At 47.4% G+C, this 130,174-nt stretch overlaps 2 protein-coding genes across 5 annotated transcripts in view; both read right to left on the bottom strand.

Annotated features, from left to right (window-relative positions):
• Positions 1-23,991: 23,991 nt before the first annotated feature.
• LOC119967598 (T-box transcription factor TBX6-like) lies at positions 23,992-67,155 on the bottom strand. The gene is made up of 4 exons (XM_038800759.1): positions 66,938-67,155; positions 61,292-61,559; positions 56,409-56,555; positions 23,992-24,066 (listed from the first exon to the last, which is right to left on the bottom strand). Exons 1-4 carry the CDS (start codon positions 67,153-67,155, stop codon positions 23,992-23,994), a joined length of 708 nt encoding a protein of 235 aa, XP_038656687.1.
• Positions 67,156-98,783: 31,628 nt separating this feature from the next.
• The window catches only part of cabin1 (calcineurin binding protein 1), a 696,151-nt gene continuing 664,760 nt past the window's right edge, over positions 98,784-130,174 (bottom strand). For all 4 annotated transcript variants that reach the window (XM_038793568.1, XM_038793562.1, XM_038793549.1 and 1 more), the window contains 2 exons: positions 101,838-102,055; positions 98,784-100,786 (listed from right to left, as the gene is read on the bottom strand). In XM_038793568.1, coding sequence (XP_038649496.1) covers positions 100,640-100,786; positions 101,838-102,055 — 365 coding nt within the window. In that variant the 3' untranslated portion in view covers positions 98,784-100,639. The remainder of the gene's footprint in view (positions 100,787-101,837; positions 102,056-130,174) is intronic.

Here is a 130,174-nt window from a genome sequence, read left to right as displayed (position 1 = left end):
TTGCCACCCAGGTTGATAGGGTTGTGAAGAAGGCCTATGGTGTGTGGCCTTTATTGGTAGAGGGATTGAGTTCCGGAGCCATGAGGTCATGATGCAGCTGTACCAAACTCTGGTACGGCCGCATTTGGAGTATTGCGTACAGTTCTGGTCGCTCATTATAGGAAGGACGTGGAAGCTTTGGAACGGTGCAGAGGAGATTTACCAGGATGTTGCCTGGTATGGAGGGAAATCTTATGAGGAAAGGCTGATGGACTTGAGGTTGTTTTCGTTAGAGAGAAGAAGGTTAAGAGGTGACTTAATAGAGGCATACAAAATGATCTGAGGGTTTAGATAGGGTGGACAGCGGAGCCTTCTCCCGCGGATGGAGGTGGCTAGCACGAGGGGACATAGCCTTAAATTGAGGGGTAATAGATATAGGACAGAGGTCAGAGGTGGGTTTTTTTACGCAAAGAGTGGTGAGGCCGTGGAATGCCCTACCTGCAACAGTAGTGAACTCGCCAACATTGAGGGCATTTAAAAATTTATTGGATAAGCATATGGATGATAAGGGCATAGTGTAGGTTAGATGGCCTTTAGTTTTTTTTTTCTCCATGTCGGTGCAACATCGAGGGCCGAAGGGCCTGTACTGCGCTGTATCGTTCTATGTTCTATGTTCTATGTTCTATGTAAATTGCCCCTTAATTGGAAAAAAATTAATTGGGTACTTTAAAATTTAAGGGAAAGAAACTGTACTTTCAGAAAATGAAATCAATGTGCAGTATATTTAACGCCCTCATCATTTTTTTCCTGGGTTGTGTGGTGATATGCATGTAGACATCATTGTATATAGTTGTGTATCAGTGCACATAGTTATCAGTATGACCTCCGACCAGCAGGTGGCGATAGAGATCCATCACGTGACTTGAGACACCCACCAGTTGGTAGTATCACCAGGAGAATTCACTGAATTCATTTAGTAGCCATCGTCTGTATTATAGTTTGTTAGTTATCTTTCCACGTGTTTGTTAATGAATCATCTTTCTACTTAAATAATCACATGTTATGAGTACATCATTACAATGGTTATATCACAGAACACAACAAGTTGTTTTTGCTGCAGTGTCCTGGAGATTATTCTATAATTGCTGGAGCCACACTCGTGGCGCAGTGGTTAGCATTGGGACTACGCCGCTGAGGACCTGGGTTCGAATCCCGGCCCTGGGTCACTGTCCGTGTGGAGTTTGCACATTCTCCCTGTGTCTGCGTGGGTTTCACCCCCACAACCCAAAGATGTGCAGGTTGTGGATTGGCCATGCTAAATTGCCCCTTAATTGGAAAAAAAATAATTTAAAAAAAAATTCTGCAACTGCTTCATTCCTGTTCACAGCCACTAAATGCAGGCCGTTAGAATCGGGAGGCAGACATTTTCAATGTCCATGAACAGGATCCTCAATGAGCGTCTCTGAGGCTTTGAGCTTTCCTGATTCAATGTCCCTGCTGTCACCGTCATGGACAACTGGTCCTTGTCAGCTCCTGATTCTCTTGATTAGGACTTCAGCAGTGGGTATTGTAAATCTGATTCCTAGGCTGATTTCCGTCCATCACAATCGTCAAGCTGTTGTCAAGGGTTGGTTGCCTTTCACACTGGCAGATCACCACCAAATTCATTTATCTTTGACCCAGTCAGGAAGTAGGCATGAACCCCACCCCCCGATTACTGACAGACATGGTATACAATTCACACTCCACATCCCTGCACCTCCACGACTGGCACCCTGGGGTGCTGGACTGACAAGCAGAGCGCGGGTTAAGAGTAGCTCCCTAGCTTGGCTCTGACATTTGACGGCTGCTGATTCCTACCAGCCTGGTAAATTCCTGGAAGCAGAGGGAAGTTCACACCATTGACCCTCCTGCCCAGGATAACGGTGAGTTCCCACATCAAGATTGGGAATGTAGACCCACAATGCACTGGGGTGTGCAATGGCTCTCTCTGGGAATTGTCATGTAAATGCACATAAATTCTCTGCAAAACTGTGGTAGTCACCACATATGTATATATTAAGTGATTTGTGGTAAGGCCCTGTACTACAGGTACGGGGTAGTTCCCTGCCTGCTGGCTCCGTCCAGTAGGCAGAGTATAAATATGTGTGCTCCCCGTACAGCAACTATTTTGCCAGCTGCTGGAGGAGGCCACACATCTTAATGTATTAAAACCTCGATTGCATTCAACTCTCGTTTTTGTGTAATTGATAGTGCATCAATTTATTACACTAAAGTTTTCAGAAGATGGACCTCCGCATCAAGCCGGATCGCCTGCAGCTGGATCCGCAATCAGGCAACGCCAAAAAGGACCTTGAACATTGGCGAGCCTGTTTCGAAGCTAACATCAGGTCTGCACCAGACCCTATTCCGGAAGCTCTGAAGATTCAGATCCTCTACACGGGGCTGAGCTCCAACGTCTTTCCGCTTATCCAGGACGCGCCGACCTACGACTACGTCATGGCGCTACTGAAAGAAAACTACGCTCAGCGAACTAACATGCTTTACGCCAGACACATCCTCTCCACTCGTAGTCAACTCCCTGGTGGGTCAGTAGAAGATTTCTGGCGTGCCCTAATTCTCCTGGTCAGAGACTGTGACTGTCAGGCCGTCACGGCCATGGAACACTCAAACCTGCTTATGAGGGACGCTTTCGTTACAGGGATAGGGTCAGATTACATCCGCCAGCGCCTTTTAGAAGGCGTCACGCTCGGCCTCGCGGCAACTAAAAAGCTTGAGCTTTCACTGACGATCGCCTCGCGCATAATCCAGACCTACACCCCCGGCCGTGCGGCCCCCTGCTACCCATCGTGGGCTCTGCAGACGGCCGGCCCATCGGGGACCCCACTCAGCCAACCCCACGCCTGTGCCGCGCGCCCGCCAATCAACCCCGGGGGCCCCAGATGTTACTTCTGTGGGCAGCCAAAAGACCCCCGACAATGCTGCCTGGCCCGGAGCGCCCTTTCTAAGGCCTGTGGCAAGAAGGGGCACTTCGCTGCGGTGTGCCAAGCCCGCTCAGTCGCTGCTACTGTTCCGACCCCCCCATCATATTGCCAGTGGGCGCCGCCATCTTCCCCTTCTCGGACCACGCACGGTCAGTGGGCGCCGCCATCTTCCCCTCCTCGGACCACATGCGGCCCGTGGGCGCCGCCATCTTGTTCAACCCCCACCACGTGCGGCCCGTGGGCGCCGCCATCTTGTCCTCCCCAGAAGCATCAAGCGCCGCCATCTTGTCTCCCCCACAGCACGTGCGGCCCGTGGGCGTCGCCATCGTACCAGGACCCATGCCCCCCCCGGCACCCCATCGCTGCCACCATCGACGACCAGCCGCATCTCGCCTCGGTCACGATTGACCAGTCTCGCCCACACAACCTAGCAACCGCCTGTACAAACGTGAGAATCGATGGGCACGAGATCTCCTGTCTGCTGATCTCCGGGAGCACCGAGAGCTTCATTCATCCCGATTCAGTAAGGCGCTGCTCCCTCGCGGTACACCCCGCTAACCAGAGAATCTCCCTGGCCTCCGGGTTCCATGGCGGTCGGGGGGTACTGCATAGCCACTCTCACTATCCAGGGTGTGGAGTTTACCGGCTTCCGCCTCTACGTCCTCCCCAACCTCTGAGCTGCCTTACTACTCGGCCTGGACTTCCAGTGCAGCCTCCAGAGCCTAACCCTGAAATTCAGCGAGCCCCGACCACCCCTCACTGTGTGCGGCCTCGCGACCCTTAATGACGACCCACCTTCCCTGTTTGCAAACTTAACCCCAGATTGCAAACCCGTCGCCACCAGGAGCAGACAGTACAGCTCCCAGGACAGGACCTTCATCAGGTCCGAGGTCCAGCGGCTGCTTCAGGAAGGCATCATCGAGGCCAGCAACAGCCCCTGGAGAGCGCAAGTGGCAGTAGTGAAAACTGGGGAGAAACACAGAATGGTTGTGGACTACAGCCAGACCATCAATAGGTACACGCAGCTCGACGCGTACCCCCTCCCACGCATATCTGATATGGCCAATCAGATTGGACAGTACCAGGTCTTCTCAACTGTGGACCTAAAATCCGCCTACCACCAGCTCCCCATCTGCAAGGCAGACCGCGCATACACTGCGTTTGAAGCAGACGGCTGCCGTTACCATTTCCGAGAGTTCCCTTCGGCGTCACCAACGGGATCTCGGTTTTCCAACGGGAAATGGACCGAATGGTCGACCGGTACGGACTGCGGGCCACCTTCTCATACTTTGACAATGTCACCATCTGCGGCCATGATCAGCAGGACCATGACGCCAACCTTTCCAAATTTCTCCACATCGCCACTCTCCTCAACCTAACTTACAACAAGGAGAAATGTGTGTTCAGTGCGAACCGATTAGCCATCCTCGGCTATGTGGTCCAGAACGGAGTTCTGGGGCCCGATCCCGACCACATGTACCCCCTCATGGAACTCCCCCTCCCCCACTACCCCAAAGCCCTCAAACGTTGCCTGGGGTTCTTTTCTTACTACGCCCAGTGGGTCCCTAATTATGCGGACAAGGCCCGACTACTCACCCAATCCACTATTGTTCCCCTAACGGCCGAGGCTCACCAGGCCTTCAACCGTATTAAGGCCGACATCGCCAAGGCCGCAATGCACGCAGTTGACGAGACATTACCATTTCAAGTCGAGAGCGACGCATCAGATGTCGCTCTGGCCGCCACCCTCAACCAGGCAGGCAGGCCCGTGGCATTCTGTTCCCGCACCCTCCATGCCTCCGAAATTCGGCACTCCTCCGTCGAAAAGGAAGCCCAAGCCATCGTTGAAGCTGTGCGGCATTGGAGGCACTACCTGGCCAGCAGGAGATTCACTTTCCTCACTGACCAACGGTCGGTAGCCTCATGTTTAACAACACGCAGCGGGGCAAGATCAAAAACGATAAAATCTTGAGGTGGAGGATTGAGCTCTCCACCTACAACTACGAGATTTTGTATCGCCCCGGTAAGCTCAAAAAGCCCCAGGATGCCCTATCTCGAGGTACATGTGCCAGTGCATAGGTGGACCGACTCCGGACTCTGCAGGACAATCTTTGTCACCTGGGAGTCACACGTTTATACCACTTCATCAAGGCTCGCAATCTGCCCTACTCCGTCGAAGAAGTCAGGGCAATCACCAGAGACTGCCAGGTCGGTGCGGAGTGCAAACCGCACTTCTACCGGCCATACCGTGCGCGCCTTGTGAAAGCTTCCCGCCCCTTTGAACGCCTCAGCGTGGACTTCAAAGTGCCCCTCCCCTCCACCGACCTTAACACATACTTCCTCAGTGTGGTCGATGAGTAGTCCAGATTCCCCTTCGCCATCCCATGCCCCGTATATGACATCTGCCACCGTCATCAAAGCCCTCAACACCATGTTCCCGTTGTTCGGCTTCCCTGCCTACGTCCACAGCGACAGGGGATCCTCATTCATGAGCGATGAGCTGCGTCAGTTCCTGCTCAACAAGGGTTTCGCCTCAATCAGGACTCGCTATAACCCCCAGGGAAACGGGCAGGTAGAGAGGGAGAATGGGACGGTCTGGAGGGCTGTCCAGCTGGCCCTACAGTCCAGAAATCTCCCTGCCTCCCGCTGGCAGGAAGTCCTCCCCGACGCACTGCACTCCATTCGTTCACTCCTATGCACTGCGACTAATGACACACCCCATGAACGTCTCTTTGCCTTCCCCAGGGTATTGTTCCCGACTTGGCTGGCAGCTCCAGGACCCATACTCCTCCGTAAGCATGTACCACTCCACAAGGCAGACCCGTTGGTTGAAAGGGTACAGCTACTCCACGCCAACCCACAGTACGCCTACATAGCGTACCCCGATGGCTGCCAAGATACTGTCTCCCTCAGGGACCTGGCACCAGCAGGTTCCACACAGACACACCCCTCAGGCCCGGCGCCACCCTCCCCTCCCCTGGGGCACCCAGCCGCAACTCCCGCCCCAGGACAATCCGTCCTCCCCCTGCCCACGCCTGAGGATGACGAGGATTTCGGCACGCTCCCGGAGTCACCGAGGACCAGACTGACACCAGAATCATCGCCACCACTGCGGCGCTCCCAGCGGCAGATCAAGGCTCCGGACCGACTGAACCTGTAACTTGATCGGGACTCTTAAAACATCATCCTTCTGTATAATTCTCCTCCACCCCACTGGACTCAATTGTTTTTCTCTCTGTATTTTAAAACATGTACTTGTATATAGTTCTCCTCCACCCGGCTGGACTCAATTTTAACAGGGAGTGAATGTGGTAGCCACCACTGATGTATATATTAGGTGATTTGTGGTAAGGCCCCTGTACTACAGGTACGGGGGACAGTTCCCTGCCTGCTGGCTCCACCCAGTAGGTGGAGTATAAATATGTGTGCTCCTCGTACAGCAGCCATTTCGCCAGCTGCTGTAGGAGGCCACACATCTTAGTGTAATAAAACCTCGATTGCATCCAACTCTTGTCTTTGTGTAATTGATCGTGCATCAAAAACATGATATAAAACTGTATATTAGGCTGCAGTATACACCGAGGAGGGCTTACAGCACACTGGGTTAGCCTCCCTGCCTCTGAACTAGAATCTCCAGGTTTGAGTTGAACTCCAGGACGTGGTGACCAAGGAAGGTGCATTCATAATGCGACCAATTTGGCTAAGGTTGGTTCGACCTGCAAATCCTTCCAAAAGCATGCCAATGGCTGGCAGTGAGAGTGGGAGGGACTCCTGGTTAGTCACACTTTATATGGAGTGGAGCCCCTTAAGCTATAAGACACCTGATGACAGACGAGCGACCTGTTTTGGGAATTACTAGCTATGAAAACAGGACAAAAGTGCAGCACTTCATATGGGAAGAGAATTGACAATCCCCTGGGGGGGGCCTTGTGGTGCAGTGGATAGCATTCCTGTCTCTGAGACAGAAGCTCTGGTTTCAAGACCCACCCCAGGACTTCTGGCCAATGACGATGCATAAATAACACATTGATCAGAGCGAGAATCACCCTGCAAATCCTTCTCACAGGTCTTTGCACGGCAGGCGGTAAGAGTGGGGTCAATTTCTGGGCAGCTACTTGATGGGAAGAATGCTGCCAACTCCTCTACCATCACTATCCATAACTCCAGACCAGAACATACATGTGTATGTTACCACAATATGTTACCCAGACTCACTGAGTGAACACTGTTACATCTGGGAAAGAGCACGCAGCATGTATTATATCAGGATATCATAAGAATCTATTTGCGGAATTGGGGCCTCACGGTAGCATGGTGGTTAGCATCAATGCTTCACAGCTCCAGGGTCCCAGGTTCGATTCCCGGCTGGGTCACTGTCTGTGTGGAGTCTGCACGTCCTCCCCGTGTGTGCGTGGGTTTCCTCCGGGTGCTCCGGTTTCCTCCCACAGTCCAAAGATGTGCGGGTTAGGTGGATTGGCCATGCTAAATTGCCCGCAGTGTAAGGTTAATGGGGGGATTGTTGGGTTACGGGTATACGGGTTACGTGGGTTTATGTAGGGTGATCATTGCTCGGCACAACATCGAGGGCCGAAGGGCCTGTTCTGTGCTGTACTGTTCTATGTTCTATGTATTATACAAAACACATATCTCACAGGAACTAGGTAATGGTATATATTGTAGAGGAAACACAGGATTTGTTATACAGGGAAAGCATGCCTGTGTCTATGTGTTTACATTGTGTATTTGTGCATGTCCTATGTTTTTTCATGTGTGGAACGATCTGTCTGGACTGTACGCAGAACAATACTTTCACTGTACCTCGGTACACGTGACAATAAATCAAATGGGCGGCATGTTGGCACAGTGGTTAGCACTGTTGCCTCGCAGCGCTGAGGACCCGGGTTTGATCCCGGCCCGGGTCATTGTCCGTGTGGAGTTTCCCATGTCTGCTTGGGTTTCACCCCCTCAATCCAATGATGTGCAGGGTAGATGGATTGGCAACGCTAAATTGCCCTTTAATTGGGAAAACAAAAGGAATTGTGTACTCTAAATTTATTTTTTTAAAAAGACAATAGGTCAAATTTAATTCAGTTCAGTTGTAGATACAATACTAAGAATAATAGATGGGTATATATTATAATAGATGGGTACATATTAAATAATAGATGGGTATATATTATAATAGATGGGTATATATTATAATAGATGGGTATACATTAAATAATAGATGGGTATATATTATAATAGATGGGTATATATTATAAGCATAACAGTATATTGTAGAGTGAAAGTAACAGGAAGAGACATGGAGTAACATACAGTACAGACACTATACCAAGAAAGAACACTGTATATGTTACAGAGTGCGTCTATTCCCTGTATAGAGATTAACACAGCATATATTGTACAGCGATTATGCAGTAGCATAGTGGTTATGTTACTGAACTAGTAATTCATAGTCTGGACTGAAGCCTCAAATTCAAACCCATTGTGGCAGCTTGGGAATCTAAATTGATAGATTAAGTAACATTAAAATTAATAAATGTCCTTTGGGGAAGGGAATCTGCTGTCCTTACCCGGTCTGGCTTACATGTAGCTCCAGATCCACAGCGCTGTGGTTGAGTCCCTGAAATGGCCGAGTGAGCTATTGAAACGGATCAAATCATTGTGATAAAATCCAGTATTAAAAGTGATGGGCCACCTGGCATCTGATTTGGGCATAACAATGGCATATCCAGCCCTGTCAACCCTTCAAATTGCTCTTCACAGCCATGTGGGGACTTGTGGCAAAATTGGGAGATTTACCCCACAGGCAAACAAAGCAACAGCCTGACATAGTCAGACTTACCAAATTGTACCTTACCGATAACGTCCCAGACTTCTCCCCGAGTATGAGACCTGGCAGAAGTTAAGGCACAGTTGAGTGGTGGGTGTCCTGGGAATCCTCAACATTGACTCTTGACCCCATGGCATCAGGTGAAATAAGGAAACCTCCTGCTTATTACAACCTACTGCCTTCGCTCACCTTGCATTGAACCTCCTCCATGTTGAACACCACTTGGAGGAAGCATTGTAGGTGACAAGGGTACAGAATGTACTCTGGGCGGGAGACTTCAATGGCCATCCACAAGAGTGACTCAGTAGCACCATCACAGACCGAGCTGGCCGGGTTCTACAGGTAGTGAGGGAACCAACAAGAGGTAAAAACTGACTTGACCTCATCCTCACCAACCTGCTACTGCATTCATCCATTGCATTATTGGAAAGCATGACCATCACACTGCCCTTGTGGAGAAGAAGTCCCGGCTTCACAATGAAGAACGGTAGCATGGTGGTTAGCATAAATGCTTCACAGCTCCAGGGTCCCAGGTTCAATTCCCAGCTGGGTCACTGTCTGTGCGGAGTCTGCACGTCCTCCCCGTGTGTGCGTGGGTTTCCTCCGGGTGCTCCGGTTTCCTCCCACAGTCCAAAGATGTGCGGGTTAGGTGGATTGGCCATGCTAAATTGCCCGTAGTGTCCTAAAAAGTAAGGTTAAGGGAGGGGGGTTGTTGGGTTACGGGTATAGGGTGGATACGTGGGTTTGAGTAGGGTGATCATTGCTCGGCACAACATCGAGGGCCGAAGGGCCTGTTCTGTGCTGTTCTTCTATGTTCTATGTTCTAAGACCAGATTGTCTTCACTGTCAATCCATGAGACTGGTTCTTGAGATGAGGTGATGAGGCTGAAAGTGGGCCTATATGCTCTGGAATTTAGAAACATGAGATATGGTCTCATTGAAATATTGAATGGCCTTGACAGTGTAGATGCTGACAGTTTCTTTCCCCTGGCTGGACATACGGACGCGCAGGGTGGAATTCTCCATTCTGGAGGCTGGTGGGAAAGTTGCCGTGATTCCCGCTGGGCAGCGGGATGATTGAACACAAACCATCTCCCACTTTTCAGCGGGTTAATTATATATCCCCGAGGAGCTCAGTGAATCTCATGGTGGGGGCAGGCAGGAAGTCACCTGCTCCACCGTTACCTCATGAGGTGAAGATCCCGGCACCATATTCAAAGCACACCCAGACAAATATTCACTCATTGCAGGCCAGGAACTCCATTTTCCTCCGACAGAGTCTGTGTAGCCACAGCTCACACCAGAGCAATTGGCAGCTGTGAGAAACATCGCGGGACATGCAAGGGCGCCTCAACATTGCCTTTTACAAAGGCAGCACCAGCCATGCATCCACAGCTGGATCAATACTCCCCATTGCAGCGACCAATGGTCTCTTGCCTCTTGCTGCCCACTCCCTGGCTCCTCGTGTAAGAAGCCTCAAGCACACATTTTTCCACTTGTCGCCATTACCCTCAAAACTCTACAGCAAAACTGTACAGTTACTTCACCATTATTTATTGAGTTATTATTTTAAAAAATAATTTTAGAGTACCCAATTATTTTTTTCCAATTAAGGGGCAATTTAGTGAGGCCAATCCACCGACCCCGCACATCTTTGGGTTGTGGGGACAGAACTGTGGCGCAGTGCTGCCTCATGGCACTGAGGATCCGGGTTCGATCCCGGCTCTGAGTCATTGTCCGTGTGGAGTTTGCACATTCTCACAGTGTCTGTGTGGGTCTCCCACCTTGGCTAACCGTGTGTTCAAGATCAATTTGGAAAAAACTAGCTCTAAGACATTCTACCCTCCTCCTGTCCCACATCAACTTCATCCTCATCACCCCTAACCCCCTGAATATCACCCTTCCTTCCCCCTCTGACATCCTTGACCCTCTGTTACCCTCGAACTCCTCACCATCCACCTGCCCTCAGTGCTGACACCCGTTACCATCCCCATGCCCATCCTGACCCTGCCCCTCCCGTTATATAAGCCGCCCTCCAGTCACGAGCATCACTCCCAATGAGACCTTCACCTACCCGACTGTAACCCTGGACTTTCCACCTTCCCATATCCCACCCCGCCCCTGACTGTGATTGCTCCCTCCTATCACCAGTCCGGAGATCTCCCCCCTATTGTTGACTCCACACTGCCTACCCTCTAATTGATCTCCCCCCCCCCCCCACCTTTCCTGGACATTCTAACCCCCGTCCCCTTCTCTGGACATTCTCCACTCCTCGTTCCCCTGACATTGCCCCCACCATTCCATGGGTACTCACCCACCCTTCCCCCATCAGCCTACGTCTCCTGCCCAGCCTTCACTTGCCCCTCCCCACCCTATCGCCAGCCTCAGCCTGCCCGCCCATGGCCCAGCCATTTGCTAACAGCACTCAGTTAAAGTTATGCCAGATCCCCAACAATCAGAAAGAAGCTGATGAAGTTGCAGATGAAGTGAACCTTGCCAAGTGGACGGCCCTCACATCCAGGTGGGGAGCAGCGCATTCCAATTTCCCACTGCCAGGGCTCTTAATTTGGAGGGGATGTGATTCCAGCGAGTTGGCCGTTTAATGAGTTTTCAGAGATGCAGTTCCCCAGACAGATCAGCGGGAAAGCCCACCCGCCTTTTACCCGCTATCAAAGTCAGGAGAACGAAATTCCAAACTAATTTCCCGTCGGCAGGAAATTGACTTTTTCCATCGCACCAAATTTAGTTTCTCCACCTTCCACGATTCCCCCTGCTGGCAGAAGTGGGGAATTGCACCGGTTGTCTCAGGATATGGGGCCGATTACCTCGGGCTGAGATGAAGAGAATCTTCTTCACTCAAAAGGCTGTGAATCTTTGGAAATCTCCCTCCGTAAGGGCACTGGGTGTTCGATCGTTAGTTACATTTAAGGCTGAGATAGTCAGAAAAGTCAAAAAGGAATAAAGCCAGGCGGACCACCGGGCATCTATCTGGGCACTAGAAATACCCAAGGCAAGGGGCAGCACGGTGGCACAGTAGTTAGCATTGCTGCCTACGGCGCTGAGGACCCAGGTTCGAATCCCGGCCCTGGGTCACTGTCCGTGAGGAGTTTGCACATTCTCCTTGTGTCTGCGTGGGTTTCACCCCCACAACCCAAAGATGTGCAGGATAGGTGGATTGGCTACGCTAAATTGCCCCTTAATTTGAAAAATATAATTGGGTACTCTAAATGTAAAAAAAAAAGAAATACCCAAGGCACATCCTACTCTGTCAACTGTGCAAAGTCCTTCTGTTGCCCTCTACCGTCTAGAAGGTCAGGGGCAGTGACACATGGGAATACCACCACCTGGAAGCTCCCCTCCAAATCGCTCACCATCCTGACTTCAAAATATATCGACTGTTCCTTCACTGTCGCTGGGTCAAAATCCTGACACTGCCTCCCTAACACCACAGTCGAAGCGCCCCTACCACCTGGTGGAGCCACCTGGGTTGGCCACTTCCCGATTCCAAAATGGATGCCCGTAAAGAATGCAGGGAAAATCGGCCAGGCACAGGAAAACAAGCAGGTGCAAGGTTTCCTGTGTATTAAGACTTGCAGAACCCAGACAGAACCGAAACCAGTAGCCATCTACATACTAATGAGCAATCCCCAGGAACAATTAGATACATTGAAGCGATCGGGACCAAGACAGACTCCCCGGCGCCAGCGCGAGCCAGGACAAAGGCAGGCCAACGGACACATAGGAACCACCCAGCGATCGGGAACAGCTCCAGTATTGAAGAAATCGATCCAAACGATTGGGACTTGGCCCAATTGATTGGGACCAGGTCTGGGGCCCGCCCAAAAGAGCGTGAAACCCCTGGGGACTATAAAATAGAGTCCCCAAGTTCAATTCGTCCTTCTTGGCAGGTTCTCTTAGCAGCTCGAAAGAAGTCTTGACCGTGACTCTCAACAAGGAGAGACCTGCCTAGCAGCTGCACCAACCAAGTAAGTCTCCAGTCAACGTACGCTACGAGATAGACGCTCCTAGCTACTATTCTGTAACAGCTGGAAGCCTGCAGCCTCAGAATCGAACGAAAGGTCATTGTTCCCCTGACCTGGTGGGCCATTTCCAAAGCTAAGTATAGGCCTTTTAGTGTTAGAGATAGTCTAGTAAGTAGAGTTTTATGCATGAGTAGTGATTGACTGTGTGTATAATAAATGTGTTTTGATTTGAAACTTACTAACTGGTGTATTGAGTTATTGATCAGCACTTGGCTTTGAACCTCGTGGTGGTATCAGAAAGATACCTGACGACTCTAGAGCAAAGGTTATTAAAACAGAGCAATTAAGTAAAAACACAATTAGCAACACTGGGCTGAATCGGTTCAAGAAGGCAGCTTACCACCACCTTCTCAAGGGGCAATTAGGGATGGGTATTAAATGCTAGCCTAGCCAGTGACACCCACATCCATCAATTGATAAAACAGGTTAACACAGTTTATATCCTATACTAGGAAAGCACACAGTATATATTACACAGCAGAATAACATAATAAATTTTACAAAGAGGCTAACACAATCAGAAATTATTATATAAGGAGGAGCACAGTAAAGATGCTGGAAATACAATACATTGTATACACTGTATGAAAATAATGCAGATTATATATTATACCATAAATATGAGAAATGAACATATCCTATAATGCACTGAGTTTAACAGACCATATATGATGGGGATAGCACACCTTGTTATGTAGATTAACACCAATATATTTATATTATATAGCGATTGATACCCAATATATGGAGATTACATAGTGATTAACACACATTATATAGTATGACATTCACACCTGTAAGTGAGTAAGAATAACTGGGACTAGTATGTTTACCCGGACCCTCCCCATGTTCGAACTTGATATTGAACCATGGTTTCCAGGTGTTTGGCTCTCCCACACAAGCACTGGGTGAATCGGAGCTGCCAGTGTTACTCAGTAAATGGAGACTGTTTTCAACTGTATTGGAGACCATTGAGTAAACATCTCCTGACTTCCAGAAACCCAATGTTATTTGGATTGCCATAGACTCCAGGCCCACTATATGTAGGGTAACTGAACTGACTAGCTGCACTTTGTAACACTCCAGGCAATCTCAACTCATAAGAACTTTGTGGCATTGAAGCACGCCTCGGATTTGGCGAGTGGCTGGCATTAGTCATGGACAGATCCTGGCCTCCTCCATTCTCCCAGACACTCTTCCCACAATCCTTGCTGCTCAACGAAGGACCAAAGATGGCACTGAACTCCAGAGGGTAGGCTGCCACTACATTGGCTGCTGGTTTGTCTTCGGACACTGTGAGACTTTCCGATCCAGGTGTCATGCTGCAGAATGCATTGAAAACTAATGGTTGTCCATAGGTGGTTCGTCCATTCAAAACTCTCCCCTCATTCCGTTGGTCTGTAGGTAGAACTGTTCCTGCACAGGCTGAGAGGTTACTGTAAACGAAAAAGACAGTTTAGAAAAATGACCAACAAGAACTGGCCAACAGATACCAACAGTGACCAACAGAAACTGCTCAAATGTCAACAGTGACGAAAAGGTAACAGTGACCCACAAGAACTGGCCAACAGTGACCAACAGGAACTGGTCAACAGTGACCAACAGGAACTGGTCAACAGTGACCAACAGGAACTGGTCAACAGTGACCAACAGGAACTGGTCAACAGTGACCAACAGGAACTGGACAACAGTGACCAACAGGAACTGGTCAACAGTGACCAACAGGAACTGGTCAACAGTGACCAACAGGAACTGGTCAACAGTGACCAACAGGAACTGGTCAACAGTGACCAACAGGAACTGGTCAACAGTGACCAACAGGAACTGGCCAACAGTGACCAACAGGAACTGGTCAACAGTGACCAACAGGAACTGGTCAACAGTGACCAACAGGAACTGGTCAACAGTGACCAACAGGAACTGGTCAACAGTGACCAACAGGAACTGGTCAACAGTGACCAACAGGATCATGATGCCCCCGACGGGCAAGGAGGTGGAGGTAGTGGTGGCAATGGACGCTGAGAAGGCCTTCGATAGGATGGAGTGGGGCTATCTGTGGGAGGTGCTCGGACGGTTTGAGTTCGGGGGGGGACTGGTTAATTGAGTCAGACTGTACCAGGCCCCAAAAGCTAGCGTTAGGACGAACAGGATGTCAGATTATTTCAGACTACATCACGGGACCAGACAGGGATGCCTACTCGCCCCATTGCTGTTCGCGCTGGCCATAGAGCCGTTGGCGATTGCGCTGAGAGCTGCAAAGGGGTGGAAGGGAATGACTAGAGGGGGGGTGGAATATAGAGTCCCTCTCTATGCGGACGACCTGCTCCTGTACGTGTCGGACCCACTGGCCGGGATGGAAAATATACTGGAAACACTGAGGAAGTTCGGCCAGTTTTCAGGGTACAAATTAAATATGGCCAAGAGCGAGATGTTTGTGGTGCAGGCAAGGGGCCAGGAGAATAGGCTGAAGAAGCTGCCATTTAGGCTGGTTGGGGAAAGTTTCCGGTACTTGGGGATACAGGTGGCACGAGACTGGGGCAGGTTGCACAAGTTAAATTTGACGAGAGTGGTGGAACAAATGAAGAGGGAGTTTCGGAGATGGGATGCACTCCCGCTGTCACTGGCGGGGAGGGTGCAGACTGTAAAGATGACAATCCTCCCTGGATTCCTGTTCATCTTCCAGTGCCTCCCGATCTTTATCCCACAGTCCTTCTTCAAAAGGACTGGCAAAATCATCATGAGCTTTGTCTGGGCGGGAAAATCCCCGCGGGCGAAGAAGGCGATGCTTGAAAGGAGCCGCAGCGAGGGGGGGCTGGCATTGCCGAGTCTGATTAACTACTACTGGGTGGCGAACATAGCCATGATAAGGAAGTGGATGGTGGGTACGGGGTCTATCTGGGAGCGGGTGGAGGCGGCTTCGTGCAGGGGCACCAGTTTGGAAGCCCTGGTCACAGCTCCCCTACCGCTGTCGCCGGCCAGCTACTCCACCAGCCCGGTAGTGGGGGAGGCCCTGCGGATATGGGGCCAGTGGAGGAGGCATGTAGGGGAGGTGGGTGCGTCTGTCTGGGCTCCAATATGTGATAACCATCGATTCGCCCCCGGGAACATGGATGGAGGGTTTCGAACATGGCGGCGGGCGGGGATGAGGAGGGTGGGCGATATGTTCCTGGAGGGGAACTTTGCGAGTTTGAGGGACTTGGAAGAGAAATTTGGGCTGGTAAGGGGAAATGATTTCAGGTACTTACAGACGTGGGACTTTGTCCGCAGTGAGCCACGGTGCCACGGTGAGCCGCTTTTCAGGCCAAGTGTGGTTGTTTGATTGCGCCCTCAGCCTTTTATCCCAGGAACCAATCGTGAGCCCTTACCTGGGGGGGGATCTTATAGAAACATATATAATTCTGAAGGGAATAGATAGGATAGATGCGGGCAGGTTGTTTCCACTGGCGGGTGAAAGCAGAACTAGGGGGCATAGCCTCAAAATAAGGGGCGTAGATCTCGGACTGAGTTTAGAGGAACCTCTTCACCCAAAGGATTGTGAATCTATGGAATTCCCTGCCAAATGCAGCAGTTGAGGCTCCTTCATTAAATGTTTTCAAGATAAAGATAGATAGTTTTTTGAAGAATAAAGGGATTAAGGGTTATGGTGTTCGGGCCGGAAAGTGGAGCTGAGTCCACAAAAGATCAGCCATGATCTCATTGAATGGTGGAGCAGGCTCGAGGGGCCAGATGGCCTACTCCTGCTCCTAGTTCTTATGTTCTTATGTTTATATTAATCAACAGTGTGGTGTCTTATTTTAAAAAAAATTAAATTTAGAGTACCAAATTACTTTTTTCCAATTAAGGGCCAATTTAGTGTGGCCAATCCACCTCGCCTGCACATTTTTGGGTTGTAGGGGTGCAGCCCACGCAGACACGGGAAGAATATGTAAACTCCACACGGACAGTGACCCAGGGCCGTGATCGAACCTGGGTCCTCAGCGCCGCCCTTGTGGGGCGTCTTATTGATGTCATTTGAAAATCCAAGTACTCTACCTCTATCGCTACCCCTTTATCTGCCTTACTAGTTATATCTTTAAAAAACCTCTTGTCAATTTATCAAGCACAATTTCCCTTTTGTAAAACCATTTTGATATTGTCCGTTATATAAGTGTGTTGTTAAAACTTCTATAACAATAGATACCTGCATTTTTTCAATGTCTGATATCAGCCTAATTGGCTTACTGATTTTCTAGAATTCTTTGTTTCATTATTCTGCTTGCCATGAAATTAAATTTTACACCTACACCATTGCTGCAGATGACTTCATAAATGACCTCTTCCCACTTATTAAATGGGATAGATTTCGAACAGATCTAGCACCTCAACTTGGGTATCCATGAGGCGTTGTGGGCCATCAGCAGCAGCAGAATTTTACTCGACCACAATCTGTGACCACAAGGCCCGGCACATCCCCACCATTACCAACAAGCCAGGGGATCAACCCTGGTTCAATGAATAGTGCAGGAGAGCATGTCAGGAATAGCATCAGGTATATCGAAAAATGAGGTGTCAACCTGGTAAAGCTACAACACAGTAATAGACAGAGCAAAGTGATCCCACAACCAATGGATCAGATCTAAGCTCTGCAGTCCTGCCACATCCAGTCATGAATGGTGGTGGGCAATTAAACAACTCACTGGAGGAGGAGACTCGATAAATATTCCCACCCTCAATGAGTGGGGTAACCAGCGCATCAGTGCAAAGGACAAGGCTGAAGCATTTGAATCAATATTCAGCCAGAAGTTCCAAGTAGATGATCAATGATTCACCAATTCCATATAAATGATGTCCATGAGGATGATACACAAAGGATGGCTGACGGGGGATCAACATACTGACCCTCCTGTCCTCAGTAACAGCACACACTGCATTTATCAATGAGGCCATTGGTGCAACCAACAAGTGGAAAGTGTTTATGGCCAAAATGTTATCCCAAAGATTGAGCAAAGCATTTGTACTGTTACGTGCTACTCACCAATGTGTATCTTCCTTGCGGTGAGCATTGTTTGTGTGTTCCCAGTTTGTCCTGTTTACAGATGGAGGGGTGAATGTGATTGGAGCATTCACTGCCTGGTTGGCAATATCCACACTGTTACCACGGAGCAGACAAGGTTTGGTCTCCTCACCTCCCACAGACACATCCCCTTTCTGCTGCTTACAATCTATGAACCAAGAATAAAACATAAAGCGAGATTTACTCAGTCACATAATCCAGGAGAGTCTCAGTGTACAATCATAGAATCAAAAACTAGTTAAAGCTGGCACGGTGGCACAGTGATTAGCACTGCTGCCTCACGGCGCCAAGGACTTGGGTTCGAGTCATGGCCCTGGGTCACTGTTCGTGTGGAGTTTGCACATTCTCCCCGTGTCTGCATGGGTCTCACCCCTACAACCCAAAGATGTACAGGGTAGGTGGATTGGCCATGCTAAATTGCCCCTTAATTGGGAAACTAAAATTAATTTGATACTTTAAATATATTTTTTAAAAGAATAGTTAAAGCACAGAAGGAGGCCATTCAGCCCATCGGGTGCATGCTGGTTCTCTGCAAGATCAATTCATCTAGTGTCACACTCCTGTCTTTCCCCCAACAAGTCTTTACATCACCAAGCTACCCCCTTTTGAATCTCTCTATTGACTCTGCCTCCTCCACATAGTCGGGCAGTGCACTCCCGATCCTAAACATTCACTGTGTGAAAAGGTTCCTTCTCACGACTCCATTGCTGCTTTTGCCAACAATATTAAATCTGATTTTTAATCCTTCCATGAGTGGGGACAACTTCTCCTCAATGTCTACCCTGTCCAGATCACGCATGATTTCCATTACCTCCAACAAATCCCTCGTAATCGTTTCTACTCTGAGAGGAGCCAGCACCAGCATTTCCAATCTATCTACAGAATGAAGATCCATATGGCTGGTACCATTCTCGTGAATCTTCTCCGCACCAACTCCAATGCTTTCACATCTTTACTGAAGTCTGGTGTCCAGAAGTGGACACAACACAAACCATGCAGGACTTGCTTGTTTTTATACTCTGCGCATTTCTGCCAAAGCCTAGGGTGCTGTATGTTTTCTTCAGTGTTCTCTCAAACTGTCCTGCCACGATCAATTATTATTGTAAAAAACTTCCAATGGGAAGAGGATAACTAATGTAGGGCCCATTAGGGACCAAGAGGGGAACCTGTGGGTGGAGCCAGAGGACATTGGTAGTGTTAAATGAATATTTCACATCCGTCTTCACCCAAGAAAATGAGAAGGCAGATATGGAACTCGGGGAGAGAGACTGAGGTTCTTGAACAAATTGTCATAGAGAGTGACAAGGTATTGGAGGCGTTGGCAGGCTGAAAATTGGAGAAATCTCCAGGCCCGGGTGAATGGTGTCCCAGGTTGCTGTGGGAGGTGAGGGAGGAGATTGCAAGGGTCCTGGTCCAAATTTTTAATTCTTCACTGGCCACGGGAGAGGTGCCAGAGGACTGGAGAACCACGAATGTGCTCCCACTATTTAACAAAGGCTGTAGGGATGGGGCTGATTTAGCACAATGGGCTAAAGAGCTGGCTTGTAATGCAGAACAATGCCAACAGTGCGGGTTCAATTCCCGTACCGGTCTCAGCGAACAGTGGCGACTAGGGGCTTTTCACAGTAACTTCATTGAAGCCTACTTGTGACAATAAGTCATTATTACAAGCCACAGAACTACAGGCCAGTGTGTCTCACGACAGTAATGGGGAAACTAATGGATAAAATTCGGAAGGAAAGAATCTATCTCCACTTGGAGAGGCAAGGTGTAAGATTCTCCAATAATGGGGCTATGTTCCCACGCCCGCGAGGAAATGGGCGTGAATTGCTCCAGATTTTTTTCTAGAAAGTCCGGGGTGATGCTCCGTTTTTAAGGGGGCCAGCAGGGCCCCGGAGTGCTTCTCGCAGCTCCGGCTGCCGATATGGGGCCCTGCACTTCTGGACACAGGACTGCGCATGCGCGCGGCCACTGACTGTGGTGCCAGCCCCATGCGACATGGCGGACCCACAGAGCGGGCCGGCGCCGACGAAGTAGAACCCCCCAGATCGCACACGCCCACCAATCGGTGGCCCCCGATCGCGGGCCTGGCCCCCGATCGCGGGCCTGGCCATCGTGGAGACCCGACCCCCCACCCCGATGACGGATGGCCACCGCAGCCGTGACTCCGAGCTCCCGCCAGGTGGAACCATACGTGAACCATGCCAGCGGGAACTCGGCCGGTCATCTGCAGAGAATCGCCGCGGGGGCCTCTTTCAATGGCCCCCCTAACCAGCACCACTTTGACTACATGCGCGCGACTGGCAGCAAATCTCCGGTCGCTGGAGAATCGCGCCACGCGTTGCAGGTCCGACACCCCATTCTCCGCCCACCCCGCCGGGCGCAATTGCGTCACGGAGGCTCGAAGAATCCCTGCCAGGGTTTGATCAGTAACAGTCAGCATGGCTTTGTCAGAGGGAGGTCTTGCCTAACAAAGTTTTTTTTGTTAAGTATTTTATTGATGCATTTATATGATACATTTTAACACAGGCGGCATGTGGTGCAGTGGATAGCATTGGGACTGTGGCTCTGAGAACCCGGGTTAGAGTCCCAGCTCTGGGTCACTGTCCGTGTGGAGTTTGCACATTCTCCCCATGTCTGCGTGGGTTTCACCCCCACAACCCAAAAATGTGCAGTTTAGGTGTATTGAAGAGGCTAAATTGCCCCTTAATTGGAAAAAAAAGTAATTGGGTACTCTAAGGGCGGGATTGTCCCCTACCCTCCGCACCTTCAGGGGCTAGGCCGGCGCCGGAGTGGTTTGCGCCCCACCGGCCGACGTGGAAGGCCTTTGGCGCCGCACCAGCCGGGCCGAAGAGACTCCGTCGGCCGCCGCAGGTCCATGCATGCGTGGGAATGTCAGCAGCTGCTGACGTCAGCCCCGCGCATGCACAGGGGGTTTCACCATCGCGTCGGCCATCGCGGAGGCTGACACGGCGGCGCGTAGGAAAAGAGTGCCCCCACGGCACAGGCCCGCCCGCGGATCGGTGGGCCCCGACCGCGGGCCAGGCCACCGTGGGGGCACCCCCGGGGCCAGATCGCCCCACGCCCTCCCCCCCAGGACCCCGGAGCCCGCCCGCGCCGCCAGGTCCCGCCGGTAAGGGACCTAGTCTAATTTACGCTGGCGGGACTGGCAAAGAACGGGCGGGACTTCTGCCCATCGCGGGCCGGAGAATCGCCGGGGGGGAGGCGCTGCAAGCAGGTGCTGACTGGCGTTGCGCAATTCCCGTCCTCGCCGAATCGCCAGTGCCGGAGAATACGGTGGCCGGCGGGGGGCGGGAGTCACACCGACCCCCCCCCCCCCCCCCCCGGCGATTCTCCCAGCCCCGGGGTGGGGAGGATGTCGGAGACTCCCACCCTAAATTTATATTCAAAAAAGAAAAGATGATACATTTTTATACAACAATGGACAGCAACACACCCCTAAACCAGCCACATGGATTTACATAACCAACACACAACAATATGCCTGACAAAGTTGATTGATCTTTTTGACCACGAGACTAAGGGTGCAGATAAGGGTAGGTGCATATGCTGTCGTTTTTTTTTAAATTTAGAGTACCCAATTCATTTTTTTTTCCACTTAAGGGGCAATTTAGCATGGCCAATCCACCTAGCTTTTGGGTTGTGTGGGCGAAATCCACGCAAACACGGGGAGAATGTGAAAACTCCACACGGACAGTGACCCAGAGCCGGTATCGAACCTGGGACCTCGGTGCTGTGAGGCAACAGGGCTAACCCACTGCGCCACCGTGCTGCCCAGTTGATGTAGTTTACATGGATTTCAGCAAAGCTTTGACAAGGTCCCACATGGGAGACTTATAAAGAAGGCAAATGCACATGGGATACAGAGTAACTTGGTACGGTGGATTCAAAGCTGGCTGAGCTGTAGGAAGCAGAGGGTGATATCAGACAGCTGCTTTAATGACTGAAAGCCAATGTCCTGTGGTGTACCAGAGGAATCTGTGCTGGGTCCCCTATTATTTGTCATTTCTATAAACGACATAGATGACTATGTGGGAGATAGGATCAGTAAGTCTGCGGATGATATAAAGATTGGCTGGGTGTTAACAGTGAGGCTGAGTGTCTTGGGTCACAGGAAGATATAGACGGGATGGTCAAATGGGCAGACGAATGGCAGATTCCTGAGAAGTGTGAGGTGTTACAGTTTGGAAGGAGAAATGTGACAAGGAAATTTTCAATGAACTGGGAAGTCCTGAAGAACAAAGAGACTGTGGTGTGTTTGTCCATGCATCTCTAAAGGTGGGAGGTTCAGGGGGATTTGAGGAAAAACCTTTTTACCCAAAGGATGGTGACGGTCTGGAATGCGCTGCCTGGGAGGGTGGTAGAGGTGTGATGCCTCACATCCTTTAAAAAGTACCCGGATGAGCACTTGGCACATCTTAACATTCGAGGCTTTGCACAATCTCTCCATGGGTTTCACAACACAAAAATGTACAGGTAAGGTGGATTTGCCACGCAAAATTGCTCCTCAATTGGAAAAATATAATTGGTGCTTGATACACCATCAATAACACATGACGAGTGATGAATGTAACTGAGGCTTTAATACACTAAACAGCAAGCCTCCTGTCTCTGGACCCGACTGGGTCCTGAGACTTGCCACCTTTATGCAGAAGCCCAAGGGGAGGAGCCGCAGGCGGAGCCAGCCTGGACAAGCCCAGGCATGCACAATACAATACAATACATATAATGCAATAACGTGGTTTACCACAGTGCTCTAAATGCATATTAAATAATCATTCAAATTAGCACTGCTGCCTCATGGCGGTGAGGTCCCAGGTTTGATCCTGGCCCTGGGTCACTGTCCGTGTGGAGTTTGCATATTCTCCCCGTGTTTCCGTGGGTTTTGCCCCCACAACCCAAAGATGTGCAGGGTAGGTGGATTGGCCACACTAAATTGCCCCCTAATTGGACAAAATGAATTGGGTACTGTAAATTTTTTTTTTTAAATCATTCAAGGCTATGGGCCAAACACTGGCAAATGAGATTGGGATTGGCAGATCCGGTGTCTTTCATGCAGCGGTTCAGACTTAATGGGCCAAAGGGCCTTTCCTCCACTGTATTTTTCTGTGATTCTATGATTCGATCCCTTGATCATTCATAATCATGCTCTCTATTTAATATTGGAATAATGTGCAAATTCCACACTGACAGTGACCCGGGACCTGGATCGAACCTGGATCCTCTCCGGCGTGAGGCAGCAATACTAACCTTTGTGTCACCGTGCAGCCCCCTCACTGTACCCGCTTCAATTTGCCACCCTCACATACGCACACTGTACTCCATCCAACTCCCCAGCCTCTCACAAACACACCCCAGCCTCTCACAAACACACCCCAGCCTCTCACAAACACACCCCAGCCTCTCACAAACACACCCCAGCCTCTCACAAACACACCCCAGCCACAGACTCCCAGCCACAGACTCCCCTATTGACTTTGTCACCCCACTGTAGTGACAGCTTTACCTGTGCAGGAGCCACTGTCTTTGTCCTCAGCAGCAGCCAGCCCTCGATTGCCATGCATTGCCCTTGCTTCTCGTTCCCTGAAAGCATAGGAACATCCATACTTAGAATGTGAGGAAGATCAGTGAGGAATGCTGCGTACAACAATAAGAAGTCTTACAACACCAGGTTAAAGTCCAACATGTTTGTTTCAGACACTAGCTTTTGGAGCACTGCTCCTTCCTCACGTGAATGGAAGGAGCAGTGCTCCGAAAGCTGGTGTTTGAAACAAACCTCTTGGACTTTAACCTGGTGTTGTAAGACTTCTTACTGTGATCACCCCAGTCCAACGCCGGCATCTCCACATCATGGCGTACAACAATGACAGAGACAATATTGTCGAGGAAATGGACAATCACTGTGTGAGGAATAATGCTTTCCTTAATTACCTAATGCCCTAACACCCAGGACCTAGAGTGGAACCTGGAGTGGGAGGAGGACCAGGAGCAAGCCTTGGAGCTAGACTGGGAATGGAATTGTGAATCGGGCCAGGAGCAATTACAGAAATGAGACAGTTTATTGGTGCTTAATCTTTACCTTTTGCTGTTCATTCCATTGAGCCGGAACCCTTTTGCAAAAGGATTATTGTCAATCTTCAATTGTGTGATCTGGAAGGGGAGGGACATCAATCAATCCAACTGGCATCATTAATCACAAAAAGCATCCTCAATGTGTACCAACTATTTTGACTGCTCCCCCACTTTCTGCAATTTCAACATTGCTCACAGCTAATCTCAGAGTAGTTGTGACAATGAACATGGTGCTGCTGAACCCTGGGAGAAGAGGCGACAGAGGGAATGTAGTACATATCATATACCAGGATTGTCAAAGGGCCTTTGATATGGTCCCTCGTGAGGTTGGTTGATGAGAGATATTAGGGCTTGTGGGAAGAGGATACAAATAGCTGAATGGATAGGAAATTAATTTATAAAATCAAAAGCCGAGAGTGGGGGTAAAGCGTACTTGGATGAGGTGTAGCGAAAGGATCAGTACTGGAACCATTGTTAGTCATAATTTACATGATTGCCATGGACTCAGAAACTCCTAACTCTATATTAAAATTGACAGACGATACCAAGCAGGGAGTAGAACTATCACTGAGGAGGAAGGTCATACAATATAAGAAGATGTTAAAAAACTTGCAGGCTGGCCAGTAATGTGATAAATGAACTTTAGCATAGATATACAAAGCATTTTGGTTCAAAAATGGAATAATTACTCATACTTCACAAAATAAAATACTGAATGAGAATCATAGAATCAATACAGTGTAGAAGGAGGCCGTTCAGCCCATTGAGTCTGCACCGAGCCTCCGAAAGAGCAACCTACCTAGGTCCACTCCCCCACCTTCTCCCCGTATCCCCACACATTGATCACGGCCAGTCCACCTAATCAGCGCATCTTTGGACTGTGGGTAGAAACCAGAGCACCCAGAGGAAACCCAGACACTGGGAGAAAGTGTAAACTCCTGTCTGCACTGAGTGCCTGCTTGGCTGAACAAGAGTGATTTTGGAGTTGGGTGGACAACAGGGAGTTCAAATGGTGAGTTGCAAGGGGGTAAGTTGTAATTAAACTTAAATTCAGGGCTAATTTAAACTCTTTTGGTGTTTTTTAATCTAGTAATTAAAAGCTGCTCTTTTGATGATTGTAGTTTAGTTGCATTCCTGAAACAGGAGTCAGCTGAGTAGCTGGTTAACTGTGCAGCTGTTTTTTTAAATAAATTTAAAATGCACAATTTTTTTTTCCAACTAAGGGGTAATTTAGCGTGGCCAATCCACCTACCCTGTACATCTTTGGGCTGTGGGATTGAGATCCACGTGGACACAGGGAGAATGTGCAAACTCCACATGGACAGTGACCCGGGTCCAGGATCAAACCCGGGTCCTCGGCGGCGTGAAGCAGCAGGCTGGCTCTGTTGTGAGTATATTAAAACCGCTATTCTAATCCTACAAGCACGTGTCCGTAGAATTGTTGGTTCCAACAGGCCTATAAAAGGGAATGCTGCTCAGTGCCTTTTTGTCTGCACCGTGAGTGCCTGCATGGCTGAACGAGAGTGCTTTTGGCCTTGGGTGAACAATAGGGAGTTAGGTGAAGCTGAAAAGACTGAGGGCGGAGCTCAATCCCAGTCCAGACAGGAACGGCGTACAGCTGACTTTCATTAACACCAAGGTCACATTCCTCTTCTCAGCATTGAGTAAAACAGTCGAGGGTATACAAAGTGTTTAGTTTTGAAGGAGGGGAACAACTGAGAAACAGCACAAATAAGTGTAAGCCAGGTCATTATAATAAATTAATACAAGTAAACAAAGTAGGTTAAGGGAAGTAAAGTTGCTTTTAATTTTATTTTTAAAAATAAATTTAGAGTACCCAATTCTTTTTTTTCCCCAATTAAGGGGCAATGTAGCGTGGCCAATCTGCCTAACCTGCATATATTTTGGGTTGTGGGGATGAAACCCACGTAGACATGGGGAGAATGTGCAAACCTCACACGGACAGTGACCCGGGACCAGGATTCGAACTTGGGTCCTCAGAGCCGCAGTCCCAATGCTAACCACTGTGCCACCCCCCCCCAAGGGAAATTAAGTTAGCATAAAGGAGGTAAGTAAAAAAAATTATTCTAATATAGCTTATTTTTTGTTATAAAAGGGAATAAATAAGGGACTTAAGAGTAGCCATGGCAGGAGAGCCCGCACCTGTGATATGCTGCTCCTGTTCTATGTGGCAGATCATGGAAGCTGTCCCTGGTGGCCATGTGTGCAGGAAGTGTGTCCAACTGCAGCTACTGACTAATCACATTTCGGAGCTAGAGCTGAGGGTGGATTCACTGTGGAGCACCCACGAGGCTGAGCAGGTCGTGGATAGCACATTCAGTGAGGTGTTCACACAGCAGGTGAGGATTGAACAGGCAGAGAGGGCAAGCATGACCACCAGGGAGAGTAGAGGTAAGCAGGTTGTGCAGGAGTCATCGTGGCCATACGCCTTTCTAACAGATATATTGCTTTGGATACTGTTGGGGGGATGACTGCAAGAGGAAAAGTGTGGCAGCCAACCTCATGGTACCATGGGGAGGGCGGGGGGCGGGGGGTGCCTGCTACACAAGAGGGGAGGAGGAAGAATATCAGGGCCATAGTGGTAGGGGATTCAATTATAAGGGGAACAGACAGGCATTTCTGAAGCTGCAAAAGAGGTTCCAGGATGGTGTGTTAACTCCCTGGTGCCAGGGTCAGGGATGTCACTGAATTGCTGCATGGCATATTGAAGGGGGAAGGTCAAACAGATACAATGGTACCAACAATATAGGCAGAAAAATGGATGAAGTCCTGGAAGCAGGATTTAGGGAGCTAGAAAGTAGATTAAAAAAGAGGACCCACGGGCGGCAAGGTGACGCAGTGGTTAGCACTGCTGCCTCACGGAGTCGAGGACCCGGATTCAATCCCGGTCCCGGGTCACTGTCCGTGTGGAGTTTGCACATTCTGCCCCTGTCTGCCTGGGCTCATCCCTAAAACACAAAGACGTGCAGGCGAGGTGGATTGGCCATGCTAATTTGCCCCTCAATTGGAAAAAATAATTGGGCACTCTAAATTTATTAAAAAATACTGGCCCCAGAAGGCAGCAATCTCTGGATCACTTCTGGTACCACGTGCCAGTGAGTATAGAAATGGGAGGTCAGTACAGATGAATGTGTGGCTGGATAAACGGTGCAGTAGGGAGGGCTTTAGATTTCTGAGACATTGGGACTGATTTTGGGTATGGTGGTACGGTGTACAAGGTGGACAGTTTGCTGAACCAAAATGGGGCCAGTGTCTTTGTCTGGAGGTTTGAAAGTTCTGTTGGGGAGGGTTTAAACTAACTTAGCAGGGGCCTGGAATCCAGAGAGAAGATTCAGCAGGGGGAAATGCACAGCAAAAATTAGAAGAGACAGCAAGTGAGTCAGGAAGGCATTAATAATAATAATAATAATAATAATAATAATCACTTATTGTCATGAGTAGGCTTCAATGAAGTTACTGTGAAAAGCCCCTAATCGCCACATTCCGCCTGTTCGGGGAAATAAATCACAAGGGAGTTTGGCAAGATTGGATGGTATTTATTTTAATGCAAAGGGTCTGATGAACAAGGCAGATGAATTGGGGACACAAATTAAAACATGGGGGTATGATGTCATTGCTGTCGAAGGGGTAGAGTGGGTTAGGATGGAGGAGGAATCTTGTAAGGGGTCTAGTTTGAGGGCTATGGTGACGGCAGTATTGCCAGTGGCTCTGAGTAAGTATTCAGGGAGCCCAGTGGTGCAGTCCACGGTGAAGATATGGAATCAGCTGAGGAGGCATTTTAGGGTGGAAGGGATGTTGGTGCTAACGCCGCTGTGCGAGAAGCATGGGTTTGAGCCGGGGCGGGGGCGGGGGCGGGGGGGGGGGGGGGGATGGATAGATAGTGTACACAGGAGGTGGAGGGAAGTGGGGCTGGTCAAGATGAGGGATTTGTATTTGGAGGAAGGGTTTGCCAGTCTGGAGGAGCTAAGGGAGAGGGTAGAGCTGCCGAGGGGTAGTGAGTTCAGGTATCTGCAGGTTAGGGACTTTGCATGAAAGGTCTGGAAGGGGTTCCCTAGATTGCCGGGATACACCCTGCTGGAGCGACTGCTGCTTCCGGATGTGGAAAGGGAGGGAAGAATTGGGGATATATATAAGTGGCTGGGGGAGCAGGGAGACCAGCCGGTGGTGAAGGTCAAAGAGAAATGGGAAGCGGAGTTGGGAATTGGAAATCAATTGGGGAGTATGGAGTGAGGCACTGCGAAGGGTAAACGGGACCTCCTCTTGTGCAAGGATGAGCCTGATACAGTTTAAGGTGGTGAACAGGGTGCATATGACACGGGCGAGAATGAGTGGGTTCTTTCAGAGAGGAGCAGGTGTGAGAGGTGTGGGCGGGGGCCAGCGAGTCATGCGCACATGTTTTGGGGTTGTGAAAAATTGGGAAGGTTCTGGGCGGGAGTGTTTGCGGTCTTAGCCAGGATAGTGGAGGAGGGAGTGGCCCCGGACCCTTTGGTGGCGATATTTGGGGTTTCAGAGAAACTGGAGCTCATGGAGAGGAGGAAGGCCAATGTCATGGCCTTTGCCTCTCTGATTGCACGGTGACGAATGTTGCTGGAGTGGCGGTCGGCATCGCCACCGGGGATAGCAGCATGGTTGGGTGACCTGTACGACTTCTTGCAGTTAGAGAAGATAAAGTATGAGTTAAGGGGTTCAGGGGAGTTTGAGAAAAGGTGGGGGATGTTTGTGACCATGTTTGAGGAGCAGTTCGTCGTGGGGGGGGGGGTGGAGGGTGATTGCGGGGGGGGGGGGGGGGGGGGGGGGGGGTGAAAAAGGAGAAAAATCTGTACAAACAGTATAGTTGATTGTTGGGAAGAATGTTTCCCGGGGTGTTTATTTGCTGTAACCTACTTTGATGCAAGTTTGAATAAAATGCGTTTCAAAAAAAGAATGATGTCATTGCTGTCACTGGGACATGGTTGAGAAAGAGGGGCTGGATTGGCAGCTCAATATTCCAGGATATAGAATCTTCAGGTGAGACAGGGAAGGAGGTAAAAGACGAGGGGATGTTGCAGTTTTGATCACTGAATCTAATTGTGGGGGTTTCCAATTTCCCCAATATTAACTGGGGTAGTCATAGTGTGAAAGGTTTAGAGGGAGTAGAATTCCTAAAATGCATCCAGAAGAACATTTTAAGACAGTATGCAGAAGGTTCTACAAGAGAGACGGTGGTAATGGACTTACTTTTAGGTAACAAAGCTGGGCAAGTGGTTGAAGTATCAGTGGAGAAGCATTTTGCAGACAGTGATCATAACTCCGATTTTAATGAGGTATGATCTGATTTGGCCAGAGTGGACTGGGAGCAGGCACTTTTAGGTAAATCTGTGACAGAACAGTGGAAGCATTCAAGAAGGAAATGGGGAGAGTACAGGGTCAACATGTTCCAATCAAGCAAAAGGGTGGGACCAACAATCCCAGTGAACCCTAGATAGCGAGGGATATGCAGCATTGGATCAGGAGAGAATGGGAGGCTTATGGCAGATAGCGAGGGCTCAACACAGCAGAAGCCTTGGAGGTGTATAGAATGTGCAAAAGGGAACTCAGAGGATTTTAGGACAGCAAAAAAGGGACATGAAAGGATACTGGCAGCTAATTTTGTTTTTTAAATTTTCCAATTGAGGGGCAATTTAGTGTGGCCAATCCACCTACCCTGCATATCTTTGGGTTGTGGGGGTGAGACCCAATACAGACGTGGGGAGAACGTGCAAACTCCACATGGTCTGTGACCCGGGGCTGGGATCGAACCTGGGTCCTCGGTGCCGTGAGGCAGCAGTGCTAACCACTGCACCACCCTGCCGCCCCAACTGACAGGTAGAATAAAGGAAAATCCTAAATTGTTTTACAAGTACATTAAGGGTAAAAGGATAACTAGGGAAAGAGTAGGGCCCATTAAGGGCCACAGTGGTAATTGGTGTGTGGAGCCGGAGAATGTAGGTAGGGTTCCAAATGAATACTTTGTGTCAGTGTTCACTCGTGAGAAGGGCAGTGTGGGTTTAGGAATCAGGCAGAAGGACTGCAATAACATTAAAGAGATTAACGTAGACAGAGAGGAGGTTCTGAGTGGTTTGACAGGCTTAAAGATAGACAAATCTCCAGGGCCAGATGAAGAATCCCAGGCTGTTGAGTGAAGCAAGGGTGGAAATAGCAGGAGCACTGGCAATAGTTTTCAATTCCTGTCTGTGGGGTACCATTATTCAAGAAGGGCGGTAGGGATAAACCAGGAAGCCACAGGCCTGTAAATCTAACCTCAGTAGTGGGGAAACTATTCTGAGAAACAGGATTAATCCTCATTTAGAGAGGCTGGGATTAATCAAGAACAGTTAGCATGGTTTTGCCAAGAGAAGTCATGGCTGACCAAGTTTATTTTCCAATTTTCCCAAAAGGGGCAATTAAGCATGGCCAATCCACCTACCCTGGAGGTGTTAACATCTACAAATGTAATGTGCTTTAGAAAATATGATATGCCTGATAATCTTAAACATGTCTCTTGTGCACAGTTCATTACACTTTCAAAACAACATTGTCCCGTTGGTCTCCTGAACCTTGACCCGATACTCGATCTTGCTTCAACTTTTGGAAGACCGGTTTTCTGGCTGGTCTTTTTTAGGTCACTAACTTTTTCAATCTTTTGAAGCGATGTTTCCTACTCCATCTCCGTGTGTTTTCTTGCATATTGGCCTTATTGCCGATGCTTGAGTCTTCATTCTCGCAGTGCTACCTGGTCAACCAACTGTGTCCTCAACTCTTCTTCTCTTCCCTTTCCTTCTCTTCTGTCTATGTCTCCTTTTCTGCTTGGCTTTGGTTGCATCATTCTTACTACTGGTCTCGGCCAAGGCATGAATTGCTTCTGGTGCTTTTGCTGTAGTTTGCTTTTGGATCGACTGCTGTGCAAACTGATTCTGGCTCTTCTGCCATCATAGCTGATTCTGGAGCCTTTGCTGGATTGAGGAGTTTTGGTTGATCCATGGTGCTTGCACTTGAACACTGAAGTGCATGCCCAAAAACTGGTGTCGGCATTTTTTGGATGCTTTCGCAGTTGCAGGCAAGTTTGCGATTTCAGGAATGTCCGGCAGACCCTCGCATTCCAGTATCTTAGCTGGATCAATGTCCTCAACATTAGGCGTTGCTTCTTCACTTTGTGTTCTAGCCTTAATTAGTGGCTCATCCTAATCTGATATGACAATACATGCTTCGTTTTTCATTGTAGAGCTACACACAGATGTAAAAAAACCAAAGAGAAAATGCTGGAAAATCTCAGCAAGTCTGGCAGCATCTGGAGGGAGAGAAAAGAGCTAATGTTTCGAGTCCAGATGACCCTTTGTCAAAGCTCCACGCACAGATGTATCCATCAGTTCTTCCTGCAAGTCCTTTGATGGAATGGTCTCGAGTATTGGGGAATCAACTGCAGATTCACCATTCTGTGGGCATGGGATGATTTATCGTACTGCTCTGGAGCCAATTTCTCCAGAATGGGGATTATTTCTTCAGTTGCCAGTTGGCTGTTTGCAGTTGATTTGCTCTCAGCTGATGTATCTGCTGCTGCAATCTCACTTTCAGCCTCTGCACACGTCATCTTAGAGCTTTCACACTTATCGTTGTCCTGCACAGATTGGGTGCCCCTTGTAATTACCTCATCACTATCACCAAACCAACCGAATAGCTATTCACTTAAAAAAATTTTTTTTAAGTACTCAATTTTTTTTTTTCTAACTAAGGAGCAATTTACCGTGGCCAATCCACTTTGGGTTGTGGGGCTTGACCCATGCAGACATGGGGAGAATGTGCAAGATCCACACAGTCAGTGACCCGGGGCCAGGATTGAACCTGGGTCCTTGGTGCTGTGGGCAGCAGTGCTAACTACTGCGCCATCGTGCCGCCCCCGAATAGCTTTTCACAGTCGTCCTCTTCTGGCTCATCATCTGAGTTTTCCCTTTCCTCATCGTAATCACGGTCATCATAATCATCATCATCTGCAATGGCTTCTCCTGTAAGGTATGACATTGCACATGGAATTATGTCCACGCAAGAAGTGACAAATTTCAAAGTCAGCAACAAGTCTAGCTGCAGGACTTTCATCCAACACTCCATGCTCTGGAACTTCAGGAGGACTAAAGAAATTGAAGAAAGAATCATTTGGTACAGTTTTCATAACTGTTCCACCAGTGTTCCGACCCTTATGCTTCTGCTTTGTTTTAATTGCTTTCAAAGTGACGTTTTGTCCTTTCTTCCAGTCGACCTGGCACCCTGCGCATCCCGTGATTTCTGGTTCATCCAAGGGGAAAACGTGTAACTCGTCAGGCTGCTACTCCATCTGGGACACTTTTGTGCCAACCTCATCTGTGAAATACTCATTTGGCTCAAACTTAAACTCCGGAGTGAAGTTCATTGGCTGTTCCAGATCTGAAAATGTTTACGTTTCCAGCTGCTTTAATATCGGCTCGTCATGCTCCTGTATCACGTCACTGAGTGAATCCACATTTTTGAAGACTGTTAACCAAAAGTCTGGAATTCCCTTTGGCTTCTCACTCTCTTCTTATGGTTTATCTTTCTCCACTTTAACTTTTGCTTGTATCTCATCAGATAACTGCGCCATTATATCTGTCGAACGTGAAGGTTTTATAAATTTCTATTGCTTGAGGACCTGCTACCGTAAGCAGCAATGCAATACCCCTCTCATCAAGCTGTGCCTGTAGGCCAAGGGCTGCAACAGAGAGTCCGAATTGCTGTTTAAAAACACACCAATTCTCATCTACATTACTGGTGACTTAAAGCTGGTGAGGTGCCTTTAGATCTTCCATCTCTAACTTCACAGTCATTCCTTGCATTGAGTTACAGTTGCCCACAGTTTACCAGGTAGACAAAATACTTTTTTTTTCTTTCTTCATCCTGTTTCGTCCCATCTTCTCCATTGTTCTACACTCTTGTACCATGTTATGTTCTGTCTTGTGTCCGTAGTACAGATACACACAGAACATCTAGTTCTTTGACTAGTAAGATAGTTTCATTAACAAAATGAACACATGGAAAGATAACTAACAATGATACAAACGGTAACAAAATGAATGAGTTCAGTGAATTCTCCTGGAGCTACTTCTAGTGCGACTGACCACTAGTACGACTTACTACCAGTTGCCAGATATCTCTAGTCACATGGTAGATCATGATCACCACCTGCTGGATGAAGGTCATATCGATAATGATGTACATTGATAGATAACTGTACACAAAACTGTTGAAAGGCATATCACCACACTTGGGGCAGGATTCTCTAATCCCGCGGCAGAGTTTCCAAGCACCGTAAACACTGTTGTGTTTTACGGTGGCGTGAACGGGCCGCTGCTAGGACTAATTCTGGCCCCTATAGGGGGCCAACACAGCACTGGAGCGGTTCACGCCGCTTCAGCTGCCGATCCCGGCACGCACTATGCGTATGCGCAGTGGCCTCCTTCAAAGCGCTGGCCCCAACGCAACATAAAATGAAAATCGCTTATTGTCACGAATAGGCTTCAATGAAGTTACTGTGAAAAGCCCCTAGTCGCCACATTCTGGCACCTGTCCGGGGAGGCTGGTACGGGAATCGAACCGTGCTGCTGGCCTGCTTGGTCTGCTTTAAAAACCAGCGATTTAGCCCAGTGAGCTAAACCAGCAGGACAACAGGGTCTGGTGAGTAGGAAAGTAGGTCCGCAGCAAGAGAGGCCGGCCCGCCGATCGGTGGGCCCCGATCATGGGCCAGGCCACATCGGACGACCCCCTCCCCCCCACAAGCCGCCACCCGACCCTTACACGTCAAGGTCCCGCCGGCTCAGAGCAGGTTAGAACGGCGCCGGCGGGACTCGGTTTTTTTCTTACGGCCACTCGGTCCATACTGGCCGGAGAATCGCAGGGGGGGGGGTGGGGGGGCTCCACGTAGAGTGGCCCGCGACTGGCGCTGCGCCAACCTCTGCTCTGCAGAGAATCGCGTGCCGGCGTTGGGGTGGCGTGGCCCGGTGGCGGGGATTCTCCAGCCCGGCCCAGGGGAGGGAGAATCTCGCCCCTGGTGTTTAAAAGGAGCGAGACGGACCGGGAGTTTGAAAAGAGCGAGTGGAACCGGGAGTTTAAAAAGAGCGAGAGGACCGGGGAGTTTAAAAAGAGCGAGAGGAACCGGGTGTTTAAAAAGAGCGAGAGGAGCCAGGAGTTTAAACAGAGCGAGAGGAACTGGGAGTTTAAAAAGAGCGAGAGGAGCCGGGAGTTTAAACAGAGCGAGAGGAACCGGGTGTTTAAAAAGAGCGAGAGGAACCGGGTGTTGAAAAAGAGCGAGAGGAACCGGGAGTTTTAAAAGAGCGAGAGGAGCCGGGTGTTTAAAAGAGCGAGAGGAGCCGGGTGTTTAAAAAGAGCGAGAGGAGCCGGGTGTTTAAAAAGAGCGAGAGGAGCCGGGTGTTTAAAAAGAGCGAGAGGAGCCGGGTGTTTAAAAAGAGCGAGAGGAGCCGGGAGTTTAAACAGAGCGAGAGGAGCCGGGTGTTTAAAAAGAGCGAGAGGAACCGGGTGTTTAAAAGAGCGAGAGGAACCGGGAGTTTAAAAAGAGCGAGAGGAACCGGGAGTTTAAACAGAGCGAGAGGAGCCGGGTGTTTAAAAAGAGCGAGAGGAACCGGGTGTTTAAACAGAGCGAGAGGAACCGGGAGTTTAAACAGAGCGAGAGGAGCCGGGTGTTTAAAAAGAGCGAGAGGAACAGGGTGTTTAAACAGAGCGAGAGGAACCGGGTGTTTAAACAGAGCGAGAGGAACCGGGGGTTTAAACAGAGCGAGAGGAACCGGGAGTTTAAACAGAGCGAGAGGAACCGGGTGTTTAAAAAGAGCGAGAGGAGCCAGGTGTTTAAAAAGAGCGAGAGGAACCGGGTGTTTAAAAAGAGCGAGAGGAACCGGGTGTTTAAAAGAGCGAGAGGGCACCGGGTGTTTAAAAAAGAGCGAGAGGAACCGGGTGTTTAAAAAAGAGCGAGAGGAGAGCCGGGTGGTTTAAAAAGAGCGAGAGGAGCCGGATGTGTTGAAAAAAGAGCGAGAGGAGCCGGAGTGTTGAAACAAGAGCGGAAGAGGAACCGGGTGTTTAAACAGAGCGAGAGGAGAGATGGGTGTTTAAACAAGGAGCGATAGGAGCCGGTGAGTTTAAAACGAGCGAGAGGAGACTGGGAGTTTACGAGCGGAGGACCGGGAGTTTAAACCAGAAGCGATAGGAGCCGGGTGTTTAAACGATCGAGAGGAGCCTGGGAGTTTAAAATCAGCGCGAGAGGAACCGGGTGTTGAAATAAAAGAGCGAGAGGAACCGGGAGTTTAAAAAGAGCGAGGAGGAAGCCGGGTGTTTAAACAAAGAGGCGATAGGAGCCGGGGTTTAAAATAGAGCGAGAGGGAGCCGGGAGGTTTAAATAGGAGCGAGAGGAACCGGGTGTTGAAAAAGAGCGAGAGGAACCGGGTGTTGAAAAAGAGCGAGAGGAACCGGGAGTTTAAAAAGAGCGAGAGGAACCGGGTGTTTAAAAAGAGCGAGAGGAACCGGGTGTTTAAAAAGAGCGAGAGGAACCGGGAGTTTAAACAGAGCGAGAGGAACCGGGTGTTTAAAAAGAGCGAGAGGAACCGGGTGTTTAAAAAGAGCGAGAGGAGCCGGGTGTTTAAAAAGAGCGAGAGGAGCCGGGTGTTTAAAAAGAGCGAGAGGAGCCGGGTGTTGAAAAAGAGCGAGAGGAACCGGGAGTTTAAACAGAGCGAGAGGAGCCGGGTGTTTAAAAAGAGCGAGAGGAACCGGGTGTTTAAAAAGAGCGAGAGGAGCCGGGAGTTTAAACAGAGCGAGAGGAACCGGGTGTTGAAAAAGAGCGAGAGGAGCCGGGAGTTTAAAAAGAGCGAGAGGAACCGGGTGTTTAAAAAGAGCGAGAGGAGCCGGGTGTTTAAAAAGAGCGAGAGGAGCCGGGTGTTTAAAAAGAGCGAGAGGAGCCGGGTGTTTAAAAAGAGCGAGAGGAGCCGGGTGTTTAAAAAGAGCGAGAGGAGTCGGGTGTTTAAAAAGAGCGAGAGGAGCCAGGAGTTTAAACAGAGCGAGAGGAGCCGGGTGTTTAAAAAGAGCGAGAGGAACCGGGTGTTTAAAAAGAGCGAGAGGAACCGGGAGTTTAAAAAGAGCGAGAGGAACCGGGAGTTTAAAAAGAGCGAGAGGAGCCGGGTGTTTAAACAGAGCGAGAGGAACCGGGGGTTTAAAAAGAGCGAGAGCAACCGGGAGTTTAAAAAGAGCGAGAGGAACCGGGTGTTTAAAAAGAGCGAGAGGAGCCGGGTGTTTAAAAAGAGCGAGAGGAACCGGGGGTTTAAACAGAGCGAGAGGAACCGGGTGTTTAAAAAGAGCGAGAGGAACCGGGAGTTTAAACAGAGCGAGAGGAACCGGGTGTTTAAACAGAGCGATAGGAACCGTGGGTTTAAACAGAGCGAGAGGAACCGGGAGTTTAAACAGAGCGAGAGGAACCGGGTGTTTAAACAGAGCGATAGGAGCCGGGTGTTTAAACAGAGCGAGAGGAACCGGGAGTTTAAACAGAGCGAGAGGAACCGGGTGTTTAAACAGAGCGAGAGGAACCGGGAGTTTACAAGAGCGAGAGGAACCGGGAGTTTTAAAAGTGCAGGAGGAGAAGGATAAATACAAATGCTGGTTCAGAAAGAGCAGGTTAGGCCACCCCTCGAGTACTGTGTCCAGTTCAAGAATGCACATTATAGGAGGGATGTAATAGCACTGGAATGCTGACAGTGCAGATTTATCAGGATGTAATAGCACTGGAATTCTGACAGTGCAGATTTATCAGGATGTAATAGCGCTGGAATGCTGACAGTGCAGATTTATCAGAGTGTAATAGCACTGGAATGCTGACAGTGCAGATTTATCAGGGTGTAATAGCGCTGGAATGCTGACAGTGCAGATTTATCAGGGTGTAATAGCACTGGAATTCTGACAGTGCAGATTTATCAGGATGTAATAGCGCTGGAATTCTGACAGTGCAGATTTATCAGGGTGTAATAGCGCTGGAATGCTGACAGTGCAGATTTATCAGAGTGTAATAGCACTGGATGCTGACAGTGCAGATTTATCAGGATGTAATAGCACTGGAATGCTGACAGTGCAGATTTATCAGGATGTAATAGTGCTGGAATGCTGACAGTGCAGATTTATCAGGATGTAATAGCACTGGAATGCTGACAGTGCAGATTTATCAGGATGTAATAGCACTGGAATGCTGACAGTGCAGATTTATCAGGATGTAATAGTGCTGGAATGCTGACAGTGCAGATTTATCAGGATGTAATAGTGCTGGAATGCTGACAGTGCAGATTTATCAGGATGTAATAGCGCTGGAATGCTGACAGTGCAGATTTATCAGGATGTAATAGTGCTGGAATGCTGACAGTGCAGATTTATCAGGATGTCATAGCGCTGGAATGCTGACAGTGCAGATTTATCAGGATGTAATAGCGCTGGAATGCTGACAGTGCAGATTTATCAGGATGTAATAGTGCTGGAATGCTGACAGTGCAGATTTATCAGGATGTAATAGCGCTGGAATGCTGACAGTGCAGATTTATCAGGATGTAATAGCGCTGGAATGCTGACAGTGCAGATTTATCAGGATGTAATAGTGCTGGAATGCTGACAGTGCAGATTTATCAGGATGTAATAGCGCTGGAATGCTGACAGTGCAGATTTATCAGGATGTAATAGCACTGGGATGCTGACAGAGCAGATTTATCAGGATGTAATAGCACTGGAATGCTGACAGTGCAGATTTATCAGGGTGTAATAGCACTGGGATGCTGACAGTGCAGATTTATCAGGATGTAATAGCACTGGAATGCTGACAGTGCAGATTTATCAGGATGTAATAGCGCTGGAATGCTGACAGTGCAGATTTATCAGGGTGTAATAGCACTGGGATGCTGACAGTGCAGATTTATCAGGATGTAATAGCACTGGGATGCTGACAGAGCAGATTTATCAGGATGTAATAGTGCTGGAATGCTGACAGTGCAGATTTATCAGGATGTAATAGCGCTGGAATTCTGACAGTGCAGATTTATCAGGATGTAATAGTGCTGGAATGCTGACAGTGCAGATTTATCAGGATGTAATAGTGCTGGAATGCTGACAGTGCAGATTTATCAGGATGTAATAGCGCTGGAATTCTGACAGTGCAGATTTATCAGGATGTAATAGTGCTGGAATGCTGACAGTGCAGATTTATCAGGATGTAATAGTGCTGGAATTCTGACAGTGCAGATTTATCAGGATGTAATAGCACTGGGATGCTGACAGAGCAGATTTATCAGGATGTAATAGCACTGGAATGCTGACAGTGCAGATTTATCAGGGTGTAATAGCACTGGGATGCTGACAGTGCAGATTTATCAGGATGTAATAGCGCTGGAATGCTGACAGTGCAGATTTATCAGGATGTAATAGCGCTGGGATGCTGACAGTGCAGATTTATCAGGATGTAATAGCGCTGGAATGCTGACAGTGCAGATTTATCAGGATGTAATAGCGCTGGAATGCTGACAGTGCAGATTTATCAGGATGTAATAGCACTGGAATGCTGACAGTGCAGATTTATCAGGATGTAATAGCACTGGAATGCTGACAGTGCAGATTTATCAGGATGTAATAGCACTGGAATTCTGACAGTGCAGATTTATCAGGATGTAATAGCGCTGGAATGCTGACAGTGCAGATTTATCAGGATGTAATAGTGCTGGAATGCTGACAGTGCAGATTTATCAGGATGTAATAGTGCTGGAATGCTGACAGTGCAGATTTATCAGGATGTAATAGCGCTGGAATGCTGACAGTGCAGATTTATCAGGATGTAATAGCGCTGGAATGCTGACAGTGCAGATTTATCAGGATGTAATAGTGCTGGAATGCTGACAGTGCAGATTTATCAGGATGTAATAGCGCTGGAATGCTGACAGTGCAGATTTATCAGGATGTAATAGCGCTGGAATTCTGACAGTGCAGATTTATCAGGATGTAATAGTGCTGGAATGCTGACAGTGCAGATTTATCAGGATGTAATAGTGCTGGAATTCTGACAGTGCAGATTTATCAGGATGTAATAGCGCTGGAATGCTGACAGTGCAGATTTATCAGGATGTAATAGTGCTGGAATGCTGACAGTGCAGATTTATCAGGATGTAATAGCGCTGGAATGCTGACAGTGCAGATTTATCAGGATGTAATAGTGCTGGAATGCTGACAGTGCAGATTTATCAGGATGTAATAGCGCTGGAATGCTGACAGTGCAGATTTATCAGGATGTAATAGCACTGGGATGCTGACAGAGCAGATTTATCAGGATGTAATAGCACTGGAATGCTGACAGTGCAGATTTATCAGGGTGTAATAGCACTGGGATGCTGACAGTGCAGATTTATCAGGATGTAATAGCGCTGGAATGCTGACAGTGCAGATTTATCAGGATGTAATAGCGCTGGAATGCTGACAGTGCAGATTTATCAGGGTGTAATAGCACTGGGATGCTGACAGTGCAGATTTATCAGGATGTAATAGCGTTGGAATGCTGACAGTGCAGATTTATCAGGATGTAATAGCGCTGGAATGCTGACAGTGCAGATTTATCAGGATGTAATAGCGCTGGAATGCTGACAGTGCAGATTTATCAGGATGTAATAGTGCTGGAATGCTGACAGTGCAGATTTATCAGGATGTAATAGCGCTGGAATGCTGACAGTGCAGATTTATCAGGATGTAATAGTGCTGGAATGCTGACAGTGCAGATTTATCAGGATGTAATAGCGCTGGAATTCTGACAGTGCAGATTTATCAGGATGTAATAGTGCTGGAATGCTGACAGTGCAGATTTATCAGGATGTAATAGCGCTGGAATGCTGACAGTGCAGATTTATCAGGATGTAATAGCACTGGGATGCTGACAGAGCAGATTTATCAGGATGTAATAGCACTGGAATGCTGACAGTGCAGATTTATCAGGGTGTAATAGCACTGGGATGCTGACAGTGCAGATTTATCAGGATGTAATAGCGCTGGAATGCTGACAGTGCAGATTTATCAGGATGTAATAGCGCTGGAATGCTGACAGTGCAGATTTATCAGGATGTAATAGCGCTGGAATGCTGACAGTGCAGATTTATCAGGATGTAATAGTGCTGGAATGCTGACAGTGCAGATTTATCAGGATGTAATAGTGCTGGAATGCTGACAGTGCACAGGATTTATCAGGATGTTATAGTAATAGCACGGAATGCTGACAGTGCAGATTTATCAGGATGTAATAGCGGGGAATGCTGACAGTGCAGATTTATCAGGATGTTTATAGCACTGGAATGCTGACAGTGCATATTATCAGGATGTAATAGCGCTGGAATGCTGACAGTGCAGTTTATCAGGATGTAATAGTGCTGGAATGCTGACAGTGCAGATTTATCAGGATGTAATAGCGCTGGAATGCTGACAGTGCAGATTTATCAGGATGTAATAGCTGCTGGAAAGCTGACAGTGCAGATTTATCAGGATGTAATAGTGCTGGAATGCTGACAGTGCAGATTTATCAGGATGTAATAGTGCTGGAATGCTGACAGTGCAGATTTATCAGGATGTAATAGTGCTGGAATGCTGACAGTGCAGATTTATCAGGATGTAATAGCACTGGAATGCTGACAGTGCAGATTTATCAGGATGTAATAGTGCTGGAATGCTGACAGTGCAGATTTATCAGGATGTAATAGCACTGGAATGCTGACAGTGCAGATTTATCAGGATGTAATAGCACTGGAATGCTGACAGTGCAGATTTATCAGGATGTAATAGGCCTGGAATGCTGACAGTGCAGATTTATCAGGATGTAATAGCGCTGGAATGCTGACAGTGCAGATTTATCAGGATGTAATAGCACTGGAATGCTGACAGTGCAGATTTATCAGGATGTAATAGCGCTGGAATGCTGACAGTGCAGATTTATCAGGATGTAATAGCACTGGAATGCTGACAGTGCAGATTTATCAGGATGTAATAGCGCTGGAATGCTGACAGTGCAGATTTATCAGGATGTAATAGCACTGGAATGCTGACAGTGCAGATTTATCAGGATGTAATAGCGCTGGAATGCTGACAGTGCAGATTTATCAGGATGTAATAGCGCTGGAATGCTGACAGTGCAGATTTATCAGGATGTAATAGCGCTGGAATGCTGACAGTGCAGATTTATCAGGATGTAATAGCACTGGAATGCTGACAGTGCAGATTTATCAGGATGTAATAGCGCTGGAATGCTGACAGTGCAGATTTATCAGGATGTAATAGCGCTGGAATGCTGACAGTGCAGATTTATCAGGATGTAATAGCGCTGGAATGCTGACAGTGCAGATTTATCAGGATGTAATAGCGCTGGAATGCTGACAGTGCAGATTTATCAGGATGTAATAGCACTGGAATGCTGACAGTGCAGATTTATCAGGATGTAATAGTGCTGGAATGCTGACAGTGCAGATTTATCAGAGTGTAATAGCACTGGAATGCTGACAGTGCAGATTTATCAGGATGTAATAGCGCTGGAATGCTGACAGTGCAGATTTATCAGGATGTAATAGCACTGGAATGCTGACAGTGCAGATTTATCAGGATGTAATAGTGCTGGAATGCTGACAGTGCAGATTTATCAGAGTGTAATAGCACTGGAATGCTGACAGTGCAGATTTATCAGGATGTAATAGCGCTGGAATGCTGACAGTGCAGATTTATCAGAGTGTAATAGCACTGGAATGCTGACGGTGCAGATTTATCAGGATGTAATAGCGCTGGAATGCTGACAGTGCAGATTTATCAGGATGTAATAGCACTGGAATGCTGACAGTGCAGATTTATCAGGATGTAATAGCACTGCAATGCTGACAGTGCAGATTTATCAGGATGTAATAGCACTGGAATTCTGACAGTGCAGATTTATCAGGATGTAATAGCGCTGGAATGCTGACAGTGCAGATTTATCAGGATGTAATAGCACTGGAATGCTGACAGTGCAGATTTATCAGGGTGTAATAGCACTGGAATGCTGACAGTGCAGATTTATCAGGATGTAATAGCACTGGAATGCTGACAGTGCAGATTTATCAGGGTGTAATAGCACTGGAATGCTGACAGTGCAGATTTATCAGGATGTAATAGCGCTGGAATGCTGACAGTGCAGATTTATCAGGATGTAATAGCACTGGAATGCTGACAGTGCAGATTTATCAGGATGTAATAGCGCTGGAATGCTGACAGTGCAGATTTATCAGGGTGTAATAGCACTGGAATGCTGACAGTGCAGATTTATCAGGATGTAATAGCACTGGAATGCTGACAGTGCAGATTTATCAGGATGTAATAGCGCTGGAATGCTGACAGTGCAGATTTATCAGGATGTAATAGCACTGGAATGCTGACAGTGCAGATTTATCAGGATGTAATAGCGCTGGAATGCTGACAGTGCAGATTTATCAGGATGTAATAGTGCTGGAATGCTGACAGTGCAGATTTATCAGGATGTAATAGCACTGGAATGCTGACAGTGCAGATTTATCAGGATGTAATAGCGCTGGAATGCTGACAGTGCAGATTTATCAGGATGTAATAGCACTGGAATGCTGACAGTGCAGATTTATCAGGATGTAATAGCACTGGAATGCTGACAGTGCAGATTATCAGGATGTAATAGCGCTGGAATGCTGACAGTGCAGATTTATCAGGATGTAATAGCACTGGAATGCTGACAGTGCAGATTTATCAGGATGTAATAGCACTGGAATGCTGACAGTGCAGATTTATCAGGATGTAATAGCACTGGAATGCTGACAGTGCAGATTTATCAGGATGTAATAGCGCTGGAATGCTGACAGTGCAGATTTATCAGGATGTAATAGCACTGGAATGCTGACAGTGCAGATTTATCAGGATGTAATAGCGCTGGAATGCTGACAGTGCAGATTTATCAGGATGTAATAGCGCTGGAATGCTGACAGTGCAGATTTATCAGGATGTAATAGCAGTGGAATGCTGACAGTGCAGATTTATCAGGATGTAATAGTGCTGGAATGCTGACAGTGCAGATTTATCAGGATGTAATAGCACTGGAATGCTGACAGTGCAGATTTATCAGGATGTAATAGCGCTGGAATGCTGACAGTGCAGATTTATCAGGATGTAATAGCACTGGAATGCTGACAGTGCAGATTTATCAGAGTGTAATAGCGCTGGAATGCTGACAGTGCAGATTTATCAGGATGTAATAGCGCTGGAATGCTGACAGCTGCAGATTTATCAGGATGTAATAGCGCTGGAATGCTGACAGTGCAGATTTATCAGGATGTAATAGCGCTGGAATGCTGACAGTGCAGATTTATCAGGATGTAATAGCACTGGAATGCTGACAGTGCAGATTTATCAGGATGTAATAGCACTGGAATGCTGACAGTGCAGATTTATCAGGATGTAATAGCACTGGAATGCTGACAGTGCAGATTTATCAGGATGTAATAGCACTGGAATGCTGACAGTGCAGATTTATCAGGATGTAATAGCGCTGGAATGCTGACAGTGCAGATTTATCAGGATGTAATAGCGCTGGAATGCTGACAGTGCAGATTTATCAGGATGTAATAGCACTGGGAATGCTGGCAGTGCAGATTTATCAGGATGTAATAGCGCTGGAATGCTGACAGTGCAGATTTATCAGGATGTAATAGCACTGGAATGCTGACAGTGCAGATTTATCAGGATGTAATAGCGCTGGAATGCTGACAGTGCAGATTTATCAGGATGTAATAGGCCTGGAATGCTGACAGTGCAGATTTATCAGGATGTAATAGCGCTGGAATGCTGACAGTGCAGATTTATCAGGATGTAATAGTGCTGGAATGCTGACAGTGCAGATTTATCAGGATGTAATAGCGCTGGAATGCTGACAGTGCAGATTTATCAGGATGTAATAGCGCTGGAATGCTGACAGTGCAGATTTATCAGGATGTAATAGCACTGGAATGCTGACAGTGCAGATTTATCAGGATGTAATAGCGCTGGAATGCTGACAGTGCAGATTTATCAGGATGTAATAGCGCTGGAATGCTGACAGTGCAGATTTATCAGGATGTAATAGCACTGGAATGCTGACAGTGCAGATTTATCAGGATGTAATAGTGCACTGGAATGCTGACAGTGCAGATTTATCAGGATGTAATAGCGCTGGAATGCTGACAGTGCAGATTATCAGGATGTAATAGCGCTGGAATGCTGACAGTGCAGATTTATCAGGATGTAATAGCGCTGGAATGCTGACAGTGCAGATTTATCAGGATGTATAGCGCTGGAATGCTGACAGTGCAGATTTATCAGGATGTAATAGCGCTGGAATGCTGACAGTGCAGATTTATCAGGATGTAATAGCACTGGAATGCTGACAGTGCAGATTTATCAGGATGTAATAGCACTGGAATGCTGACAGTGCAGATTTATCAGGATGTAATAGCGCTGGAATGCTGACAGTGCAGATTTATCAGGATGTAATAGCACTGGAATGCTGACAGTGCAGATTTATCAGGATGTAATAGCGCTGGAATGCTGACAGTGCAGATTTATCAGGATGTAATAGTGCTGGAATGCTGACAGTGCAGATTTATCAGGATGTAATAGCACTGGAATGCTGACAGTGCAGATTTATCAGGATGTAATAGCGCTGGAATGCTGACAGTGCAGATTTATCAGGATGTAATAGCACTGGAATGCTGACAGTGCAGATTTATCAGGATGTAATAGCGCTGGAATGCTGACAGTGCAGATTTATCAGGATGTAATAGCGCTGGAATGCTGACAGTGCAGATTTATCAGGATGTAATAGCACTGGAATGCTGACAGTGCAGATTTATCAGGATGTAATAGCGCTGGAATGCTGACAGTGCAGATTTATCAGGATGTAATAGCACTGGAATGCTGACAGTGCAGATTTATCAGGATGTAATAGCGCTGGAATGCTGACAGTGCAGATTTATCAGGATGTAATAGCCTGGAATGCTGACAGTGCAGATTTATCAGGATGTAATAGCGCTGGAATGCTGACAGTGCAGATTTATCAGGATGTAATAGCAGCTGGAATGCTGACAGTGCAGATTTATCAGGATGTAATAGCGCTGGAATGCTGACAGTGCAGATTTATCAGGATGTAATAGCGCTGGAATGCTGACAGTGCAGATTTATCAGGATGTAATAGCGCTGGAATGCTGACAGTGCAGATTTATCAGGATGTAATAGCGCTGGAATGCTGACAGTGCAGATTTATCAGGAGTGTAATAGCAGCTGGAATGCTGACAGTGCAGATTTATCAGGATGTAATAGCGCTGGAATGCTGACAGTGCAGATTTATCAGGATGTAATAGCGCTGGAATGCTGACAGTGCAGATTTATCAGGATGTAATAGCACTGGAATGCTGACAGTGCAGATTTATCAGAGTGTAATAGCGCTGGAATGCTGACAGTGCAGATTTATCAGGATGTAATAGCGCTGGAATGCTGACACTGCAGATTTATCAGGATGTAATAGCGCTGGAATGCTGACAGTGCAGATTTATCAGGATGTAATAGCGCTGGAATGCTGACAGTGCAGATTTATCAGAGTGTAATAGCACTGGAATGCTGACAGTGCAGATTTATCAGGATGTAATAGCACTGGAATTCTGACAGTGCAGATTTATCAGGATGTAATAGCGCTGGAATGCTGACAGTGCAGATTTATCAGGATGTAATAGCACTCGAATGCTGACAGTGCAGATTTATCAGGGTGTAATAGCACTGGAATGCTGACAGTGCAGATTTATCAGGATGTAATAGCACTGGAATTCTGACAGTGCAGATTTATCAGGGTGTAATAGCACTGGAATGCTGACAGTGCAGATTTATCAGGATGTAATAGCGCTGGAATGCTGACAGTGCAGATTTATCAGGATGTAATAGCACTGGAATGCTGACAGTGCAGATTTATCAGGATGTTATAGCGCTGGAATGCTGACAGTGCAGATTTATCAGGATGTAATAGCGCTGGAATGCTGACAGTGCAGATTTATCAGGATGTAATAGCACTGGAATGCTGACAGTGCAGATTTATCAGGATGTAATAGCACTGGAATGCTGACAGTGCAGATTTATCAGGATGTAATAGCGCTGGAATGCTGACAGTGCAGATTTATCAGGATGTAATACTGTAGTGCTGGAATGCTGACAGTGCAGATTTATCAGGATGTAATAGCACTGGAATGCTGACAGTGCAGATTTATCAGGATGTAATAGCACTGGAATGCTGACAGTGCAGATTTATCAGGATGTAATACTGTAGTGCTGGAATGCTGACAGTGCAGATTTATCAGGATGTAATAGCACTGGAATGCTGACAGTGCAGATTTATCAGGATGTAATAGCACTGGAATGCTGACAGTGCAGATTTATCAGGATGTAATAGCACTGGAATGCTGACAGTGCAGATTTATCAGGATGTAATAGCGCTGGAATGCTGACAGTGCAGATTTATCAGGATGTAATAGCGCTGGAATGCTGACAGTGCAGATTTATCAGGATGTAATAGCACTGGAATGCTGACAGTGCAGATTTATCAGGATGTAATAGCACTGGAATGCTGACAGTGCAGATTTATCAGGATGTAATAGCACTGGAATGCTGACAGTGCAGATTTATCAGGATGTAATACTGTAGTGCTGGAATGCTGACAGTGCAGATTTATCAGGATGTAATAGCACTGGAATGCTGACAGTGCAGATTTATCAGGATGTAATAGCGCTGGAATGCTGACAGTGCAGATTTATCAGGATGTAATAGCACTGGAATGCTGACAGTGCAGATTTATCAGGATGTAATAGCACTGGAATGCTGACAGTGCAGATTTATCAGGATGTAATAGCACTGGAATGCTGACAGTGCAGATTTATCAGGATGTAATAGCGCTGGAATGCTGACAGTGCAGATTTATCAGGATGTAATAGCACTGGAATGCTGACAGTGCAGATTTATCAGGATGTAATAGCACTGGAATGCTGACAGTGCAGATTTATCAGGATGTAATAGCACTGGAATGCTGACAGTGCAGATTTATCAGGATGTAATAGCACTGGAATGCTGACAGTGCAGATTTATCAGGGATGTAATAGCACTGGAATGCTGACAGTGCAGATTTATCAGGATGTAATAGCACTGGAATGCTGACAGTGCAGATTTATCAGGATGTAATAGCACTGGAATGCTGACAGTGCAGATTTATCAGGATGTAATAGCACTGGAATGCTGACAGTGCAGATTTATCAGAGTGTAATAGCACTGGAATGCTGACAGTGCAGATTTATCAGGATGTAATAGCACTGGAATGCTGACAGTGCAGATTTATCAGAGTGTAATAGCACTGGAATGCTGACAGTGCAGATTTATCAGGGTGTAATAGCACTGGAATGCTGACAGTGCAGATTTATCAGGGTGTAATAGCGCTGGAATGCTGACAGTGCAGATTTATCAGGATGTAATAGCGCTGGAATGCTGACAGTGCAGATTTATCAGGATGTAATAGCGCTGGAATGCTGACAGTGCAGATTTATCAGGATGTAATAGCACTGGAATGCTGACAGTGCAGATTTATCAGGATGTAATAGCGCTGGAATGCTGACAGTGCAGATTTATCAGGATGTAATAGCACTGGAATGCTGACAGTGCAGATTTATCAGGATGTAATAGCGCTGGAATGCTGACAGTGCAGATTTATCAGGATGTAATAGCACTGGAATGCTGACAGTGCAGATTTATCAGGATGTAATAGCACTGGATGCTGACAGTGCAGATTTATCAGGATGTAATAGCACTGGAATGCTGACAGTGCAGATTTATCAGGATGTAATAGCACTGGAATGCTGACAGTGCAGATTTATCAGGATGTAATAGCACTGGAATGCTGACAGTGCAGATTTATCAGGATGTAATAGCACTGGAATGCTGACAGTGCAGATTTATCAGGATGTAATAGCGCTGGAATGCTGACAGTGCAGATTTATCAGGATGTAATAGCACTGGAATGCTGACAGTGCAGATTTATCAGGATGTAATAGCGCTGGAATGCTGACAGTGCAGATTTATCAGGATGTAATAGCACTGGAATGCTGACAGTGCAGATTTATCAGGATGTAATAGCACTGGAATGCTGACAGTGCAGATTTATCAGGATGTAATAGCGCTGGAATGCTGACAGTGCAGATTTATCAGGATGTAATAGCGCTGGAATGCTGACAGTGCAGATTTATCAGGATGTAATAGCACTGGAATGCTGACAGTGCAGATTTATCAGGATGTAATAGCGCTGGAATGCTGACAGTGCAGATTTATCAGGATGTAATAGCACTGGAATTCTGACAGTGCAGATTTATCAGGATGTAATAGCACTGGATGCTGACAGTGCAGATTTATCAGGATGTAATAGCACTGGAATGCTGACAGTGCAGATTTATCAGGATGTAATAGCACTGGAATGCTGACAGTGCAGATTTATCAGGATGTAATAGCACTGGAATGCTGACAGTGCAGATTTATCAGGATGTAATAGCACTGGAATGCTGACAGTGCAGATTTATCAGGATGTAATAGCGCTGGAATGCTGACAGTGCAGATTTATCAGGATGTAATAGCACTGGAATGCTGACAGTGCAGATTTATCAGGATGTAATAGCGCTGGAATGCTGACAGTGCAGATTTATCAGGATGTAATAGCACTGGAATGCTGACAGTGCAGATTTATCAGGATGTAATAGCACTGGAATGCTGACAGTGCAGATTTATCAGGATGTAATAGCGCTGGAATGCTGACAGTGCAGATTTATCAGGATGTAATAGCACTGGAATGCTGACAGTGCAGATTTATCAGGATGTAATAGCGCTGGAATGCTGACAGTGCAGATTTATCAGGATGTAATAGCGCTGGAATGCTGACAGTGCAGATTTATCAGAGTGTAATAGCGCTGGAATGCTGACAGTGCAGATGTATCAGGATGTAATAGCGCTGGAATGCTGACAGTGCAGATTTATCAGAGTGTAATAGCACTGGAATGCTGACAGTGCAGATTTATCAGGATGTAATAGCACTGGAATTCTGACAGTGCAGATTTATCAGGATGTAATAGCGCTGGAATGCTGACAGTGCAGATTTATCAGGATGTAATAGCACTCGAATGCTGACAGTGCAGATTTATCAGGGATGTAATAGCACTGGAATGCTGACAGTGCAGATTTATCAGGATGTAATAGCACTGGAATGCTGACAGTGCAGATTTATCAGGGTGTAATAGCACTGGAATGCTGACAGTGCAGATTTATCAGGATGTAATAGCACTGGAATGCTGACAGTGCAGATTTATCAGGATGTAATAGCACTGGAATGCTGACAGTGCAGATTTATCAGGATGTAATAGCGCTGGAATGCTGACAGTGCAGATTTATCAGGATGTAATAGTGCTGGAATGCTGACAGTGCAGATTTATCAGGATGTAATAGCACTGGAATGCTGACAGTGCAGATTTATCAGGATGTAATAGCGCTGGAATGCTGACAGTGCAGATTTATCAGGATGTAATAGCACTGGAATGCTGACAGTGCAGATTTATCAGGATGTAATAGCGCTGGAATGCTGACAGTGCAGATTTATCAGGATGTAATAGCACTGGAATGCTGACAGTGCAGATTTATCAGGATGTAATAGCACTGGAATGCTGACAGTGCAGATTTATCAGGATGTAATAGCGCTGGAATGCTGACAGTGCAGATTTATCAGGATGTAATAGCACTGGAATGCTGACAGTGCAGATTTATCAGGATGTAATAGCGCTGGAATGCTGACAGTGCAGATTTATCAGGATGTAATAGCGCTGGAATGCTGACAGTGCAGATTTATCAGGAGTGTAATAGCGCTGGAATGCTGACAGTGCAGATTTATCAGGATGTAATAGCGCTGGAATGCTGACAGTGCAGATTTATCAGAGTGTAATAGCACTGGAATGCTGACAGTGCAGATTTATCAGGATGTAATAGCACTGGAATGCTGACAGTGCAGATTTATCAGGATGTAATAGCGCTGGAATGCTGACAGTGCAGATTTATCAGGATGTAATAGCACTGGAATGCTGACAGTGCAGATTTATCAGGGTGTAATAGCACTGGAATGCTGACAGTGCAGATTTATCAGGATGTAATAGCACTGGAATTCTGACAGTGCAGATTTATCAGGGTGTAATAGCACTGGAATGCTGACAGTGCAGATTTATCAGGATGTAATAGCACTGGAATGCTGACAGTGCAGATTTATCAGGATGTAATAGCACTGGAATGCTGACAGTGCAGATTTATCAGGGTGCAATAGCGCTGGAATGCTGGCAGTGCAGATTTATCAGGATGTAATAGTGCTGGAATGCTGACAGTGCAGATTTATCAGGATGTAATAGCACTGGAATGCTGACAGTGCAGATTTATCAGGGTGTAATAGCACTGGAATGCTGACAGTGCAGATTTATCAGGATGTAATAGCGCTGGAATGCTGACAGTGCAGATTTATCAGGGTGTAATAGCGCTGGAATGCTGACAGTGCAGATTTATCAGGATGTAATAGCACTGGAATGCTGACAGTGCAGATTTATCAGGATGTAATAGCGCTGGAATGCTGACAGTGCAGATTTATCAGGATGTAATAGCGCTGGAATGCTGACAGTGCAGATTTATCAGGATGTAATAGCGCTGGAATGCTGACAGTGCAGATTTATCAGGATGTAATAGTGCTGGAATGCTGACAGTGCAGATTTATCAGGATGTAATAGCGCTGGAATGCTGACAGTGCAGATTTATCAGGATGTAATAGCGCTGGAATGCTGACAGTGCAGATTTATCAGGATGTAATAGCGCTGGAATGCTGACAGTGCAGATTTATCAGGATGTAATAGCACTGGAATGCTGACAGTGCAGATTTATCAGAGTGTAATAGCACCGGAATTCTGACAGTGCAGATTTATCAGGATGTAATAGCACTGGAATGCTGACAGTGCAGATTTATCAGGATGTAATAGCACTGGAATGCTGACAGTGCAGATTTATCAGGATGTAATAGCGCTGGAATGCTGACAGTGCAGATTTATCAGGATGTAATAGCACTGGAATGCTGACAGTGCAGATTTATCAGGATGTAATAGCACTGGAATGCTGACAGTGCAGATTTATCAGGATGTAATAGCACTGGAATGCTGACAGTGCAGATTTATCAGGATGTAATAGCGCTGGAATGCTGACAGTGCAGATTTATCAGGATGTAATAGCGCTGGAATGCTGACAGTGCAGATTTATCAGGATGTAATAGCGCTGGAATGCTGACAGTGCAGATTTATCAGGATGTAATAGCACTGGAATGCTGACAGTGCAGATTTATCAGGATGTAATAGCGCTGGAATGCTGACAGTGCAGATTTATCAGGATGTAATAGCACTGGATGCTAACAGTGCAGATTTATCAGGATGTAATAGCGCTGGAATGCTGACAGTGCAGATTTATCAGAGTGTAATAGCACTGGAATGCTGACAGTGCAGATTTATCAGGATGTAATAGCGCTGGAATGCTGACAGAGCAGATTTATCAGGATGTAATAGCACTGGATGCTGACAGTGCAGATTTATCAGGATGTAATAGCGCTGGAATGCTGACAGTGCAGATTTATCAGGATGTAATAGCACTGGAATGCTGACAGTGCAGATTTATCAGGATGTAATAGCACTGGATGCTAACAGTGCAGATTTATCAGGATGTAATAGCGCTGGAATGCTGACAGTGCAGATTTATCAGGATGTAATAGCGCTGGAATGCTGACAGTGCAGATTTATCAGAGTGTAATAGCACTGGAATGCTGACAGTGCAGATTTATCAGGATGTAATAGCACTGGAATGCTGACAGTGCAGATTTATCAGAGTGTAATAGCGCTGGAATGCTGACAGTGCAGATTTATCAGAGTGTAATAGCACTGGAATGCTGACAGTGCAGATTTATCAGGATGTTTCTTCAGCTGAAGAGTTTTGGTTATGAAGAGAGATTGGATAGACTTGGATCATGTTCCTTGGAGGAGAGGAAACTGAGGGGGAAATGATTGAGGAGACAGGAAGAATCTTTTCCCCTTGATGGTGGGATCGATGACCAGGGGTCATAGATTTAAGGGAATGGGCAGGAGGCTTTGGGTATGTGAGGGGAAATAGTTTTACCCAGAGGGTGCTGGGAGTGTGGAACTCGCTGCCTGAAAGGAGAGTAGGGGCAGAGACCCTCTTAACATTCAAGAAGTATTTAGATGTGCACTTGCGATGCTAAGGGATACAAGGCAATGAGCCAAATTCTGGGAAATGGGATTTTAAATAGTTAGATTGTTGTTTTTGACCGGTGCAGACGGGATGGACTGAAGGGCCTTTTCAATGCTGTTGACCTCTATGATTCGTAATGTCAATTAGAGGGGTGCAGTGCTCTGACTGTGAGACGTGGCAGGTCTGGGAGGCTTCCAGCATCCCGGATGGCTTCATCTGCAGAAAGTGCACCCAACTGGAGCTCTTCACAGACCGCATGGTTCGGTTGGAACGGCAGTTGGATGCACTTAGGAGCATGCAGGTGGCAGAAAGCGTCATAGATAGCAGTTATATAAATGTGGTCACACCCAAGGTGCAGGCAGAGAAATGGGTGACCACCAGAAGGGGCAGGCAGTCAGTGCAGGAATCCCCTGTGGTTGTCCCCCTCTCGAACAGGTATACCCCTTTGGATACTGTCGGGAGGGATAGCCTATCAGGGGAAAACAGCAGCAGCCAGAGCAGTGGCACCATGGCTGGCTCTGATGTTCAGCAGGGAGGGTCAAAGCGCAGAAGAGCAATAGTCATAGGGGACTCTATAGTCAGGGGCACAGATAGGCACTTCTGTGGATGTGAAAGAGACGCCAGGGTGGTATGTTGCCTCCCTGGTGCCCAGGGTCTAGGATGTCTCCGAACGGATTGCGGGCATCCTGAAGGGGGAGGGCAAACAGGCAGAGGCCGTTGTACATATTGGTACTAATGACGTAGGCAGGAAGGGGTATGAGGTCCTGCAGCAGGAGTTCAGGGAGCTAGGTAGAAAGTTAAAAGACAGGACCTCTAGGGTTGTAATCTCGGGATTACTCCCTGTGCCACGTGCCAATGAGGCTAGAAATAGGAAGATAGAGCAGCTAAACACATGGCGAAACAGCTGGTGTAAACGCTCTAGGATTTAGATGTTTCAGGCGGGATAGAGGGGGATGTAAAAGGGGTGGCGGAGTTGTGCTACTGATTAGGGAGAATATCACAGCTGTACCACGGGAGGACACCTCAGAGGGCAGCGAGGCTATATGGGTAGAGATGAGGAATAAGAAGGGTGCAGTCACAATGTTGGGGGATTACTACAGGCCTCCCAACAGCCAGCGGGAGATAGAGGAGCAGATAGGTAGACAGATTTTGGAAAAGAGTAAAAACAACAGGGTTGTTATGATGGGAGACTTCAACTTCCCCAATATTGACTGGGACTCACTTAGTGCTAGGGGCTCAGGCAGGGCGGAGTTTGTAAGGAGCATCCAGGAGGGCTTCTTAAAACAATATGTAGACAGTCCAACTAGGGAAGGGGCTGTACTGGGCCTGGTATTGGGGAATGAGCCCGGCCAGGTGGTAGAAGTTTCCGTAGGGGAGCATTTCGGGAGCAGTGACCACAATTCAGCAAGTTTTAAAGTGCTGGTGGACAAGGATAAGAGTGGTCCTCGGGTGAATGTGCTAAATTGGGGGAAATTATAACAATATTAGGCGGGAACTGAAGAACCTAGATTGGGGGAGGATGTTTGAGAAATCAACATCTGACATGTGGGAGGCTTTCAAGTCAGTTGAAAGGAATTCAGGACCGGCATGTTCCTGTGAGGAAGAAGGATAAATACGTCAAATTTCAGGAACCTTGGATAACGAGAGATATTGTAGGCCTCGTCAAAAAGAAAAAGGAGGCATTTGTCAGGGCGAGAAGTCTCGGAACAGATGAAGCCTGTGTGGAATATAAGGAAAGTAGGAAGGAACTTAAGCAAGGAGTCAGGAGGGCTAGAAGGGGTCACGAAAAGTCATTGGCAAATAGGGTTAAGGAAAATCCCACGGCTTTTTACACGTACATAAAAAGCAAGGGGGTAACCAGGGAAAGGATTGGCCCACTGAAGGACAGGGAGGGAATCTATGTGTGGAGCCAGAGGAAATGGGCGAGGTACTAATTAATACTTTGCATCAGTATTCACCAAAGAGGAGGAATTGGTTGATTGAGTCTGGAGGAGGGTGTGTAGATAGCCTGGGTCACATTGAGATCCAAAAAGACGAGGTGTTGGGCGCCTTGAAAAATATTAAGGTAGATAAGTCCCCAGGGCCTGATGGGATCTACCCCAGAATACTAAAGGAGGCTAGAGAGGAAATTGCTGGGGCCTTGACAAAAATCTTTGGATCCTCACTGTCTTCAGGTGATGTCCCGGAGGACTGGAGAATAGCCAATGTTGTTCCTTAAGAAGGGTAGCAAGGATAATCCAGGGAACTACAGGCTGGTGAGCCTAACGTCAGTGGTAGGGAAATTACTGGAGAGAATTCTTTGAGACAGGATCTACTCCCATTTGGAAGCAAATGGATGTATTAGTCAGAGGCAGCATGGTTTTGTGAAGGGGAGGTCGTGTCTCACTAACTTGACAGAGTTTTTCAAAGAAGTCACAAAGATGATTGATGCAGGTAGGGCAGTGGATGTTGTCTATATGGACTTCAGTAAGGCCTTTGACAAGGTCCCTCATGGCAGACTGGTACAAAAGGTGAAGTCACACAGGATCAGGGGTGAGCTGGCAAGGTGAATACAGAACTGGCTAGGTCATAGAAGGCAGAGAGTAGCAATGGAAGGGTGCTTTTCTAATTGGAGGGCTGTGACGAGTGGTGTTCCGCAGGGATCAGTGCTGGGACCTTTGCTGTTCGTAGTAGATATAAATGATTTGGAGGAAAATGTAACTGGTCTGATTAGTAAGTTTGCAGACGACACAAAGGTTGGTGGAATTGCGGATAGTGATGAGGACTGTCAGAGGATACAGCAGGATTTAGATCGTTTGGAGACTTGGGCGGAGAGATGGCAGATGGAGTTTAATCCGGACAAATGTGAGGTAATGCATTTTGGAAGGTCTAATGCAGGTAGGGAATATACAGTGAATGGTAGAACCCACAAGAATATTGAATGTCAGGGAGATCTAGGTGTACAGGTCCACAGGTCACTGAAAGGGGCAACACAGGTGGAGAAGGTAGTCAAGAAGGCATATGGCATGCTTCCCTTCATTGGCCGAGGCATTGAGTATAAGAATTGGCAAGTCATGTTGCAGCTGTATAGAACCTTAGTTAGGCCACACTTGGAGTATAGTGTTCAATTCTGGTCACCACACTACCAGAAGAATGTGGAGGCTTTAGAGAGGGTGCAGAAGAGATTCACCAGGATGTTGCCTGGTATGGAGGGCATTACCTATGAGGAGCACTTGAATAAACTCGGTTTGTTCTCACTGGAACGGCTGAGGTTGAGGGGCGACCTGATAGAGGTCTACAAAATTATGAGGAGCATAGACAGAGTGGCTAGTCAGAGGCTTTTCCCCAGGGTAGAGGGGTCAATTACTAGGGGGCATAGGTTTAAGGTGCGAGGGGCAAGGTTTAGAGGAGATGTACGAGACAAGTTTTTTTACACAGAGGGTAGTGGGTGCCTGGAACTCGCTGCCGGAGGAGGTGATGGAAGCAGGGACGATAGTGACATTTAAGGGGCATCTTGACAAATACATGAATAGGATGGGAATAGAGGGAGACGGACCCAGGAAGTGTAGAAGATTGTAGTTTAGTCAGGCAGCATGGTCGGCACGGGCTTGGAGGGCCGAAGGGCCTGTTCCTGTGCTGTACTTTTCTTTGTTCTTTGTTTTATGACTCCACACGGACAGTCACCCAAGGCCAGAATCGAACCCGGGTCCCTGGCGCTGAAAGGCAGCAGTGTTAACCACTGTGCCACCCTGTTGTCCTCTCGGTATCACAGTGACTCTGGAACACCAAGAGTCACTGTGACACCCAGAGTTACTGCAACACAGAGTCCCCCAAAGATTGAATAATGGATTGTAAATATGCACTGTGATTCAAACAGGTCAGGTCTCTCAAATCAGAAAACCAGTGGAATCTCCATTTGGCAGCTCTGTTTGAATGGCTGTGGCGACAGAGCATTGTAGAGGCCATGATGGGATGGTTACCTGGGTATTCTGGTAGGCTGTTACTGCAATGAAGGCCATCTCAGGGAACACAAATGTGGCGCAGCTGTTCCAGTGGAGACTGTACAAGTGATTGGACTGTACAATATGGAAGCGAGGCTGGTATCTGTGCATCGAATGCAGGATAACCTGAAAGAGCAAATTCCTGCCTGAGGTTAGACAGCTGCCAGAAATTGTATCAATGTTTAAAGCAGAAAACATGCACAGGGTGAGGCAGGTTATTCAGTCCATATTCATTCCACCATCATTCTACACTTTCCCCATTTCTTCGTTCCAATGGCTTTCCATTGTCTCCATCCTTCTTTAAAATTTAGAGTACCCAATTCTTTTTTTTCCAATTAAGGGGCAATTCAGCGTGACCAATCCACCTACCCTGCACATCTTTGGGTTGTGGGGATGAAACCGATGCAAACACGGGGAGAATGTGCAAACTCCACACGGACAGTGACCCGGGCCAGAATCGAACCCGGATCCTCGATGCTGTTGGACTGCAGTGCTAACCACTGCATCACCGTGCTGCCCCTGCTTCCATCCTATCTGCGGTTTGATTCCATTGTTGCGACACCCTGGGCTAGTGTGCGGTCAATTCCAACCCCAATACACCAGGTTCGCAACAAAAGTGAATGAACCAGCCGGGAGTGCAGGAGGCTATAGAGGCCGGTGTCCTGGCCTTTGCGTCCCTAGTAGCCCGGCGGAGGATCTTGCTCCAATGGAAGGATACGAGGCTCCCAAGCGTGGAGGCCTGGATCTCGGATATGGCAGGGTTCATTAAATTGGAGAGAGTGAAATTTGCCCTGAGAGGATCAGTACAAGGGTTTTTCAGGCAGTGGCAGCCTTTCCTGGACTTCCTGGCGGAACGGTAGGGAAATAGGCTGACAGCAGCAGCAACCCAGGGGGAGGGAGGGGGGGGGGGGGGTTTGGATTGGGGGGAGGGAGAACTGTGCACATGGGTCTGTGGGATGTGGCGGGTGCTATCTCTTTCCCTTTTGTTGTTTGGGTGATCTTTTGGTTTTTTTTTCTTTTTCCTTTTGTTTGAAGTTGCTCTTGAAGTTGGGGGGGTATTGTTCTTGGGGTGTTACCGCGGTTGTTTGTTAATAGAGTTAAGATGTTTATATTTTGTAAAAATTTCAATAAAAATTATTTTTTTTAAAAAGTGAATGAACCAATAAGTCTGATAAAAATACCTGGAGTCTTTAGCCGCTTGGCTACACAATAATTACAGTCACCAGGTTTGTAAATGTAAACATGATTACTGTTGATTTATAACAAGAACCATCATGACATATACAGTAAATACAACTGGTTAACGACAAGCTAATACCCCCTTTAACTGTCCCATCCTCCACCCATGCACGCACAAGACAGACAAACACAGAGGGGTGGAAAGAGTTGAAAATAATAAGGATGAAGGTCAAAAGGTAAGAGTCTTTGCTTCAGATGCTGAGTCCTTTTAAGGCCTTCTCCACAGAAGCTTGAGAATCACAGTCCTTCTTTTATAGCCTGTACTCACAATTGTCCTGGTGAGACAGAGTCCCTGTTTCATCAGGTTTTGCTCTCAGTTTGTTGCCTGCCCTCAGACCCTGCCTTCAGGAATCCAACATTCACAGGCTTATTTGAGAGATAAAGTAAATTGGATTCTCTTTTGGAGTCTTAGCACAGGTTTTCTGGAGGGGATTTTGCTGGATCTTTTCCCTCTACTCCCAACAGCAAATGTGGTATTAAAATGGTACCTCATGACTCTGAAAAACACTGCAGAGGAATAATATCCAAACACAACCTGTTACCAGGCCGAGCACAGCCTTTTAGACCAATTCATTGGCCACCAGCCACATCAATCAAACTGAGTCATCACTATGGCAGCAGTGGGTTACCACTGCTGCCTCATGGCGCCGAGGTCCCAGGTTCGATCTTGGCTCTGGGTCACTGTCCGTGTGATGTTTGCACATTGTCCCCGTGTTTGCGTGGGTTTCGCCCCCACAACCCAAAGATATGCAGGCCAGGTGGATTGGCCACGCTAAATTGCCCCTTAATTGGAAAAAATGAATTGGACACTCTAAATTTTTTTTTTTTTAAACTGAGTCATCACTGACATCGGCCAATCAGCAATCACCATTATAAGTCAGCACAGCCACCTGGATCCTTCTGCTTGAATTAAAATGGCAGTCTGCCTTAAAGTTACAGGTCCATAAATCATCCATGGATCAAAAATGTAATGGCAACAATGAAAGAAAGGGGGAAATAAATGAATAGACAGGCAATAAACAAGAAGCTACAGGAAGGACCCTTGCCCCATGTATTGAGTCAAAGTATCTTCAAGTCAGGTGATCAATTGAGGTAGCATGGAAGTTGGAGCTGGGTGGTCAAACCAGAGTTATCAGATTACCAAATCCCCTAAACCCAATTTAAGAGGATACATTTCTGAATAGTTATTTATTCTTTCATGAGAAGTAGGTGTCACTGACGGTAGGCCTATAATTGTCTTATTTTTAAAAAATTTAAAGTACCCAATTATTCTTTTTCCAATTAAGGGGCAATTGAGCGTGGCCAATCCACCTACCCGGCACATCTTTGGATTGTGGAGGTGAGACTCACGCGGACACAGAGAGAATGTGCAAACACAACACAGACAGTGACCCAGGGCCGGGATCGAACCCGGTAAACAGCAGTGCTTCTTATTGCCTTAATATGGTGACAGTGAGCCACCTTCTTGAACCCCTGCAGTCCATGTGGTGTGGGTACACCCACAGTGCTGTCGGCTCCCTCCACAGGGAGGGAGTTCCAGGATTGTGACCCAACAACAGTGAAGGAATGGCGATATATTTCAAGTCAGGATGGTGAGTGACTTGGGGAGGAACTGGGAGGTTGTGGTGTTCCAAGGTATCTGCTGCTCTTATCCCTCTAGATGATAGAAGCTACGGGTTTGGAAGGACTTTTCGAGAAAGTCTTTGTGAGTTACTGCAATGTATCTTGTAGATGATACACATTGCTGCTACTGTGCTTCGGTGGTGGTGGGTTTGAATGTTTTTGGAAGGGCAAGCAATCAAGCAGGACTGCTTTGTCCTGGATGGTGTTGAGCTTCTAGAGTGTTGTTGGAGCTGCACTCATCCAGGCAAGTGGAGAGTATTCCATTACACTCCTGACATGTGTCTTGTAGATAGATGGTAGACAGACTTTGGGGGGGTCAGGAGGTGAGCTACTCGCTGCAAAATTCCGAGCCTCTAATCTAGTTGCAGTCCCAGTATTTATATGGCTAGTCTAGTTCAGTTTCTGGTCAATGGTAATCCCCAGGATGTTGGCACAGTGCACATGATTGAACTCTCACTCCCATCTGTCTGAGAAGGTAGAAAATCCCAGGAGGTAGCGCATGTGTGAGCGACTGACTGGCCCATCAGCAGCAGGGCCAAGGGAAATAAAACTGATCACTCAGCATTCAGTGAAGCTGCAAACTGGGTGGCAGCTTTGCAGAGATGACAACTGATTAAGGAAAGGGAGGGTTTCTCTTTACTCTGGCTCCAGAGTACGTGTTTAGGTAATGGCTAGTGTACTGTGTTACTCTATACTATGCTACAGCTCAATGGTCCTACTGTACATAGGGCTATACCTTGGTGTATCCCCATGTAATGGTAAGAACTGACATCTAAAGGAGAAGATAATCATTGACAAGGAACTCCCTCAGAATCTAACCATCAACAATGAATACCTTCTATCATCTTCTATCTTCTATCGTTTATACTGTAGCCAGACTAATGTTTGCACCAGTCAACAAGTATAATCCTCAAGAGTGAAAATTAATTTTCACTGAAGTTCCTAATTCATTAATAGCAATGTCAACCCGTCAGAACCAGGCGGGAAATGAATGGATATACCCCTGCCTGTCAGTACCACCTTCTCAAGGGCAATTAGGATGAGCGACAAATACCAGCCTATTCAGTAACACTCACACCCCACAAAGGAATCAAAAAAACTTCTCATCCATTTATCAGTGTAAATATTCCTTTAATGTTCACATAATGTTTAACAAACCAATTGTAAACCTGAACCTCCAATACAAATGGAACCTCATGTCAAGGGAGTAACTCATGCCGAGGGAGTAACTCATGTCGAGGGAGTAACTCGTGTTGAGGGAGTGACTCCTGTTGAGGGACTAACTCATGTTGAGGCAACATCTCATGCTGAGGGAGTAACTCATGCTGAGGAAGTACCCCATGTTGAAGCAATACCTAATGCTGAGGGAGTACCTCATGTTGAAGAATAACCTCATGTTGAGGGAGTATCACATGTTGAGGCATTACCTCATGCTGAGGGAGTACCTCATGTTTGCAAATAACCTCATCTTGAGGGAGAACCTCATGTTGAGGGAGTACCTCATGTTGAGGGAGTACCTCATGTTGAGGGAGTATCTCATGTTGAGGGAGTACCTCATGTTGAGGGAGTACCTCATGTTGAGGGAGTACCTCATGTTGAGGGAGTACCTCATGTTGAGGGAGTACCTCATGTTGAGGGAGTACCTCATGTTGAGGCAATACCTCATGTTGAGGCAGTACCTCATGCTGAGCGAGGACCTCATGGTGAGGCAGTACCTCATGCTGAAGGAGTACCTCGGCTGAGAGAGTTACTCATGTTGAGTAAGTACCTCAAGCTGAGGCAGTACCTCATGTTGAGGCAATATCTTATGTTGAGGCAGTACCTCATGCTGAGGGAGTACCTCATGCTGAGGGAATACCTCATTCTGAGGGAGTACCTCATGCTGAGGCAGTACCTCATGCTGAGCCAGTACTTTATGCTGAGGTTGAGCTGACTGTTAGGTATCTAGTAGAAACAGGTCCACTCTATTGAGTAAGAAGTTTTCCAAGTTCATATCTTACATGTCCATGCTGGTCAAGGGTATTGTTCGTTAGCTTGAGCTTGTGGAAGGAGATAGACTTGCTCATCCATGAAGATCCGAAGCTCGGAGAATCTGGGTGGATGTAGAATCGCCTCGGGAGATTCGGCTCTGCTTTGCCTCCTGCCTCCCAATACTTGGACTGCCATTTATAGCGGATGTCATCAACTGGAACAATATCCATCAGCATGGTGTACTGAGAATGGATGTCCAGACCCGACACACTCACACAGCATGGAGGGAAAGTCCGCCTGTCAGGGAGACAACAGAACACAGAATTAGGAGCTTCAATCTGTAAGGAATCACAAAGACTCCAGTCCACATTCACTAAACAAACTTCCTTTGGATGCTGAATAGCCAATTCTCTCAATTTGCCAGTCCACCAGAAAGCCATGTACTGGTTTCAGTCCCATGATAAACACGTACCTCACTCAAGTGGTCAATCTCCATATCTACATGAAGCCAACTGTTGGGACTATTCATGATCAGCATTATGTCTAATCCTGATCTGAGCTGTATCACACACACACAAACACATAGATACTGGCACACATACAAACACACATAGACACACGCACACAAACACACATAGACACACAGACACACACACATAGACACAGACACAGGCACACAGAAACACACATAGACACAGACACAGGCACACAGAAACACACATAGACACAGACACAGGCACACAGAAACACACATAGACACAGACACAGGCACACAGAAACACACATAGACACAGACACAGGCACACAGAAACACACATAGACACAGACACAGGCACACAGAAACACACATAGACACAGACACAGGCACACAGAAACACACATAGACACAGACACAGGCACACAGAAACACACATAGACACAGACACAGGCACACAGAAACACACATAGACACAGACACAGGCACACAGAAACACACATAGACACAGACACAGGCACACAGAAACACACATAGACACAGACACAGGCACACAGAAACACACATAGACACAGACACAGGCACACAGAAACACACATAGACACAGACACAGGCACACAGAAACACACATAGACACAGACACAGGCACACAGAAACACACATAGACACAGACACAGGCACACAGAAACACACATAGACACAGACACAGGCACACAGAAACACACATAGACACAGACACAGGCACACAGAAACACACATAGACACACGCACACAAACACACATAGACACACAGACATGCACACACAAACATGCATAGACACACAGACACAACACAAACACACAGACACACACACACATACAAACACACAGACACACAACACAAACACACAACACAAACACATATAAACACGCACACACAGACACACGCACACACAAACACACCAACACAAACACACAGACACACAGGCACCACAACACAAACACACATAGACACACAGACACACAACACAAACACACAAACACACAGGCACCACAACACAAACACACATAGACACACAGACACACAACAAACACACACACAAATACACAGACACATAAAACAAACACACATAGACACACAAACACACAACATAAACACACATAGGCACACAACACAAACACACACACACAACACAAACACAGACACACAACACAAACACACATAGACACAGACACCACAACACGAACACACATAGACACACAGACACACAACACAGATACACAGACACACAACACAAACACACATAGACACACAGACACACAACACAGATACACAGACACACAACACAAACACATATAGACACACAGAGACCACAACACAAACACACATAGACACGCAGACACACAACAAACACACATAGACACGCAGACAAGCACACTGTATCAGTGCAGGGTGACTGTATCGGTGCAGGGTGACTGTATCGGTGCAGGGTGACTGTATCGGTGCAGGGTGACTGTATCGGTGCAGGGTGACTGTATCGGTGCAGGGTGACTGTATCGGTGCAGGGTGACTGTATCAGTGACTGTGTCGGTGCAGGGTGACTGTATCGGTGCAGGGTGACTGTATCGGTGCAGGGTGACTGTATCGGTGCAGGGTGACTGTATCGGTGCAGGGTGACTGTATCAGTGCAGGGTGACTGTATCGGTGCAGGGTGACTGTATCAGTGCAGGGTGACTGTATTGGTGCAGGGTGACTGTATCAGTGCAGGGTGACTGTATCGGTGCAGGGTGACTGTATCGGTGCAGGGTGACTGTATCAGTGACTGTATCGGTGCAGGGTGACTGTATCAGTGACTGTATCAGTGCAGGGTGACTGTATCAGTGCAGGGTGACTGTATCGGTGCAGGGTGACTGTGTTGGTGCAGGGTGACTGTATCGGTGCAGGGTGACTGTATCAGTGCAGGGTGACTGTATCGGTGCAGGGTGACTGTATCGGTGCAGGGTGACTGCATCAGTGACTGTATCGGTGCAGGGTGACTGTATCGGTGCAGGGTGACTGTATCGGTGCAGGGTGACTGTATCGGTGACTGTATCGGTGCAGGGTGACTGTATCAGTGCAGGGTGACTGTATTGGTGCAGGGTGACTGTATCGGTGCAGGGTGACTGTATCGGTGCAGGGTGACTGTATCGGTGCAGGGTGACTGTATCAGTGACTGTATCGGTGCAGGGTGACTGTATCAGTGCAGGGTGACTGTATCGGTGCAGGGTGACTGTATCGGTGCAGGGTGACTGTATCAGTGACTGTATCAGTGCAGGGTGACTGTATCGGTGCAGGGTGACTGTATCGGTGCAGGGTGACTGTATCGATGCAGGGTGACTGTATCGGTGACTGTATCAGTGCAGGGTGACTGTATCGGTGCAGGGTGACTGTATCGGTGCAGGGTGACTGTATCGGTGCAGGGTGACTGTATCGGTGCAGGGTGACTGTATCAGTGCAGGGTGACTGTATCAGTGCAGGGTGACTGTATCGGTGCAGGGTGACTGTATCGGTGCAGGGTGACTGTATCGGTGCAGGGTGACTGTATCGGTGCAGGGTGACTGTATCGGTGCAGGGTGACTGTATCGGTGCGATCAGTGACTGTATCGGTGCAGGGTGACTGTATCGGTGCAGGGTGACTGTATCGGTGCAGGGTGACTGTATCGGCGCAGGGTGACTGTATCGGCGCAGGGTGACTGTATCAGTGCAGGGTGACTGTATCTGCGCAGGGTGACTGTATCGGCGCAGGGTGACTGTATCGGCGCAGGGTGACTGTATCGGCGCAGGGTGACGGTATCGGTGCAGGGTGACTGTATCGGTGCAGGGTGACTGTATCGGTGCAGGGTGACTGTATCGGTGCAGGGTGACTGTATCAGTGACTGTATCGGTGCAGGGTGACTGTATCGGTGCAGGGTGACTGTATCGGTGCAGGGTGACTGTATCGGTGCAGCGTGACTGTATCGGTGCAGGGTGACTGTATCGGTGCAGGGTGACTGTATCGGTGCAGGGTGACTGTATCGGTGCAGGGTGACTGTATCGGTGCAGGGTGACTGTATCGGTGCAGGGTGACTGTATCGGTGCAGGGTGACTGTATCGGTGCAGGGTGACTGTATCCGTGCAGGGTGACTGTATCGGTGCAGGGTGACTGTATCGGTGCAGGGTGACTGTATCGGTGCAGGGTGACTGTATCGGTGCAGGGTGACTGTATTGGTGCAGGGTGACTGTATCGGTGCAGGGTGACTGTGTCGGTGACTGTATCGGTGCAGGGTGACTGTATCGGTGCAGGGTGACTGTATCGGTGCAGGGTGACTGTATCGGTGCAGGGTGACTGTATCAGTGACTGTATCGGTGCAGGGTGACTGTATCGGTGCAGGGTGACTGTATCGGTGCAGGGTGACTGTATCGGTGCAGGGTGACTGTATCAGTGACTGTATCGGTGCAGGGTGACTGTATCGGTGCAGGGTGACTGTATCGGTGCAGGGTGACTGTATCGGTGCAGGGTGACTGTATCGGTGCAGGGTGACTGTGTCGGTGCAGGGTGACTGTATCGGTGCAGGGTGACTGTATCGGTGCAGGGTGACTGTATCGGTGCAGGGTGACTGTATCGGTGCAGGGTGACTGTGTCGGTGCAGGGTGACTGTATCGGTGCAGGGTGACTGTATCGGTGCAGGGTGACTGTATCGGTGCAGGGTGACTGTATCGGTGCAGGGTGACTGTGTCGGTGCAGGGTGACTGTGTCGGTGCAGGGTGACTGTATCGGTGCAGGGTGACTGTATCGGTGCAGGGTGACTGTGTCGGTGACTGTATCGGTGCAGGGTGACTGTATCGGTGCAGGGTGACTGTGTCGGTGACTGTATCGGTGCAGGGTGACTGTATCGGTGCAGGGTGACTGTATCGGTGCAGGGTGACTGTATCGGTGCAGGGTGACTGTATCGGTGCAGGGTGACTGTATCGGTGCAGGGTGACTGTATCGGTGCAGGGTGACTGTATCGGTGCAGGGTGACTGTGTCGGTGACTGTATCGGTGCAGGGTGACTGTATCGGTGCAGGGTGACTGTATCGGTGCAGGGTGACTGTATCGGTGCAGGGTGACTGTATCAGTGACTGTATCGGTGCAGGGTGACTGTATCGGTGCAGGGTGACTGTGTCGGTGCAGGGTGACTGTATCGGTGCAGGGTGACTGTATCGGTGCAGGGTGACTGTATCAGTGACTGTATCGGTGCAGGGTGACTGTATCGGTGCAGGGTGACTGTATCGGTGCAGGGTGACTGTATCGGTGCAGGGTGACTGTATCGGTGCAGGGTGACTGTGTCGGTGCAGGGTGACTGTATCGGTGCAGGGTGACTGTATCGGTGCAGGGTGACTGTATCGGTGCAGGGTGACTGTGTCGGTGCAGGGTGACTGTATCGGTGCAGGGTGACTGTATCGGTGCAGGGTGACTGTATCGGTGCAGGGTGACTGTATCGGTGCAGGGTGACTGTGTCGGTGCAGGGTGACTGTGTCGGTGCAGGGTGACTGTATCGGTGCAGGGTGACTGTATCGGTGCAGGGTGACTGTATCGGTGCAGGGTGACTGTGTCGGTGACTGTATCGGTGCAGGGTGACTGTATCGGTGCAGGGTGACTGTGTCGGTGACTGTATCGGTGCAGGGTGACTGTATCGGTGCAGGGTGACTGTATCGGTGCAGGGTGACTGTATCGGTGCAGGGTGACTGTATCGGTGCAGGGTGACTGTATCGGTGCAGGGTGACTGTATCAGTGACTGTATCGGTGCAGGGTGACTGTATCGGTGCAGGGTGACTGTATCGGTGCAGGGTGACTGTATCGGTGCAGGGTGACTGTATCGGTGCAGGGTGACTGTATCGGTGCAGGGTGACTGTATCGGTGCAGGGTGACTGTATAAAATGATAACCTGCAGAGTGAGGAAATGCAAACACAATTAGATAAACACTGTGCAGAAAGTTATCAAACAGTCAGTCAGAATCCGTGCAAATTTAAATTCATTTCACTGGATGAAATTTATGAAATCACTGAGATGGTCAGAAATATTGGTCGGTCTGCAGGGACTTCTTCTTTGACAAAGGCTCCTTCGTATTGTAAACCAGAGGTCAAGGGCTGCAGACCTCATCCTCCATTCTCAGAGTAAACAGGTCACACAATAAGAAAACTCGAGTCTCGTCCACATACCTCCCAGCTTTCGTGATGATCATCTCATTACCCACACTGTGGAATCGTTGCCACAATACCTTATTCTCCAGGATGAGCTGCACTCGGCCATGTGGGCTGCTGGAGCTCGCTGACCTGGTCTGGTTATGTTGAGCAGAGTTGGAGTGAAAAGTTGTTCCATCAAACGAGGAGCACGTGTGGTCGTAGTGACAGGGAGGTGGGATTTCATAAGCTGCCATGGAGAGAGCTGGGAATTAACCTTTGCCAACCAGATATACACTCACCAAATATGCAGCATGTTAGACTGAGAAATGTTTCTGATATAATGGCAGCAAAATCAAACCCACTTCTGCTCAGCTATGTGGATAGAGCATTGACTAAATGGGCAGAAAACAGTCTCACGGCATTGAGGACCCGGGTTCGATCCTGGCTCCGGGTCACTGTCTGCGTGGAGTTTGCACATCCCCCCCCCCCCACACACACACACACACACACACACACAACCCAAAATGATGTGCAGGATAGGTGAATTGGCCACACTAAATTGCCCTTCAATTGGGAAATAAAGAATTGGGCACTCAAAATTTTTTTTTTTTTAAATGGGCAGAAGACAGGCAGTGTGCCAGGCTGTTACAGGCAATGCTACAGGCTATAACTGGTGGGGTGCCAAGGTGTAATGGTGGGGTGGCAGGTTGTAATAGGCAGGGTTTCAGCTGTAACAGGTGGTGTGCCAAGCTGCCAGACAATCTGCCAGGCTGTAACTGGCAGGGTGCCAGGCAGAATATTTTTGAATGGGGAAGAACAGGGAAATATTTGCATCTAAAGGAACCTGTGTGTTTGCACATGAATTACAGAAAGTGAACATATGGTTACAGTGAGAAATTAAGAATGAGGCAGCACAGTGGCTCAGTAGATTAGCCCTGTTGCCTCACGGCGCCAAGGTCCCAGGTTCGATCCCGGCTCTGGGTCATTTTCCGTGTGGAGTTTGCACATTCTCCCCGTGTTTGTGTGGGTTTCATCCCCACAACCCAAAGATGTGCAGGGTAGGTGGATTGGCCACACTAAATTGCCCCTTAATTGGAAAAAATAATTGGGTACATTAAATTTATTTAAAAACAAGAAATGAAGAATGATGGTTTTGCGACAAAGGGATTGGAATAGAAGAGTCCCCAGGTGTTTTACTCTCGTTATACAGGGCACAGCCTCCCCGGACAGGCGCTGGAATGTGGCGACTAGGGGCTTTTCACAGTAACTTCATTGAAGCCTACTCGTGACAATAAGTGATTTTCATTTCATTTCATTTTTCACTGCCGAAGACACATCTGGCGTGCTTTGTACAGGGCTCGTCTCCTTGTCCCACAAAAACCTGCAGAGTAAGTGGATTGGCCATGCTAAATTGCCCCTTAATTGGAAAAAATAATTGGGTAATCTAAATTTAGAAAAAAAAAGTGGGGATGTTTGCAGATAACTGCACAATATTCAGCACCATTCTCTACTCCTCAGACACTGAAGCAGTCCGTGTCCAAATGCAGCAAGACCTGGACAATATCCAGGCTTGGGCTGACAAATGGCAAGTTATATTCATGCCACACAAATGCCAAGCAATGACCATCTTCTACAAGACACAATCTAACCATCATCCCATGACATTCAATGGCATTATCATCGCAGAATCCCCCAATATAAACATACCAGGGGTTATCATTGACCAGAAACTGAACTGGACTAGCCACTAGGGCAGCACGATAGCAGAGTGGTTAGCAATGTTGCTTCACATCTCCAGGGTCTCAGGTTCGATTCCCGGCTTGGGCCACTGTCTGTGCGAAGTCTGCAAGTTTCCCCGTGTCTGTGCGGATTTCCTCCGGGTGCTCCAGTTTCCTTCCACAGTCCAAAGATGTGCAGGTTAGATGGATTGGGAATGATAAATTACCCCTAAGTGTCCAAAAAGGTTAGGTGGGGTTACTGAGTTATGGGGATGGGGTGGAGGTGTGGGCTTAAGTAGGGTGCTCTTTCAAAAGGCCGGAGCAGACCTGATGGACTGAATGGCCTATTTCTGCACTGTAAATTCTATGATATTAATATTGTGGCTACAAGAGCAGGTTAGAAACCGACTCCCCAAAGCCTGTCCACAAACTACAAGGCACAAGTCAGGAGTGCAATGGAATACTCTCCACTTGCCTGGATGAGTGCAGCTCCAACAACACTCAAGAAGCTCAACACCATCCAGGACAAAACAGTCCGCTTGATTGACACCTATTCCACAAACATTCAATTCCTCCACCACCGATGCACTGTAGCAGCCGTGTGTACCATCTACAAGATGCACTGCAGTAACTCAACAAGGCTCCTTAGACGGCCCCACAGCACCTGCCAAACCTACGACTACTAGAAGGAGAAGAAGAGCAGCAGATACTTGGGAACCCCACCACCTGGAGATTGCCCTCCAAGCCCCTCACCACTCTGACTTGGAAATATATCGTCGTTCCTTCACTGTCACTGGGGCAAATTCCTGGAACTCCCTCCCTAACAGCACTGTGGGTTCAAGAAGGCAGCTCACTATCACCTTCTCTAGGGCAATTAGGGATGGGCCATAAATGCTGGGCAAAACAGTGATGCTCACATCCCATAAATGAATAAAAGAAAATTCTCCTTCCTGCCTGTCTGTTTCTATTACTCATAACCTGGGACTAATTCAGAAAGCCTCAGTCCATAACTTCATCCACACTTCCCCCACCATCCTGTCCCACAGTCATTGCTGGAAAACTCGGTTCAGTTACAGTGAAAATCCATTTAAAGGGGGTAGTCAGTTGTGACAAAGATGCTCCCTTGATGTTCAATCTCCTACCTCTCAGTCGCAGCGCCTCCTGCTGGTCCTGTGGATAGCAGCGTGGATTGCAATGGAGAGGTGGATTGGATACAGCAGACTCCAGACTCAATTCTCTGCTGCCATTCCCAGTGTAGAGTTCAGCTTCAAACATTTTTGCCACATTCAATCCGTGACTCCTCTGGCAGACGGTGAGCGAGTGACCAGAGGCTGCTCTTTATGTAGTGCGAGCAATCCCGGCTCTCACATCACCCAACGGAGCAGGGACTCGTGTTCCCTCAGCAATGCTGCAACTCAAACACTCCAGAATCCATCCAAATAGCCCCAGGGACTGATCACGTTAGACTAAAAGCTGACTTTGTTGCTATATTGATTCTCCGGTGTTAAAAAAGTGACTTAAAGTGACACTAATTACTAGAGTGAACCTTCCTCATAGCCCCATAAAACTGCTGTTGACGAATACAGACAGAATTCTTGAATTATAAGTTTGGGAGTTGCTGAGTGCCTTTCCTTCAAACCCAGTGCATCCAAAGCTGCCCTCTGCTCACCTGTCCACTTGAATAAAACAACAACTCCAGGCCCATGTACCCACCCTAATCCCGGAAACCCAGTCACCCCCACCTAACCTTTTGGACACAAAGGGCATTTTAACATGGCCAATCCTCCTAACCTGCACATCTTTGGGACTGTGGGAGGAAATCGGAGCACCCGGAGGAAACCCACGCAGACACGGGAAAAACATGCAAAGTTCACACAGACAGTAACCCAATTGAACCCGGGTCCCTGGTGCTGTGTGCAACAGTGCTAACCACTGTGCCACCGTGCCGCCTATTATGCTCTGGCTACCCTGGTATCTGATTTTCTGGTTACTCTGGCCCCTGATGCTCTTGTTGCTCTGGCCCCTGATGCTCTTGCTGTTCTGTCACCTAGTGCCCTGGTTACTCTGGCCCCTGATGCTCTTGTTGCTCTGGGCCCTGATGCTCTTGCTGTTCTGTCACCTAGTGCCCTGGTTACTCTGGCCCCTGATGCTCTTGTTGCTCTGGCCCCTGATGCTCTTGTTGCTCTGGCCCCTGATGCTCTTGTTGCTCTGGCCCCTGATGCTCTTGTTGCTCTGGCCCCTGATGCTCTTGTTGCTCTGGCCCCTGATGCTCTTGTTGCTCTGGCCCCTGATGCTCTTGTTGCTCTGGCCCCTGATGCTCTTGCTGTTCTGTCACCTAGTGCCCTGGTTACTCTGGCCCCTGATGCTCTTGTTGCTCTGGCCCCTGATGCTCTTGCTGTTCTGTCACCTAGTGCTCTGGTTATTCTGGCATCTGATTCTCTGGTCCTTCTGCTGCCTGCAGCTCTGGGTCTTCTGACACCTGATGCTATGGTTACTCTGTTGAAGCTCTGACAGCTTCAACTGCCACCTGAAGCGACAGTTACTCTGGCACCTCATGCTTTGGTTACCCTGGCACCTGTTGCTCTGGTTACACTGACATCTGCTACTCTGGTTAGCCTGGTACCCGATGCGTTGGTTATAGTGGCACCTGACCCTCTGGTTAGCCTGGTACCCGATGCGTTGGTTATAGTGGCACCTGACCCTCTGGTTAGCCTGGTACCCGATGCGTTGGTTATAGTGGCATCTGACCCTCTGGTTAGACTGGCACCTGATGCTCTTGTTACTCTAGCATCTGATGCACTGTTTACTCTGGCTAGGCTGGTTATGGAGATACTCCATACGGTTGAAGTTTCCGAAGGTGGAAGGGTTGTTGGAGGGGCTGGGATCCCCGATCGGGAGATGTAGTAGAGGGATTGGAGGCCATGCAATCGGGTAAGGCCCCGGGACCGGACGGCAACTCAGTGGAATTTTACAAGACGTTTTCTGGGATGTGGGTCCACTGTTGGTGAGGGCATTTAATGAGGCAAGGGAGCAGGGTGTTCTTCCCCCAACAATGTCACAGGCTTCGATCTCACTGATCCCGAAGCAGGAGAAGGACCCAGAACAACGTGGGCCATACAGACCAATCTCCCTACTGAATGTCGCTGCCAATTTGCTGGCCAAAATTCTGACCTTGAAGATAGAGGATTGTGCTCCGGGTGTGATAGGGGAAGACCAGATGGGGTTTGTGAAAGGCAGGCAGCTCACGGCCAATGTTAGAATGTGATCATGATGCTCTCCGAGAGGGGGAGGCGGAGTGGTGGTCGCTATGGATGTGGAGAAGGCCTTTGACCGAGTGGAATGGGATTATTTGTGGGAGGCTTAGTTTTGGACAGGGCTTTATTGACTGAGTTCAGTTGCTGTACCAGACATCTGTGGCAAGTGTGCAGACGAACCGGGTGAGTTCGGACTACTTTAGATTGCACTAGGGTACACAGCAGGGATGTCCCATCTCCCCACTGTTTGCCTTGGCTATACAGCCATTGACGATGGCGCTGAGAGCATCAAAGGACTGGAAGGGACTAGTCTGGAGGGAGGGGGGGGGGGGGTGGAACACGGTCTCGTTATATTTCTGACCCACTAGGGGGGGATGGGAGAGATTTTTTAGATCTTAGAGGAATTTGGCCGGTTCTGAGGGTATGAATTGTATATGGGAAAAAGAGGTTTGTGTGATCCAGGCGAGGGCGCAGGAGAAGATACCAGGGGTGTTGCCGTTCAACATGGTGGGAGGGAGTTTTCGATACTTGCGCATTCAGGTGGCACGGGGATGGGAGCAGTTGCATAAATTAAATCTGGCCCGGTTAGTTTAGCAAATGAAGGAGGATTTTTGGAGGTGGGACATGCTCCCATTGTCACTGGTGGGGAGGGTACAGACCGTAAAGATGACGGTTCTCCCGAGATTTTTGTTTGTTTTCCGGTGCTTCCCTATTTTTATACCAACGGCCTTTTTTAAGCGGGTGAATAGGGTGATCTCTGGGTTTGCGTGGGTGGGTAAAATCCTGCGAGTAAGGACAGTGCTGCTGGAGTGGAGTCGAGGGGTAGGCGGGTTGGCACTGCCAAACTTTAGGATCTGCTACTGGGCGGCAAATGTAGCCATGATTAGGAGGTGGGTAGTGGGGGATGGGTCGGTGCGGGAGCGAGTAGAGGTGGCATTGTGTAAGTGCACAAGTTTGGGGGCATTGGTAACGGCTCCTCTGCCATTCTCGCCGGTCCGGTACTCCACAAGCCCAATGGTAGTACCGGCCCTTAGAGTCTGGGGGCAATAGTCTGTTGTCGATATGGACTTCAGTAAGGCCTTTGACAAGGTCCCTCATGGCAGATTGGCACAAAAGATGAAGTCACTCGGGATCAGGGGTGAGTTGGCAAGATGTATACAGAACTGGCTAGATCATAGAAGGCAGAGAGTAGCAATGGAAGGGTGCTTTTCTAATTGGAGGGCTGTGACTAGTGGTGTTCCACAGGGATCAGTACTGGGACCTTTGCTGTTCGTAGTAGATATAAATGATTTGGAGGAAAATGTAACTGGTCTGATTAGTAAGTTTGCAGACGACACAAAGGTTGGTGGAATTGCGGATCGCGATGAGGACTGTCAGGGGATATAGCAGGATTTAGATTGTTTGGAGACTTGAGCAAAGGGATGGCAGATGGAGTTTAATCCGGACAAATGTGAGGTAATGCGTTTTTGAAGGTCTAATACAGGTAGGCAATATACAGTAAATGGTAGAACCCTCGAGAGTATTGACAGTCAGAGAGATCTAGGTGTACAGGTCCACAGGTCACTGAAAGGGGCAACACAGGTGGAGAAGGTAGTCAAGAAGGCATACGGCATGGTTGCCTTCATTGGCCAGGGCATTGAGTATAAAATTTGGCAAGTCATGTTGCAGCTGCACAGAACCTTAGTTAGGCCACACTTGGAGTATGGTGTTCAATTCTGGTCGCCACACTACCAGAAGGATGTGGAGGCTTTAGAGAGGGTGCAGAAGAGATTTACCAGGATGTTGCCTGGTATGGAGGGCATTAGCTACAAGGAGAGGTTGAATAAACTTGGTTTGTTCTCACTGGAACGACGGAGGTTGAGGGGCGACCTGACAGAGGTCTACAAAATTATGAGGGGCATAGACAGAATGGATAGTCAGAGGCTTTTTTCCAGGGTAGAGGGGTCAATTACTAGGGGGCAAAGGTTTAAGGTGCGAGGGACAAGGTTTAGAGGAGATGTATGAGGCACGTTTTTTACACAGAGGGTAGTGGGTGCCTGGAACTCGCTGCCGGAGGAGGTGGTGGAAGCAGGGACGATAGTGACATTTAAGGGGCATCTTGACAAATACATGAATAGGATGGGAATAGAGGGATACGGACCCCAGAAGTGTAGAAGATTTTAGTTGTGACAGGCAGCAGGGTCGGTGCAGGCTTGGAGGGCCGAAGGGCCTGTTCCTGTGCTGTACTTTTCTTTGTTCTTTTTGCTGGCTGATTGACTTCCACAGTCTGAGAGTTTTGAGATACTCCTGCAAAAGATAGCTGTTTCCATTTTGCACATTTAGTGTGGAAAACTTCCAGCTGCATTTCCTCGCACACACACACACACACTCATAGACGTATTCACATTCACATACCAGTGGAGCAGGGCGGCAGACCTTGGGCAGCCCTCTCAGCTAGCCTTTAACCCCTTCTTCATATATTCCAACCGGAAACCCAGAATGCACTAGTCCATCGAGGCAATTCCATCCAGGGTCTTTGAACTGAGATAGCCATTATGTTCCTTTGTCTTTACCAGGGATGGTAATCAGTCTTTGGATGTTTTTCCTGTCTGGAAACAGAGAGGGGTTCCATTGTCCCTTAGAGAAACAGGCTGCAGTCATTCCTGTCCATGGCTAACTGTACATTCTCAGCCATCTTCGGGGTTTGTGTCCATTTTAAAATTGAAAACTCAGGCTTTTTAATGTCTAATATTTCTGTGTATAATTCCAGGCTTTTTTTCTCCGTTGTCATAACAGGGAACAGCTGGAAGTTATCACTGAACAATGTTCGAATACTAGATGGAAGGAGATGATTAAATTGGATGAATAGTTATCTTCATCCCAAACGGACTTCAGGTCATCGTGCGATAAAACATTTTCAGTTTAATATCAGATGTTTTGGCCCAAACCTTCCGATCTCTGGTCTGTCCATGGCTGGATTTACAGCTCAAGATGCACATCAGGACCCTATGGACATCCCGACACACTGACTCTGGGAATTTCCCGGGAGGTTTGAACTTCTGGTGTGAAATTCCCTGTGCCCTGGGACCCTCTGATACAGTCTTCGACTCGGAGTTTAAGTCAGAGACCTTGGACAGTTCCAACTTACTTACGTACAGTAACTGGATAGTTACCCGGGAGATGTTAGACACAAATATCCCAGTCTAACTCCTGGGAAACCGCACAACTGACCAGTAACCCCCTCCCTCCCTTACCTTGCCTACCTACCCAGCTACCCACTCTCACAACGTTCACACTGGCCATTTAAACATTAGAGTGCTTCACTGCTCATTCATTTTACTGCACTTAATCTGCGAGGATTTCTGAGCTGAAGGACTTCTGCTGTTTCATGGATCAGAAGTCAGACCCTTTTTGAGCATAGATGCCTTAGTGGGCCCTGTTCTGTAGGACAAGAGGATCCTGCCTCTGATTACAACTCTTGCTCCTTTGGAAACCAGGTATCAACTAGATTTCTGGAATGGAAGTGGGAGGCCGCCCTCTCCTGGCCACGGCTCTGACGTATGTCGAGGGAAAGTTCAGAAACTGAACTTAAAACTTCCTCAAATTGACTGGAACTGATCTGTCAAATACATCGGGCGGAATTCTCCGCTCCCGCGATAAATCGGCAAGGCCGTAATGAACTCGGCCGAGTTTCACGACAGCCTCGGAGGCCACTCCTCTCACCTTATTCACCCCCACCTGGGGGGCTAGGAGCGGCCCTCTGTAACTCTCGGCCACCAAGAATGACGCGATGGCGGCGCCTAAGTGACGTCAGCCGCATATGCGCAGGTTGGCCGGCTCCAACCCGCGCATGCGCGGCTGACGTCACGACGGTTGACGGCTCAAACCCGCGCATGCGCGGTTGCCGTTTTCCCCTCTGCTGCCCCGCAAGACAGCACGGTAGCATGGTGGTTAGCATAAATGCTTCACAGCTCCAGGGTCCCAGGTTCGATTCCCGGCTGGGTCACTGTCTGTGTGGAGTCTGCACGTCCTCCCCGTGTGTGCGTGGGTTTCCTCCGGGTGCTCCGGTTTCCTCCCACAGTCCAAAGATGTGCGGGTTAGGTGGATTGGCCATGCTAAATTGCCCGTAGTGTAAGGTTAATGGGGGGATTGTTAGGTTACGGGTATAGGGTGGATACGTGAGTTTGAGTAGGGTGATCATTGCTCGGCACAACATCGAGGGCTGAAGGGCCTGTTCTGTGCTGTACTGTTCTATGTTAAGACGTGGCGGCTTGATCTTGCGGGGCGGCAGAGGTGAAAGAGTGCGTCTCTTAGAGACGCCGACCCGGCGATCGGTGGGCACCGATCGCGGGCCAGTCCCCTCCCGAGCACGGCCGTGATGCTCACACCCCTCTCCGCCCCCCCACAAGCTTCAAACCAGCTTTTGGCGCCATGTTCACGACGGCAGCGACCAGGTGTGGTTTCCGCCGTCGTGAACCGGTCGCGAATGGCAGGCCACTCGGCCCATCTGGGTCGGAGAATCAGCGAGCGCCGATTCCTCTGAGCGGGGGGGGGGGAGAATTGCGGGGGGCGCCAGGGAGGCGTGTCGTGAGTCGCCCAGCCCTCCCGCGATTCTCCCACCCAGTGTGGGGAGCGGAGAATCGCGCCCATCGACTGGGGGCACTGCTACCAAATAACAGCTCGTCAGCAACACCAATAGGACAGTGCTGGAACTGCAGCTCCATCTGAACCGAGTGGCTGATAGAAGGTGCAGAGAGATATTTGACATGTTACATTGCTACAGCCTGTCAGGTTTTATTGTGGCTCAGGTGGTACCACCCCTGTCTTTCAATCAGAAGCTCCAGGTTCAAGTCCTGCTCTGGGAACTTGTTGGCTATGGACCTAATGCTCATGACAGAGTTCAACTTGTTGCTAATCCAACACTTGTCCAGGGTTGTGTGAAGATATCAACAGATGATGATATTGGTTTGTTGAAGTAAAAGACTTGAAATGTTGTTGTCTGACCCATTTAAGCTGGTCACTGAGAATTCAAGTCTCCTGTTTAAAGTTATTAGTCTCAATGGGATTGTAACAGCATAGACAAACGCACGTATCCATGTACCAATTGGCAACACTTGTTACAGGAGGAGTTCATAGTGATAGGGAGCAGGACTTTTCACTGGGTGTTGACGCCGCATTTCCCTGAAATGATAACACTCACTCAGTTATTCAAATATCCAGCAAAGACTGAGACAAATACAGAATTTACAGCTGAAAGCTCCACCATCTTTCCAGATGTTGAACTTCCTGCATTTTCTACGTTTAAGCTCGCACTGTCGTTGAGGAACTGTAAGTGAATATGAAGGGATAGGTTTTAGGTAGGGCAACAATGGCACAACATTGATTCTCTGATCTGTGTGGTCTGAAAGGGTTAACCCCTTCGAGTGTCAACCCCTTTGAGTGTGAAAGCCTTTGGATGTGAACTCCTTCAAGTGTGAACCCCTTTCTGTTTTAACCCCTTTGTAATAATTTCAGGAGGTGCAGAGCGAAAGGCCAAACTGGTTTATTATAAACTGAAAATAAAGCCTCTATCAGGGCACATTGAACAAATGTCAGCCCAGGACTATGGGGTCTGGCAGCTACAGTTAAAGGTCCTGCTATGAATCCCAGCTGGGCTGGCCTCCGCCCGCTCGCCAAGGGAACTCACATCCTACCAAACTCACAGGGAGCTCAATCAGCAATCCCCCATTGATCTCCGTGAGGGTTATCACATCTTTCATGTTCGAACCCCACTGTTCTAGCAGTATTGATCTCTGTATAAAACTGGGTAGCTCTCCATCTAGCGGGCTGATTGTGTCATTACAAACAGCACAATCCACTTCACCCATTTTTCCAGTTTCCATCCTTCAATGTCTCAGTGCTTCATATATTCTTTTATGTCTCAAAAGTCTGCAGTTTTGTGTCCCTATCGACTTAATTACACTAATATCATTTAAACCATGTAACCATCTTCTGTTTTCCACTGAAACATTTAATTTCTCCTCCACGTATTTGTGCGTGTGTCTATGTTCTGCCTGTTTGTAGTGCGCATGGCATTTGTATATATCTCTGGGTGTGTGTACATTTGTCTGAATGTGTGTTAGAACATAGAACATAGAACAGTACAGCACAGAACAGGCCCTTCGGCCCTCGATGTTGTGCCGAGCAATGATCACCCTACTTAAACCCACGTAACCCGTATACCCGTAACCCAACAATCCCCCCATTAACCTTACACTACGGGCAATTTAGAATGGCCAATCCACCTAACCCGCACATCTTTGGACTGTGGGAGGAAACCAGAGCACCCGGAGGAAACCCACGCACACACGGGGAGGACGTGCAGACTCCACACAGACAGTGACCCAGCCGGGAATCGAACCTGGGACCCTGGAGCTGTGAAGCATTGATGCTAACCACCATGCTACCGTGAGGCCCCAAGGGTTGGAGGGCTCACGTGTTGGAGGGGAGCAGTAGCTGGTGGTGTTCCCATGTATCTGCGGACCTTGTCCTTCTAAGTGGTAGAGGTCACGGGTTTGGAAGGTGCTGCCTAAGGAGCCTTGGTGAGTTGCTGCAGTGCATCTTGTAGATGGTACACACGGCTGCTACTGTGTATTGGTGGTGGATGAAGTGAGTGTTTAATTTGGTAGATGGGGTGTCAATCACGCGGGCTGTTTTATCCTGGATGGTGTTGAGTTTCTTATGTATCGGAGTTTCACTCATCCAGGGAAATGCAGAGTATTTCAACCTAATTGGGGAGGCACTAGCGTAATAATGTTGTCATCGGATTAGGTATCCAAAGATGCAAGGCAATGCTCTGGGGACCTGGGTTTGAATCCTACTGTAGTAATCCGCGGGAGGCAGGAGTTCTGTCACCACACCAATATTTATTTACAATAACGATATTACAGGAGCAGCTACAAACAGTGCTGCTCGCAGTCCAGTCAACTTAAGACTGCTTCACAAAGCCTACACAGGTGATTATATGGGCCCCCTCAATGAGTTATCATTGAGGGAGCTCATACTCCAATTGGCCAACCAATAAAGCCAATTGGAGTTCATTGCACCCCTCCCCCCCAAGGTCCGAGGAATTCCTGCCAGCTGGCATTCCTCTGAGCTTCTTCCTGCTCCTCATGTCTGGGTCTGTCACCTCTGTGTCATTCTCCGAAGTGTGCGGGGTGTACCCTATAGGTGCCCGTCTTTTCCTTGACGACCTCCTTGGAAGTTGTTCTTCCTCCTCCTCGGGGAGAGGTGTCGCGGCGGCCTCGTCGAGTGTGTCCATCTCCGACTCTGATGACTGGATGACAGGGTCTGGAGAAATTGCTCGGGGCTGGGGTGTGGGTATCCTTTCCGTCTGGGCTATCCCAGCTTGAGGCGGTCCTGCTTCGCCTGCCTCCAGGTGTGGTTCCGCTGCCCTTATTTGGTCTAGGTGTTTCTTCAGCACCTTACCTCCTATTGAAACCTCATAGGATATGGGCCCTGTTTGGGAGTCTACTGTACCTTTGACCCACGTTGGTCCATTCCCATAATTCTTGACCCAAACCGGTGCCCCCACCTGGAAATGTCTCTGCTGCCGACTATTATCATGCCCCCTGCGTTGGGCCTCCTGTTGTTTCTCCACTTTCCCCGTTAAATTTGGGAAAAGGAGACTCAGCCTCGTTCGCAGCCGCCTTCCCATTAAGAGTTCAGCTGGCGGTATGCCCGTTGTGGAATGCGGTGTGGTCCTGTAATCAAACAGCCAGCGGGAGAGTTTTGTGTCTATTGACGCTGCCGGCTGCTTCTTGAGTCCCGCTTTAAGTGTCTGGACCGCTCTCTCTGCCAGGCTGTTGGTCGCTGGATGGTAAGGGGCCGTTTTGATGTGACGGACTCCGTTTTCCTTCAGGAATTTTACAAACTCCCCACTTGTGAATGCTGTTCCTTTGTCCGACACCAATACCTCCGGCAGTCCATGTGTTGCAAACGAGGCCCTGAGCTTTTCAATTGTCGATGCTGTGCTTGCCGTGTTTACCCGGTGGACGTCCAACCATTTGGAGTGGGCGCCCACTATCACCAAAAACATTGAGCCCATGAAAGGGCCGGCGTGGTTAATATGCAGGCTGGTCCACGGTCTGCCTGGCCATTCCCACGGGTGCAATGGCGCTGCTGGTGGCACTCTTTGCCCCTGTTGGCACTCCTGGCATCGACGTACCAAGGCTGCTATGTCTGTGTCCAAACCTGGCCACCAAACGTAGCTTCGAGCTAGCATCTTCATCTTAGACACCCCTGGGTGTCCGTGATGTAACTCAGTTAAGATTGCCTGACGGCCCTGAGCTGGGATGATTACCCGGGCTCCCCATAATAGGATACCGTCTTCAACGGTTATTTGGTCCCTTCTGCTCCAGTATGGGTGCATCTGGGGCTCCACTGGTCTTTCCAGTTCCCCTGTTAGCAGTAAATGCTTCATCTTGGCTAAAACTGGGTCTTTTTGCGTCCACAACCGAATATGTTGTGCGTCTACTGGTAGGGTGTCCAAAAAATATAGAGTCAATACTGTCTCCTCTACTTTTGGTATTTGCGGCGGAGTGTCCGGGAGGGGAAGTCTGCTCAAAGCATCTGCATCGTGCTCCAGAACGTAACTATATGCCGCCCGTAGCAACGTCCAGCGTTGGATTCTAGCTGATGCAATCGGGGGTATTGACTTGTCTTCTTTTAATAACCCTAATAACGGCTTATGGTCCGTCACTATGGTGAATTTCCGCCCGTACAGATACTGGTGAAATTTTTTTACTGCGAATATCACCGCCAGTCCTTCCTTCTTGATTTGGGCGTACTTCCTCTCAGCCATCGCCAAGGTCCTCGAAGCATAGGCTATTGGCCGTTCTTCCCCATTCCTTCCTCTATGGGCTAAGACGGCTCCTACCCCGTAGGGGGATGCATCACAAGTGACCACCAATTCCTTCCTTGGGTCATAATGCTCTAGGGCAGCACGGTGACCAGCGGTGTCCCACAGGGTTCAGTGTTGGGGCCGCAGCTGTTCACCATATATATTAATGATCTGGATGAAGGGACTGGGGGCATTCTAGCGAAGTTTGCTGATGATACGAAGTTAGGTGGTCAGGCAGGTAGTGCTGAGGAAGTGGGGAGGCTGCAGAAGGATCTAGACAGTTTGGGAGAGTGGTGCAGGAAATGGCTGATGCATTTCAACGTGAGAAAATGTGAGGTCTTGCACTTTGGAAAAAAGAATCCAAGCATAGACTACTTTCTAAACGGTGAGAAAATTCATAATGCCAAAGTACAAAGGGATCTGGGAGTGCTAGTCGAGGATTCCCTAAAGGTAAACATGCAGGTTGAATCCGTGATTAAGAAAGCGAATGCTATGTTGTCATTTATCTCAAGAGGGTTGGAATATAAAAGCAGCGATGTGCTACTGAGCCTTTATAAGGCTCTGGTTAGGCCCTATTTGGAGTACTGTGTCCAGTTTTGGGCCCCACATCTCAGGAAGGACATACTGGCACTGGAGCGTGTCCAGCGGAGATTCACACGGATGATCCCTGGAATGGCGGGTCTAGCATATGAGGAACGGCTGGCGTTCCTGGGATTGTATTCATTGGAGTTCAGAAGGTTAAGGGGAGATCTAATAGAAACTTACAAGATAATACATGGCTTAGAAAGGATGGACGCAAAGAAACTGTTTCCGTTAGGCGAGGAGTCGAGGACCCGTGGGCACAGCCTTAGAATTAGAGGGGGTAAATTCAAAACAGAAATGCGGAGACATTTCTTCAGCCAGAGAGTGGTGGGCCTGTGGAATTCATTGCCGCAGAGTGCAGTGGAGGCCGGGACGCTAAATGGCTTCAAGGCAGAGATAGATAAATTCTTGATGTCGCGAGGAATTAAGGGCTATGGGGAGAATGCTGGGAGGTGGAGTTGAAATGCCCATCAGCCATGATTGAATGGCGGAGTGGACTCGATGGGCCGAATGGCCTTACTTCCACTCCTATGTCTTATGGTCTTATGGTCTTATGGTCTTATGGTCTTATGGTAGCATGGTGGTTAGCATAAATGCTTCACAGCTCCAGGGTCCCAGGTTCGATTCCCGGCTGGGTCACTGTCTGTGCGGAGTCTGCACGTCCTCCCTGTGTGTGCGTGGGTTTCCTCCGGGTGCTCCGGTTTCCTCCCACAGTCCAAAGATGTGCGGGTTAGGTGGCTTGGCCATGATAAATTGCCCGTAGTGTCCTAAAAAGTAAGGTTAAGGGGGAGGGGGTTGTTGGGTTACGGGTATAGGGTGGATACGTGGGTTTGAGTAGGGTGATCATTGCTCGGCACAACATCGAGGGCCGAAGGGCCTGTTCTGTGCTGTACTGTTCTAAAGTTTCTAAAGGACATTTTCGGATGACAGCTGTTCCTTAATGTCCCTAAATGCTCGGTTTTGGCGGGTGGACCATTTCCATTCTTGCCCCTTTTTAAGTAGCTGGTGGAGGGGTTCTAGGATGGACGCCCTATTTTCAATAAATTTTCCATAATAGGTTACCAACCCTAGAAATGATCGTAACTCCTGGACCCTGGTGGGAGCTGGGGCTTCTTTTATTGCCCTTACTCTGTCTTCTAATGGATGTAAGCCTGACTCGTTTACTTTATATCCCAGGTACGTCACTTGTGGGACCAGAAAAACACATTTTTCCCTTTTTAGCCGTACGCCTGCCTTTGCGAAACGCCTGAGCACTTCCTCCAGGTTCCTTAAGTGTTCCCTGTTTGTCCTACCCGTGATTAAGACATCGTCCAAATAAATCGCCACCTGCGGTAGTCCCTGCAGAATATTTTCCATCGTTCGCTGGAATATAGCGCAGGCTGATGACACTCCAAAAGGTAGCTGAGTATAACGAAAAAGGCCCTTCAGGGTGTTGATCATAGCGAACTTCTGGGAGCCCTTGTCCAGTTTTAACTGCAGGTAGGCGTGGCTCATGTCTAGTTTCGTGAACAAAAGCCCATCTGCCAATTTGGCATGTAGGTCGTCTATTTTCAGGATTGGGTATTTGTCCAGCAGTGCGTATTTGTTTACCGTCTGTTTGAAATCTCCACAGAGACGTATCGAGCCGTCTGGCTTCAAAATTGGTACCACCGGCGCTGCCCATTCCGAGAACTGTACTGGTCTGATAATGCCGTCGCGCCGTAACCTTTCTATTTCGTCATCTACTTTCTTCCTTAATGCAAAAGGTACCGGCCTGGCCTTACAAAATTTCGGAAGGGCTTCTGGGTCCACGTGCAAAGTTGCTTTGGCGCCTATGATTTCCCCCAAACCTTCCTGGAAGACCTCCGGGTATTTTTGGAGTACTTCACTCAACTGCCCGCTTCCACTCTGGAAAATCTTCATCCAATCTAATTTTAGGTCTTTCAGCCAGTTCCGTCCAATTAAGCTCGGTCCGGAGCCCTCTACTATCGTCAACGGTAATCTGAGCAATTGTTTCTCATATTCCACAGGTACATGAGTCGTGCCTAGAACTTCCAGGGGTTCCCCGTGTAGGTTTTAAGTTTTGTCGATGTTTTTGTTAGGGTTAGTGGCTGGAGTCCATCTTTGATTTTTATAAATGCTGCCACTCCCATTACTGATACGGCCGCACCCGTGTCTATTTCCATTATTGTCGGACGCCCGTTCACCCGTGGGGTAATCCTAATGGGTTCTGCTTTCTTCATTGTAATATTATATAATTGTTCCCCTTCGGAGGAGGATGGGGCGTCTAGGTTGTGTACTTCCCTGCGTCCCCACCTGCTATTCCTCTTTTGCCACCTCCTTCTAGGGTTTCTGTCATTGTTACCCCACTCTGACTGGTGCCAGAAACGGTCCTTCTCTGTTGGGGGAGCCTCAGCCGGTACTTCCCTCTGTCTCCAGTTAGTCCTGGCAGACTTGGGGGCAGTTCTGGGGTTTTCCTTTTTCCCTCTATTCCTCAGGTTTTTCCTGAGAGCAGCTATCTGGTAGCAGGACCCATTGTGGTAGTCCCTCTCGCAGGTATCTACCTCCATTGGCGTGCCCTGTAGTTCCTGCGCCCCACTTGCTGCCTTTTCTAGGGACAGTGCGAGCTGTAACGCCTGCCTGCAGTCTAGCTCCATTTCCGCCAACAGGCGTTTCTGTATTGTGAGGTCGTTTATACCACACACTAACCGGTCCCGAAGCATTTCATTTAGCGGCGGGCCGAACTCACATTTTTCCGCCAGCCTTCTCAGGCGGGTCAAGAAATTCGTGACTGACTCCCTGTCTTCCCGCTTCGCTGTGTAGAATCTGTACCTACGCAAAATGAGGGGTGGTTTTGGGTCGTAGTGCTCTTTCACTAATTCCGTTACTTCTTGGAAAGTTTTCGTGTCCGGCGCATCGGGATAAGTCAGACTACGTATAATGGCGAAAGCGGAGGGTCCGCACGCCAACAGCAGGATAAGCCGTCTCCTTTCGTCCGTCAGTATATCATTTGCCCGGAAGAAGTAACACATTCTCTTCACATACTGGGACCAGTCCTCAATAGCCGGGTCGAATGCCTCTAACCTCCCAAAAAACGGCATTTTTAAAATGGCAAGGCTTACCCTCCGAGTGCGGCAGCTGGTCTCCGCAAAATTTCGTAGTTTACCTCGTCGCCACTGTAGTAATCCGCGGGAGGCAGGAGTTCCGTCACCACACCAATATTTATTTACAATAACGATATTACAGGAGCAGCTAAAACAGTGCTGCTAGCAGTCCAGTCAACTTAAGACTGCTTCACAAAGCCTACACAGGTGATTATATGGGCCCCCTCAATGAGCTATCATTGAGGGAGCTCATACTCCAATTGGCCAACCAATAAAGCCAATTGGAGTTCATTACAACTACTATGGTAGATTTTGGAATTTGAATACAATTATAAATGATTTGGAAATTATTATCAATTGTCATAAAAACCTATCTGGTTCACTAATGTCCTTTAGGGAAGGAAATCTGCCATCCTTACCTGGTCTGACCTACATGCAATTCCAGACACACAGAAATGTGGTTGACTCTTAAATGCCCTCTGAAATGGCCAAGCAAGACGCCCAGTTCAAGGGCAATTAGGGATGGGCTGCAAATATTGGCCTTACCAGCGATGGCCACATCCCATGAAGAATTTTACAAAACTCCTGACCTGTACCTTGTAGATGGTGGAGAGGCTCTGAGAAGTCAGGAGGTAAGTGACACTCCACAAATCTCCAGCCTCTGACCTGTTACAGTATTTATATGGACAGTCGGTTCAGTTTCTGGTCAATGGTAACCTGCAGAATGTTGATAATGGGGGATTCAGCGATGGTGATGCCATTGAATGTCATGGGGAGATGGTTGGATTCTCACTTGTTGGAGATGGTCATTGGCTGGCACTTGTGTGGTGCGAATGTTAATGACCACTTATCAGCTCAAGACTGAGTGTTGTCCAGGTCTATGGACATGGAATGCTTCAGTATCTGAAGAGTGGTGAATGTTGCTGAAAATTGTGCTGTCATCAGCAAACATCCCCATTTCTGACCTTATGATGGAGGGAAGGCCATTAAACAGCTTAAGATAGTTGGGCCCAGGATACTATCCTGAGGAACTCCTACAGTGAAGTCCTGGGGCTAAGATGATTAACCTCCAACAACCATCTTCCTTTCTGCTAGGTATTGCTTAATCTAATGTCTGTGCGTGTATGTATGTGTGTATCTGTATGTACGTTATTAGGTGACGCAATATCAAATGCCTTTTCAAAGTTAAAATCAACATTCTCTGTTACTTCATCAAAGAATTCAATCAAATTAGTCAAATATAACTTGTCAAAGCTTTTTAAAAATAAATTTAGTGTACCCAATTCTGTTTTTTCCAATTAAGGGGCAATTTAGTGTGGCCAATCCACCTACCCTTCACATCTTTTTGGGTTGTAGGGGCGAAACCCACACAGACACGGGGAGAATGTGCAAACTTCACACGGACAGTGACCCGGGGCTGGGATCGAACCTGGGATCTCGGCGGCGTGAAACAACTGTGCTAACCACTGCGCCAGCATCCCGTCCGAGGAGGATTGTAAAGTTGTCTCCAAAGCCTTCGCAATATTCACCCTTACTACCCTCAGTATCATCGGATCCATCCTATCTGGGCCAGGAGCCTTTTCTAATTTGAGGACTGCCAGCATTTTAAGGACCTACTCTTTTATCTATTTTATTCGATGATGAAATGTTTCCTCAGATTTCCTGTCCCTGGCCTCACCTTCCCAAATGCTGTTGAAGATGGAGACTATTGGAGCAGCTTGTCTGCAGCTATCTCCTCCTTCTCTCGACCCATGTTCTTATCTCTCCCCCAATCTCCCACACATGCAACTGTTAATCCCCAACACTCTGCACTATCTTCCTCATCGTTCCCCCGGGCATTTCCAAACTCAGTTCTTCCAGGAGACCCACCTCCTGCTCTTGTTTCCCTCTCTTCCCTTTCCTTCCTGGCCCCTAACTCATCACCATTGTGTAATTAGTTCTTTGCTCAAGTGTTGTTCACCCCTTTCAAAATAGCCACTGTTCAGGTCTCCATCCATGACCCACCTCTCCAATTACTGGTCCATCTCAATAAGGCTTTGCGGTGTTCCTATCAGCTTCGTAGCCACTGGTCCCACAATCCAGTTTCTACCCTGTCCACTGCACCCATTTACTGAGTAAGGCAAAGAATGATGTCCTCCATGTCTCTGATTTATCCCTCCTGTTCCCCCCCCCCCCCCCCCCACCCACCCACACCCCCCCCTGCACACATAGTTGATCACATCATCATCCCCTTCTCCTCTATTGTCCAACTGTGTGGGAGCTGACCTGTCTAAATGCAGTCAGCCCGAAGAGATTCTCTGCCTGCTGCCACAATGACACTGTCGGAGGACCCCAAGGATTTATCAAGGAGCCAGTGGCCTGACTCAACATTTATTCTCTGGTGACATTTTCCCTATGCACACTGATGATTCTCTCCTGCACCTTTCCCTCAACCCATGAAACACATGTGAGCTGTCAAACTACCTGATATCAAATCATGGTTGAGTCACAATTTTCCACCTATGAAGGGCCACAGTTGTTTTATAGTTTGTACCTTAGCATCCATCATACCCTCCCAAAGTACCACTGTCTCATAACATCTGTTGCCCAGTGTCAGCTCTCCACAACCCAATCTCCACAATACCACCTTTTAATGGCAAGGCTCAAGAATTGAAAATAGGAGATGGTGAGATTGACATTGGACGAAGGTTGAAGTTTGGTCCTTGCTGACCTGCTCTGGTTGTCTGTACAGTTATCCTTGCCACTAAATACAGATATGTTGTCAGTTTCAATTTTGAATTTTCTCCTATCCTACAGTATCCTCTTCCATCTTCCTCTATCCTATCTAACTTTAGGAATGGAAGATCTCACTCTTCCTCAGTGTTTCCTCCCCTACCCCCTCCTCTAACCAAATAAAAACAACCGCGATCGTTGGGAAGGTAAGTTTACCTCTTTAAAAACTTACCTTGAAGAGTGACATCACAGCAAAGCAGTGACCTGATTGGCTGGTAAGGAAAGTGCTCCAATTAGCAGTAGCTGGGAGAAATTTAACTCTTTGTGTGTTGGTAAGTATTGTGATTGTAAGTAAAATCCTTATTCCTTTCATTTATTCATTATTTGATACTTTATTTGTAATCAGTTAAGGTAAAGTGTGAAAATGGCAGGAGATCCCAGACCCGTGTTATGCTCCTCGTGCGCAATGTGGGAGTTCAAGGGACGCGGCCGATGCCCCTGACTTCTTCATGTGCGGGAAGTGTGTCCAGTTGCAGCTCCTGTTAGACTGCATGGCGGCTCTAGATCTGCGGATGGACTCACTTTGGAGCATCCGCGATGCTGAGGAGGTCGTGGATAGCACGTTCAGTGAGTTGGTCACACCGCAGATTAGGATTGGTAAAGGAGACAGGGAATGGGTGACCAAAAGGCAGAGAAAGAGCAGGAAGGCAGTGCAGGTGTCCCCTGTGGTCATCTCCCTCCAAAACAGGGAAACCGTTTTGGATACTGTTGGGGGAGATGACTCACCAGGGGAAGGCAGTAGTAGCCAGGCTCATGGCACCATGGCTGGCTCAGCTGCACAGAAGGGCGGGAAAAAGACTGGCAGGACTATAGTCATCGGGGATTCAATCGTAAGGGGAGTAGACAGGCATTTATGTGGACGGAAATGAGACTCCCAAATGGTATGTTGCCTCCCGGGTGCACGGGTCAGGGATGTCTCAGATCGGCTGCAGGACATACTGAAGGGGGAGGGTGAACAGCCAGTTGTTGTGGTGCATATAGGCACCAACGATATAGGTAAAAAACAGGATGAGGTCCTACAATCAGAATTTAGGGAGTTAGGAGAGAAGTTAAAAAGTAGGACCTCAAAGGTAGTAATCTCAGGATTGCTACCAGTGCCACGAGACAGTCAGAGTAGAAATTCAAGAATAGTCAGAATGAATACGTGGCTTGAGAGATGGTACAGGAGAGAGGGGTTCAGATTTTTGGGACATTGGAACCGGTTCTGGGGGCGGTGGGACCATTACAAATCGGATGGTCTACACCTGGGCAGGACTGGAACCAATGTCCTAGGGGGTGCTTTTGCTAACACTGTTGGGGAGGTTTTAAACTAATGTGGCAGGGGGATGGGAACCATATTAGGAAGTTAGAGGTCAGTAAAGGGGCAGCAACTAAAGCCAGTAAGGTACTAGATAATAAACTCAATGTGACTAAGGGGAAGAGTAGATAGGGTAGAGATGATGGTCGCAAAGGGACAGGTGGTCTGAGGTGCATTTGTTTTAATGCGAGAAGCGTAGCAGGTAAGGCAGATGAATTTAGGGCTTGGATTAGTACCTGGGAATATGATATTGGTATTACTGAGACTTGGTTGAGGTAAGGGCAAGACTGGCAACTAAATATCCCAGGGTATAGATGCTTCAGGAGGGATAGAGGGGGAGGTAAAAGGGGTGGAGGAGTTGCATTACTGGTCAGAGATTATATCACAGCTGTGACTAAGGAGGGCACGATGAAGGATTCGAGCACTGAGGCAATATGGATAGAGCTAAGAAATAGGAAGGGTGCAGTAACATTGTTGGGACTCTACTACAGGCCTCCCTAAAGCGAGCTTGAAGTAGAGGTACAAATATGTAGACAGATTATAGAACAATGTAGGGTGGTTGTGATGGGAGATTTTAACTTCCCCAACATTGAATGGGACTCATGTAGTGTTGGAGGCGTAGATGGAGCAGAATTTGTAAGGAGCATGCAGGAGAGTTTTTTAGAGCAGTATGTAAATAGTCCAACTCGGGAAGGGGCCATACTGGACCTGATATTGGGGAATATTCCCGGCCAGGTGGTTGAAGTTTCAGTCGGTGATTACTTTGGGAATAGCGATCACAATTCCGTAAGTTTTAGAATACTCATGGACAAAGACGAGAGTGGTCCTAAAGGAAGAGTGCTAAATTGGGGAAAGGCCAAGTATAACAAAATTCGGCAGGAGCTTGGGAATGTGGATTGGGAGCAGCTATTTAAGGGTAAATCCACATTTGAAATGTGGGAGTCTTTTAAGGAAAGGTTGATTAGAGTCCAGGACAGACATGTCCCTGTGAAAATGAGAGATAGAAATGGCAAGATTAGGGAACCATGGATGACGGGTGGAATTGTGAGACTAGCTAAGATGAAAAAGGAAGCATACATAAGATTGAGGCGACTCAAAACTGATGAAGCTTTGGAGGAATATCGGGAAAGTAGGACAAATCTCAAACGCGCAATAAAGAGGGCTAAAAGGGGTCATGAAATATCTTTGGCTAACAGGGTTAAGGAAAATCCCAACGCCTTTTATTCGTATATAAGGAGCAAGAGGGTAACTAGAGAAAGGATTGGCCCACTCAAAGACAAAAGAGGGAATTTATGCTTGGAGTCAGAGGAAATGAGTGAGCTTCTTAATGAGTACTTTGCATCGGTATTCACCAAGGAGAGGGACATGACGGATGTTGAGGCTAAGGATGGATGTTTAAATACTCTAGGTCATGTCGGCATAAGGAAGGGGGAGGTTTTGGGTATTCTAAAAGGCATTAATGTGGACAAGTCCCCAGGACCGGATGGGATCTATCCCAGGTTACTGAGGGAAGCGAGGGACGAAATAGCTGGGGCCTTAACAGATATCTTTGCAGCATCCTTGAGCACGGGTGAGGTCCCGGAGGACTGGAGAATTGCTAATGTTGTCCCTTTGTTTAAGAAGGGTAGCAGGGATAATCCAGGGAATTATAGACCTGTGAGCTTGACGTCAGTGGTAGGCAAACTGTTGGAGAAGATACTGAGGGATAGGATCTATTCACATTTGGAAGAAAATGGGCTTATCAGTGATAAGCAGCATGGTTTTTTGAAGGGAAGGTCATGTCTTACAAACCTAATAGAATTCTTTGAGGAAGTGACAAAGTTAATTGATGAGGGAAGGGCTGTAGATGTCATATACATGGACTTCAGTAAAGCATTTGATAATGTTTCCCATGGCAGGTTGATGGAAAAAGTGAAGTCGTATGGGGTTCAGGGTGTACTAGCTAGATGGATAAAGAACTGGCTGGGCAACAGGAGACAGAGAGTAGTGGTGGAAGGGAGTGTCTCAAAATGGAGAAAGGTGACTAGTGGTGTTCCACAGGGATCCGTGCTCAGACCACTGTTGTTTGTGATATACATAAATGATCTGGACGAAGGTATAAGTGGTCTGATGAGCAAATTTGCAGATGATACTAAGATTGGTGGAGTTGCAGATAGTGAGGAAGACTGTCAGAGAATACAGCAAAATATAGATAGATTGGAGAGTTGGGCAGAGAAATGGCAGATGGAGTTCAATCCAGGCAAATGTGAGGTGATGCATTTTGGAAGATCTAACTCAAGAGCGGACTATATGGTCAATGGAAGAGTCCTGGGGAAAACTGATGTACAGAGAGATCTGGGAGTTCAGGTCCATTGTACCCTAAAGGTGGCAACGCAGGTCGATAGAGTGGTCAAGAAGGCATACAGCATCCTTGCCTTCATCGGACAGGGTATTGAGTACAAGAGTCGGCAGGCCATGTTACAGTTGTATCAGACTTTGGTTAGGCCACATTTGGAATACTGCGTGCAGTTCTGGTCGCCACATTACCAGAAGCATGTGGATGCTTTGGCGAGGGTGCAGAGGAGGTTCACCAGGATGTTGCCTGGTATGGAGGGTGCTAGCTATGAAGAAAGGTTGAGTAGATTAGGATTGTTTTTGTTGGAAAGACAGAGGTTGAGGGGGGATCTGATTGAGGTCTACAAAATTAGGAGAGGTATGGACAGGATGGATAGCAACAAGCTTTTTCCAAGAGTGGGGGTGTCAATTACAAGGGGTCACTATTTCAAGGTGAGAGGAGGAAAGTTTAAGGGAGATGTGCGTGGAAAGTTTTTTACGCAGAGGGTGGTGGGTGCCTGGAACTCTTTGCCAGCGGAGGTGGTAGAGGCGGGCACGATAGCATCATTTAAGATGCATCTGGACAGATATATGAACGGGCGGGGAACAGAGAGAAGTAGATCCTTGGAAAATAGGCAACAGGTTTAGATAAAGGATCTGGATCGGCGCAGGCTGGGAGGGCCGAAGGGCCTGTTCTTTGTTCTTTTGTTCACTTTGTGCCTCCTCACTCTGAGAGCAAGTTTAAAAAGTTTGATTTGTTTTTAAAAGCGTGGTTTCAGCCAGTGCACGCTCCTGTCAATGATAAAGTCGGAAATGGCTCAGTAAGTCTGGACCACTGATGTTGCCCGAGTGTCTGAAGATTGAAGATAACAGTTTGTGTATCACAGACCAACAGGCTCAGGGTTCCCAGCAGTGATATTATCAGCAGAGCTTTGGGAACAATGAGTCCAGAGATGGCAGCATAGTAGAGGGTTTCAGTGACAGGTGGGTTGAGGTCTGAGGAGAGGCAGGGGTGCAAATAGATGCCACTTCTGCAGCAAAGGAGGTCAGACACTCTGCTTGGCTCAGACAGGATTGTGAACAGTTGGTTCGCGTGAGAACAATTGAGGATTGAGATGAGGATTGTGATGCGACTGAAGATGACGTCCTCATCCTACCCAATAGTTAAATGATGGGCCTATTTTGATGGTGCAATATTAGCAACATGGTCAAAAGTCCATTAAAAACAGGCGGCAAGGGCAGCACGGTGGCCTAGTGGTTAGCACAACCGCCTCACGGCGCTGAGGTCCCGGCTCTGGGTCACTGTCCGTGTGGAGTTTGCACATTCTCCCCGTGTCTGCGTGGGTTTCGCCCCCACAACCCAAAAATGTGCAGAGTAGGTGGATTGGCCACGCTAAATTGCCCCTTAATTGGAAAAAAAATAATTGGGTAATCTAAATTAAAAAAAAACAGGCGGCAAAGGGCAGCACAGTGGGTTAGCATTGCTGCCTCATGGCGTCGAGGTCCAGGTTCGATCCTTGCTCTGGGTAACTGTCGGTGTGGAGTTTGCACATTCACCCCGTGTTTGCGTGGGTTTCGCTCCTACAATCCAAATATGTGCAGAGTAGGTGGATTGGTCACGCAAAATTGCCCCTTAATTGGGAAAAAATGAATTGGGTACTCTAAATTTATATATTAAAAAAAACCAGATAGCACAATGGTGCAGTGGTTAGCACTGTTGCCTCACGCGCTGAGGACTGAGGTTTTAATCCCGGCCCCGAGTCACTATCCTTATGGAGTTTGCACATTTATCCCGTGTCTGTGTGGGTCTCACTCCCACAACCCAAAAGAATGTGCAAGATAGGTGGATTGGCCACACTAAATTGTCCCTTAATTGGAATAAAAAGAATTGGGTACTTTAAGTTTTAAAGAAAAAAAAAGTCCATTAAAATAAGAAGGATGTGATTTGGTGGAGGGCACCTCATTTAGTTAAAGAGGTTCAAGAGGGGAGTCCAATCAAACTGTAGTTTGGAGAGAGAAAAATTAGTGACAGTATATAGTAATAGAGAATAATACTTTACATATTGAATTGTGAAGTGAAATGTTATAAGCATCAAGACCGCATGCCGAATCAACTGGGAAAGGAAGGCCCCAGTGGCCCAAGGAAACCTAGGCAGGTGTCAAAAGATAAAAACAAGTCCCATGCATTTTGGAATTGTGGGTATTTAGCTTGCAGTCTAGCATCAGTCAACCCGAGTAAGCGAATGGGCAGACAGGCTTCAGAGCAGAGAGTTGAGAAATAAAACCAGACTGGTGCCTCTGGGAGTGGGTTTGAATCCAGGTCAGATTGACGTGATGGAAGTTTCCTTCTCTCCATTGACTTTAAGGATCAATCCAAGACTGGACCAATAAGTGGCCAGCCTCACCACTTGGGAAATGGTGTGAGCAATGATTAACGACACTGATATGCATCAGAGTGAATGTGAAGCAAAGAATGACACAAACGGTCAGCTTGTCCATTCCAGGAGCCTGTCCGGCTGTGGAGTTTTATTAGTAGCTGCCGTCAGCTGGTACCGTTTCACATGCGAACACTAACAGATTTTCTCCTTTTCAAAAAAAAACGTTCTTTTTATGTACAAGAGTTGACTCAGAATAGCTTTACGGTTAAAACATTGCATATAAAAAAAGCAGAGATCATTCCTGTGACAGAACATTCAATAGTAAAGGCCCGACACTTCAATTGCTTTTTTTTTGCAGCTAAGCGAAAACATGGTTTAAGAACACTTCCTGTAAAAATGTACAAGTGATCACTCAGGATGCAGAAGCCCTTAGAAAAAATACAATATAAAAAGACATTCCATACTAACTGGAATAGCAGTTTGGAATAATTGGCATATATTTTACAATTTTCCAAGATATTCAAGTACAAACTCTGCTCTGGGGCCTTGCAATAATTGTCTCAGAAAAATTCAGATTACCTTACGCATGATCAGAACGGTAAATCCTCCCCTTGTACACACTAATCGCGTACTTACACAACAACAGTGTCAAAGGAAAGGACAAACTTGCATTTATAGAGCACCTTTTATGACCTCAGGATCTCCCAAAGCACTTCACTCAGTGAAGTAAAAATGTAGTCACTGTCACAATGAAGATAACTGCAGCAGCCAATTCGCAAGAGATAATCAAGATTATCAAGTGAAGGACCAAATCCCACCACGGAAGCTGGTAACATTTAAATTTAATGAATAAATCTGGAATTGAAAGCTAGCTTCAGTCACGGTGATCATGGAACTACCATCGATTGTCATAAAAATCCATCTGCTTCGCTAATGTCTTTTACTGGAAAACACCAGCCATTCTTAACTGGTCTGGCCTAGATGTGACTGTTAAACACCCCCTGAAATGGCCTGGCAAGTCCCACAGTTCAAGGGAAATGATGGGTTGGCAATAAATGTTCGCCTAGCCAGTGATGATCACACCACATGAAAGAATAAAAAAAAGTCCTGCTGTTCTTTGAGTAGCCCGGTGGACCTCTCATGAATCAAATGCTCTGCTCGTCATTCCCTGATGGAATCCCTGCTCATTCAGTTCTTACTGTTATTGGTGAGAAGCTGGCAAAAGTCATCAGTCCGATCAAGAAAGACTCCAGCTCAGGCAAGGCCATAAATGTAAATGTCACCACAGTTCCAGAGGACCATTGGCTGCTCTCTCCTTTGAGAGCTGACTGGTGATTTAACCTGAGGGTCACCACGCCTCAGCTGAGGGGCAAGGTTGAGAGGGCAAGGCCTTCATGAATAACCTTAGCCCATACGGGAATTGAACCTGCATTATTGGCGTTGCTCCGTTTCACAAACTAGCCATCCAGCCAACTGAACTAAGCCTTGTGATCTTAGTGCGGGTGAGCACAGGTCTCTAAGCCCCGTGTAAGCTGCACCAAGGAGCTTAACTGGCAACGGAGGTTCCATTAACATGAAAAGGATGCAAGGAAGGGGAGGCTTATGTTTTCACCACTCAACACGCACTGTGGAGTGACAAGAGAAACTGGGCCTAAATACGGAGGAGTGATCTTGTGGAGGTTAAGCTGCTCACCTCAAGCTGGGATCCAGTTCCACTTGACACAAGTGCAATGCTGTCTGTGCCTGCCGATACACGGTCAGAGCTGGCAACAGAAATAGATTTCCTGCTCAGTGGCCGTTAGCCGTGCTCTGAGCCTTCTTCTCCACAAAGTGCTATACCTGACCACCCCTTACGGATTATAATGTGAAAAATGTGAGCAATTCCTTAGTGTGTGCCTGACTGAGCTTATATGACAAGTCCTATATAACTGGTGAAGCGTGTTCATCAAAGGTTTGCCTTGCTTTTAAAGTCATTGACTTTCCAACAGCACTCTATTGAAAGATGTTTTCTTCAGTTATTTGAAGTGGAGCCTCTGCCTCCAGCGTGCTGGGTTGTTGGTCATAAGGGCCTTTATCTCACACTTCTTGGGAGGTCTGAAGTATCAATTATTTCAAGCTCTTTTTACATTTTTCGATTTTATCAGTGCTGAGATCTCTGTGCTCTTCCAAACCTGACCGTTGAACATTCCTGATTGTTCCAACACTGGCAGCCATGCCTTCAGTTGTCTCAGCCCTAAATCCCTCTTTAAACTTCTCCACCATGCTATATCTCTCTCTCCTTCTTTGATCTCTTTAAAATCTACCTCTTTGGTCACCGATATCTCTTCTTATGTGGTACAGCATCAAGCCTTATTATTTAATTGTACCTGTGAAGAGTTTTTACTACATTAAAAGATGCCATATAAATGCAAGTACTTGCAATGCCGTGGACAAACAGGAACTGCCGTACTTCCCCAAGCAAAGATGCTCTGTAATGAGAAGTGCTGGAGTACGACCCAGTGTGATTGTCTCACTGCACTGACAGTGCCTGGATTCAGCTAATCAGCTCTCTCAACCTATCTCTCCAGGACACAGGGTGGAAGAAGGATGGCAGCCATAGACATGGAGCTGCATTCAAGTAAGACATTAATGCTTTACTGCTGTAAATGCTTTAAAATATAAAGGACTTGAAAATGTAATGGTGATTTAATTATTATAAACTGTGAAATTATCAATTATGGGATGGTCCGTTTGTAAGAATTACTACTGACTCTTTCACAGGAACTCAGATTCTGGTGAATAATAAATAACAAACAACTTCAGTTCAGGTTCTCGTTGCTTTATGTTTAATGAAATATTGTCTAGTGTCAGAAATCGTAAACCTGTGGAGTTTGTGTGTGGGGTCAAACACTGTTGCTGTCCTTCTCTCAACTCTAGCACTTCAGGGAAAAACATACCCGTGTTGTTCTCTTTTACACATACAATGATCTTCAAACATAATTTAAACAGATCCAGGGATATCTCAAAAATAATTTTATCCATTGGACAGAACCCAGCTCCAGCTTCACCTGTTGTAGAAATAAAACTGCAGAACAGACTTTGGGCCAATTTTTCTCTGTAAGGTAATATGTGTTAATGTGTCACTGTTATTAAATCTTTTAACATGTGTGGATACAAAATTGGAAATAGAAGAGTAATGGTCAATGGATATTTTTCGGGCTGGAGAGAGGTTTGATGTCGAGTTCCCCAGGGGTCGGTATTGCGACCCTTGCTTTTCCTGATATATATTAATTATCTAGATCATGGTGCGCAAGGGACAATTTCAAAGTTTGTGATGACACAAAACTTGGAAGCATTGCAAACCATGAGGACAATATAGAACTTCAGAAGGACAGAGACAAGTTGGTGAAGTGGCCAGAAAAGTGGCAGATGAAGTTCAGTGCGAAGAAATGTGAGGTGATGCCTTTTGGTAGGAAGAACAGAATGAGTGACAAAATGTGCATAGATCATTGCTGGTAGCAGGAGAGGTGGAGAGAGATGTTAACATAGTATTTTGGGCTTTATCAATAGGGGTATAGAGTACAATAGCAAGGAGGTTATGCTGAACTTATACTAGAAACTAGTTAGTTCTCAGATGGAGTATGGTGTATAGTTCTGGGTGTCACACAGAGGCAGACTTGCAATGAGATATACAGCGCTGCAATGCAGGGCCCAGCCAATGGGGGTGGGCCACATACTGAGACGTGGCTGTGGGAGTACCAGTCACAGCCTGGTAGCTCTGAATTTGCTGACAGACTCAAGAATGAGCATTCAGAACAACATCAGACTCTAGTCGGTGAAGTCCCCTTACAGCGGGGAGCACAGTCCCAGACGTTGAGAGGTGGTGGATACTTTAGAGCATTTTGGACGGATCTCCTGATTGTCTGGTGTGAAATTTCTGAACTTGCCTTCAGTGAAGCAGCAGCCAGGTTTCTGATTGGACAGGCAGCCCGAGGCAAGGGTGAAGTCGCCAACCTTACGTCGGGGTGCGAGCCTGCAAATCCTACAGTGAGGACCAAAGAGGAGGCACTAGCCAATGGCTGTCAGGTGGAGCAGCAGGGCGACGCTCAACTTTCAGGCCAGGGCTAGGGAGCGAGGGAGGGAGGGCGGCCCAGCCAACCAACCAAAGAAAGAACAGAAGCTGGGAATAGCAGACCAGATAAAGCCAGCAACAGCCAGGATGCCAGCAAGGAGCACACGTGGTCATCGAGGTCGAGGCCTGGCCACATAAGTGAGAGGTGAGCAGTTGGGAGATGTGAGGGTCAGGCAGGCACTGGCGTGGTTTGCGGAAAGCAGCGGGATGACACGACCAAAGGCCAGCGCTCAGATTGAGAAGGGCTGGGCGACCGGACCGATAAGGGTGAGAGCAGAGGCCAGGCCAGATACCATTATGAGAGCTGAGGGTAAGAGCAGCATGGTGGCACTGCTGCCTCACGGCGCCGAGGTCCCAGGTTCGATCCCGGCTCTGGGTCACTGTCGCTGTCTGTGTGGAGTTCACACATTCTCCCTGTATTTGCATGGGTTTCGCCCCCCCCCCCCCCCCCCCCCTCCCCCCCCAACCCAGGGTAGGTGGATTGGCCACACTAAATTGTCCCTTAATTGTAAAAAATGAATTGGACACTCTATATTTATTTATTTTTAAATGAGCTGAGGGTGTGCGGGGTCAGGATGGCATTGATGTCATTGGGGGTGGGAATTTATATAATTTGGGGTGGGCTGCCACATTACCAAAGGGTAGGTTGTGACATCCCCCCACTCCGCAAAGAGGTAGAGTACAGGGCCCCCAAAAGTGTCAGTCCACCTCTGGCGCAGTCACACTACAGGAAGGACGTGAATGCATTGGAGAGGGTGCAGAGGAAGTCGACAAGAATGGTTCCAGGGATGAGAAACTTCAGTTATGAGAATAGATTGGAGAGGTTGGGACTGTTCCCCTTGGGGAGAAGAAGGCTAAGAAGAGATTTGATACAGATATTTATGAGGGGGCTGGACCCAGTTGATCAGGAGAAACTGTTCCTGCTCGTTAAAGGATCAAGAATGAGGGAGCACACAGATTTAAAATGATTTGCAAAAGAAGCAAATGTTATGTGAGAAAAAAAACTTTTTCACACAAATGGTTCAGGTCTGGAATGTACACCCTGGAAGCTTTGGTTGAGGCAGGTTCAACTGAAACATTCAAGAGGACATTGGATGATTATTTGAATAGAAAGAATGTGCAGAGGTTACGGAGCAAAGGCAGGAAAATGGCACAAAGTCACGATGCTCATTTGAAGAGCCGGTGCCGACATGATGGGCCGGATGGCCTCCTTCTGCACTGTAACAATTCTATGATTCTGTTTAGGAGCCGAAACTGCAAGCTGTGAATCTCCAGAAACCTTTGGTTGATTTACACTGCTTCACAAACTTGGCTTCACACAAACAGCATCTCTCCATTAGTCTCCATGTTACATTTAAAAACTTGCTGGATTTGCACATTATTTGTCCATTAAACTCACCACAAAAAGTAGGCCTCATAATTAACAGTGTAAGTACCCTTTTAACAACGCGATAACTGTTAATGCAATGCTAATCCACTCCCCTGGCCCAGAAAGGAAACAATTCAAACTGGAGTTAGCAAATTCTAAAGAATTTTAAAAAGAATCAAACTTTACAACTTTTTTCTGAATTTTCCTTCCTAATCCAATCTTCCTTTCTCTATTGGTCTTTCCGTACAGAATTTCACTTTAACTCAATCTTTCTCAATCATTCCTGTTTCTTCCTCAATCATCAAATCTATGTGATTGATGAGATAAACTGTTGCTCCCAGGTGCCAGATGCTTCTTGCCAACTTGTTCTCCACTCACATTCCAGTCAGTTGCTCCACAAATTATATACCAGTTGAAGAATTCAGAAAGAATTAACGGTCCCAGCTCAAGAAAGATTTGGCTGTGTGTTGGGTCAAACTGGAATGAAGGTTGGCAGCTCCCTAGTAACAGACGCCATCACTGTCATTCCCTCACGCATCAATCTTTAGCAAGTAACAATTCCTTGTTTGATATAAGTGAGAATGTTACCTGTTGGTCCTGTTGTTCTTGTTACTGGGCTGGGCAATGTTACTGTACAAACTCTTAGTGATTGGTTATGGCTAGCAGAAATTTGAGACTGTTTACCTACCCGCCAGGGCTCGCCCTAGAGTGTGGCCTGATCATGAGTTCACAATGCTGGTGTTAGAAAATCAGCGGATAACAAAGCTCATGTTTGAACTTTGACTTTCAGGTGCGCAGCGACCCCTTCTGAAGAACTCATCAAAGTTGCAGGCATGTGTTGTGCATGACATGCTGACCGATACATTGTGCGCCATTTCAACAGAGGAGATTTCTACACAGTGGGAAGTTGGACAATTATCTCAAAGAAACCTCAACCGTCTCACTCTTGAACACATTCCAATATCCTGCTCTCGTGGATGATCTGCTGAGGAACCAGTGTCACCTGGAAATGGCAGCAGAATCGGTTTCACAGAGCTCCAGGTTGTACATGAGCAATTCTCCACAACTAAGCCTTCAAGCAACAAAAAGTAACATTTATCATTGAAATGAATGACTGAAAAATAAAGTGTGTAGATTCAGTCTGAAAGGATGGGAAATGTTTGGCTTCAATTAGATTCACGATGCCTGACTTCAGCCAGCAGAAGGATAAATGGGCACTTTTGTTAAAGCAAGCCATCTAGACTGCACAGAAACTGAAGGTTTTGCAGAACCCTTTAATCTACAGTGAAGTTAAGTAAGTTCCAATCCATTCTGTACTGTTCACACCATCACAACTCAGGGCTCCATCTGAGGAGGGTTTAACAAAAATTAGGAAAAATATGAACAGAATCGAAGAGGGAATTAATCAGGAAAAGTTGGAAATAGCCAGTAGGGGTCTCAGTATGCCTGTTGTTCAAACAAAGACTCTCTGTCCCCAAAAAAGGTATTTTCAGAAACTGACCATTTCCAGCATTTGCTGTTTCAAGTCCATGCTTCCAGCATTTCTCTGTTCTTTAGCCTCTTGTAAAACATGTCTTTCGCTTGCTATATCCACAGTGACTGCGATGGCCTGTTTGCCCAGCTTTTCCCACCCACAAAATGAACTGGGAGAAAGCTGGAAACTCAGTCAGGGACATGCTCTTGGCGAAATCTGATCCTGCAAAATAAATCAATAATGTTTGTGCTCCAACAAGGTCAGAGTCATCTTTCAAAGTCAGAAGAGAATGAAGCAAGAAACCCAGTGATGCAGCTGCCCGTTTTTGCTGCCACGATGCGTCTAATATTTACAAAGGCCAATGCTGGTAAGAGAATGCTGCAGCTGTTCCAATGTGCTCCATATAAAGTACTGTGCACTTCCATCCCCTCAGAGAAAATTGTATCCCCAATTTGTCTTTACAATGGTATTTGCAGGTCCTCAGTAGTTGGCTGCCTACTACTGCAGCTTAGGGAAACCACACAGTGTCATATGTCCATGTAATCATCTTCCTCATCATCGGAGTCACTCTCCAGTGATGACTCCTGGCTCGAAGTCTCCAGGATTTCCAGTGCTGGCTGACAGAGCGTCTCTTTCTTCACATTGGCAGCAGATTGAGCAGACAGGATGGCAGTCTGAAAAAAACAGGGAAGGTAGCTTTTACAGTACAGCAATTCCACAACAGAGAGTCAACGAACAGTACAATATCACAAAGCCAATCTCAAAGACCACCATTATGGGATAGAGGCAGAGCGTTCGATGACTGTGAAAAAAACAGCAAGGGTTTACTCCCAGTTGCAGCCAGACCAGATATTATTAACAACAGGCTAGATTTGTGTGCTAACTATCTACAAATCGAGGAGAAAGGAAAAAAGAGGGTTGACAGTGAGGGACCTGTACATGTACGATAAAATGGCAACCCTGGGGTAAAAGCTTCAGCTCCCAAAAGGGAATGAACTCTGTTACCTGCAGCTACAGGACTTCCTACACAAGGAGGCCACAATATTCCCCCAGATACACAGGCACACCCTACTGAACAGACTTTTAGCTCAGGACGAACTTGGGACGGTAAATGTGCCGACATATATGGACGACTGTTAGAAGAGTTAAGGACTCCACTGGACATGGAGATAGGAGGACGACTCTGGATCGAAGCACAGCACAGGTAAACTCCACCTCTTCATGTGCAGGGCTGAGCTTAACACAGCTAAAGGTAGAATTTTATATGTTCAGGAGGCCATTTAGCCCTACGGTCCCATTGTAATCCCCCCCCCCCCCCCCCCCCACACACACACACACACACTCCCCCCAAATCCCTGAACTGCTGCCTTGTTCCTTCAGTGTTGTTCTAATATTAATGCCATCTAGTCACGGAGACACCAAGCAGTGGAATAGTTTCCTCCTGATTTACGGTTACCAAAATCCCCTCCATAAATTTGAACACTTCTTTAACCTTTCCAGACAGCTGGAATCATATTTTAACCTCTGCCCACATTATCAAACGTTGCTGGCAATCTTGGAAGATTTTTGGGTAGCTGACTGCAATCTTCCGAAAATGCACATGCGCACGTGCATACAAACCCACCCACATGCACATGGAAGCATACTCATGGACACACACTCACACACTAAATGACTGCATAAATAAACACCAGGTAAAAGGAATAGCCATGGATGATTCCTTACCTTCAGTTTTTGCTTGGTTTCCTCAGACACGCTACCTTTTGGTGACAGTAGGGTGGGGGTTGGTGGTGTAACAGTTATTTCTGGTGGAAACTTTGCCACAGACGATGGGATGAAAAGCTTTGGCATGTTTGGAGGGACACGTGACTTTATTCGACTGCCATCCCCCTTACAGGACTGGGACGTTGAGGTGGTAGAGGGTTCATTAATGGAACTGGAAGCTACAATGAAGTAACATAAAAATAAACTCAGTACACACATTAAATAGGCACACAGTTCAGCAGATTTTAAATTGAATCATACTCAAATCCCAGCACCAAACTAATCAGCTTTGTGTTCTCTCAGAGTCCCTACAGTGTAGAAGGAGGCCATTCGGCCCATCAAGTCTGCACCGATCCTTCAAATGAGCACTCTACCCATGTCCACCCCACCCTATCCATGTAACCCCATACCCTAACCTGTACAATCCCTGGACACTAAGGGATAATTTAGCATGGCCAATTCACCTAACCTGCACTTCTTTGGACTGTGGGAGGAAACCGGAGCACCCGGAGGAAACCCACGCAGATATGGGAGAACGTACAAACTCCACACAGTCATCCAAGGCCGGAATTGAACCTGGGTCCCGGGTGCTGTGAGGCGACAGTGCTAACCACTGTGTCTATGATGAACATACATTATGCAGCATGTTAAAAATCATCAACAAACTCCATACAGAGATATTATATATACCCACTTGCCATTAATGTTTAAAAGCAGCTTTTATATCCTCAAGAATCTTTTAAAGATTTGCACTTTCCACTCCCCTCTCGCTTGACTGCTGTCGTTTATAATCTAACAATCTGTGACCAATTTTACTTTCACAGAATATATCTATGCCTATTCTATACTTCGATAACCCAGCGCATGTTAGTGGAACTAGCAATGCCTGTGCATGTTACAAGGCACACAATTCCCTGTGTATATTACAGGGAATCACAGCCCTTGTGTACATCATAGCGATGAGCGTGATGTCATTGAAGTTGGCGAGGAGAATCAGTTTATCTCCCTTTGGGATGTAGGACAGCGATTGATCGAGGCTGGAGTAGAATGTCTGTTGCATCTAAGGTTGGGGCGTAGGCACGACGGCTTGTGATATGCTGTTTCTGGGCCAGAGTGAGCGTAGGGTCATGAGTCGTTCGCTCACCCCGCAGTGGGGCTCATTGAGACATCCGACCAACTCGTTTTTTACAGCAAAGTAGACCTCGTAGAGATGGTGTTCTTCTGGTTTGCCTCTGAACGGATGAGCGGCAGATGAGTGGAGGATGATGAGTGTGTGTTAGTCCACGACCTACAGAAAAGCCTGGTCTTCAGTTGTCTCGGATCTCCCTGCCACTGGGCCAAGACCTCGCTCCACTGAGACCGTGTGGTGATTGGTGTGCAATGGCCACCCCACGTTAAAAGGATCCACGCATGGACCTCCGGTGGTGGCCATGCAATAGATGGCCATGTACTTGGTGGCTCCCGCATGGGGAAACATTTTTTCGCCCTGAAGATCACGATCGGACCTTTGAACACAGTCCTGAGGTCTCGGCTCTTGATTCCAATGGCACAGCAATCTTCTGAGAGAGGTCCAACATGCACGCAGCTCAAAGTAATGGGAAGAAAAAGCGGCTGCAAGCAGACCGCGAGACAGTGGAGAGCGGAATTGAAGACGTGATGGCGACGGGCCCGGAGTCGGCACTTCGGGCCCAATGGTCCACAGCTCAGTCGGTGAACTTTTTAATTCAAAAACAGAGTTGGAAACCTCTGGAGATCTGGTAAGGGCCATTGATCCAATTAAGGCGGCGATGGAGAGAGTTTGTGTAGGCATGCAGGAATGAAGGGCCTGATCCTGTGCTGTAATTTTCTTGGTTCTTTGACTAGAGGCTCGGGGTGCATCAGTACAGAAAATGGAGGTGTCCGTCGCCGACCACGAGGACCGACTGGCCTCGATGGAAGTAGAGCTTTCCTCAGTGGCTGATAGAACAAAGAACAATACAGCACAGGAACAGGCCCTTCGGCCCTCCAAGCCTGTACCGGTCATGATACCAACCTTTGCCAAAACCCTCAGCACTTCCTTGTGCCATATCCCTCTGTACCCATCCTATCCATGTGTTTGTCAAGATGCCTTTTGAATGCCATTAATGTATCTGCTTCCACAGCCTCCCTTGGCAACGTGTTCCAGGCACTCACCACCCTCTGCGGAAATAACCTGCCTCGCACATCTTCTCCATACTTTGCCCCACGGACCTTAAACCTATGCCCCCTGGTGACTGACCCTCCACCCTGGGAAAGAGTGCCTGCCCGTCCACTCTATCCATGCCCCTCATAACCTTGTAGACCTCTATCTAGCTACAAAGAAGTAAGTGACAAGATTGACGAGTTGGAGAATCGCAAGCGGCGAAAAAATATCCGAAGAGTGGGTCTGCCGGAGGGGTTGGAGGGCTCGCAATCTTCAGAGTACATCACTCAGATGCTGCAGAAGCTAGTAGGTGAGAAAGTTTACAGCCATCACCTCGAGATTGAGCACACACACAGAGAGCTAAGAAGAAAGCCGAAGGTGGGTGAGCAGCCAAGAGCGATATGGTGATGCGACTGCACTGTTTCCTGGACAAGGAAGAAATTCTGAGATGGACCAGGCAGGTGAAAACAAGCTCGTGGGAGGGAAGGATAATCAAAATATACCCCGAGCGGAGGACCCGGGGGTGGTAAATGATGTGTTTTGTGAATTCATAGTTGACTTTATAAATCGGAACCCCCAGCCGGGGAGGAGGGTATGAAGTGATTTCTGCGGGGGCTAAAGTTCCCGAAGGTAGATGAGGAGCTGGTAGAAGGCTCGGGGGGCCAAATTGGGCTCAGGGAGGTGATAGATGGATTGGGGGGGATGCAATCGGCTAAGGCCCCGGGACCTGATGGACACCCGGTGGAGTTCTACAAAAAGTTTTCTGGCTTACTGGGGCCGCTCCTGGTTAAGGCTTTTAATGAGTCAAAGGAGTTGGGAGTGCTCCCCCGACGTTATCACTGGCATTGATCTCTCTCATTTTGAAGCGGGATAAGGACCCAGAGAGCTATGGATCGTACAGGCCGATCTCCCTTTTGAAAGTAGACGCTAAATTGCTGGCAAAGATCTTGGCCACACGTATAGAGGACTGTGTCCTGGAGGAAATTGGGGATGATCAGACGGGATTTGTGAAGGGTAGGCAACTGACGTCCAACATTAGACGGCTCTTAAATGTTATAATGATGCCAGCGGAGGGGCGTGAGGTCGAGGTGGTCGTAGCCATGGATGCAGGGTGGAGTGGACGTACCTATGGGTTAGGGTTCAGGTAGGGGTTTGTGGATTGCGTCCGGTTGCTATACCAGGCTCTGGTGGCGAATGTAAGAACCAACCGGGTCCTGCCAGAATATTTTAGTCTTTGTAGGGGGACAAGACAGGGATTTAAATAAAAATTTTGAATACCCAATTCATTTTTTCCAATTAAGGGGCAATTTAGCATGGCCAATCCACCTACCCTGCACATGTTTAGGTTGTGGGGGCGAAACCAACGCAAACACGGGGAGAATGTGCAAACTCCACAAAGGCAGTGACCCAGAGTCGGGATCGAACCTGGGACCTCGGCGCCGTGAGGCAGCAATGCTAACCACTGCACCACCGTGCTGCCCTGGGACAAGACAAGGATGTCCGCTCTCCCCACTGCAGTTTGACCTGACCATAGAGCCCTTGGCAATGGCCCTTAGATCATTGAATGTGTGGTGGGGGATAGTGAGAGGAAGGGGTGGAGGGCAGGGTCTCTCTCTATGTGGACGAATTACTCTTTTATAACAGAGACGCACTGGGGGGATGGCTGGAATTATGGAAGCACTGGAAGAATTTGGGCGGTTTTCAGATTACAAGCTAAATATGGGAAAGAGCGAGGTGTTTGCGATTCAGACACGGGGGCAGGAAAGAAGATTGAGGAAGTTACCTTTTAAAGTGGTGGGAGGAGTTTCAGCTATCTGGGGATTGAGGTGGCTAAGGATTGGGGGCACCTCCACGGCGCTGAAGTCCCAGGTTCGATCCCGGGTCTGGGTCACTGTCCATGCGGAGTTTGCACATTCTCCCGTGTCTGCGTGGGTTTCACCCCACAACCCAAAGATGTGCAGGGTAGGCGGATTGGTCACGCTAAATTGCCCCTTAATTGGAAAAAACAAATTGGGTACTCTAAATTTCTTTAAAAAAGTAAAGCCTCCAAGCTCGTGCCCTTACAAGGTGCCGCCTCCACTCGTTCCCACACCGACCCCTCCCCCACTACCCACCTCCTAACCATCGATATGTTGGCCGCCCAGTAATAGTTAATAAAACTCGGGAGGGCCAAGCCGCCCTCCCCACGATCCCATTCCAGGAGTGCCTTCTTCACCCTGGGGGTTTTACCAGCCCACAAAAAACCCAAGATAACCTCATTCATTTTCCTAAAAAAGGCCTCCGGGACAAAAATCAGGAGACATTGAAAAAAGAACTGCAGCCTCACGAGGACTATCATCTTCACTGTCTGCACCCTCCCCACCAGCGTCAGCGGGAGCATGTCCCATCTGCGGAAATCACTTTTCATCTGATCAACCGCTCTACCCAAATCTACCCAGTGCTAACCACTGCGCCACCGTGCTGCCCTACCACTTTGCTCCAGGGGGGCTGGATGGGAGTTTTAGGAGGTGGCAGTGGGCAGGGATTGAGAGATTTGGGGATCTCTTCATTGAGGAGGGTTTCCCGAGCCTGGAGGCATTGGAGGAGGAGTTTGAGTTGCTGGGTGGGAACAGATTTCGGTACCTGCAGGTATGGGACTTTGTTCGGAGGCAGGTTCCAAGCTCTCCTCGCCTCCCCCTGAGGGTTTAGGTGATGTCAAAAACGGGAGTTGGGGAGGGGAGTGTCTCGGAGATTCTAGAGCAGCACGGTAGCATTGTGGATAGCACAATCGCTTCACAGCTCCAGGGTCCCAGGTTCGATTCCGGCTTGGGTCACTGTCTGTGCGGAGTCTGCATATCCTCCCCGTGTGTGCGTGGGTTTCTTCCGGGTGCTCCGGTTTCCTCCCACAGTCCAAAGATGTGCAGGTTAGGTGGATCGGCCATGGTAAATTGCCCTTAGTGTCCAAAATTGCCCTTAGTGTTGGGTGGGGTTACTGGGTTATGGGGATAGGGTGGAGGTGTTGACCTTGGGTAGGGTGCTCCTTCCAAGAGCCGGTGAAGACTCGATGGGCCGAATGGCCTCCTTCTGCACTGTAAATTCTATGATTCTATGATATACAAGGAATTGATGGATTGGGAAGGGATCCCAATTGGGGAGGTGAAGAGGAAGTGGGAGGAAGAGTTGGGAGGGGAGCCAGAAGTCGGAATATGGGAAAAGGCCTTGAGGAGAGTTAATTCATCCTCGTCGTGGTGCCAGGCTTAGTCTGATCCAGTTCAAGGTGGTCCATAGGGATCATATGACTGTGGCCCGGATGAGTAGGTTTTTTGAGGAGGTGGAGGTCAGGTGCGGACGTTCTGGGGGAAGCCTTGCGGATCATGTACATATGTTCTGGGTGTGTCCGAAGTTGAGGGGATTCTGGCAGGGATTTGTGGACGTCATGTCAGAGGCCCTGGATGGGAGAGTGAATCCGAGTCTGGAAATGGTAATATTTGGGGTATCGCAAGATACAGGGGCGCAGGGGGGGTGGGGGAGAGAGGCCGATGTCCTGGCCTTCTTCTCCTGGGTGGCCCGGAGACGGATTTTGCTGGATGGAGGGACTCGGAGCCCCCAAAGTCAGGAGTGTGGGTCAGCGCTTTGGAAGGGTTTCTCAGGCTGGAAAAGATTACGCTCGCCTTGAGAGGTTCAACCCATGGGGTTCGTCCGGACATGGCAGCTGTTCATTGACTTCTTTAAGGAAAATTGATGTCAGCAGTAAGGAAGGGGGGAGGGGAACAGTAGTGGGTGGGGGGGGGAGGAAAATGGGAGGCATGGTAATGTAAGACAAGGACAGGGACCGTAATATACGGATAATCAGGAGATGGGGGGGGGGGGGGGGGGGGTTGTAGGAATAATGTTGTGTATGCCGATCCGCTCGGTTGTTAAGAAATGTTAAATTGTTAAACTGTGAAAATTACAAATAGATTTTGCTAAACTGGCGGTCCTCAGATACACCAAGTATTGGATCTTGGGTGCAGGACCTTGGTGAGTTTCTTCATTTGGAGAGAATTAAGTTCGCCATTAGAGGAATGGATAAGGGGTTGGCCATGAGGTGGAAGCTGTTCATCGACTTAAGTATTAGAACTTCAGTGGGGTGTTTGGGGTGGAAAGTGGGGGAGGGTGGTGGGGTACAGCAACTATTGGTTATTAAGGGATGGGGTTATTATATTTTGGTTGAAAGATTCTTTGGAGGTGGCAGATGTATTTGTATATATATGGGGGGGGGGGGGTCCTGCTGTGTTATATTACTGTCGTGTTTTCTGTACTGTTACTGTATTATGGCTCGTTCATTATTGTTTTGTTTTTGACTGTTCCTATTTTTGTATTTTCTGGATATAACTTCAATAAATTATCATTTAAAAAAATCCACGCACAGCATCTTCCACCTCAACCCCACCCCACTCACCCAAATTAATTTTGGGACCTGGGACGTCAGGACCCTTAAAGAACAACCCCAAAAGTAACAGACCTGAACGTTGCAGCACCACCATAGCCCAGGAATTCCAACGCCACAACACTGACATTGCTGCCCTGGGCGAGCAACAACTGGTAGGAGATGGCCAGCTTGAATATACCTTCTTCTGGAAAGGAAAACCAGAACAATGGCATCTCTACAGGGTCGGCTTTGCCGTAAAAACTGAGTTGGTTGGATGTCTAAATGAACCCCTCTGCGAGGTGAGCGAAAGACTGATGACCCTACGGCTCACCATGGCCCAGAAACAGCACATCACAGCCGTCATGCCTATGTCCCAACCTTAGATGCAACAGACGAGACAAAAGAGGCATTCTACTCCAGCCTCGACTAATTGCTGTCCCACATCCCAAAGGGAGATAAGGTGATTCTCCTTGGCCACTTCAATGACAAGTCGGGAAGGATGCAAACCTTTGGAAAGGCAGGGAAGGCATAAGGAAAACAAACGCCAACAGAGTCCTCCTCCTGACAAAATGTTTCGAACATGACCTGGTCATCCCAAACACCCTGTTCTGCCAGAGGGACAAGCAGAAGAACTCACGGCAACACCCCCGCTCCAAGCACTGGCACCTAATAGACTATATCATTATCCGGGAAAGGGAATGCAAAGATGTCCCCATCACCCGGGCTATGACGAGAACCGACAACTGCTGGACTGACCACGGACTAATCCGCTCCACCATCTCCATCACCCTGGCCCCAGGCTGAAGAAACTCTGCTGCAGGAGATTCATTGTTGCTGGACTCAAAGACCCAAAAACTAATTCAGCAGGGGCATGGGAACCTGGATTGTAGTTTTGGGGTACGGGAGATTGAGAGTATAGAGGTCAGGAGCACAGATTTGACTTCGCAGGAGGGTGCCAGTGTTCAGGTAGGTGGTTTGAAGTGTGTCTACTTCAATGCCAGGAGTATACGAAATAAGGTAGGGGAACTGGCAGCATGGGCTGGTACCTGGGACTTCGATGTTGTGGCCATTTCAGAGACATGGATAGAGCAGGGACAGGAATGGTTGTTGCAGGTTCCGGGGTTTAGGTGTTTTAGTAAGCTCAGAGAAGGGGGCAAAAGAGGGGGAGGTGTGGCGCTGCTAGTCAAGGACAGTATTACGGTGGCGGAAAGGATGCTAGATGGGGACTCTTCTTCTGAGGTAGTATGGGCTGAGGTTAGAAACAGGAAAGGAGAGGTCACCCTGTTGGGAGTTTTCTATAGGCCACCTAATAGTTCTAGGGATGTAGAGGAAAGGATGGCGAAGATGATTCTGGAAAAGAGCGAAAGTAACAGGGTAGTTGTTATGGGAGACTTTAACTTTCCAAATATTGACTGGAAAAGATATAGTTCGAGTACATTAGATGGGTCGTTCTTTGTACAATGTGTGCAGGAGGGTTTCCTGACACAATATGTTGACAGGCCAACAAGAGGCGAGGCCACATTGGATTTGGTTTTGGGTAATGAACCAGGCCAGGTGTTAGATCTGGAGGTAGGTGAGCACTTTGGAAACAGTGACCACAATTCGGTGACCTTTACGTTAGTGATGGAAAGGGATAAGTATACCCCGCAGGGCAAGAGTTATAGCTGGGGGAAGGGCAATTATGATGCCATTAGACATGACTTAGGATGTGTTGGTTGGAGAAGTAGGCTGCAAGGGTTGGGCACACTGGATATGTGGAGCTTGTTCAAGGAACAGCTATTGCATGTTCTTGATAAGTACGTACCAGTCAGGCAGGGAGGAAGGGGTCGAGCGAGGGAACCGTGGTTTACCAAAGAAGTGGAATCTCTTGTTAAGAGGAGGGAGGAGGCCTATGTGAAGATGAGGCGTGAAGTTTCAGTTGGGGCGCTTGATAGTTACAAGGAATGATCTAAAGAGAGAGCTGAGACGAGCAAGGAGGGGACATGAGAAGTCTTTGGCAGGTAGGATCAAGGAAAACCCAAAAGCTTTCTATAGGTATGTCAGGAATAAAAGAATGACTAGGGTAAGAGTAGGGCCAGTCAAGGACAGTGGTGGGAAGTTGTGTGTGGAGGCTGAGGAGATAAGCGAGATACTAAATGAATACTTTTCGTCAGTATTCACTCAAGAAAAAGGATAATATTGTGGAGGAGAATGCTGAGACCCAGGCTAATAGAATAGATGGCATTGAGGTGCGTAGGGAAGAAGTGTTGGCAATTCTGGACAAGGTGAAAATAGATAAGTCCCCGGGGCCGGATGGGATTTATCCTAGGATTCTCTGGGAAACCAGGGAAGAGATTGCTGAGCCTTTGGCTTTGATTTTTAGGTCATCATTGGCTACAGGAATAGTGCCAGAGGACTGGAGGATAGCAAATGTGGTCCCTTTGTTCAAGAAGGGGAGTAGAGATAACCCCGGTAACTATAGGCCGGTGAGCCTAACGTCTATGGTGGGTAAAGTCTTGGAGAGGATTATAAAAGATACGATTTATAATCATCTAGATAGGAATAATATGATTAGGGACAGTCAGCATGGTTTTGTGAAGGGTAGGTCATGCCTCACAAACCTTATCGAGTTCTTTGAGAAGGTGACTGAACAGGTAGACGAGGGTAGAGCTGTTGATGTGGTGTATATGGATTTCAGTAAAGCGTTTGATAAGGTTCCCCACGGTCGGCTATTGCAGAAAATACGGAGGCTGGGGATTGAGGGTGATTTAGAGATGTGGATCAGAAATTGGCTAGTTGAAAGAAGATAGAGAGTGGTAGTTGATGGGAAATGTTCAGAATGGAGTTCAGTTACGAGTGGCGTACCACAAGGATCTGTTCTGGGGCCGTTGCTGTTTGTCATTTTTATAAATGACCTAGAGGAGGGCGCAGAAGGATGGGTGAGTAAATTTGCAGACGACACTAAAGTCGGTGGAGTTGTAGACAGTGCGGAAGGATGTTGCAGGTTACAGAGGGACATAGATAAGCTGCAGAGCTGGGCTGAGAGGTGGCAAATGGAGTTTAATGTGGAGAAGTGTGAGGTGATTCACTTTGGAAAGAATAACAGGAATGCGGAATATTTGGCTAATGGTAAAATTCTTGGTAGTGTGGATGAGCAGAGGGATCTCGGTGTCCATGTACATAGATCCCTGAAAGTTGCCACCCAGGTTGATAGGGTTGTGAAGAAGGCCTATGGTGTGTTGGCCTTTCTTGGTAGAGGGATTGAGTTCCGGAGCCATGAGGTCATGTTGCAGTTGTACAAAACTCTAGTACGGCCGCATTTGGAGTATTGCGTACAGTTCTGGTCGCCTCATTATAGGAAGGACGTGGAAGCTTTGGAACGGGTGCAGAGGAGATTTACCAGGATGTTGCCTGGTATGGAGGGAAAATCTTATGAGGAAAGGCTGATGGACTTGAGGTTGTTTTCGTTAGAGAGAAGGTTAAGAGGTGGCATACAAAATGATCAGAGGGTTAGATAGGGTGGACAGTGAGAGCCTTCTCTCATGGATGGAGGTGGCTAGCACGAGGGGACATAGCCTTAAATTGAGGGGTAATAGATATAGGACAGAGGTCAGAGGTGGGTTTTTTTACGCAAAGAGTGGTGAGGCCGTGGAATGCCCTACCTGCAACAGTAGTGAACTTGCCAACATTGAGGGCATTAAAAAATTTATTGGATAAGCATATGGATGATAAGGGCATAGTGTAGGTTAGATGGCCTTTAGATTTTTTCCATGTCGGTGCAACATCGAGGGCCGAAGGGCCTGTACTGCGCTGTATCGTTCTATGTTCTATGTTCTAAGAAAGAGCTACTCAGCCGGTGCCTCACAGCTAACCTGGTGACAAACAATGAACCAGAGCCACAGAATGTCCACAGCTCCTTCCTGGTCTGCATTAAAAGCCACCATAGTCAACACCTGCAAAGAGATGCTCAGGCTCTCGACCAGGAAGCACCAAGACTAGTTCGACGAGAACGATCAGGAGATCCAAGATCTCCTTGACCGCAAGCGCAAGGCGTTCTTGAACTGGAAGCTCCACCAAAACTTGAGTGATTGGAAACAAGCCTCCAGGCAACTGAAGGCCGAGGTGCAACAAAGAACCTGCGACCTAAAGAAAAGATGGTGGGTGGGAAAAGCGCTGGGGCTCAGGAACTCACCGACAACCATGATGTGCATGGCTTCTTAAGCATATTCAAAACCACCTACGTTCCGAGTACCCAGGGGCCCATCCCACTAAGTGCCAAAAACAGAGAGGCACTCAAAGGCAGAGAGGCAATCAACACCCGCTTGAGAGAGCATTATGAGGACCTCCTCAACCAAGACACAACCTTCAACACAAGCATCCTCGACACCATACCCGCCACACACTACCTGCCACCATCTCAGCGCAACCCAGCTAGCCGTGAGGTCGAAAAGCCATCTGACAGCTGAAGAACAACAATGCCTCTGGTGCAGATGGAATCTGCACAGAAGTACTAAAATGCGACGGAGATGCACTCTTGACAAGAATCCACAACCTCATCACTCTTTCTCTGGAAAGAAGCGAGCACGCTGGATTCTCAGAGATACCTTAATTGTGACCATCCTCAAGAAAGGAGCCAAGTCCGACTGCAGAAATTACAGATGAAGAGGGCAGCACGGTGGCGCAGTAGGTTAGCACTGCGGCCTCACGGCGCCGAGGTCCCAGGTTCGATCCCGGCTCTGGGTCACTGTCCGTGTGGAGTTTGCACATTTTCCCCGTGTCTGCGTGGGTTTCGGCCCCACAACCCAAAAGATGTGCAGGGTAGGTGGATTGGCGATGCTATATTGGCCCTTAATTGGAAAAAAATGAATTGGGTATTTTAAATTTAAAAAAAAAAGAAAGAAATTACAGATGAATTTTCCTACTCTTTGCCACGGGAAAGGTCATCGCGAGAATACGCTTCAACCGCCTCCAGATCTCCTCCCAGTCTCAGTGCGGCTTCTGCCCATCAAGAGACTTAATGGGCATGATCTTCAGTTTGCAACAAATCCAGGAAAAGTGCAAGAAGCAGCATTAACCTCAGTACATGGCCTTCTTCGATCTCACAAAGGCTTTCGACTCCGTCAACCGTGAGGGACTGTGGAACATCCTCCTCAAATTTGGCTGCCCGCAGAAATTCGTCACCATGCTGCACAATGACATGCAAGCCGTGATCTTCACCAACAGATCCACCACAGACCCAATATGTGTGCAAACTGGAGTCAAACAGGGCCACGTCAGCGCACCAACGCTTTTCTCCATCTTCCTTGCAGCAACACTTCACCCCGTCATCCTGAAGCTCCCCGGAGTTGTGGAGATAACTTACTGGACAAGCGGGAAACTGTTCAACCTCCGACGTCTCCAGATCAGAACCAAGATCACCCCAACCTCTGTCATTGAGCTGCAGTATACAGACGATATTTGTCTGTGCGCACATTCAGAGGCCAAGCTACGAACCATCGTTGGAGCATTCATCGAGGCTTATGAGAGAATGGGCTTCTGACTAAACATCCAGAAAATAAAGGTACTCTACCAGTCCGCTCCTGTCACACAAAACTGCCCCCCAAAAATCAAGATCCATGGTGAGTCTTTGGACAATGTGAATCTTTTCCAACACCGACTCCAATGCACCAGTGCAATCTTTGGGCGCCTGAGGAATGAATACTCCAAGGCCGAGACCACAAACTAGCATCATGCTCATGGTCTGCAGGGTAGCCCTCCTGTATGCATCAGAAACATAGACAATGCACAGCAGACATCTCAAATCTTGGAGAGATATCACCATCATTGCCTCTGCAAAATCCTGCAAATCCGCTGGCAGGATGGGCGCACCAACGTGAGCGTCCACTCCCAGGCCAATATTGAGGCACTGATCACGTTCAACTAGTTGTGATGGGCAGGCCACATTGCTTGCATTTCCGACACAAGACTCCCAAAACAAGTGCTAAACTCTGTGCTCAGCAACGGCAAGCGATCACGAAGAGGGCAAAGGAAATGCTACAAGGACACTCTGAAAGCCTCCCTAAATAAATGCAACATCCCCACCGACACTTTGGAATCGCTTGCCTTAGAATGCACAAGCTGGAGAAAGAGCATCCTTGAAGGTGCCAATCACCTTGAGCGTTGTAGGGAGGAGCACATGGAGGCCAAGAGTAAACAGCAGGAGAGCGCAGAATCCAGAGCGTCCGACCCACCCACCTCATCAAGCACCACCTGCCAAATCTGTGGCAGAGACTGCGGATCCAGGATTGGATTATTCAGTCACTGCAGAACCCACCTCCATGGCGCAGAAGCAAGTCATCCTCGAAGCTAAGGAACTGCCCAAGAAGAAGTAGTACAGAATAGAGAATCAAAACCCTTGTGTACATTACAGCCCCTGTGTAAATTGTAGAGAATCGCAGCCCCTGTGTCTATTACAGAGAATCACAACCCCTGTGTATATTACAGAATCACAACCCCTGTGTATGTTACAGAGAATCACAACCCCTGTGTCTATTACAGAGAATCACAACCCCTGTGTATATTACAGAATCACAACCCCTGTGTATATTACAGAGAATCACAACCCCTGTGTATATTACAGAATCACAATCCCTGTGTATATTACAGAGAATCACAACCCCTGTGTGTATTACAGAATCACAACCCCTGTGTATATTACAGAATCACAACCCCGGTGTATATTACAGAATCACAACCCCTGTGTATATTACAGAGAATCACAACCCCTGTGTATATTACAGAATCACAACCCCTGTGTATATTACAGAGAATCACAACCCCTGTGTATATTACAGAATCACAATCCCTGTGTATATTACAGAGAATCACAACCCCTGTGTATATTACAGAATTACAACCCCTGTGTATATTACAGAGAATCACAACCCCTGTGTCTATTACAGAGAATCACAACCCCTGTGTATATTACAGAATCACAACCCCTGTGTATATTACAGAATCACAACCCCTGTGTATATTACAGAATCACAATCCCTGTGTATATTACAGAATCACAACCCCTGTGTATATTACAGAATCACAACCCCTGTGATTATTACAGAATCACAACCCCTGTGTATATTACAGAGAATCACAACCCCTGTGTATATTACAGAATCACAACACCTGTGTATATTACAGAATCACAACCCCTGTGATTATTACAGAATCACAACCCCTGTGTATATTACAGAGAATCACAACCCCTGTGTATATTACAGAGAATCACAACCCCTGTGTCTATTAGAGAATCACAACCCCTGTGTATATTACAGAATCACAACCCCTGTGTATATTACAGAATCACAATCCCTGTGTATATTATGGAGAACCACAGCCAATGTGTATCATATGCAGAATCACAGCCCCTATTTATATTACTGTGTATTTTAATGAAAATGCAAATTTTGATGTACTTTTAAGGGAATTACGGGTACATTACGGGGAACATAGATCAGCCCCTGTACACATTAGAGAAGTACAACAGCTGTGTCAATTACAGGGAAGAGCAATCCCTATGGATGTTATAGGGAACAGCAATCCCTGTGAATATTACAGGGAACAACAATCACTGTGATATTAAGGGGTACAACAATCCCTGTCGGCATTATAGGGAACAGCAATCCCTGTGGATATTACAAGGAACAACAGTCACTATGGATATTACAAGGAACAGCAATCCCTGTGGATATTACAGGGAACAACAATCACTATGGATTTTATAGGGAACAGCAATCCCTGTGGATATTACAGGGAACAACAATCACTATGGATATTATAGGGGCCAATTTAGCTCATTTGACTGGACAGTTGGTTTGTGATGCAGAGCGAGGCTAACAGCACGGGTCCAATTCCGTACTGGCTGACGTCATTCATGCATCGGTGTATGGGAAAGTCATCACAAGCTGTAGACAAAGACAAGGTTTTACTTTTTCTACAGAGCGACTGTGAGTTTTTATCTCTGAAACCACAGTACCTGAAAGATTCCACAGGAAAAGCCTTGAACTGAAGGCCTGGATTGAAGCAACGCTGCTATAGAATGTACCATCTGAAGCAAATACTCTTATCTTTTGACTTTTACCCTTATTATTTTTCACCCATTTCTGTCCCCTCTGTGTTTGTCTGTCTTGTGTGTGTGGGTAGAGGGTTGGGTAGTTAAGGCGGGGTGTCAGGTGCTAAAGGACATTTAAACCAACAGTATTCACTGTACATTTCATATTGGTTCTCGTCATAAATACACAGTAATTGTGTTTAAACTTACAAACCTGGTGATTGTAATTAACGGGCAGCCAAGGGCCAAAAACTAAATATATTTTTATAAGATTTATTGGTTAATTCACTTATTTTTTTTTTGTTATAATTTTAGAGTACCCAATTCATTTTTTCCAATTAAGGGGCAATTTAGCGTGGCCAATCCACTTACCCTGTACATCTTTGGGTTGTGGGGACGAAACCCACCCAAACACGGGGAGATGCACAAACTCCACACAGACAGTGGCCCAGAGCCGGGATTGAACCTGGGACCTTGGCGCCGTAAGGCAGCAGTGCTAACCACGGCACCACTGTGCTGCCCTGTTAATTCACTTATGATGTGACTCCGGGGCAGGTGAGGCTGGAATCGATCGCGCACTTGCCCAGGCTGGCGTAACAATTTATAGGGAACAGCAGTCTCTGTGGATATTATAGGGAACAGTAATCCCTGTGGATATTATAGGGAAGAGCAATCGACAGGTGTACAGTCCCCTCCACTTAGTCGATTTACAGTATTAATGCTACATGCTCTGCAGGCTAAAATCCTTTCACATGACTGCATTTACATACCAACATACGGATTCTGAGCAGGAGTAGGCATTATCCACAGAAATCCATAGAATCCCGACAATGCAGGAGGCCATTTGGCCAATCGAGTCTGCATCACCCTCCAAAAGAGCATTCTATCTAGGCTCACTCCCTCACCCTATCCCCGTAACCCCACCTAACCCCACATCCTGGACACTAAGAAGCAATTTAGCAAGGCCAATGCGTGCACATCTTTGGACTGTGGAAGGAAACCAGATCACCTGGAGGAAGCCCACTCAGACGCGCAAGGCAGGAATCGAACCTAGGTCCCTGGCGAGTGAGGCAGTAATGCCTCTCGCGATTGCTCCATATATTATGTGAATCAGGTTGGCAAAGGTAGCCTGGGGTAAGAGTTCAGGACAATTTCCTGGAACAATACATTCTAGAGTTAACCAGGGAGCAGGCTGTCTGGATCTGTTAATGAGCAATGTGACAGGATTAATCAATAACCTCATAGTAAAGAAACCTCTAGGCGACAGTGATCATAACGATAGAATTTCTTGTGAGTCGAAGGCTAAAGTTTTAAACTTGAATAAAGGTAATTAAAAGGGTATGAAAGCAAATCTAGCTGAAGTGAATTGGGAAACTAGGTTAAAAAGTAGGACAATGGAGATGCAGTGGCAGACCTTTAAGGAGATAGTTAATGCTCCTCAGCAAAGCTTTATACCAAAGATTCTTTGTGAAGGATGCATCATCCATGACTGAATAAGAAAGTTAAGGAGAGAATCAAATTGAAAGAAATACTGCAATAATCTGCAAAGATTAGTGGTGAGTCAGAAGATTGGTCAAATTTTAAGAACCAGCAAAGAATGACTAAAAGATAATAAAGAGTGAGAAACAAAAGAGTATGATAGAAAAATAGTGATATTAAAAACAGATAGTAAGAGTTTCTAAAAGTATTTAAATGGGAAAAGAGTAGCTAAAGTCAGTGTTGGTCTTTTAGAGAGTAAGCTTGGGGAATTGATAATGGAAATCAAGGAAATGGCAGAGACGTTGAACAGGTGTCTATCCTCACTGTGGAAGACTTCCTAAAGATACTTGAAAATCAAGAGGTGAACAGGAGGGAGGAACTTAATATAACCACCGTCACCAGGGAAAAGGTGCTAGGAAACCCTTCAGACCTAAAGGCTGACACAGCCCTGAGTCTGATGGCCTGCATTCTAGGGTCTTAAAGGATAGTAGATGCATTGGTTATAATCTTCCAAAATTCCTTTGATTCTAGAAGGGTCCCAGTGGATTGGAAAGTAGTTAATGTTATTCAAGACAGAAAGCCAGAAACGACAGGCTAGTTAGCCCAACACCTTCATAGGGGAACTGCTAGAATCCATTATTAGAGAAATTATAGCAGGATATTTAGAAAATCAGAATTCTGTCAGGCCGAGTCAACATAGGCTTGTGAAAGGAAAATAGTGTTTAGCTAATTTATTGAGAGTTTTCTGAGGAAGTAACAGGCAATGTGGATAAAGAGAAACCTGTGTATGTTGTGTACTTGGATATCAGAAGACATTTGATAACAAAGATTACTGCACAAGATTGCAAGGTGTAGGGGGTAATATATTAGCATGGATAAAGGATTGGTTACCAAACAGAAAGCAGAGAATAGGAATAACTGGGTCTTTTTCAGGTTGGTAAACTGTAAATAGTGGAGTATTACTGGGATCAGTTCTGGGGGCTCAAGTATTTACAGACTACATCAATGATTTTGATAAAGGGACCAAATGCAAGGTAGCTAATATTGCTGATAGGTAGGAAATTAAATTGTCAAGAGGAGGTAGAGAGTCTGCAAAGAGATATAGATAGGTTGAGTGAGTGAACAAAACATTGGCAGATGGAGCATATTGTGGGAAAATGTGAATTTGTCCACTTTGGCAGGAAGAGTAGAAAATCAAAATACTGTTTAAATGCAAAAAGATTGGAGAACTTGGTGGTCCAGAGAGATCTGGGTGATCTGCTCCATAAATCACAAAATGTTAGCATACAGTAACGCAAACTAATTGTTGGCATATATTGCATTGGGAAATGGAATATAAAAGTAGGGACTGTAGTGATCTCAGTATTTAAAAAAATAATAATTTTTATTCAAATTTTCACAAAAAGGAAAATAATAACAGAACCCCCCCGCCGTAAATACAAAAGAGAAACAATAAATTAACACCCGTCATTGGCAAAAAACAGATATTCAACCCAAAACAAAAACAAAGAGACATACCCCCCGGGTTGCTGCTGCTGCTGAACTTTTGTTTTTACCGTTCTGCCAGGAGATCTAGGAATGGTTGCCACCTCTTCAAAAACCCCTGCACTGACCCCCTTAGGGCAAATTTCACCCTCTCCAATTTAATAAACCCCGCCATAGCATTGACCCAGGCCTCCACGCTTGGGGGCCTCGCATCCTTCCACTGAAGAAGAATCCTCCGCCGGGCTACTAGGGACGCAAAGGCCAGAACACCAGACTCTTTCGCCTCCTGCACTCCCGGCTCGGTAAGACAAATGAGTAATATATATTACATTTCTGTAATATAACATTTACAGGGCCTTGGCAAGACCACATTGGAAGACTATGGGCAGCTTTGGTTTCCTTACTTAAGGAAGTATATGATTGTGCTAGAAACAGTATGGGGACGGTTCACTCGATTCATTCCTTCACCTTATGGAGAAACGTTGAACAGGTTGGTTCTCTACCCATTGGAATTTAGAAGGAGAGATGATTTTATTGAAACATATAAGAACCTGAGGGGATTTGATAGGATAGATACTGTGAAGAAGCTTCTGCTTGTAGCAGACTAGAACCAGGGGACACAGGTTTAAGGATAAGAGGTCTACTATTTAATACAGAGGTGAGGAGAATTTTCTTCCTCTCAAAGGGTTGTTAGTATGGGGAATTTTGTTCCTCAGAATGCAGTGGACACCGGATCATTGAATTTATTCAACGGGCAGCACGGTGGCACAGTGTGTTAGCCCTGCAGCCTCACGGCGCCAAGGCCCCAGGTTCGATCCCGGCTCTGGGTCACTGTCCGTGTGGAGGTTGCACATTCTCCCCGTGTTTACGTGGTTTTGCCCCCACAACCCAAAAGGTGTGCACAGTAGGGGGATTGGCCACGCTAAATTGCCCCTTAATTTGAAAAATTAATTGGGCACTCTAAATTTAAAAAAATAATTTATTCAAGGCAGAGTTAGACAGACTTTTGATAGACAAGGGCGGCACGGTGGCACGGTGGTTAGCATTGCTGCCTCAAAGCTCCAGGGACCCAGGTTCGATTCTGGCATTGGGTGACTGCGTGAAGTTTTTACACATTCTCTTTGTGTACGCTCCGGTTTCCTCTGGTCTCTCCGGTTTCCTCCCACAGTCCAAAGATGTGCAGGTTAGGTGAGGTTACAGGAATAGGGTTGGGGTGTGGGCCTAGTTAGGGTGCGCTATTGGAGGGTCGGTGCAGATTCAATGGCCAAAATGCCTCCTTTTGCACTGTAGGGATTTTACGGATTCTATGAAGGGAGTCAAGGGTATGGGATTAAAAAAGGAGGTAGGCAGAGAGCGGGAAATTATAGGCCAGTGAGCTTAACTTCGGTAGTAGGGAAGATGCTGGAATCTATCATCAAGGAAGAAATAGCGAGGCATCTGGATAGAAATTGTCCCATTGGGCAGACGCAGCATGGGTTCATAAAAGGGAGGTCGTGCCTAACTAATTTAGTGGAGCTTTTTGAGGACATTACCAGTGCAGTAGATAACGGGGAGCCAATGGATGTGGTATATCTGGATTTCCAGAAACCTTTGACAAGGTGCCACACAAAAGGTTGCTGCATAAGATAAAGATGCATGGCATTAAGGGTAAAGTAGTAGCATGGATAGAGGATTGGTTAATTAATAGAAAGCAAAGAGTGGGGATTAATGGGGTGTTTCTCTGGTTGGCAATCAGTAGCTAGTGGTGTCCCTCAGGGATCTATGTTGGGCCCACAATTGTTCACAATTTACATAGATGATTTGGAGTTGGGGACCAAGGGCAATGTGTCCAAGTTTGCAGATGACACTAAGATGAGTGGTTAAGCGAAAAGATACTGGAAGTCTGCAGAGGGATTTGGATAGGTTAAGTGAATGGGCTAGGTCTGGCAGATGGAATACAATGTTGACAAATGTGAGGTTATCCATTTTGGTAGGAATAACAGCAAACGGGATTATTATTTAAACGATAAAATATTAAAGCATGCTGCTGTGCAGAGAGACCTGGGTGTGCTAGTGCATGAGTCACAAAAGTTGGTTTACAGGTGCAACAGGTGGCTAAGAAGGCAAATGGAATTTTGTCCTTCATTGCTAGAGGGATGGAGTTTAAGACTGGGGAGGTTATGCTGCAATTGTATAAGGTGTTAGAGAGGCCACACCTGGAGTATTGTGTTCAGTTTTGGTCTCCTTACTTGAGAAAGGACGTGCTGGCACTGGAGGGTGTGCAGAGGAGATTCACTAGGTTAATCCCAGAACTGAAGGGGTTGGATTACGAGGAGAGGTTGAGTAGACTGGGACTGTACTCGTTGGAATTTAGAAGGATGAGGGGAGATCTTATAGAAACATATAAAATTATGAAGGGAATAGATAGGATAGATGCGGGCAGGTTGTTTCCACTGGCGGGTGAAAGCAGAACTAGGGGGCATAGCCTCAAAATAAGGGGAAGTAGATTCAGGACTGATCTTAGGAGGAACTTCTTCACCCAAAGGGTTGTGAATCTATGGAATTCCTTGCCCAGTGAAGCAGTTGAGGCTCCTTCATTAAATGTTTTTAAGGTAAAGATAGATAGTTTTTTGAAGAATAAAGGGATTAAGGGTTATGGTGTTTGGGCCGGAAAGTGGAGCTGAGTCCACAAAAGATCAGCCATGATCTCATTGAATGGTGGAGCAGGCTCGAGGGGCCAGATGGCCTACTCCTGCTCCTAGTTCTTATGTTAAAGTGGAGTGAGATCACAACCAGATCAGCAATTATCTTATTGAATGGCAGAACAGGTTTGAAGGGCTGAATTGGCTGCTGCTCTTATGTCCTGTATAATGTCTCATCTGATTGTGGCCTCAACTCTACTTTCCTGTCTACCCCTTGACTTTGACTCCCTTGTTATTCAAGAATCTAACTAATTCAGCCATAAAGATCCTGTCTCTACTGCTCCCCATCTCTGTTTTGAGTGGAGATCCCCTTTATTTTTAAACTGTGTCCCTGGTACGAGTATCTCTCAGAAGGGGAAAACTCCTTTCAGCAACCCCCTGTCAAGTCTGCTCAGGATTTTATGCTACAATCAGATCATCCATCATTGTTTAAACTCTAATGGATACAGGTCAAACTTCTCCTCACAAAATATAGATTGTAAATAGCTGAGGCCCCAGCAATGATCCCTGTTGTACTCCACTAGTTACATCCTACCAACCTGAAAATGACCCATTTAGCCCTACTCTCTGTTTCCTGTTAGCTAACCAATCCTCCAGCCATGCTAATATGTTACTTCCTGCAACATGAACGTTTATTTTGGGGGCAGCATGGTGGCGCAGTGGGTTAGCCCTGCAGCCTCACGGCACCGAGGTCCCAGGTTCAATCCCAGCTCTGGGTCACTGTCCGTGTGAAGTTTGCACATTCTCCCCGTGTTTGCGTGGGTTTCACCCCCACAACCCAAAGATGTGCAGGCTAGGTGGATTGGCCATGCTGAATTGCCCCTTAATTGGAAAAATTAATTGGGTACTCTAAATTTAAAAAGAAAAAAAAAGAAAGAATGAGCGTTTATTTTGTGCAGTATCAATGCCTTTTGGAAATCTAAGTACACAACAGAGTCTCCTTTACTTGTTACTTGTCCCCCTTTACTTGTTACTTCCTCAAGGAATTCTAATAAATTAGTGAAACACAATTTCCTTTTCACAAAACCATGTTGCCTCTGCCTCATACAATTTTGTAAGTAAGTGCCATGCGATAATGGGTTCATGCAACTTCCCTATGACACATGGTAGGCTAACTGGCCTGTAGGTTCCTGCTTTCTGTCTCCCTTCTTTCTTGAATAGCAAGTTACATTCACATTTTTCCAATTTGATGAGACCTTTCCAGAATCTAGGGAATTTTGCAAAATTACAACTACATCTCTGCAGCCAATTCTTTTAAGATCCTAGGATGCAGGCCATCAGATCCTAGGGACTTGTCCGGCTTTGTTCTAATAGTTTTCTCTGTAACTATTCCCTGGTGATTGGGATTGTTCCTCCCTCCCTTTCACCTCTTGATTTGGGAAGGTGGTACCGTAGTGGTATTGTCACTGGACTAGGAAACCAGAGACCCAGAGTAATGTCCTGAGGACCCAGGTTCAAATCCCACCACTGCAGATGGTAAAATTTGATTCAATAAAAAAAACCCTGGAATTAAAAGTCTATTGATGACGATGAAACCATTGTCAATTGTCGTAAAAACCCACCTGGTTCACTAATGTCCTTTAGAGAAGGAAACCTGACGTTCTTACCTGGTCTGGCCTACATGTGACTCCAGACCCACAGCAATGTGACTGACTCTTAACTACCCCATCAAGGGCAATTAGGGGTGGGCAATAAATGCTGGCACAGCCAGATGCCCATATCCCATGAACGAATAAAAAATTTTACAAGTATTTCTCGGATGTTAATAAAAGTGAAGACCGATGAAAACTATCTGTTCAACATCTCTGCCGTTTCCTTATATCCCATTATTAATTCCCCGCTCTTATTCTCTGGAGGATCAATGCTCCCTTTAATTACATTTTCCCTTTTAAAATAAGTGTGGAAATACACATGATCTGTTTTTATATTTCTTTTTTAAAATAGATTTAGAGTACCCAATTAATATTTTTTCCAATTAAGGGGCAATTTAGCATGGCCAATCCACCTAGCCTGCACATCTTTGGGTTGTGGGGGTGAAACCCACGCAAACACAGGGAGAATATGGAAACTCCACATGGACAGTGACCCAGAGCCGGATTGAACCTGGGGCCTCGGTGCCGTGAGGCACCAGCGCTAACCACTGTGCCACTGTGCTGCCCCCTGTTTTTATATTTCTAACTAGCTTTCTCTCATACTCTAATTACTTTGGTCATAGATCATAGAATTTACAGTGCAGAAGGAGGCTATTTGGTTCATTGAGTCTCTTGGAAAGAGCACCCTACTTAGGTCCACGCCTCCACCCTACCCCGTAACCGAGTAACACACCTAAACATTTTTGGACACTAATGGGCAATTTAGCATAGCTACTCCACCTTACCTGCACATCTTTGGACTGTGGGAGGAAACCGGAACACCTGGAGGAAACCCACGCAGACACGGGGAGAAAGTGCAAATTCCACACAGGCAGTCACCCGAGGCCGGAATTGAACCCGGGACCCTGGAGCTGTGATGCAGCAGTGCTAACCACTGTGCCACCGCCCACCCCTCAATATTTTTAGTCATTCTTTTCTAGTTTTTAAATTCTGTCCAATCTTCTGACCTAACACTAATCTTCACAGAACTGTGCGTTTTTTCTTTCAATTTGATACAATCTTTATCTCATCCTTTGGCAGGGCAAATCCCACCCCATTCTCCAGCTTGGTAAAGGCCAGAATTCTGGGTTATTTTGTCATCCAGCGAGAGTCCAATTCTCTTCATTTTCTAATTCTATTTGCATTGGTAAAAAAAAAGCATAGGTTGATCTAATCTGCCGAGTATCTGATATCTGTGGAACATTTCTGCTTATCCTCAACACAAAATTCTCACAAATTGTAGTTTGTTAATTTCTAGCTTTACTTATTTTGAAAGCACACGCTACGGAATGAAAAGATGACCCACACAGAAACAGCGACAGGGAAATGTTATATCAAGTTAATACTATTTGATGAGAATACACCAGCGTGTGGCTTTGTAGTTTGGAGCTGTAGGCAGCAATGAGAAAGGAAGTAAGGCATGGAGATCTCAAACAATCACATTTAATATTTTTACTGGGCCTATGTTATTTTGAATATTTTAGGTGGCTTGATAAGGTGTGATGATAAATGTCACTGACACGAAAAGTAACAATTAATGTTTAAAAGAATCAGTAGAAATTGACATTAAAATTGAATATCTTGTGGTCGAGAATGGGACTCAATCAGCTGCAGAAAAGCATCACAAAATTCCACCAATTGGTATCTTTCAGCTGCTTTTACTAGTAAATGGTTAGTGCTGCGACTGTCAAAGATGATAAGCCTCACTGTAACTAATGATGCATTTTAGCCACAAATCTGTCTTTTGATAAACCTGAATAAGATGTTATGGGCTGCTCCAAAGAGAATCAGCTTCATGTTATTATGGGAAAGGGACATTGAGATGTAAAACGCTGCCTATCATGAAAGAAGTCACTAACTGTTACAAATTATCTTTTAGCTCCAGACTTGAGACAGAAGTTCATGTGATCAGATCGCATCAGTTAATCAAGACTCCAAATTAACATTGTGGTGAATGTAATATATATGATAATTCACACTGTCTTTGTAAGCGCAGTAGCGTTATCCAACCACTAGGGGGAGTAGCTCTGGGAGTACTCAGGAACTTGTACTGGGCTCCACCCTTGGCTCTGCCCACAACTCCTCCCCCTAGTGCTGCTGTATAAATACCCTTGTCCAGAGTCAGCCTGAGTTCACTAAGAGTTCATCAACGGGTAACAGACTGGCTCTGAAGTAAGTCGATTAAAGCCTAGATTCATATCGGAAACACGTGTCTGGTGAATTGATGGTTCCATCAAACATCACTACACTCATTAAGACCTGCCATTCTGGGGAGGGTAGCTGAAAGATCAAGCAGGACTATACAGCTTCTACTGGAAGAGAAATACTGACAGTGACTTTTGTGTCCACGGAATTGGTTTTGCCATTCGGGATAGGGTCTTTGATGTACTGCCCCAATTGTATAAATGAAAAACTCATGACATGGCGGTGCCAGGTGGCAAGGCACGATTGGTGGCATGGTGGTGCAGTGATTAGCCCTGCTGCCTCACAGCGCCAGGGACGCAGGTTCAATTCCGACCTTGGATGCCTGTGTGGAGTTTGTACTTTCCCACCCTGTCTGCGTGGGTTTCCTCCGGGTTTCCTCCTACAGTCCAAAGATGTGCAGGTTAGGTGGATTGGCCATGCTAAATTGCCCCTTAGTGTCCAGAAGGTTCGGTGGGGTTACTGGGTTACAGGGATAGGTTGGGGGTGTGGGCCTAGGTAGAGTGCTCTTTCGGTTGGTTGGTGCAGACTCGATGGGCCAAATGGCTTTCTTTTGCACTGTAGATTCTATTCTATGATAGTTAGGGAGTTGTCAAGAGAAGGTAAAGAATCTACAAAGGGGTTAAGTGACAGAGGTTAAGTGAGTGGACAAAAGGGGGCAGCACTAAAGGGGCTGCCGTTCAATCAAGCCCGACATAAATTCCGCTACCTGGGGATCCAAATAGCCCATGACTGGAAAGGGATCCACAAATGGAACCTCACCAGCCTGACGGAGGAAGTTAAAAAGGACCTGCAAAGATGGAACACACTCCCGCTCTCCCTCGCGGGGAGAGTTCAGACGATCAAAATGAACGTACTGCCCAGGTTCCTCTTCCTGTTTAGATCCATTCCGATCTACATCCCCAAGGCCTTTTTCAAAGCGCTGGACAAACTCATCATGGCGTTCGTATGGGGGGGTAAAAATGCTAGGATCCCAAAGAAGGTCTTACAAAAAACAAAAACCAGGGGAGGGCTAGCCCTCCCGAATCTACAACTCTACCACTGGGCAGCAACAGCCGAGCGAGTAAGGGGATGGATCCAGGAGCCAGAGGCTGAGTGGGTGCGTGCGGAGGAGGCCTCCTGCATGGGAACCTCCCTCCGGGCCCTCGCCACGGCAGCACTCCCATCCCCACCCAAAAAACACTCCAGCAGCCCAGTGGTGACAGCCACCCTCCAATCCTGGAACCAACTGCGGCAGCAACTTGGCCTGACCAAAATGTCGAACAGGGCTCCCATCTGCAACAACCATAGGTTCACACCAGCACTGACTGACGCCACCTTCAAAAGGTGGAGGCAGGACGGGGGGACACTGACAGTCAGGGACCTATACACGGACGACAGGATCGCAACACTGGACGAACTGACAGAGAAATTTCAGCTAGCTGGGGGGAACGAGCTACGGTACCTGCAGCTCAAAAACTTCCTACGAAAGGAGACAAGGACGTACCCACAACCGCCACGACAGACACTACTGGAAGACCTACTGGACGCAAGTATCCTAGAGAAAGGGAACTGTAGTGACATGTATGACCGACTGGTAGATAGGGACGACACCGTACTGGACGCAACAAGAAGGAAATGGGAGGACGACCTGGGGATGGAGATAGGGTGGGGACTCTGGAGCGAAGCACTGCATAGGGTCAACTCCACCTCCACGTGCGCAAGGCTCAGCCTGACGCAACTAAAAGTGGTACATAGAGCCCACTTAACAAGAACCCGTATGAGTAGGTTCTTCCCGGAGGTGGAAGACAGATGTGAACGGTGCCAAAGAGGCCCGGCCAACCACGCCCACATGTTCTGGTCTTGCCCCAGACTCGTGGAGTACTGGACAGCCTTCTTCGAGGTTATGTCCAAAGTGGTGGGAGTGAGGGTGGAGCCATGCCCGATAGTGGCGGTCTTCGGGGTTTCAGAACAGCCAGATCTATTCCTGGGGAGGAGGGCGGACGCCCTTGCCTTTGCCTCCCTGATCGCCCGCCGTAGAATCCTGTTTGGCTGGCGGTCAGCAGCACCGCCCAGAGCTGCGGACTGGCTGTCCGACCTCTCGGAATCTCTCCAAATGGAGAAAATCAAATTTGCCATCCGAGGGTCGGACGACGGCTTCCACAGAACGTGGGAGCCATACATGCAACTGTTCCGGGACCTATTTGTGGCCAATGTACAAGAGGAAGAATAGTCGGGGGAAGGTAGCGGGAGGGGGGGGGGGGCTACAGGTTCGGTACGGGGGTTCGATGGCTAGCTAAGGCCCAAAACCAAACTAAATAAACATGTTGAGGGGGGGGGGGGGGGGGCGGGCGCAGTTACTACTACGAAGATGCTTACCTGTAAATATGTATGTTAATTTTTGCGTGTTTGTTTGTTTTTTTTGTTCTTTTTCTCTCCTAACAATTTGTAATTTGTTCAATATAAAATATGAAAACTGAATAAAAACATTTATAAAAAAAAAAGTGAGTGGACAAAAACTTAGCAGATGGAGTATATTGTGGGAAAATGTGAACTCGTCCACTTTGGCAGGAAGAATAAAAAAGCAGTTTGCTGTTTAAATAGAGAAAGATCGTAGAACTCAGTGGTATAGAGGGATATTGGTGCCCTTGCGCACTAATCACAAAAAATCAATATGCAGGTGATTAAGAAGGCATTTATTGAAATGGGAATAGAATGTAAAAGTCGGGAAGTTTTACTGCAGATATACAGGGCCTTGATGAGACCATGCGCTGGATTCTCTGGTCTCTGAAACTGCGTTCGGCGATCGGCTGGAAAATCCACGTTGGTGCCAAAATCGGGGGCGGTGCCGCTTTTGCAATGAGCCGCCCCCTCCAAAACGACATACGCTGTCGGGAAGGCCTCAGGACGTTACCTGAGGCCCTCCCCCAGACGCTCCGCCCCCGATGGGTCAGGTTCCCGACAGCGTCGGTCACGTGTGGTATTTATTTTTGGGAACTCGGCATGGGTGGCTGCGGACTAAATCCAGCACTGCCACAGTCGGGAGGGATGGGGGGTTGGGGGCAAGATTTACAAGATCTACAGTTTGCATATGATTGCAGTGTTGTTACCCACTCTGCACTGGATTTACAAGCCACCCTCAATCTCCCCAATTCTGCATCAGAGAAGTTTGTCCTGTCATTGCCCGTGGGAAATCCTGCTCCATGCGTTCAAAGGTCTGCAGGAAAGGAATCAGCATTTCAGTCACATCAAGACCCATGGCAGGATCTCATGACCCCGAACAGATATCAAGCTCAAAGGACAGCTGACAACGACACATAACTTAGTGAGGAAAAAGATTATTTCCTTTCCCTGCATACTGGCTGAGGTTATTCATGGGGGCTCTACCTTTTCAACATTGCCCCTCGCCTGAGGTGTGGTGAGCTCAGGTTAAATCACCACCAGCCAGCTCACAAGAGAAAACAGCCTATTGTCCTCTGGGCGGTTGCGACATTTACATTTATTTTGTTTTGCTATATATTAGAATCATAGAATCTCTACAGTGCAAAAGGAGACCATTCAGCCCATCGAGTCTGCAAATATACCCGTAACCTAACTTGCACATCCTTGGACACTAAGGGACAATTTAGCATGGCCAATCCATCTAACTGCACATTGTTGGACTGTGGGAGGAATTGAACCCGGGTCCATGGTGCTGTAAGACGGCAGTGCCATCCACTGTACCACCATGCCACCTCATTTCACATATATTAAGCCTTCCTTTATTCACAAGCAATAAAGTATATAAAATGAACTCTACTTCTTTGTAATAATTGATCTCATGATACTGAGGAGAACAGTTTTATTTTACTAACAGCTTTAAAAAGGTTTTTAAGGGCAGCAAGGTGGCGCAGTGTTTAGCAGTGGACGATGGTGCAGAGGACCCGGGTTCGAATCACGGCCCTGAGTCACTATTCGTGTGGAGTTTGCACATTCTCCCCGTATCTCACATAAAATGATCAATAATTAGTTCAAGGAGCCTTGGAAACTCAACTCTCTGCCTCATAGTGGGCAGAAGGCAGAAGTACCACAATAAAATGACCCATTGACTGAAGGTTATAAGTTGGCTGACTGTCACAGCTGCCCTCAGGCTCCAGTATACAGGGATCTTCGGGGATGGGACGTTTCGGCGTGGCCAGTTCGGCGTGGCCGATTCGGTGGGGCCAGTTCGGCGTAGCCGATT

The sequence above is a fragment of the Scyliorhinus canicula genome, chromosome 1 (assembly GCF_902713615.1).
Source record: "Scyliorhinus canicula chromosome 1, sScyCan1.1, whole genome shotgun sequence".
NCBI lineage: Eukaryota > Metazoa > Chordata > Chondrichthyes > Carcharhiniformes > Scyliorhinidae > Scyliorhinus > Scyliorhinus canicula.
Note: the sequence above shows the minus strand (reverse complement) of the source record. Positions and strands in the feature narration are given on the sequence as shown.

Bases quoted from the DNA above. Each gene is read 5' to 3' on its own strand.
- LOC119967598 (XM_038800759.1), bottom strand. From the start codon at position 67,155: ATGGCAGCTTATGAAATCCCACCTCCCTGTCACTACGACCACACGTGC. The intron at 61,560-66,937 runs GTATGTGGACGA...TCTCCCTGACAG, and splicing joins ATCATCACGAAAGCTGGGAG to GCGGACTTTCCCTCCATGCT. The intron at 56,556-61,291 runs GTAAGATATGAA...TTGCTCTTTCAG, and splicing joins CCCTTGACCAGCATGGACAT to GTTATCCTGCATTCGATGCA.